Genomic DNA, 138522 nt, shown 5'->3' with positions numbered 1-138522 from the left:
TCGCCCAAGGAGCATGTCCTGCCGCTTCCATGCGGCGGATCCACCGGGCAGCCACCACACGCACCTACCCCACCGACGTCCTCGTTCAGCTCCTGACCTTCGTCTGCTGCCCGGACGACCATGATGACCGGCAGCGGTGGCGCGCCGCTGCTCGTCGGCGACGGGGCGGCGGCGCCGGCGTGGCGCGAGCGCTGCCCCGGGTGCCGGCAGCAGAGGAGGGTGCAGGCCACTGACCGGATACCGTACGCGGCTTTCCTCTACATCTGGATCTCCTGCCTCTGCGCCGGTACGAATAGTATAGTGTCCATGCGTCACCGTCACAAACTGAAGAACAATGTAGATAGGCCATGGGAATCTGATTCGCAGAGACAAATAAATTCGGAGCGTTTTCTATTTTCCAAGAATACGCAGGAGGGCTTTGCATCTTCAAGACAGACAATTCAGAGTGTGACATTTAGAAAAGTAGACAGAGACAATTCATTTTGATACCAAAGCATCTGCACATAGGACTCATGTGTCGAGTCCTGCTGATAGTGTGACCTGTTCTTTGGCATTGCCTAAATAAGTGCTGGTGCTTATTCGTGGCATAGGTTATTGTTGTTTTGTTTAGGGGTTTTCTTGAGCAAGTTTAAGTGAAGAAAGTACTCCAGTTTGTCGGTGGTTGGTTGTCTTTCCTTCATTGGTGCTTACCAGTTGACATCCATGGATTGAGATTTCAGAATACCGGATGATACCAAATATCAGCGGGCAACATCACCAGAAGGATTCAGACATGCTTACTTCATTTACTTGCTACTAAGCATTCACTGTTTTTTTTGGCACCATGCAGGCATGTACCTCTGTAGTCAAAGCATGCTAGTAGAACTCTGAGCGTAATATTGATTGGCAAATTTATTGACATGAAACTATGAAAGTACCAACATGTTCATTTTGAACACTCTGCACGCGTGATGGACCTCATGTTTTTTTTATGTTAAAATGCATTTTTACAGGACGTCTTACACTGTCTGAAATATGTCTGTTTTTGTTACCATTTTTCTTTTCAATACCTAAACTCTTATATTTTTCCTTTTCCAGCTCTGCCAATCCAGTCATTGTTCCCGTATCTGTACTTCATGGTATGTGCAAATGTTTAAAATACAAGCTTTACATTCAGTAACATGCCGAACATTTGGAATATTCAATTAATTAAAATACAACCTCTATTAAATATTCATCCTAATTTGTTGCCATCCAACAGATCAGGGACTTGAAAATCGCAAAAGAAGAGCAAGACATTGGGTTCTATGCTGGTTTTGTTGGTGAGCAGTGTCTTCTGCCATTTTCACCAGTTAATTGAGTAAATTTTCGGTTATCTTAATTTGACTATGGTTTATTCAGTGCTCTTTATTGTGCTACTGATATATTTCATTTATCTTTTAGGGGCAACTTATTTCCTTGGAAGAACCATCAGTGCTGTGCCATGGGGCATGTTTGCTGATAAGTATGGAAGGAAGCCATGCATTGTGATTAGCATCCTCGCAGTGTAGGGAACATTATATTTAGGCCCATTGTGGGAGCATACTTCGCACTCAATTAAACAGGACTGAAGTAAAAGTTATTTTGATTCTCCTTTCAGGGTTGTGTTTAACACGCTTTTTGGCCTTAGCACAACTTACTGGATGGCAATTGTAACTAGGGGGTTACTTGGATTGCTCTGTGGCATACTGGGGCCAATCAAGGTATGGCTGGCCCAATGAGCTTACTGATATTTAGGTCCTACTATCTCATGGTTGCTCATGTCTGCATTTTATAGGCCTATGCTTCAGAAGTCTGCAGGAAAGAGCACCAAGCTCTAGGAATATCTCTTGTAAGAGTAGCCCCTTTTGTATTTTGTGTTCAACTTCTTCCTTGAGCAAAGTCTTCAGTTTGTAATGCTTATTTATACTTGGTGCTAACTTACGTCTAACATAATGTCCTAGGTTACATCGTCACGAGCGATCGCTCTTGTTATTGGACCTGCTATCGGAGGCTTTCTTGCACAGGTGAGGGTTGCCAGTTTGTGCCTGCATCATGTATCTCTTTATCAGAACTCATCCCTAATGCATTCGCAGAGGAACTTAAGAAAGCACAATAAAGTTAAGAAAGAGGGTATCTGGTATAAATATATCCTTAGGTTAATTTTACTGTATATATACAGAAGATTTGCATCTAATAGTGTAATAAAGAAAATTTTCAAAAATATATAACTAACATTATCTATCCTCTATGCTTTATTAGCCAGCAAAAAAGTACCCCAATCTTTTCTCTGAAGAGTCCATATTTGGGAGGTAAATGTTTTATCATCATACTATTACTATTATATGTTTTCTGTGGTTTTCAGTCTAGATAGACCTTTAAATTTGGACATATTTTCAGGTTTCCATACTTCCTTCCTTGCTTTGTCATATCAGTACTAGCAGCTGGATCTTGTATTGCATGCATTTGGCTTCCGGTATACCACCTCATCTCCCTTTTAATTTTTCTCTTGGAAATCCAATTAGCTATATCCTGTCAAGAAAATAAATGAAATATGTTTGGACCTATATGTCTCCATTCAGTGCAACCTTTTTTACTTGCTCCAAAAAAGCATTTATTTAGAAACTTTCTAAAGATCTCGAGAAGGTTCCTTAGAATTTTATCCTGTTTTCTCAGGAAACACTGCACTTTCATAATGATGACAAGGTAGAAGCTATTGATGAACTAGAGGCACAAGCTGGTGACTCCGACTTAGATGCTCAAAAGGCTAAAGAATCTAGAGGTGAATCAACAAAGAATCTGCTAAAGAATTGGCAATTGATGTCAGCAGTAATCCTGTACTGTATCTTTTCTCTGCATGACACAGCTTATCTTGAGGTAATGTTCACTTTTGGCCCTTGAAATGGGTTCTAATAACCTGCACATGGGGATGCTAATATGTTGTGTAAAAACTACATTCAGATATTTTCACTTTGGGCAGTTAGCAGCAGAAAATTTCAGGGCCTGAGTTTGACATCCCAGGATGTTGGAACTGTTCTGGCCGTCTCAGGTGTGTTTTGTTTTTCCAAGTTTTATGCCAATGATAACTGAATATGAGAAACACAATCAAATTACTATATAAATAGCACTCATATTTACCACTTCCTGTTAGCATTTTCATTGAATTATTTAGCTGACAACAATTTCATTTGTTTTTTTAGGTTTTGGTGTTCTTGTATATCAACTTGCAATTTATCCTTTCCTTGCCAAGTATTTTGGACCAATCAAGCCATTTCGTCCTGCGGCGGTATGCGACAAATGCATCTTCGTGTGGTTTGCTTCTGTACACTCTTGTAAAAAGAATTTTGAATCTTTAAAAATACTTTATAATATGTGGGGAAACAAACAGGTTTCAATTGGACAAAATGAATCAAATTAAAAAATATTAGATATAGATTTGAATAATAGGTAGTGGAGAATATCACTTGATTCTTTTTATGGAGACTGAAGAGGTGCTCCTTGCATAAATTTTTCTAAAAGAGGTGTACTGAAGCAAATTCCCAGCTTTATCAAGATACTTCTTCAGTTTACTTTATCATTGCCCATACTTAATTCATATGAGTTTCTGGTTTAATATGATTGTCATTTTTAGTGCAAATCTTCGTTTTTGAAATGGAAAGAATTATTCTTTTGAAACATATTTCTAGTACCAAATTCAAATGTACACTTGTTTCGTAGGTCTTATCCATACTTCTCCTTGCAACATATCCCTTCATGACTAACCTACATGGGCCGGAGCTCAAGATACTTATCAACATAGCATCGCTTTTGAAGAACATGTTTGCTGTAAGTCCAGTTTCTGCGAACATGTTTGCCGGACCTGTCCTTTTCTTTTTCCTTGTTTCTTTGGTTTCGAAACTCGTATGAACCATCTTTCCATCCTAATACAATGACGGCAGTGCATTTGATGGCTCGAGGAGAAGTTTCTATGGTTTCTTTTATCGCCATTGGCAACTAGAATAGGGAAACTTTGGTATCATCTGTGCTGATGTAAATGATCATTAATTTAGTGAATTCTCGGATAATGCACAATTATCTTCTTTTGGAAATATAAGTTGAGTCATTTCAGAAGGGATTATTTTTTGTTACAAATAAATTCTGATGTATCATCTGAACAAAACAGGCTACCATTACTATCGCGTGCAACATTCTGCAAAACACTGCAGTGGTACGTATCAGTTCAGTCTAATAACCTCATATATGACAATGCATTTGCTCATCATTTTTGCTAGACTCTCACTTCTCCGATGAAACATGCGCAGACACAAGAACAGAGAGGTGTTGCAAATGGCATCTCTGTTACTCTGATGTCAATGTTCAAAGCTGTCGCTCCAGCAGCAGCAGGGATTCTGTAAGTATTTTGTTTTGGTTCTATTTGTCTTTTGTGGGAAGAAATCAAATATTTTTCCACATAAAAATAATATCATGAATTAACATCGGTTAACTTGTTTTCTTGCCTTTTCATAGGTTTTCATGGGCTCAGAAACACATAAGCGGGCTGTTCTTACCAGGTAAAGGACATATACATGGCTCCTCCAATTTTGCCGTTTGCCTAATCTTATAATGATGACAGGAATCTAAATATAATAACTAAGTGCATATATTTGTTTCATTTACAAAAAGTGCAGGTGATCAGATCCTGTTCCTGATGCTAAACATGGTGTCCGTAATTGGTCTAGTTCTGACATTCAAGCCATTTTTGTCCCTGCCAAATGCGATGAGCATGTGAGTCGTTCGTAACCCTGTGTATATGAAGTTTGTTAGTTGTGAGTTACATTGGGTGCACTGTTAGATTACAGTCGTCGGTTTTGAACTGCAAGAGTTCATGTATTGTAATGGTTCATATTTTTCGCCTTATGTTTAGTTAAGTAATCAGATGCGAAGGGCTGTGAATTTTTGCATAGAAATTGAAGGACCGAATGCTTCATTGATATCATAAAATGGAAATGAGATACTGCTTGCCATCTTTTGTGCCATGATCCTAACTTGTCTTAGTTATACAGATGTTATATTTCAGATTAAATTGACTGCACTCTTATTGAAGGGAGTGAAGCACATATACCTTTATGATTGGTGTTCTTGCACCTAGCAATTGTAGTTTTTCCCTCGTTTCTTTTCCAACTTTAAGATAAGATTTTGCCCTTACTATTCACAAGTCAACCGATTTTAACGAGGGGCAAGTGCACAAAATATAGAGATCTGAACGATGTTTGGGAATTGTCCAACTCCTGAAATACCACCTTTCTATCAATAAGGTTTATGTATTGTGAATAGATGAGCACAAGGAATAACAGCACAGCGATAAAACTGAACCTTAATTGCAATCGGTAGGAACAAAAGCTACAAGTATTTTAGTAGACCAGATACCGTAAAAAATTTGAGAACAATAATCATGAGTATCACCTATTAATAGAACAACACAATTTTGCATTTGACTAAACAAATTTGCAACAATTTACAAAAAACTGAAAACACGCGCAACAGACCACAGACGTCAGATTGTAGGCCTCTAGATTCATGATATTTCTATTGGAAAAAAAGAGCTTCATGATGCTAACAATTTCTCCAGTTCTTTGTAGCATGTCACAAAGAACACTCGCAAAAGCTAACAATTTCTCCAGTTCTTTGTAGCATGTCACTCTTGCAAACCTTTCTTCATCTTATGGCCGGAAGCATTCTCAAGCGGGGACCCTGGCCTCTTTATCTGAAAGCGCCGCTGGAATAGTTGGGTTTGCCTGAAACTGACCATGAATAGCGGAAGCACTCGAGTTCCCGCCGAGCTCTCCCAGAAGATATGCCACGCAGGATCCGGTAAGGAATCTGTGCCCGTCTGGAACAGCGTGCTGCTGGGCTGGGATTGGGATAACCCTGCTGGGATGATCTCTCGCCAGCCCAGTGCGAGTGCGCAGAATAGGAGGTGCGTAGTAGATCTCCGATCATATCTCCCTCGGTAACAGAGCCAAAGCACTGCGAATAAAAAACAAATCAAACAATTGAAAAGAAGCACGCAATAATGATGATATAATTTGCAAATCAGGAACAGTGATCTGGAACATGCATTCGATCTAGAAAATTGAACAAGGGCAGAGTTAGAATAACTCACCTATGCCTTGGCTGTGCTGAGACATGCAAGCCTCGGCCGTGCGCCTGGTGAGCAGGGAGAAGAGACCAGTTTGTCCGCAGGCCGCCGCCGTCGGCCGCTGCCTCGACGTCCGCGGGCGCTGCGCCATACCATCCGAAAAGCCATTCCGCCCGAGATTTCATCCTCTCGAGGAATCCGAGGGTGCGCTCGACGGCAGCGCCGCACCGCGGTGATGGCGAAGAAGCCGCAGCAAGAGCCGTCGAACACCCGCCTCACGGCATCCTCGTCCATGCCCCCATACAGCGTGGGGAGAAGAGGAATCCATCGGTATCTACCCAATAGAGCGCGCACGTGTGCGTCGGCGCCCCCTTGTCGTCGAGGAGGACAACGGCCTTACGGAGGAAGTCCAGCAGCATCCTCCTGCCGCCTCCGGAACCCTTCAACTCGATGTCGACGATAGGCTTACCGGCGGCAAAGGCCTCTCTTACGAGAGGACAGGGGTTCTTGGCGTCGCCGAAGCCCTTCCCGAACCACTGCCGTGCCTTCCGGACGATCGAGGAGGCGGAGCCTCGTTCACGTGAGGGACAGAAAAGAACACACCCAAACCCTCCTACAGTCCTAGGGAAAGTGTGGAGCAGTTATGGAAGAGCTACACCAGCACACAACGGGGGATCGTGGAAGGAAGGTGGTAGGCCTTCCGGACGATCGAGGAGGCGGAGCCTCGTTCACGTGAGGGACCGAAAAGAACACACCCAAACCCTCCTACAGTCCTAGGGAAAGTGTGGAGCAGTTATGGAAGAGCTACACCAGCACACAACGGCCCTAGGAACAAACGTGAACAAACGCGCAAGCAAACACGAAGAAACAGTGCGAAACAGGCACGGTATATGAACACCGGTTAAACCGACGTGTGAAGAAAACCTTCACCGGTTCAACCGACGTCACAGAATGGCAGCAAAGAAGAAGCACTCACCAGTTAAACCGACGAAGTCAAAATACAAAGCACCGGTGCAGTTGTCCAGAGAGACGGCAAAACGGATCAAACTGAACACCGGTTGAACCGATGCTAAGAAACTTCTATACGCTGGTGCAACAAACCAAACACCAAAACCCTAACAGCCGAAAAACCAACTCACCGGTTGATCCGACGCAACATATCACAAGCGCCGGTTTAACCGGTGATAAGAAAAAGTCTGCCCGTGCCCAGAAACGAATTTTTCAGCCCACGACTTTTGACAAACTTGATGATCGAATGGCCAAATCAAGTCCAAATCTCACCAAATTTTGTAGGCATGATCACAAAGGACTTGTGAACATGTCCACGGAAGAAATCGATGAATCACTCCATGGTTTGGGAGGAATCGAGGAATTCTCGAGCAAAAACGGGGTTTTCTCAAGAATGCAAAAACGTCGTTTCGAAGGGACTCGTGATTCCGCGGGTTTTAGCACTAGGCTAGATGGATTAGAATCACTTCAAAGAGTCACGTGATCATCAAGAAACAACCCCTCATCTCGTGCACAAGAATCGACACGGGAAAATCGAATTTCAACCAAACAAGGCACAAGATGTATGAAATTAACACGAATTCAAAAGCCTCGAGGGCACAAGGAGGAGAGGGCCTCATTTCCCGATCAATTTCATACAAGAGTCTCAAAGATTCATATCCCTAAAATCCTAATCCTAGAGAAGAAGAAAGGAAGAGGGAGGAGAAGGAGGAGACGCCTGGGAGAGAGGGGGGCTGCTGCTTCTGGACGTCAGGCTGAGAGGGAGAGCCAGAGAGAGGGAGGGCTGCCCGCTCCCTAAATATCTCCCACTAACTCTAAACGCGAAAGGACTAAACTACCCCTAGAGCTGAAATTAAATTAGAAGGCTCGTATGAGCAAAACCAGAAAAGATACAAGGACTCATCCGACGGCCGATGGTCTTTCTTCGAATCGAAGTCTTCTCCACGATACCGCCGCGTAGATGAAGATCCGGTCCGCGGTTTTGGAGGATCCGCGAAACCCGGGTAGGTGGCCGGTTTTGAGAAAAACCGTCAAAACTCCACGGCAGCTCTCTGTCGATACTTGACGCCCGTCTACCTGCAATCAAAAACTAAGCACACAATCACACCGCACGGTTGACAATTCACTCGTCACAGCCAGAAGTGACTACTGCTCATTCCTCACCATGTCGCCGAAGCACGAGCAGGAGAGGCTTCTTGGACCAGCCGAGCCGGGGATTCTGTTTCTTGCGCTGAGGAAGGGAGGGGAGGCAGACGGGAACGGGAGGGAGGGGAGAAGAGGCGCGAGGAGGAATTTGACTGATGGGAGAGGGAGGAGGCTCGGGGAGGGAGCAGGAGGACTAGGCCGCCAGCGAACAGAGGCGGTTTGCATAATTGCATCAAATGCTCCATCGAATTTTGTCAAATCGGGATGTCTCGAAGGCGTGGTAGGCTCGGGGGAGGGTGACGCACTACGCCCCTAAGTATCACCGATACGCGATACGCCGATACGGGTACGGGTACGGCGATACGGCGATTTTCAAAAAATAAGGATACGCCGATACGGCAAGTATATATATTTTTAAAAATATAAATTGCCAAATAATTCGTAAGAACGAAATAGATAATAAATATTACATTTCCAAAGAGCCAACATACGTAGTAAATGTTCAAGTTCAACCAAATATAGCTAAATGATTAGTTCAACCTGGATGGGCCTACGTTGATGGGCTCCTGATGCTCTTTCAAATGAGGTGTTATTGGCCCAAAAGTATCGGACGGAGTATCGGGAAGTATCGGACGGAGTATCGGGAATTAAATCTTTTATTTTTAAATCATAATTTTTCGATACTTCCCGATACGCGTATCGGGCCGTATCGGGCCGTATCGCCGTATCGGGCCGTATCGGATACGGGTACGGCATCCATTTTGAAGTATCGGTGATTCATAGCTACGCCCTCTCCGTGCTCGATTGCTTCCTCCCTGTTGCGCCGGCCCTCGTTGATCGCGCCGTCGCGCTGCGGGAGCGGGACAGCACGCGCTTCGCAACGATGACGGCTGAGGAGGCCCTGCCAAAGAGGGCCGCCGCCATCTGCCACCGCTGCGCTCGTCGTCTCGGCTGCCCGCGCCACCGTGCGCTCCCTGCCCTGCACTCTCCGTGTCCGTGACAGCGGCCCCTGGTAATTCTTGCTTTCTTACTACAAAAAACGATTTGTGTGTTTGACCGTGTAGACCTCAAGGTATGCTTCAACGAATATTCGTGATTTTGAACAGGAAGGTGAACATTGGAAGCTCCTGTTTTTAATGAAGCCAATAAAGATTTATTTTAAAGAGCATCTGCATGTTTAGAGGTGAATAATCAGCCCTATATAGCTTCTTTAAATTCTCAAAATTTACTTTAAAGAAGATCAACTGCTCGTGGGACAAATTAGACAGTCCTGGTGGTATGAGGTACGAGTTTCAGATGATTTTGATGTTGTTTAAGAGTGTACTGCATTTGTTTCTTATGTGAACTTCCTGAAGAAACCATTATTAACATTTTGGATTCAGAAAATAGATGAATTAGTCCTAAAAGTTCAAATCAAATTATGGAACTAAAAGTGTACATAACACCTGTTATTTTCCCAAACATATGCAGAATGGAGACCTTGCAAGTTCAATAATAGAACTCGAGTTCAATAATGAACTTGTGTATGACATTGCAAATTTTAAAACTGCCCCCGTTTTTGTTCTTGGTGTTCTTGGTGAGACAGAGGGAGAGGGAGAGGGAGGGAGGGAGGACTGACTGAGTGACTGTCTACTTTAGGAGTTGTGAAGTGTGGGTAGTTGCTGGTTTAAGGCGAACCCACAGGGTTTCTTCCAATGCGACTAAATCAGGAACTTTGCATCGGTGCAGGAACTCTGCTAATTTGGCATGGTCGTGGAACACTCTGTACGCTGTCCTCTGTCCTCAGCAAATTGCTCATGACCAATGCTTGGATGGAGCTTTTTGAGAAGATAGCGTGAGAGTCCTGATTTGTGGATGCAGAATTAAGGTTTTCTAGGAAGAGGAAGTGCTTCTCGATCGAATCATAGAACATATCGAATCACAGGTTCTCCGGGGTTTCACCCAGCGGCCTGGTGTGGACTACGATGAGACTTTCAGTCCAGTGGTGAAGCCCGCTATGGTGTGCACGGTCCTCTCGCTCGCACTCTCTCGCTCCTGGCCTGTGCACCAGCTGGATGCGAAGAATGCGTTTCTTCACGGCACTCTGTCAGAGACTGTCTACTGTTCTCAGCCAGCGGGATTTGTGGACTCGAGTCACCCGGATATGGTCTGCCAGCTCAACAAGTCCCTCTATAGTTTGAAGCAGGCTCCTCGGGCCTGGTACTCTCGGTTCGCCACGTTCTTACTGACTTTGGGGTTCACCGAGGCCAAGGCTGACACTTCTCTGTTCATCTACCGCCGTGGGGATGAGACTGCCTACCTGCTGCTCTATGTTGATGATATTGTGCTCACCGCCTCCAGTCAGCAGTTGCTTGAGCGCGTCATCTCCTCTCTGCAGCGGGGAGTTTGCTATGAAGGATCTTGGTCAGCTCCACCACTTCTTGGGCGTTACTGTTGAGACTCGCCCGTCTGGCCTGTTCCTTCACCAGCGGCAGTATGCACTTGACATTTTGGAGCGGGCTGGAATGACTGATTGCAAGCTATGCTCCACTCCTGTCGATACTCAGGCGAAGCTGTCTGCTGATCTGGGTGATCTCGTGGCTGATACTACTGTCTACCGGAGCCTCGCCAGTGCCTTGCAGTACCTGACCTTCACCCAGCCGGATCTCACCTATGCCGTTCAATAGGTCTGTCTTCACATGCATGATCTCTGTGAGTCTCACCTTGCTGCACTGAAGCGTCTCCTCCGCTACGTCCGTGGCACTGTTGGCTTCGGCTTGGTTCTTCACCGCTCTCCCACCTCTGAGCTGGTGGTTTACACCGACGCTGACTGGGCTGACTGCCCGGACACTCGCCGCTCCACTTCTGGCTACGCCGTCTTCCTGGGCGGCAACCTTGTCTCCTGGTCGTCCAAGCGGCAGCCGGTTGTCTCCCGCTCCAGTGCCGAGGCGGAGTGCCGGGTTGTCGCTAACGGCGTGGCGGAGGCGTCCTGGCTACGACAGCTCTTGGTGGAGCTCCACAGCCCACTCGCCAAGAGCACGCTTGTCTACTGCGACAACGTCAGCGCCGTGTATCTCTCCACCAACCCCGTTCAGCATCAGCGGATGAAGCACGTGGAGATCGACCTACACTTCGTGCGCGACAGGGTCGCCATCGGCGATGTTCGGATTCTCCATGTCCCGACCACCTCCCAGTTTGCCGACATCTTCACCAAGGGACTACCCTCCTCGACCTTCTTGGAGTTTCGCTCCAACCTCAACGTAGCAGGTGGCTAGTTGTGGATGCGCGGGGGGTGGGGGTATTTGACCTTTGTACTTTCTTCTTGTGTAGTCTTGAACACCGCTGCGATGGTAGTTCAGACTGCAGGGGATGTTGGCTTTCTTGTTGTCCAGTCTTGAACACCGCTGCGCCGGTAGTTCAGACTGGGGGGGTGCTGGTGTATATTGAGCCCATGTATAGAGGCCCATCTAGATGCTCATGTATAGAAACTATATATCCCACCCTTCTATGGTTTGGATGTATAGATCCGATTATTCTCTCCTACAGATATATGTATATACCTACATTAGGTTCAGGCTACTAATTCATACCTACAATTCTACTACTGTTTTGTTTACTACAGATATATGTATATACCTACATTAGGTTCAGGCTACTAATTCATACCTACATTAACGAGCCACGATGCCATTCAGATCCATCAGGCGACACATTGCAGGTCCTTTAGTTTTAATTTACTACTGTTTTGTCTCCTTTTAATTTTGTAGCCTGCACATGTTCTAACACTTTTTTCAGATGGGCTGCGAATGTGGTATGCTGGAACAGCAGCACCAGCAGATCCTTATGAAATCCAGAGTCGGGTGCGATTAAATTTTACTAGCATAGGCAGATCTAGGAGCATGGTTAGATCTTGATTAACTCTAGAGTTAGGAGTTGCATAATTGGTTAGATATGATTCATCAAATGTAATCTGTACTTCAATTGCATTTGGGATATTTTGAACTTACCCAAATCAGTTACCACAAAGCACTGAATGCAGCTAATATGCTCTTGGTATTTTAAGTTTGCAACTTGATAGTAGTTGTCTTGTTATTTTCTTTCAAGCCTGCAACTAGATTACTTCTGTTATTTTCTTTGTAGCTTTGTTTCTGCGATTAAACCACCTGTTGAACTCGTTACAAATTTATGTTGGTGCAGTCCAGTTTGAGATTCAGAATACTAATCCTCATTTTGCTGCATACCGTTTAATGTATCTTTGATTAAAGTGTTTCTTTCTTGAATTTGCAGGGTAATCGAGGAATTGGTGTAGCAGCTTTAGTATTAAAGTGCTCCTTTTCAATAGACATATCCATATTGTAACACCAATTGAATTATTGTTGCTGAGCAGCTTGGCGTCGAATTTGTACATACTATATATGATGAGCTCTGGTTGACATCTGGGCTTCAGTTGTTGATGTGTTTGATTGAAATTTATGTGATTGTGAACCATTTAAATTAAATTTGAGCACATTATTCTGAAAATGTATTTCCCAGTCAATGAATAAGAACATTAGAAGAAAAAACAATAATTTGTCAGCTACAGCTGATATGAAATATAAATTTTCTATCGGTTTCAAATCTATTTTCATTGTTGGTGCGAATAATTTCCCTGTGGGTTTTTGTCGACAGGAAAAGAATGGTCAGGTCTGGTTACTTGGAATTTTCCTGTGGGTTTCTGTCGACAGGAAAAGAATGGACATACTGTATCTGGTTGCTTGGAATTTTCCTGAAGGAAGCCCACCGACGGGGAAATTTCACAAACCATTAGGGATAAAAAAACTGATGGGCAAATTGATATTTCCCTGTCGCTTTATCCCTGGTAGTTATTCCCTGTTGCTTTATCCCTGCAGTTATTCTCTGTCGGTGTACGCATAGGGAAATTATTTTTTCATTTTCCTGTTGGTGTTTTGTAATTCCCTGTGGGTAGTGCACTCCTCTCAAGGAAATTCAGGGTTCCAATAGTGCACGGGCGTTGTCTTGCACGACCGCAGGCGCGAAGGCGAGTGCCGGGGCTGGGCATCGCAGGCTGCGGCGGCGCGATGGGGAGCGAGGGGGAGGCAAGTGCCGGGGCTAGGCATCACGGGCTGCGGGGGAGCGAGGGGGCGGCACGGGCTGTGGCGGCGTGAGGGGGAGCGAGGAGGCGGTGGGTCAGGGGAGGGGCTTACGAAACGAAGGGCAGGTGATTGGGAGGACGAAATGAAAGTCTTACTTAGCCTCTTTTAATAGTATTGGGCAATTATTATGCCCGTATGTTGCTACGGATAAAGTTAATATAAGTATCGATATGTATTAGTGCCAGTATGTTAATTTGTAGAAATCTACGTGATCGAGTTGTGGATGGAGGGGGTTGACCTGACTCGCATATGAGATGGACTAAGACCCACCTGTCAATAACACAAACAAGAACAAACCAACATACCAAATCAAAAATTTTGGTGAGAGATAGAGATAGAGATATAGGTAGAAGAGATAGAGATATATGGATTGGTTTGCAACGTGGAGTCGGACTCGGACCTCCGTACGTCGGTCAGGTTCCTCGGTAGGACTCGGACTCAGTAGGTCGATCATGTTGTGGTTTCGTGCGACCTGGCTATAAAATATAAATGTGGGGGAAGGGAAGGGAGCATCCAGGAGGGTTGCAATCGAGCTGATCAATCGACAACTCGATCCGATCCATCTCGTCGACAGAGACCAAATTAGCCGTGCCCTACCTCTTCCCAGATCGGATCCACCGTCTATGGAAGCACTAGTAGCAGATCAGATCAAGGCATGGAGATGGCGATAGACGAGGAACTGGACCACTTCGCCGAGGCCTGCATGGTGATGCTGCCGGAGCTACCCACCGTCTCCGTCTCTATGGAGGTGGACGCTGCGGCGGCCGACTTGTCCATTGGCGATCAACAGCAACAACAAGACGGCGAAGAATTCGTAGCGTTCTGTGACTGTGAGAAGCTCATCGGCGGCGGCGGGCTGGATCCTATCGACGGTTCACCACCCCGCCTCCTGCACCACGACGACCATGGCCCCATGACCCACAACAGGCGCTGCCGCGGGGCATCGTCGAGCCCCGGCCAGAGGAGGACTTGCACGAGCACGAGCACGATCTCGACGACTACGACTTGTTATTCCTGGCCGCAATGGAAGAGGCCGGTGTAGAGGTCTGTGACGACGACGTGCGTTCTGACGATCAGCAACAGCAAGACGGAGAAGAGGAATTCTTTGCGATCTGGGAGGAGATGTTTTCCAACTACGATGCCGCCGAGGTGCCTGACGACGAGCCATCACTCGAGCTCACTCTATGCACCCCCGCTCCAAAGCGCTGAGGACATGAATTCAGTGATGGAGACGCCCAAGACAACTTTGTGTTTGTTGATGGATTTCGGCTCTCGTGCGGAAGATATATTGCCTGTGTTCTTCCTGATGAAGTTCACCGTTGCTTTAAAACTGTTCAAATTTCATTTGTTGGATGTTTCCTATTAAAATGCCTCATTTTTTATTCAATGGGAACTAGCTAGTTGTAAGCATAAGTACCATCAATATGTACCTTTTTTTATCATTTACTATAAGCCTTTTTCTCTTCTGAATCTCAGGCTTTTCACTTCTGAATCTCAATTAACAAGTCCGGATTCTATTCTAGTTTAGTAATTGGATTGGATAGTTATCTTCGTAGTTCAGTCGTTTTCGAAGTATAAATTTTATTATGAGCGAATTATGCTGTATTGTTTGAACGGACCATGCTACACCACACTGGTACACATCAATACATCTGGTCTAATCATATATTGCTAGATTCTGATTTCTCTTCTGCAACATGAGTGGACAGATGACATTGGTACTATATGCTAGCCCATTTAGGTACGTGATATTTTTTTCGCATCGTGCTAACAATTATTGCACATGAGAAGCACCATCCCTTGCCAAGAAGAAGAGAAGATAATCTGCAAAATAAATTAAATTGGCACATATATTTCTTTATGGCTTCCCAGTAACATCGCCATATATTGGATCATTTTCCCCATGTCAATTTCATTTTATTTTTGAAGGTTCTGGTGTTTTGGTAAATGAACTAGCAATTTTATCTTTTCCTTCGCAAGTATTTTGGACAAATTAAGTCATTCTGATCTGTGATGGTGTGTAACAATTGTGGGGTTTGCTTCAGATACTTGTACTATGTAGGAAAACATATGCAGGCTCAAGAACAGAGCGGTGTTGCTAATGACATTTCTGTTACTCTGATGTCAATAAACGAAATTGCAGCGGCAGGAGAATTCTGTGAGTACCTTTGTTTTTGTATGGACAGAACTCTACTGATTTCATGAAATGCACTTACGAGGGAAAGAAAGCTATTTCAGATTTTCATGGGCTCACAAGCACATATTTTGGTTCTCCAAGTTTGTCATCTGCATTACTGCTGATGGCTTTGCCTTTGCCTTAGGATGCTCAGTAAGCTAAATACAATAGCTTGGTGCATGTAATTGTTTCATTTATATAAAAAATGCAGGTGATCAGATTCTGTTCCTAAAGCTAAATATGGTGTCAGTAATTGGTTTAGTCCTGACGTTCAAACAATTCCCCCCGGCACCTGCGACAGACTCTGCAAGCGTGTAGAACTGATGCTCAGCTCGGGGGATGCAGACTGCCGAGATGCGACATAGAGCTATGTGAAACATGGGACTTCGTTTTTGCGTCAGCGATGTAAACTGTATGCTAAACTGTAAAAACTCTTTGATAATCAACAGGGCGGCATGGGCCATAGGCTACTGAATGAAATCTCAGATGGGGGATTCTATCCGCTTCAGTTGACCTGTCAAAAAACTTACACCTTGCTGAATGCAGTGAGGGGTTCCTAACTTTAAATTTCTTACTTGTGAATGAAGTCAGGGGCACTGTCAGATTACATTCGTGGGTTCTGAATTGCAAGAGTTTGTGTGTATTGTATTGGTTCATCCTTCATACTTTATGCTTAGTGTTCAGTTAAGCAATCAGATGCAAAAGGATTCTCTGAACATTTTGTGTAGACCACTATTCTTTTGATATCATAAAATGGAAATGAAATCATGCTTGTCAATTTTTTTTGTTTACCATGACCCTTACTAGAAGAGTTATATCTATGCGTCCAATTAAAATTGGCTCCGTTCTTTACAGAATGGCAACAATTAGTAAGCTTGTTAACCTTTTATAATGAGCGTTTTTTTTTTTGGCAAAATGTCGAGATCCGAACTATGTTCTTAAAAGCGCTGTGGGCGATCTAGCACCACTCGGATGGAAACAGCAAACACCCATGGCATCCAAGTTCAGGATTTGTTCAACTCGTGTACTTCAGGATTTGTTCTTTAAGGCTTCGTGTAGCCAGCCATGGTTGTGGTGGTCCGCGGCAACATCGTTGGGGGAGAAGCAGGGGCGGTAAGGGCACGCTGGGCAGCGGCGGGCGGTAAATTCGACGATGGTGCGGAAGCGGAGGAGGGTGGTGCACGGCGACGAGACGAGCATGCATGACGACAAGAAGCGATGGCTCAGCGGCGGAAGCTGAGGGACGCCGGACGCCGAGGCGGAGAAGATCTCCTTCCGAGTCGTGCTAAGCTAAATCTGAGTCAATCCATTTCTTTTTCTTGAGAAAAAAAAAAGAGGAATCTGCCTGCAACCGTCGGACGTCGGATCCCTGGCCCTGTTTGCATACTCTAATTTGGTTAGAAGTGATCAAGTTAGAATTAGTTTTTAGTTCCAGACTAACTCTGAACTAATTTTAACTAAAGTGGTATTTGGATACAAGAGTTAGAGTTAGATTGAATACACTTTTTAAATTATTTGCACATTTAAATATTCTTTCTAGCTTGATCTCGTGTGGTCAGCTCTTGTGTGGCCTCCTTCTGCTCACAAATTTGTCATCTCTCCCCGCCGGACCTCGCAAACTCCTCCACATCATCCTCCAATTTGTCATCAGCATTGTCCAAGTGATGAGAAGTAGGCCCGATCTTCCGAGAGATAAGGGTACGTTCGATTGGTGGAGATCTCGACGTTGACGATCCAGCTTCCAATCAGTAAGATTTGAACACTGCAACCGCTACACCACTGCTCCATTGGTTATCAACCAACCACAACTTGATTGACCTCGCCAAGAAGGCTTTTCCTGCAAGCTAATCGAAGAACACAAGCAAAAAAGGGTAAACACACAATCTAATAATTGCAAGTATGAATGAAACGAATCACAAGAGGGGTTCAAGAAGTCGATTCCAAAAGACTAATCGACACAGTAAAAGAGATCAAGAACGGGGTCCTGGATCAATGTATAAGGACTTGTCGCCACAGATACAACGATGCAATGTCTGTTTCTCGAAGAAAATCACAAGACTAAACAAAACCCTCTCATTCTAGACGGCGGCTACTGAGTTTATACCCAAAGGGACGTCCTAGGGTTGCTGATGGTGGCCAAGGGTGCGTCCACCACTTGGGCCACTTGGCCTGACACGATAAATGAGGCAACAGCCCCAAAGACGGCGGCGCAGCACCCTGGCAGATTCTGGACGTCATATTGTTTCGACGATTCCCGCTGACTACTAACGAATTTGGACCTGAAACTGGTGCCATTGGAAGATCCTTGAAATTATCTTTCCAACCATATATAGAACGTCCAAAATGGAATTTGGGCCTAAAACTGGTGCCATTGGAAGCTCCTTGAAATTATCTTTCCAGCCATATATAGAATGTCCAAAACGGACTCCGTATGCGACCTAGGCGTCATTTTTGGTACGGGCTGCTTCTAGACTCCGAGGTGGACTCGAACTTGAGTTGTTTTAGGCCTCCACTTTGGGGATTCGAACCGGATAAGCTTTGGGCCTTCTACTCGACTTGAAAAACCTTGTAGATCTCCTTTGTCTTCATGCCATTTATCATGTTTGGCCATATGCATACTTGTCATGTCCTCATCATTCTCTCCTTCTTGAAAGAAAAGCCGTCCTCGGCGCCAATTGTACTCGAAGCTGATCCTGCAGACTCCATGATCGGAATGCACATGGTGTTGAACAAGAAAATCCTTATCAACTCTATCCTGCAAAAGATTAGTACTAACAAAAGCAAGCATAGAAATAGATGGCATATAAATATCAGTAGTATTGGATCCATTTAGTTGATTACAAATTTGTACAGCAAAAGAATAATTCATATTGCTATTAATGTAAACGCGTTGTGACAAAGGAAAATGAAGCGAAGGTTCCACGTATATTTGCTCTATCATAGCATGGGTGGTGGAAAAATTTAGCACGTCAAGAGAACTCTCATCTTCTATGAGTTTAGCATTACCGTTGCTCTCTTGTGCAGCGGCTATATTAGATGATGGTTCTGAAATTTCACATGAGGTTGGGAGCACCTCATATTCTATCAAGTCATCCTCGCTCTTTTGTAAATGGTCCTGCAAAAGATTAGGCATAGTAGGAGGAATAACAAGAGAATTATCTAATTGATGCACCTCTTCATAAGAGTTAATTATATGAGATGGACTAGGAAAAGTTTTTCTCATAAGAATTTTCATATCATCCCAAGTTTAAGTTTTATCTAATGAACTTAAGCTTTCCCACCAAGTTAAAGCAGAAAGTTGCAAAACACTGACCACATTTTTTATCTTTCTCCTTGGACACATAAAGCGATTAGCAAATATGTTGTCAATTGCAATTTCCCACTCAATGTACTCATCAGCACCGATGTCATCATAAGTTGGTGGATATGAAGAATCTGTCATTGTTAGAAGATAGCGAAAGACAACACAAAAGTATTATCCCTATCAACTAGCAACTACTGGGTGGTGGTGAAAGTAGAATGCAATATCTCAAGCGGCTTACCACCATCTTACATGTGTTCTTACCAAAGCCAACAGGCGGCACAATCAATTGTCAAAATTGAGTATAACAGTTGCAAAGGTGAACCTGTGCTGACAGAAGTAATATGTGGAGTTTTGAGAAGGCACAATATAATAATAAGAAATATCAAAATTTTAATTTAGAATTGCAAGACTGAAAAGTAGTCCCAAGCTAGTCTATGTCGCTGTCCTAATCTCGTTTGAAACCTAGTTCAAGCAAGCAAATATGATAGGACTAAACCAAGGACTCAAAGGATGCAATGCAATTCTTCTTTCTTTGTTTTTTTATGCGACTTTTATCACCTCTTTGTCTTTTCTCTTTTGTCTTTTTTTTTAATACAGAACTGCAGCAAGATAATATGAATGATAAGTGCTACGAACAAAAGATTTGCACATGTGAGCAATTTAAATCTCACAGTTCAGCAGCACGCTCAACTAATTCTTTGCCGTAGTGAAAACAACAAGCAACATGGAGTTCTAAATATTTTTATGCGCACATACCAAAAACTAATCTGGTCCCCTTTTTTTGTTTTTCTCCTTGCACAAAACAAGAACCAAACTGCTATGACACAACACAGGGATCAAGATTTCACTCAAACTAGAATCAAATGACCTAGACACAGCAACACAAAGACACACGCGAGGGACTAAAATTCAGAAAAGCAATCCAAAAGAAAAAAATTGCAGCAGTACAAAGGGGTTATAAGACAGCGGAAACAAATTTTTTCAGGGCTATTTTTTGTGGACTATAGGTGCTGAACACGAATTAATCTAAAAGAAAAAATACGATAATACCTCACGGGCAACCTGACTCTGATACCACTTGATGAGGAGTAGGCCCGATCTTCCGAGAGGTAAGGGTACGTTCGATTGGTGGAGATCTCGATGTTGACGATCCGGCTTCAAATCAGCAAGATTCGAACCCTGCAACCGCTACACCACTGCTCCGTTGGTTCTCAACCAAGCACAACTTGATTGACCTCGCCAAGAAGACTTTTCCTGCAAGCGAATCGAAGAACACAAGCAAGATAGGGTAAACACACAATCTGATAATTGCAAGTATGAATGAAGCAAATCACAAGAGGAGTTCAAGAACTCGATTCCAAAGGACTAATCGACACAGTGCAGGAGATCAAGAATGGAGGCCCTAGATCAATGTACAAGGACTTGTTGCCACAGATACAACGATGGAATGTCTGTTTCTCGAAGGAAATCACAAGACTAAATAAAACTCTCTCATTCTAGACAGCGGCTACTGAGTTTATACCCTAAGGGATGTCCTAAGTTTGCTGGTGGTGGCCAAGGGGGCGTCCACCACTTGGGCCACTTGGCCTGACACGATAAATGGGACAACAGCCCAAAAGACGACGGCGCAACACCTTGGCAGATTCTGGACGTCATATTGTTTCGACGATTCCTGCTGACTCCTAATGAATTTGGGCCTGAAAATGGTTCCATTGGAAGCTCCTTGAAATTATCTTTCCAGCCATATATAGAACGTCTAAAACGGACTCCGTATGCGGCCTGGGTGTCATTTTTTGTGCGAGCTGCTTCTGGACTCCAAAGTGGACTCGAACTTGAGTTGTTTTGGGCCTCCACTTTGGGGATTCGAACCGGATAAGCTTTGGGCCTTCTACTCGACTTGAAAAACCTTATAGGTCTACTTCATCTTCATGCCATTTACTTTGTTTGGCCATATGCATACTTGTCATGTCCTCATCACCAAGAGAGCGCCGGAGCCGGATGCTTGCCCACAGCCGGCACTCCTCGCTGCAGAGAGACGCCGTCCGCATAGGACGCTACCGCTTGCCCCCGATGTCGGCGCTCGGGTGCCGCGGCCACGGCTACGGCGGCCAGGTGCCGCGGTAGCCGAGTTCGCGCGCTGCCGAAGGCCGTCGCCGTTTCCTCCTCCACGATCGGCTGCTGCCGAGGATGAACCGCTAAAGAGGTTTTGCCGAGCGGAGGGTGCCGTCGGAGTCCTCGATCCATCTCCTACTCCGGCACGCAGTGCGCGATAGTGAGGGAGTCCGGAGCTCCTGCCGTGGCCAGGGACGAGCTCGACGTCGTCGCCCTGCAGGTAGGCTCCGTACTGTTCTAGTCTTGGAAATTCCTCCGCTACGACCGTTTGCGAGTTGAGGTCGAAGACGCTGCGGGCAGCGGGAGCGTGGGCGGGGCCGCTCCATGGGTTGGCGCCGGCGAAGTCGTTGCCGTCGTAGCCATCTCCGTCCACGGTGGGGCGCAGCTCGGAGAGGGGCATGTGGAGGGATGGAGGGTCGTGCGGCGCGGGTGGCGAGGGCCAGAAGGCACGCTGCGGATCTCGACCGTCGAGATCTGGGGCCGAGTGGAGGGGCGGCGATGGCCGAGCGCCACAGGCGGCGAGGGTAGGGAGGCGCGACCGGCGGGATCTAGGGAAGCGTGGAGCAGTTCTGGCATGGGGCCGCTGGCGTCGTGGGTGTGGGAGCGCCGGCGGCGCACGGGATGGGGAGGGGGTTGGGGGGAGGCGCTGGCCATCACTCTAACCCATTTAAGCATCATCACTCTAACCCATTTAAGTATCTTTTGGAGAGAATAGTTTTTTTTGTGGTGGGTTAGATGCATCTAACCCAATCTAACACACTCTGTTTGGATACTTTTGGATTAGATGGGCCCAATCTAACTCTAACACATGGATCAAAACAGACATACTGAATCTGGCTCGGGGGGATGGGTATTTGACTTGGTCAGGCCATGCCGGGTCGGGTTGGACCAGATCACAACGGGTTGCTGGGTTGGTGTTTGGAACCCGGTTGGACCCTATACTCTGACTGACTGTGACTACGAGCCGCATCAATTATGCTATGCGGCGGCGGCCGGCGGCGCGGCTCTGCGACCGGAATCGGCGAGGGTTTCCATCAATTAGCCCACCAGCTAGGCCGAGTGGGAGGGATTTGACCTTCGATTAGCATTTAGCAGTAAATCAGCAAGAGCGGCGAGGTACGTTCCCGTTATAGGGCGGCTTCAGATTTCTTTTCTTTCTTTCTTTCTTTTTTGAAAGGTGGGCGGCTTCAGATTTACAAGTACTCTAGCAGATTCACGTGCAAGGCCCGTATGACTGTAGACTTCGCCTCAATTTCGCTTACAATCTCTTCGCATCAGAGTTTTACCTTGCTGTCCTGCGGAATGGCATTTCCAGATGTGGAATCGCTCCAGTGTAGTTTCATGAATCATTTGAGTTTGGGACCGCACCGGTTATAGTTCATTTTTAACTGGTTCCGCTCCGCAGATCGAAGGAAGCGGCATGTTGTATTAATGCTACTTTTCCTATTTTACATAATTAGGTTACTAAAAGCTCAGCCTTTCTTGACACCTTCTCTTGCTTTTGTGCTGGCCGTCGCAGGTGTGTTCTGTTTTTCCAAGTTTTAAGCCAATGATGATTGAGTATGAAGCACAATCAAATTACCATATAAACAGAATTCATTTTTACTACTTCCTGCTAGCATTGTCCTTGAATTATTTAGCTGACAACAATTTCATTAGATTTTTTTAGGTTTTGTTGTTCTGTGTATCAACTTGCAATTTATCTTCCTTCGCCAAGTATTTTGAACCAATCAAGCCATTTCATCCTGCCGCCGTATGTGACAAATGCATCTTTATGTCGTTTGCTTCTGTACACTCCTGTAAAAGAATTTAGGTCTTTAAAAGTAGTTTATAATATGTGGGGAAACAAATAGGCATCAAAGGGGTAAAATATGAATCAAATCAAAATTATCTGAGATAGATTTCAATATTTGGTAGGGGAGATTTTTTTTTTTTTTGAAGAAGTGGTAGGGGAGAATATCTTTTTATTCTTTTTATGTAGACTGAAGAGAGGTAAATTTTTTTCTAAAAGAGGTGTATTGAAGCAAATCCCCAGCTTTTTTGAAATGAGTGTATTCAAGATACTGCTTCGATCTAAATTATCGTTGCCCATACTAATTCGAATGAGTGTTTGGGTTAGTAGGATTTTTAGTAGCAAATTCTTTTTTTTTGAAATGGGAGAAATATTCTTTTTGAAAATGATTTCTAGTACCAATCAAATGTATGCTTGATTGGTAGATCTTATCCATACTTCTCCTTGCAACATATTCCTTCATGGCCAACCTACATGGGCCGGAGCTCAATATACTTATCAACATAGCATTGCTTGTGAAGAACATGTTTGCTGCAAGTCCCGTTTCTAGGAACATGTTTGCCGGACCATGTTACTCCTTTTCTTTTCCCTTGTTTCTTTGTTTTTTCAAATTTGTGTGGACCATCTTTTGTTCCATGTTAATACAATTACAGGCTGTTGCTTTTGCTGGCTCAAGGAAAAGTTTCTATGGTCTTTTTTCATCATCATCGGCTACTAGAATAGGAAAAGGTTGATATCATCTGTTCTGATGTAAATTATCATTAATTTAGCGAATTCTAGGATACTGTGCAATTATCTTCTTCTGGGAATGTAAGTTGAGTAATTTTGAAAGGGATTCTTGTTACAAACAAATTCTGATGCATCATTTAAACAAAACAGGCTACCATTACTATTTTTGTAACTTTCTGCAAAACACTGCAGTGGTAGGCATCAATTCTATCTAATAACCTCATATCTGTCAATGCATTTGCTCATCATATTTGCTAGACTCTGACTTCTCTGATGAAACATGCGCAGACACAAGAACTGAGAGTTGTTGCAAATGACATCTCTGTGACTTTGATGTCCGTGTTCAAAGCTGTCGCCCCAGCAGTAGCAGGGATTCTGTATTTTTTTCGTCTTTTATGGCAAGAAATCGACTATTTTACCCCATAACAATATATTATGAATTAACTCTGGCTAACTTGTTTCCTTGCCTTTTTACTGGTTTTCATGGGCTCGGAAGCACATAAGTGGGCTGTACTTACCAGGTAAACATCATATACATGGTTCCTCCAACTTTGCCATTTTGCCTTACCTTAGAATGACAAGAAGCTAACTATGAAAACTAAGTGCGTATAAATGTTTAACTTGCACAAAATGCAGGTGATCAGATTCTGTTCCTGATGCTCAACATGGTGTCTGTAATTGGTCTACTTCTGACGCCCGAGCCATTTTTCTCCCTGCCAAAAGTGATGAGGCTTTCATAACTCTGTGTATATTTAGTTCGTTAGTTGAGTTACATCAGGCACACTGTCAGGTTACAGCCGTGGGTTTTGAACTGCAAGAATTCATGTATTGTAATGGCCCATACTCTCTTGTGTCTTATGTTCTCAGATGTAAAGAGTTCTCTGAATTTTCGTGTGGGCTCCAAAGGACCAGATGCTTCGTTGATATATAATAAAACGGAAATGAGATATGGCTTGCCATCTTTTTTTTGTTACCATGTTAAGTTCCTAACCAGAAGAATTACAAGCTGAGGCTACACGATACATTGAAAAAGAAATGAGCATGGAACTAGCTAGCCATGGTCAGTAAGCTACATGTAAGCAGCAGAAACAAATGAATACTATCTAAGAAAGAAGCAAAAGGGTGCACAACTTTTGTTATGTGTTTTCGCATACGCCAAGTCGTTCTTCAGATCTCGGTTCACTTGTGGTTGCGAAACACCCACCAGAGTCAATAGTACTTTTCTTCAATTCTAGAAATATTCACCCTGTACTCATCTATCTACATACTGAATTCTAGAAATAATCCCTCTGTATTTATCTACACACTGAACCTTACTTTCTTGTGACCTGGTCCCTTCTCATGTGGGGGCGGGGACCCTGCTCTCTTGTAACGTTGGGTAGGTCTGAAACTGATCATGTATAGTGGAAGCACTCGTGTTCCGGCCGAGCTCTCCCAAAACACATGCCAAGTAGGATTCTTTGCATCGTTAACGCCTGAACAGAAGAGAGGGCTGCTGGGCTCGGATTGGGGAGACCCGGCTGCGATGATCTCCAGAAAGCTAGGCGCCAGCGCGCAGAACAGGAGGTGGGCGGTCTGCTGATTGTTCGTCGTGGCCACTGAAAGCTCAACACTGTAAAAAGAACGAGTAAGAGATTAAAAATTGACTGATACTGATGGAAGGATCATCAGGACATAGAATGAACGTCTGAACCAGATGGATCGTGTGGACATGGATTACTTGAGCCAAGCACTACTATCACTGGGCACTAGGCAAACAATTAACAAGTCATTTTTGGCGTTTGATCGATCTGCTTATCAAGAACAGAGGACAGGACTAGCTAGGCCAGCCAACAAGAGTCAGTTGGGCTCAAGAATTAAAGAACAGAACCTAGGCAGAGAATAAGGTCACCAATTCAATCAAGAACAGAGTTGCTCATTCCACCTGGTGAATAGTGATGATATGATAAACAACGAGAAGTCACCTTGGCATCGGCTCGCCCTGGACCGACAAGTGTACGCCACGCCCGTGCGCGCGGACAGCACCGAGCAGCGGCCAGTTCACCCTCAGGTCGCCGCCGTCAGCCGTGGCCTGGACATCGTGCGCCGCCGCGCCGCACCATCCGAAGACCCATGCGCCGCGCCCCTTCATCTTGTCCAGAAACGCGACGGCACGCGCCTCGCGGTGGCGGCAGCGACTCACCGCGGTGATGGCGAGGCGCCCATCGCTGCTGGGCCCGTCGAGAGCATTCCTCACCGAGGCCTCGTCGACGTCGCCCCACAGGGTGGGCAAGAAGATCCAGCCGTCGTCGTCGACCCAGTAGAACCCCATCGTCTTCTTTATGGTGCCCTCGCCGTCGAGCACGAGCACCACCTTGCGCAACAAATCGTAGAACACACAGGCGCCCTCGGGCTTGGAGACCGCCATTCTGACAACCGGCTTTCCAGCGGAGAAAGCCTCTCTGACCCCAGATTCAATTAGTCGCTCGCCCTTCTCCTCGTGTCCGATCAGGACGAACTTCTTTGGCGGTCGGCTCCGGTTGAAGTCCCGCCACTGGCGTGGCAGGGAGGAGAGGGAGGCCTCCTCCACAGAGACGCCGTAGGGGAGGCCGACAGCCTCCTGTAACATCGAGGAGGCCGAGGTCACGCCCATTTTCTTGGGGTCTTGGGAAGCGAGAATCCGAGGACGGGCAGGGAGCCACCGGGGATTCTTCTTACTTCTTGGTTCTTGGGCGTGTGGACTGTGAGCCGCGAGCGGCCGGGGATTCTTGGTTTGTTTCCGCGAGCGGTCAAAGGAAGGAGACAAGAAGAGAGGCGGTAGGCAGGTTGGGAGCGCCGGAGATTCTTGGGGGTGGTGCCGCTGGCGCTGGGGATTCTTGATTCTTGGGCGAGGCCGCGAGGGCGAGGGAGGAAGAAAGGAGAGGCGGGGGGATGGGTATTTGACTTGTTCAACTGATCAGAGTGGGCCGGTCCGGGCCGGGTTGGGTCTCGACTTGAGCCCGGCTGGACCCTATGAGGCTATGAGGCGGCGAGCGGGGCGGCGGAGAGGCGGCGGCTAGCGGCGCATGTGACCGCAATCGGCAAGGGTCCCTCCCATCAATTAATACCTTGGGCCGATTAATTAGCAGCAGATTTGGGAGCGGCGAGGTACGTTTCCATTCTAGGGCGCTTTCAGATTTACCAATGCTCTAGCAGATTAGCACGGCTGTATGACTTCGACTGCAGAGCTCATCTTAGTTTTTTTTGTTTTGCGGGTAAAACTCATCTCAGTTTGCCCGCATGGTATCAGAGTTTGCCATGGTCACCCTCACCCGGGAAAGGGAAATGCCGAAATGGCAATTCCAGTTCTAGATGTGGAATCGGTCCTATGTGGTTTCATGAACCATTGTTGAGGCAGTTTATTTATAGTTCGTTTTTAATCGATTCTGCAGGTCGCAGGAAGCAAAATATTGTGTTAATACCAGTTTATCTATGTTTGCGTTCTGTGTAGGCTACATAAAACTCAGCCTTTCATGACACCTTCTCGTGCTTCAAATTTAGAACAAGCTTGAAGATGTTGCTGAATTCAGGGAAGTTCTCTCCAGGCTGAGAACTTTATCGATTATCATGAGCCCGTGGGTGAGATATAAAATCAACTTGATTGCTTTGCACTGTGTCTGTTTGTTTCAAAAATGTATGACCGATGCGCGGGTTCAATTGTTTACCTACTTGAGCCCAATTTATTAAGACTTTGCACCAAGACATTGAGTTTGTGATCTGAAGCAACAGTCCTATACATTCCTTTCAGTTCACTTGATACATAATAGTATTTATAGTTCACAATTTGGTTATAACTGCAAACTATCATAGAGGTTATTTTCTTGAGTTGTTTCCTGTTCATCTAAAGGAAAAGCTGTTTCCAGCTATTCACATCGCAGACTGCCCCCTTGTAAACTCTCGAGATAAGTCTAGTGTAAAAGCAGGCTTAGTGGTGGTCTCTCTAGTTACAAGTTCTCTTTTTCCTAATGTGAGTTGCCTACGTGTATTATTTGCCAGATTGCTAGATTACTGCAGTCACTCATTTGTGTGCCAAACTGCTTGGGAGAATGCCGGCTCCTAAGAAGAATGTTGGAGTTTTATTGTTCATTGTTTGTATTGCACAATTTACATGCAACAAAAACCACACCTACAAAAAGGGCACCGTGCTAACCATTGTCATGTTTGGTATCTCTGCCTGTGTATCATTCTGAGTATAGTATGCTCTTCTTCTGCTTTCATTGTCCTCTTTGTCCCTGTAAGGGACGCCTGTTTCTCTCCTTTCATGTGGTCCACCATATGCAGCCACAATCGATCCAGGCACATCTCTTCTGATGTTTTGTTAATTTCATTTCAATGTCATTAAAATTCTTTTGATCTCCCAGAGGGATGATGGTTTTATTCAAACACATCAGGATGGGCAAGTTCTTAGACAATTTCACGCATTAAGTGGATTCAAAGATCTTGATGCTAATTTCAGGATAGGATCCTGGGAGAACTCTTTTGAATTGGTTCTCTTTTTTTGGGTGCTGTATACAAGGTCCAGCCTTGTGTCATGTACTAGACCTCTCGTTGTGCTCCCATACCACCGATGTGTGGATTTCTGCAGTCTTGTTCTAATCTTAAGCTGTTACGTTCATGCCGGCTTTCCTTTTTTCCCCAGCGAAAGACTGTTTTGATGGTGTCTACTCATGCTTCCTAGGACTTGTCTCTTCTATAGCTTGCTTTCATTGTCAGACTACCATGCTGAATTTTGTTTCACTGGTCGAGCCCGTTTGGCACAAGACCGGAGCATATTATGCATGTTCAGAGGGCCTGAGGGGGATGTGGCTAGGGGCTTATCAATGCAAGGATGATCCTTTTTATGCTAGTGCCAGTAGTTTGGATGGTTTGTAGTGACGTGGGATTTGAGCTATCCATAGAGAAGCCTCTTTTTTTTTTTTTTTGAAATCAGCTAGGAGCACTAGCACATCATCTACCTCCTAATATTTCACTTGGCAAATCTTGATGTTTGGCAACTTGGCAAAAGTTATGGCAAATAAAATAATAGGCCATCTCCAATAGCTTCCCATATTTCACTTGGCAAATCACAAAACTGTGGGTCCAGCCGTCACGCGTGGTTTGCTTTGTTTTTTTTTCTCCTCCGTCTTTTCTAGATTAGTTGCTGTGTTTTTTTTTGAACCAAGGATCTCATTGACACGACACATCTTGATTAGGGCAAGTGTAACTGCAAGGGAGACAGAAGCTGCGTCCTCGAAATACTCTATATCCACGCGGGGGAGAAGCTGCGCGCACGGCAAAGGTTTCGCGGGCGCGGGAGAAGCTGCGCGGGCTGGGGAGCGGGCGGGGGAGAAGCTGCGCGCGCGGGGAAGGTTTCACGGCGTCGACGGGAGTCGCGATGGCAACGCGGATACGCGCGCGGATAAATGCGCGCTGGGACGGAGGAATTTGGCAACTTGCTAAAAATGCCAAGTTAGATGCCAAACTATTGGAGCTTGAATTTTCTTGATTTGCCAAAAAAAAACAAGGATAGCAAGTAGGGATGGGGAACTGTTGGAGATGCTCTAAAGGATGAAGCAAATTTTGCTACATCCACACACACAGCCACCCCCCACTGAGAGAGCCATGAGGCAATGCACCAAACAAATTGTACCCAGTTTGTCCACTCCATTAAAATTGATGGCTCAAACTACCTCTAGCAAAGCTTCAATGCGATTCAAGGGTTCATGTTATATGGATCAGCCGCTTCAACGCTCACTCGGCCATCGCTCCTCCGCCCCGCACGCGCACCCCCCTCTCCCGCTTACGGCAGCCCATGTTCGAACACCAGGTGCTACTCAATTTTCATTTTTCCTCCACCAAATCGGTGCTCCTGCTCCCTCCTAGGCTTGCCCTCCCGCGCACCTCACTCGAACCCGTCCTGCCGTCATGACCCGCCACGTCTTTGGACTCCCGCCGCTGTCGTCAACAGTGCTGAGTGCGGCATCCGGCCGCCGCCGCCTGGACGCGCGCCGCCTACGGGCTCCGGCTGTCGCCGGGACGCGTACCCCCAGGCTACGGCTCCAACACCCGCGGGCGCGAGGTGGGGAGCCGGCACCGGCGCGTTCCGACGCGGGGGCTGAGCGACGTGGCGCAATGCAGGTGGCCGGGTTCCAACGCTTTCTTCTTCCCTCGCTTCCTTCCCCCGACCCCCAAACCTTGACTTGCTTGAGGACGTTCGCCGCCCGGGTTGGCTCCGGGCTCGCCCTCGCCGGGTCCGGGGTGGCTCGGGCCAGATCTGGCTGCTAGTTTGGGGGCGCCGCCGCTTGCCCCTGGGCCGTCTGAGTTCTCGCTCGGGCCCCCTGGCGGGGTGTTCCTTGGGCCGACGCCCCCCTCTCCCTCGGGTTGCCGGGGGGGTTAGTGCTGACTCGGCTCGGGTGTCAGCCGCTAGCCACTGGCTTTCGGCCTCCGGCCCCAGGTTGCCGGCGGAGATGGGGAAAGCAGCACCGACGCGGCTGCACGGCCAGGCTTGACATCATGACGCGTGCTGGCTGCGGCCTTCGGCCACCACCGTGCCCCGTGCCCTTACCCTGCGAAGAGCCAACGCCGGGCCTCGCCTCCACGCACAGCGAATCTACGCCCCGTGCACCGCTGTTCCCTTCCTCTGCTCCCTCGCCTCCGCATCCAGGAACACCGGGCCCTCCTAGGGTATTCCACTGCGACCGGCGGCCCATGGTATGGCATCTAGCAGGGACGCGCGGCTTCTGGGATCGGGGGTCTGTTGTCCCCAGATCCGCCGATGTCGTTGCCCACCGGTGAGCAAAGCTTCCTCCGTGCTCTCAGATTTCTGTCTACTTCAGCCATTGCTGATTGCTGGTTTCGGGTTAGGGTTTCAGGCTTTTTGGGCATGCTAGGGGAATGATTTGTGTGTAATTTTCTGCTTAAAATGATCCCGGGCAGATAAAGGGAGTGATGTGATTTAATTTAGGAAGAAGTCCACTTTACCCCCTGAACTTCTCAAGAAGTCTGAAAAACACCCCCGAACTCAAAAACCGGGTAAATTACCCTCCTCAACTCTTCAAAACCGGGCAAATTACCCCCTTAGCTGGTTTTGACGGTGGTTTTGGTGGTGGGCCCTACATGTCAGTCTCTTCTCTCTCTTTCTCTCTTTCTCTCTCCATCTCTCTGCCAGTCGCCGCCCACACCTTCCTTCGCCGGTCGCCGCCCACGCCTCCCTCCACCAATCGCCGGTCGCCGCCCACGCCTCCCTCCGCCGGTCGCTGGTCGCCGCCCACGCCTCTCGCAGATCCACGCGATGCGAGCTCGCGCCGCCAGGAGAAGCTCTGCCGCCGCCTGGGGAGGAGCCACCACCGGCCCTCTGCAGCGGCGCCGTCTAGCCGCCATGAACTGCCGCGCGTCGACGATGGGAGCGCAGGCTGCCGTGGGGCTCCGCGGACGCGGGCGCGCCACGCTCCCCAGTGATGGCCATGGTGTGGGTGGCTATGGCGGACTGGCGGACGGCGCTCATCGGCGAACTGCAACTCCGGAGCTTGGCCGGCGGGGGTGAGGCAACGGAGAGGTTGACAGGGCCATGAGGAAGCTTCATGCCAAGGGAATCGACGTGGGGCCTCCCCGACAGTGGCTGATTTTTTGTGGCGGTAGAGCTCGGCCGAGAGCAGAGCAAGGCAGGCGTGGTGGCATTTGGGCGAGCTGGCGCGCGGCGAGCGGGTGTGGTGGAGTAGGGCAAAACCGGGTCGGGCACGGCGCGAGGTGGGGCGGCGAGCGTACCTGGCCACTGGCCTCGCGGCGGTGCTGCTCGTCGTTGCCGCCGCCGCCGTTGTGGCGGCACTGGTGCTGGCGAGCAGGGGCCAGCAGCTGCGATGGTGGCAACAGGGGTGGGCGGCGGCTCCTCGCAAGGCGGCGAGCGGGCTGGCGACGGGAGTAGGCAGCCGCGGGTGGCAGGACTGCTCTGGTGTTGCCGGTGAAGAGGGAGACCAGAGAGATGGAGAGAGAAAGAGAGTGAAGAGACTGACATGTAGGGCCCACAGGCTGACATGTGGGGCCCATCACCAAAACCACCGTCAAAACCAGCTAAGGGGGTAATCTGCCCGGTTTTGAAGAGTTGAGGGGGGTAATTTATCCGGTTTTTTAGTTCGGGGGTGTTTTTCAGACTTCTTGAGAAGTTCAAGGGGGGTAAAGTGGACTTCTTCATTTAAGGTATTTCCAATGCTCTATGTTCTTATTGATTTGGTGGCAGGTTGCTTTGCTTGTTAGCTTGGCACAAATACTCCTCCAACTCAGAGTTCAGTTCACTATTGCCCAATTAGACCCACAAATATTGGTCCTTGTAATACATGATAATATATATACTTGTCATTTGTCAATATCTTTTCGAACTGTAGTTCATTTGTCAATCTCTATAACATCTTTTCTCCTTTTTGTGCAGACTGCTCAAATAACATTTGACAACAATGTTGTTCATGCAGCTGTTTTTGAATTTTATTTGCAGCTGATTCTAACTGAAAATGTTTGAATGCTTTGGCGAATAGGCTATGTGCATTCTCTGATGGCATCCGTGAGTTACATTTCGGTATGGCACTTAAATAAACTTATTTACATCTGATCTTGTAGTATATTTGTATGTTTTTGTTCAGACTCTCAATCTTGGATCTCATAGCTTGACACAGCCCAAGTCCTTCTGTGTGTGACTTGTTTCAGGAAAGATAATTGTCATTCTTTCTATATGCCAATTATCAATTTGTGCAAGAAGCAAAGATGGCTGACTCTTTCTTTCTGTTTTGGTTACCTACCAGAAGAGTGAGAAAAAGAAAACACCTGGACACACCTATTTGAAACTTCATAATCAAGTTAGATGAAACTGTTTTCTTTGGCCTCGGAATTAAGATACCTTCTTATCTCTTTAAAATAAATCGATGCAGAAACTAATTTGAACCAGCCCACAAGTAGATTATCCGGCTGGATTTGGGTTGCAAAAAAACCGCATCTTTTGTTTCTCTTGATATGTAATAAGAGCAAAATAGTTCTGTAGTTATGAGTTCAGCCATGTATCAACAAATAATTCATTTGGCGGGGGTTGGATGTGTTCCTGGTTGGTCCATGTTATCTCCCATTGATATGTCTCCTGCAAAGGGTATGAGGATAGGTGAGCGAACAGCCTTTTTGACAAAATCCCATGGTGTACATAAGCATATTTTGCTTTGATCATTGTTATATTTAGTTGCTTATGAATTTTAATCTGAGGGCGGGGTGAAACTTTTGTGCACAGAATTAGCCTAAGCATAAGCCCTGTTTTAGAACAATGTTTCTCATGTAGGTACATAAAAGGTGATTAAGGCATTTGTGCGCTGCTTCAACTTTTGTAGTAGCCCTGTTTTTGAAAATGATGATGACGTTACTAATGAACCTGCTGGAGCAGATGTCTCAAAACAGCTACGGCTAACTCTGGCAGATGCAAGCAATGCGGTTTTGGCTCAGGTCTGTATCATTGTTTTTTAGAACTCCAACAGAGTAGGTAAATCAGATTGGATAGGTAAAAGTAGATAAATTTTCTTAAAATCACCATCCAACAGCCTCTCCATCTCCATCTCCATCCGCTCGGTATCCCGCTCGCGATAGCAGCCTTTGCCCTCGTCATCTATTCCGAGCCCATCGTGCTCGCAATCCGTCCTCTCCGGTGGTCCCGCCCTCTCTCCGGTGCCCTCTCCCGCACCGCTTGCCTGTCTGCCGGTGTCCGCGCTGCCGCCGCCGCGTTCCCCCGGCTCGCCGCCTGCCGCGCTCCCCTGCTCGTGAACTGCAAACTCCGCCGGCTGCCGCGCTCCTCTGCTCGCGGACCGCACACTCCGCCGGCCGCCGCGGCCCCTGCTCGCCGGTTCCAAGTTCCGGCCGCTAGCTTCGCCGGCAGCGAGCTCCACCGACCCGGAACCAGAGCTTCGACCGCGAGATCCGGCTACGAGCTAGCATCCAGGGCCTCGTGTGTCGGCCGCAAGCTACTTTGCTCGCTGGTGTATAGCTCGTGCGTGCCTGCCGCGAGCTCCGGCGGCCATGAGCCGGCGTCCAGGGCCTCGTGCGCGCCGTCCAGGAGCTTGCTGGAGCACGGGCTCGCCGGCCACCATTGATGCCAACCAAGCTTTTCCCCCGCATGTTGATCCGCCTCTCCAGCCCTTCTCCGCCCGAATTGACCTCCAAAATGGGTTCGTGGTGGGTCACCAAAACTCCCCGACCCCTTTCCCTGTTTGTTCCCGCGTCGCCGATGCCGAAACGCCGCCGCGCCGCCACGCCGCCGTGGCTGACCTGCCGCCACCGCGGTGCATGTCGCTAGCCGCATGCGCATAGCCCTGTGTCGCGCCGCCACGCCGCCGTGGCTGACCTGCCGCCACCGCGGTGCATGTCGCTAGCCGCATGCGCATAGCCCTGTGTCGCGCCGTCGTGCGCGCCGGCTTCGCCCTGCCATGCCATGCCGGGCCGCGCCACCGCCAGCGAGAGCCGCGCCGCCGCCGCACGCCATGGCCAGTCTGCTGGGCGGCGGAGCGGGCAGGTGACGGTGACGGGAAACAAGAGGACGAGGATGACTAGTATGTTGGATAGGATAGAGATATGGAGAGCCAAGGTTAGTTAAATGGATAGCAAAATAGTAATATGGAGAGTTGAATTTGGCTAGTCTCTTGGAGATACTCTCACCCTGATGTGGTAGCTGCTAGAGTAATTTTAGGCAGTATTCCATTTGCTTAGGCCATATGAGCATTGAGCAAAGACAGCAATGATATTTGCCAATACCTATGAGTCGCTTCATGTGTTTAAGAATGTAACCTGGAAATTGCACTTGTTTCAGTGTCCTTATTATTAGATGTACAAACCACTTCCTCAGGTAGCCTTTGGTTCCTCTACATATGTGTTTACTTTGAATATGGAACTGAGGGAGAAAACTGATTAACTGAAGCAGGTATCAGCTCTGCTCTCCGAAACCATGTCTTTGCCTTTTCTTTTGCAATTTCTGCCTTTTCTCCGAAACCATATTGATGATTTGCTATGGTTGCCGTGAAGCAGGTACTAATGGATTTTATTATCTGTAATGGAGTTGGAAAAATAATTAACTTAGTCTATATTTAGTTTACAAGAAACAATGTGGTAGCTAATTAGACCTGAGGCTTATGCATGCATGAGTTGAAGACAAACAAATACTACTTAAATTGTGCCCTACAATCTGAAGGGCAATTTGTTACACATGGGCTTTATTTATATATTGGTACTCCCATGAGCATGATGCTTGAATGCTTAAATGGAAAAAAAATAGATGTATCCATATGAACAAATTTTCTTTCAATTTACAGTCTGCATTTCTTTTTGTTGGAGGAACAAGAGATGTAATATTTAAGATGAAAACTAGATGGCATGAAGGCTATGAAGAAAGGAAAAAATGCATATGTTGCATGGTCAGGAATGCAGTAGTGTTCTTTTTTTTTGGTTTAGGCCATTTAATTTGCTCTTCAGTTCCTTGATTAAAATTTTGAATAGTTTCAACATGTTCACTGTATTATTAATATTTTCACAACTTACTATTTTGCAAATTTAGAAGATTTTTTGAATAGTTCCTAGACTAATTGACTTACATTGCAGTTTTGTTTGTCGTATAGCTTTCAACTATAACAATGCTAACATTTCTGCCAGTCATGGACTTGTGGGTGGTGACATTTGGATATTTGGAACCCGTGTTCTTTTTTTAATCTGTAATTTATCCGTGGCGTTAGCACGGGCACCTTACAAAGAAGGTGAGGCACCCGGCGCCGGCCGGTGTGGGCGGGCTGCCTCAGCCCCAGCTCGGCAAGCCAACCGAGCCCCAGCTCGGTCCTTTATGGAGAAGCCTTTGAATATTAAGTGAATAAACAAAGCAGTGAGTGAGATGAGCGCCGGATGTTGAGCAGTGCCATTTTGTTTCTTTCTGCATTGACTTCTGAAGTTATAATGGACACTAGGGGTAGTAATGGGCCACGGCCCTAATAGCCTCCTCACATTTCAACATGACCCTTAAATTTTTTAACTCAAAATTGTATAAGATTAGAATCCAGTCTTTTTAGAGTCCAGCTCTTAAATTTTTTATATTAAAATCTAGGGCCCTTTACCATCCCTGTGGACAGCTCTTCTTACTCTGGATTCTTTTCATTTCGCGTTTAGGAGCGAGGAACATTTATTTTGTGCACTTGCCGCTTCGGAAATAAAATTTAAAATAATTTTAATTTTACTTTTTTTGTGGAATGGTAGATTTTTATTTTTATTTTTATACAGACTGAGGTATCTTAGCTGCAGCTTTGATGTTTTAGTTGCCTAGCTAACAATTTGTGTAGATGGAGATGGTACCCAATTTGAACTCTCCTCTGAACTCTGACTCGGTTGCCGACTCCGACGCATGCGCGCCTGCCTATAAACTTGGCGAGGTAACCTTCAAAAAAAAAACTTGGCGAGGTGGATGTGGATTCGAGTCCATGTCCATCTGTTCCACTATGACTCATCCTGAGGACGATGAGGCCACGGAGGTGCCGGCGGCCGGCGGCGGCTGCACCCGGGACTCGACGGAGCCTGCCATCGCCACGCCCAAGGGTTCGTTGAGGGAGGTGGGCGTCAACGACGGATTCTGGGAGCAGTTCCTCCGCGACGGCGACGACGGCGTGCGCGAGCCCGCGGATCGCACCATGCGGCGCGTCGAGGTGCGGCGGCATGAGGACTCGCGCGTGCCCGACGACGGCCTCATCCAGAGCGGGACGACGGAGCCCGCCGTGCCCAAGGGCTCGTCGATGGAGGACGACGTAGGCGTGGCGACGGTCGGGGTGCGCGTTGACGATGGATTCTGGGAGCAGTTCTTCCGCGACGACGACGACATGCCGGCCGATCCCACGGCCGACTACACGGCATTGCTAGAGGACTTGCGCCGGTTCGCCCAAGACGGCGCCGCTGGGGAAGAGGCGCCGGCGGCGTCCGACGACGACAACGATCAACTTCTCAACCTCACGCTGCTCACGACCAGTTCACCGTGCTCGAGACAAATTTCTTGATGGATCTTTGCTTGCGCCACTCACGCATTGCGCCACACTCAGCCTGAAACGTCGACGTACAGCATGCAGCTGATGCAGAGCTAATATGAAATATCTCCAAATCATGCACGACCCCTCCTTCGTAACAATCTTGTTCGTCAACAATGTCTGCACTCTACAAATATATAGTTTTATTATCCCATATTCCCATGCACTTTTATTCTCTGTAGAATCGCTATAGTTATGCACTTATCTATACTTATTTCGTTATAGTTATGTATGGTTTGCACGGAGAGGTTTTGCATCTGATATGTTCCCTTATCTAATGCCCCTTGGATGTTGATTCGGTGGCACAAATGAAGTTTGCACGGTTTGCATGAAAAGATTGGTTTGCACCTGATATGTTCCCAAACATACAAGGGTTCCTTGTCAGAGTTTGGGTTTAAGAAGTGATCCAACTATTTGATGTGATTCATTCTAATGTATGGGGCCATGTGAAGTTCATTCTATCTCTCGACACAGATGGTTTGTTACTTTTATTGATGGTTTTAGTCGGTATACTTCTATGGTTAGAAACTAGATATTTGTATGGTTAGATAAGCATGAAAAAATTTCTAGAGTTACATATTTTGTAAAGAAGTGTGTAGAAGATGGACACACGGCAAAACTATATGAGCTATGGAGTCCTATAAGTAGGGGTGCTCCCCTCTCCTCTTGTCATACTATAGCATAAGAGGTCCCAAGTAGCAAATGACAAGGTTGTCATATAGCGCAGTAGTGTCATAGTAATGGTGAATAAAGAGTCGAGTTTCCATCAATGTATAAAATTGCGCGTTATAGCGACGCAATAGCTATAACACCATTGTACTAAATAGCAGGCTATTGCGGCGCTATAGCGGCTGAGAAGGGCATTCCGCTAATTATTATAACCCGCTATTTTATACACTGATTTCCATATAGAGTTGGTCTCTCAAATCAGTGTCTAGGTGAAGGTCTTCTTGATGCAGTGTGGGTAAAGAGTCTACAGAAGAAGTGATATCATATTACTTTGGTATTACTTCTTGTAAGTCGTTGTCAAGGTTAGGGACACCGATTTCTCAACAAAAAAGAATTGAAAATAACTTGTAAACCAACAATGCCACGATGTCAAATGTATATCATGGGTAGAAAGTCCACCAAATTCAAAGAAAATGATGCTTCAACTCTCTGAAACAAAAGTCATCGATAGCAGCGTACATTTGCAGATTAGATAATCATGTCCCTAAGCAACCATAATGCAAAAGAAAATAGCATTAGAAGAGCATCCACTCACATCAGATCTTGCATGCCTGAAGTGGTTTCTAGCAAATTAAACTGTCTTTTCTTCATCTGAGTCAGTGTCAGCATGTGGGGTAGCTACTGGTATACATTGCAAGAACTCCTTGAGCTCTTTTCCCCCAAGGATAATAGTTTTCAACTGTTTCGTCAAATTCAAACTTCTAAAATTCACTAAGTCCATCTATCATGCTATCCAATGTAGTGCATTGCCCAATTCGATCCATAAAAGTAAACGCAGAATGGTTAACTAGAAATGCAATAGCATCAACACTATTTGATTTGTCACCCAGTGGACAATTTGATAAATAACCAAGCAAGTCAACAGTGAAGAGAGGATATGGATCTTCTTCCTCTTTATCAGGGATACAAAACTGTTTTTTAAAGATTTTTGTGATCACACCATAGTCATTCATCTTCAGTAAAATCCACCTCTATGCAACTCTCATCAAACACAACTTGTACATCATGAAAGAGGGTGTGACTTGCATTATATTTTCACATCCTGCACAAAGAGATAAACAATTAGCGACAACACCATTTAGATTGCCCTGATAAGAATGTTGCACTCTTTTCTTGGGTCTTAGTGTTTGTTAAAGTCTTCGGAAGAGGGGATACCACACTGAACACATCAATATGTTTCATTTCATATTCAGTGAAGGAATTACTATTTCACACTTTTGAATGTGCAAAAATATTTTCACGCCTCCATGGAGCAAAAACGTGCATGTGCATATGCAGTGTATGTGTAGGTGTGGGCCAAGTTCGCATAACTAGGCTCGGCCGCTCACTCATCGTTCTGTTCCATGCACACCTAGCTCACATGTCTCGTAGTCGTTAGAAATGGTTTTATCTGAATATTTCGATTCTGATAACCCAAGCAAGTTCCCAGTTTTTGGCTTTGCTATGGGCCAGACAGAGAGCTTGGGTTAGCATCCCCCCTCCCCCCTCTAACTTGGATAGAGACAAAGAGTTACAATCCCACGTACTTGAGCCCAAACCAATCGACTGAAACGCCGCCGCCGCCGCCACGTGGGAGTCAGATTGATGTTTCTTCTATCTTCTCAACATGCGGTGGGTGGGAGCCGCCGGTGAGCACCAAGAGACATCAGATGTATATACAATACATATATATAATACACTAAAATTCAGCGATGATGAATAATCATGCACATTTCATATATATGAAAAGATTGCAGTTGTAGGACATGGCGACACCCAGATGGAGCAATAGCAGGACCGAAACTCGGCGTCCACTTCACCATGATGCATGACGCCATCTGTTGCATGCTGGCAGCATGCTCTTGTGTGGATTCTTGGGAGGACGACACTTGGTGAAGAAGTCGCTAGCCAAGATGATAGGCCATGGACCACGGCACTCTATGATTTTTCGATGATAGTCCACTTGACATGGCGGTTGTGGCCCGTGGACAGGGGGCCTCTCTTGCTGCACATGTCGAAGCAACGACGGATGCGATCGACATCGTCGACCATCATGGGAGTCTCCACCGTCGACCATCATGGGAGTCTCCACCGTCCTCCTCCTCCATGGGCACACGTCCTGCAGCACGAGGTAGAGGGTGTCGTCTAGTATCAGCACAGAGTATAGGGGCTCCACGTCGTCCTTGTACTTGAGGACACTGCCGGCAACCTGCTCCCAGAGCAGACCCCTCTCAATCGGTCTTCCACTCCTTGTGGCCCAGGTCTAGAGTCCACCCGCACCATCATGTTACAGGGGCGGTCGATGCATGTATGAACTTGATGCGGCTCCCGACGCACACTACTACGAAAAGGGTTTGTAGGGACCGGTGAAACAACATTTAGGGACAGGTGTGAAACCCGCTCCTAGTTCTTGCAGCTACAAATGCTATTTGCAGGGGAGGGTAACGCGACTACCCCCGAAAATCCATTTCCAAGGTGAGTCAACTCCCCCCCCCCCCCCCCGCACACACATACACACACACACACACCAGCCTCTGAAAATGTATTTGTAGGGGCGGGTCACCTCCACCCCACCCCACCCCCCTACAAATCGATTATGCAATAGGGCTCAAACAAGGTGAGGTTTTATGGCAAAGTAATTATTGCATATGCATGAGCTCTCTAAACTAACATCTAGCTCTCTAGCAAATTAATTAATCTTGCCCAACCCACAACTCAAGTATTTGTTAATTATGAGTAGAATAAGCAATTAACCATAAAAGTACCATGAATCACTTCCAATATAACCGATACTTTCTATGAAGAATTTGTTGGACAAAGAACTTGCTCATAACCAAGAGCACAATAATTCAAATTGATTATTAATCTTGCAAGGATGTACTTCTTTGCCCACGAGATGCAAGGACCATGCGCCTCACCCAACTAGCCAAGTTGGATAAGGGTACTCGCACCAACTATATCCGACAAATCTCAGCATTGATATGCCTAACTTATGCAGAGAGTCACCTACATCCATCGAGGACACCCCTAAACCTCTCTACATAGCCTCTTGGCCATGCATCTAGGACCATGCATCAAATGCCAAGGCAAAGAAAGTAACGGACTCATCCTTACCATGATTGGATATGTGGTAGCATGATAAAATGCTCAAAACCAAGGTCATCCACGGACTGTAACTAAATGATCCGAGTGGACTATGCATCCGAGACTCGTTTCTCTAGGCCCTACCATTCCGCCCGAATCACGAACTACTATACCAACATATCCATCACCGATCTTTCCACATAACCTAAACCGAACATGTGTGATCAAGGATAATCAGCAAGTGTGTGTAGTGACTCTAATCCATTCAATCCATTCCTATCAAGTGATAAAATATCTCTAAGTTAGGCTAAGCCACTAGTCAAGTTGATTAATTAATTAACTAACATGTGACAAGGACATGGATAAACAAATCAAGGAAGGGTAATGCATAAGAATAGGTACAACAACGCGATAAATAAACATATTAGATAAACATAAATATCAAATAAGATAATTAAAGCTAAAATATTTTAATTGGGTAAAAAGGATCATGAATAGTTACTTGCCTTGGTTTTTCTTTGGGTTCAACCATGAACTCTATGAGCTCGCACTCAACGCACTCGATGGGCTCAACAGGCTCTCTATCTGGCGTTTCGGTCACTATAATGGATGAATAGGTGTATGCAGTAGCATGATGCTATGGTTGGTGCATGAATTATATAACATGAAGAATGAATGGCACAAAATGTGAAGATATACAAAATAAGCATAAACAACCCAAAATTAAGCTTTTCTACTAAACTAGTTACGAGAAGCTAAAGTAAGAGTTAGAAGAAACTTATACCGCAAACATAAATTATGGAATAAACCGAGCATGCAGAGAACATCACAACAAACTCATGAGATTTGAATTTGCAGCAAAAAAATTTTAATAGAATTATTATGAGCATGAAAATTTTTAGCTACTCTAAATAAGATAATAAATCAGAATAGACATGAAATTAAGTTCAAATAAGTTCCATAAAACTACCACAGGAACTAGACATACGACAAAGCTAATAGAAGTGGTTTTCCAATTTATAATTTTCATTAAAGATTTATAAAAAAATAAACTTTCAGGTAGCAGCATGAAATCAAACTAAAACCATGCTAAACTGTCAAGTTCCCTCCAAACAAATTTTACAACTAGATAGATCTATCAACCAAAAATCTAACAAAGTTAAGTTTGAAAATTTTAGAGTAGCAGATAATTAATCAAGTATTTAAATCACTTACATAACAACAAAGCATAACTAAATTACTATAGAAGTAACATGCAAAACAATATTTTATAGAGTATATTTGATCCATATAAGTCTAACAAAACAAGTCTCAAAATTTTTTTCGAGATCTATATAAATTTCTACACATTTTACAACTTCTCATATTTACACAGATACGAAAACCACTCTAAGATTCTAGATACATGGATCCAACTACCCCAGGCTCCGACAGGTGGGCCCAAAGGTCAACCGGCCCTGGCCGGGACAAGGCCAAGCTGGGGGCACGTCCAGCGCACGAGAGCGTGCGCAAGCGATGCGCTACCGTGGCACGGTGGAACATCAGCTAGGGAGGGGTAGGGGCAGGCGCACGGGATGGCCGTGAAGCTCGTTAGAGGCATGCACTGGTGGGGAGAAGCAGTGAAGGGTTGGCGTGACAAGGAAAAGTGGTATCAGTGGGAAAGCTCCGGCGGAAGCCCTGCAGGAGGGGGAAAAGAGGGGGTAAGGCCTCAAACGGAATGAGGGAGGCGAGGGGAGGCCGAGGTTGCGAGGAATCGAAGAATTACTCATCGAAGTAGGGGGATTTGGCGGCGGCTGGAGTTGGGGAAGAAGCTCATGGTGGCGGAATGGAGGAAGGGGGTGGCTAGGACTTCTAGGAGGCCGGCCGGGGTTAAAAGGAGGGCTAGGGCGAGGGGCAAGGGTGGTTTTTTGCGTGGCCCCAAGCCTAGCCGCCAAAGTGGAGGCGCCGCCCATGGCGACCAACCAGAGCGCCAGGAGCAACGGGAAACAAGGGGGCGTCGCTGACGAGTGGGTCAAGCGAGGAAAAAAAAGGGTAAATCTGTCCGTTCAACTTCAAAAATTAAAACCAAGATGTTCTTGAGCTAAAAAAATCACCAAATTTTTAGAGGACAAAGATAAAATCACCAATATCATTTTACAACAACAATCACTCAAAAATATTTTCTATATTGCTCCCAGAACAATAAACAACACTGTAGTTTTTACAGTTTCTAAGAATTTTATGCCTCGGGTTAGTTGTCACAAAATTAAGAAAAATATCATAAATTCATCAATTTAATTATAATATTTAAATAAACTTTTTGGGGGAACTTTTGAATAAAAAAATTAAATGTACTTCACAACCATGTAATCACACAAGGCACAAAAATTGAACAAATTCATGAAAACATATGTGCGTGATGCTTCATTATGCTTTAATGATGATCATGACAATATTTCTTAAAGTTTTAATCATATTTAAAATTTTGGGTCGTGACAATTTTTGAGCAATCACCCTCACAACAAGAGTGGATGCCATTGGCTTTGCAAAGTTGGTCAGAGGCATTTCCGTTTGCTTGCTCAGTTGGCTACAGTACTTGTTAGTACTTGACAGTGCCCCCACACTTCCCTTTATGGCCCTTGATACTCAAGAAAAGAACAATAATCAATGCTCCAAGATTCTTTAATAGTTTGCATGTTTCGTTTCGTTCCTTTTCTTTTTGGCAAGGAAGCTTTTCATGTTCATAACCTTAAATGCAAAAGGGATTTTTAAATAGTCTATGTGTAAACTATCTACTTTTCACTGAAGATGAATAACGTCTTGACCGGCTCAAATTTAAACGACAAGTGACTGTTGGTCTTTTTTTTTGATGGAAGAGAATCAGATACTTCATCTCCTAAGGCCCTGTTTAGTTCTTTACATGTAAACACAAAAATGCTGTAAACGCATTATTTTGCAACGGAATCTTACTAATTTGAAGTACTAAATGAAGTCTATTTACAAAACTTTTTGCATGGATGGGCTGTAAATCACGAGACGAATCTAATGAGCCTACTTAATCCATGATTTGCAAGAGTGATGCTACAGTAACTATCCGCTAATTATTGATTAAATATGGATTAATTAACATCATTAGATTCGTCTCGCGATTTACAACCCATCTATGCAAAAAGTTTTGCAAATAAACTTCATTTAGTACTTCAAATGACCAAGATTTCTTTGCAAATTTTTTTTGCAAAATGAACACTCATGGCAGCAAAGCGAAATGGACGAACAGTAACCGATCGCGCAACCAATGGATTCAGGCTTTCTCCCCCTAGGCTGTGCCCGGGTCAGGGCCTGATCGAGGCAACTGAAAACACAGTGGGCTGCCGTGATGGGTTGGAGCAAAAGTCATCAGGGATGCATTGTGGAAGCACTTTTGCTCATGTGCCGGTTACTGATTAGGGTCAGGGCCTGTATGGAGTTGCTTTGCCCCTTTACTCCCCACGAACCAAATCATCACCATCCGTATCCATGTGATCGATCGGATCGCCGTCTCTGATCCAGCCCGGTGAGAAAAGATACAATCATCGCCATTGATCCAAATAAAATGGAAGATAATCTAAAACGATTGCTATTGCTACCAGTGCGAAAGATGGGGGAGTTGTTCAGAGTGGCAGTGCCATTGTTGCGAGGAAACGAGTTCGATCTCTTCGCTGTGGAGATGGAACATGAAAGGTTAATTAGCTACCAGAAAGGGAGAGGCTCACTCCCTAAAGGCAAGGCTATCCGATACGTTACCTGAAACTGACTTGCCCGGCCTCTGGCCACCAGACGCCGACTGACCGACACCATCAGGTGCAGATGCGTTTTGTTTAGTGTTACCGACGTGTTCTCGACGGAACACAGATGTGGTTAAAGCCAGGAATGCTTGACACGGCATAGGTTTCTTTCTGGCTTTATGGTCGATCCATCACTTTCCTTGCAATGCTTCTTCCCATCACGGAGCTATCCTCCCCATCATCAGCAGCCACTTCAAGATAATTTGTACACTCACCGATATGCAACTTTTGGTTCCAAATGTTAACTTCTGACATAAACTATACACACATCATCTTTAAGAAAAATAGGAGAAAAAACCATGAAATTTTTGCTAGGAAAGCAAAATCACTGAAGCCGAAGTGCAGGAGGAAAGTGAAAGGCAAGGCTCCATTTCCTCCACTGAAAGCGTCACTCAGTCAGACCGCACTGCACATATTCCATTCCCCGGCGCCAAGCAATCTCTCCAGCGAAACAATTCCCCTCACGTTGATCCGGGCATGGTTTCAGGCAGACACGCGGCCGACCCGACGACGGCGACGACGACGACCGAAACGAATCCCGACGAGAGAAGCTTCCATCCACCACGATCCCGTCGAAAGCGACGCCGCAGCCGCTGCTCCAAAAGAGGGCCGCGGCCGGTCATCGGAGGCCCAGGTGAATCCGATTCTGTCAAAAGCGAGGCCCGGCTCCGGCTACAAATGTGGTGGTGCCCATCCTGCCGGCATCAGCCAGCGCCCACACAGCTTCTACTGCTGCTCCGAAACCTGCCCCGGGCTCGACAGCCGAGCTGATCGTGCGGGGCGCCAATGGTGAACACCGGGCGCTTCGTCATCCTCGTCCTCGCCTACCGCTTCCTGGTACCCATCCTCTCAGCCGAACCGGACCACGCCGCCAGAGAGGTAGTGTGATGCTGTTGATCGATTGGCAGCTGAGCTGCAAGATGGAGCTGAATTCAGTAGCAGCCACTGTCTTGGATAGGATAGGATTATATTATGCTTAATGCTTGCTTGTTCCATCAGACTCGCTGAATTTTGCTTGCTGATCTGATGGTGCTGGCGGTTCATCAGTCGTATGTCGTCTACATGGGGAGCCCGTCGGGCGGCGGCGGCGACCTGGAGGCGGTGCAGGCGGACCACCTGCAGATGCTGTCGTCCGTCGTCCCGAGCGGCGAGCAGGGGAGGGCGGCGCTGACGCAGAGCTACCACCACGCGTTCCAGGGCTTCGCCGCCGTGCTCACCGACAAGGAGGCCGCCGCGCTCTCCGGTGAGGCTCTTGCTCCATATCCATGGCTGCTCGAATTGTTTCTCTTCAGTTTTTTTTTTAAAAAAGAAAGCATTCAGTTTTTTTTTAAAAAAAAACTTTGCTCGTCGAATTGTTTCTTCCCTCGCAATGATCGTGAGAGCGAACAGCGAGGCATTGATGGTGACTTAGTTTGGATCTGCTCGATCTCCCTGGCGTTGTTGGCAGGGCACGAGCGTGTGGTGTCGGTGTTCAAGGACCGCGCGCTGCAGCTGCACACGACGCGCTCCTGGGGCTTCCTCGAAGCGCAGTCCGGGCTCCAGTCCGGCCGCCTCGTCCGCCGCGCGTCCGGCGACGTCATCATCGGCGTCATCGACACAGGTGTCTGGCCGGAGTCGCCGAGCTTCGACGACGCCGGGATGCGCGAGGTGCCGGCGCGGTGGCGCGGCGTGTGCATGGAAGGCCCCGACTTCAACAAGACCAGCTGCAACAAGTACCAATGCTTGCTCGCTCGCTCGCTCGCGTTATCCTCTGCATCGACCTGTAAAGAATGTTCCGTGCCACGAACAAAAAAATAACGAAATGCGTGTCTGCCATGTGCCCGCCGCCGCCGCAGGAAGCTCATCGGCGCCCGGTACTACGGCGTGCAGCCCGAGGCGTCGACGGCAGCCTCCCACGCTGCGGCCGCGGCCGGCTCGCCGCGGGACACCGTGGGGCACGGCACGCACACGGCGTCGACGGCGGCCGGCGCGGTGGTGGCGGGCGCGGGCTACTACGGGCTGGCCCGGGGCGCGGCGAGGGGCGGCGCGCCGGCGAGCCGGGTGGCCGTGTACCGCGCGTGCTCGCTTGGCGGATGCACCTCGTCGGCCGTGCTCAAGGCCATCGACGACGCGGTGGCCGACGGCGTGGACGTGGTGTCCGTCTCCATCGGCATGACCTCGGCGTTCCAGTCCGACTTCCTCGCCGACCCCATCGCGCTGGGCGCGTTCCACGCGCACCAGCGCGGCGTGCTTGTGGTCTGCTCCGGCGGCAACGACGGGCCCAACCCCTACACCGTCGTCAACTCCGCGCCGTGGATCCTCACCGTCGCTGCCTCCTCCATCGACCGCTCCTTCCAGTCCCGCATCGTGCTCGGCAACGGCGCCGTCGTGAAGGTAACCACTGGCTGAGCACTGTTACGACGCCGTCGCCATTGCCATGGTTACATTTCTTGGTCGCTTGGTTCGTGTCAGGGAGTGGCGATCAACTTCTCCAACCATAGCCTCGGCGGCGGCCAGTACCCCCTGGTGTTCGGGGCCCAGGCGGCCGCCCGCTACGCGCCGTTGTCGGAGGCGAGGTACACGCCGCAGCTGAACTTCGACGCGACGCGCCGCGATTCCAACTGATTGGTGTGTTGCGTTGCAGCAACTGCTACCCTGGATCGCTGGACGCGCAGAAGGTGGCCGGGAAGATCGTGGTCTGCGTGAGCACGGACCCGATGGTGTCGCGGCGGGTGAAGAAGCTGGTGGCCGAGGGGAGCGGCGCGAGGGGCCTGGTGCTCGTCGGCGACGCCGAGAGGGACGTGCCGTTCGTCGCCGGCGGCTTCGCGCTGTCCCAGGTCGGCACCGACGCCGGCGCGCAGATCCTCGAATACATCAACTCCACAAAGTGAGCGTGAGCCCCGCCGCCGCCGGCCGGCCGCCGTGACGAGACCATTTTCGCAGCGGGAGGGTTACTTCTGAGTTCCTGACACGCCGCCGTTGATCTCTTGTCGATTCAGGAACCCGACGGCGGTGATCCTCCCGACCGAGGACGACGAGGACTTCAAGCCGGCGCCAGTGGTGGCGTCCTTCTCGGCGCGGGGGCCCGGCATGACAGAGTCGATCCTCAAGGTAAATTCCTGACCCCCAGAAGAATCGCGACGAGATGCTTTTGGAGTTGGAGCATTTTGGTGGTGTCCGATCCTGACATTTTGGGCGCGTGGCAGCCTGACCTGATGGCGCCCGGCGTCAGCATCCTGGCCGCCACGATCCCGTCCGCGGAAAGAGATGACGTCCCGCCCGGGAAGAAGCCGTCGGCCTACGCCATCAAGTCCGGCACCTCGATGGCCTGCCCGCACGTCGCCGGCGCCGCCGCCTTCGTCAAGTCGGCGCACCCGGGCTGGACGCCGTCCATGATCAGATCGGCTCTCATGACCACAGGTACAGGCTACACAGTAGTAGAACAACCTGCAAAAAAAAAAGAAGAAAGAAAAGGAAAGGAAACTTAACCTTGGCCGGCACGTACTACGCAGCGACGACGACGAACAACCTCGGGAAGCCGGTGGCGAGCAGCACGGGCGCGGCGGCGACGGGGCACGACATGGGCGCCGGGGAGATGAACCCGCTGCGCGCGCTGAGCCCGGGGCTGGTGTTCGACACCGGCGCGCGGGACTACCTCAACTTCCTCTGCTACTACGGGTACAAGGAGCAGCAGGTGCGGAGGGTCTCCGGCGACGCGCGCTTCTCCTGCCCGGCCGGCGCGCCGTCGCCGGACCTCATCGCGGCGGGGGTCAACTACCCGTCCATCTCCGTGCCGCGCCTCCGGAGGGGGGCGCCCGCCACCGTGGCGCGCACGGCCATCAACGTGGGACCCTCGAACGCGACGTCCGCGGCGGCCGTCGAGGCGCCGCCGGGCGTCGCGGTGCGGGTGTCGCCCGACCGGCTGATGTTCTCCGGGAGGTGGACGGCGGCGAGGTACGAGGTGACCTTCCGCGTGGCCGCCGGCGCCGGCGTGGGCAAGGGGTACGCGCATGGCGCCGTCACCTGGTCGGACGGCGCGCATTCGGTGCGGACGCCGTTCGCGGTCAGTGTCCTCTGATCTGATCGAGTGGCCGGTGTGTTTTTTTGCTTCTGTTTATTGTCCTGTTTGTTCGTGTGCGCATGGTTTTGAGGGTTTTGTGTTACACGAGTAACCCATTTGTGTTCTTCGAGAACCAAAGTGGCCGATTTGTATCGGGGGAGCAGTGTTCCCCCCTTGTTTTGAAAGTAGGGGAATAATTTGAAATTCAGTTTTGTTAACCATTGCCATTGGGCCACAATCATGAGAAAGTCAGCATGTTTAGGCAGTTACGCTCACTTAAGCCCGTGCTCGTTTGGAATTGCGGCCCAACTGTTAAGCTAGCAAGCAGAAGATTAGTTTCTGGATTCGGTCCAATTAACCATCACTTGTCTGCTGTTCTGCTCCAGCACCAGCTAATAATATTTTTTTCTTACCAAATCAGCATCAGCCACCAGTCAATCAGCAGTAATTTTCTCTCAGAACAAATCAGCACTAGCCTCCAGCAGCAGCTAGCAAAACAGTGTGCATATATATTGTGGAATTTTTGGGATGTACATCAATTTGAGCAAGTTTTATTGTGGTATATAACTTGTCCACCGGCTTGGAGCCTTTAGCTCAGATAAGGTGCCCACGTTTATGGCTAATAAAGTATTCATTCCGCGGGAGATGATGACGTGCCACTGAGACGCATATCGGCATATGTGATCGAAAAGTCCTCATCAATTCTAGTACTGTTCCATTTGTGTTGCGATCTCCAGAGGAAGGAAAATTGCAGCTTCTTTAGGCCTAGTTGGGTTAAATTGGATTCATTCCGGGGATAATAGGTATAAATAGAGACTCATGATAGGTACAACAAGAGATCCAGATTTATTCAAACCGGAAACTAATTGCAGCAATATAGACTCGTGATAGGTACACAGGAGATCGAGATTTATTCCACACCTCTCGACTCATGAATTGATTTCCAATAACTAATTGCACACAGAGAGAGTTTTTTGGAAGGCATACTCGATCAGCGATTGCAAGCTCGCTAGCTGGTAGCTTTTTCATGCCCTCTCTCTTCCACATCAGAGAAAATCTGACGCTAGCCAACGATTTCGACTGCCACCGGAGGAGGCCTTACATCTAGGGTTCCCCGGGAGTCAGACACATGCAGCCCTGTATAACAACGAACTAGTATGCCATGACACCTTACGCAAGTGTGATAGCTCCGTATCACATAGTTTCATGCGCTACTAGCGTAACTGCGACGATCGAAACGAAGTGCGTGCCTGCTGAGGAAATGGCCGCTAATTCGTGTCATTTTTTTAGAGTCGCCGTTTGTTTCTTCATTCAAGCGAGTGATGACGCCATCTCTTGCGGCCTAGCGCGCTGCTACCTCCATCTCTCGACCAGTGGCCGGTGCTGCTTCAGTTGCCGCACCTTGTGCGTGTAAAACCGTCGTGCCAAATGGCTTCTTCTTCTTCTTGGGAAGGGAATTGGGATGCCCATACACAGAATCTGAGAATCGGTCCAGCTCAAGGCGACGGTAGATGACATGTTGGCACGTAGGTTTGCTGTTTGTTTTTCTGCTCCTACTTTTGTGTCTTTTGCTGGCTACAAACGTACACGACCAACAAAAATAAAGTACTCCTATACTGATACACGTAAAAAAAAAGGTCCCCTCCTTTGTTCTTTCTAAGAAAACAACTGATAAGAATCCGAAAACAAGAAATTCAGAATAAAGTACACTCATACACGTAAAAAAATCCCCTCATCATTTGTTTTTTTTCTAACAAAACAACTGCTAAGAATCCGAATATATATATATATATATATATATATATATATATATATATATATATATATATATATATATATATATATATATATATATATATTGAAACCAAAATGCAGCGAATGAAGAAGCTGCGTGTTCCACGAAACAACGCATGTACCGGTAGTCGGGTATGCAGGCAGCTTTTGGTTTTGGCGATTGCTTAATAAATATATAATGCTTACATATTATGCGGAGAGAATATCAGAACATGATCAGTAGGTACGCCCCGCGCTGGCTGCCATGCGGGCCCCGCGGCCCTCCTCGGGTCGGGCCAGCCCGCCCGGCCACCCTGTCACGTCATTAGTGCAGGCGGGCACGACGCGGCCGGCCCAGGCGGCGGTCGTTAGGCCTCCCCCGATGATTGTTTTCCCGCGTCGCTGCCTCATCAGGCAGCCAATCGAAGCCAGGGCGCGGCGGAGGTGGAGCGGAGCTGGTTGCATTCGCGGTAGGTCGGGGCTCCGACTCCCCACCCCCCCCCCCCCCCCCCCCCCCCCCCCAAACGAATTCGGGAGGGATAGCAGCGCCGCCGTGCCGAGCGTCTTCTTCGTCCCCGGCGCCCGCTCCCGGTCCTCGTGATCGAGCACCGACGACGCCGGAGGACTTGGCGGGAAGGGGCGCGCCGCCGTGCGCTCGGCGCCGCATGTCTGCTTGTTGATCTTGGGAGGTCGGATCGGATCGGAGCGCGGCGGCCGCGAGGTGCTGATGCGGACGGCCATGGGGGAGCCGGGGCCGGGCCGGAGGAGGCTGTACCAGGTGTGGAAAGGAAGCAATGTAAGTCCTGCGTGGCTGCCTCTCTGCTTCACCAAGAATTTTCCACGAAATATCTGCGAATTTGCGAGCATTTTTTTTCCAACTCGATTCGTCAAGCAATGACCTTGCTTGAAATCTTTCAGAAATTCCTCTGCGGCGGGCGGCTCATCTTCGGCCCCGACGCGGGCTCCCTGCTCCTATCCACCGTCCTCATCGCGAACCCTCTCGCCGGGCTGTGCTTCCAGTGCATCACTAAGCTCAACTCCGGCACCTCCGACAAGCAGGCTCTCGGCGTGCCTGCCCTCGTCGCCACCATCCTTCTCGGCCTAGCGGTGAGCCTCCCTCGACCTCGATCCATCACCTGAAGGCAGTCGTCGTTCGTTTCCCAGCTCGTCTGAACCACCTGTCCGGCCGATTGCTGATCCGTCTCGCTGTGCATCGCGTCTCGTCGCCGGCGGCGCAGGACCTGGCGTTCCTGCTCCTGACGTCGAGCCGGGACCCCGGGATCGTGCCGAGGAACGCGCGCCCGCCGGAGCGCGGCCGCGGCGACGACGATCCCGCCGCCGCCACCGTCGAGGACGACGACGTCGCCATGCCGTCCGCCGAGTGGATGCTGATCGCGGCGGCGAGCCTGCACCTCCGGCTGCCGCGCACCCGGGACGTGCCCGTCGCCGGCGGGCACGTCGTCCGGGTCAAGTACTGCGACACGTGCCTGCTGTACCGGCCGCCGCGCGCGTCGCACTGCTCCGTCTGCAACAATTGCGTCCACAAGTTCGACCACCACTGCCCCTGGGTCGGCCAGTGCATCGGCCTGGTGAGTGCGTGCCCGGCTCCGGCCGGCGCCCATCGGCCATGGCCGCCGCCGCCGCCGCTAGCCGAGATCCTGAGATGAGGTGATGGTCGCTGGCTGATCGTGCTCCTCGATTCATTCTGGCAGCGCAACTACCGGTTCTTCTTCCTCTTCATCGCGACGTCCTCGTTCCTGTGCCTCTACGTCTTCGCGCTGTCCTGGCTGAACATCGCCGCGCAGAGGGGGAGCCACGGCGGGTCGCTGCTCCGGTCCATGGCCGGCGAGCCGCTGTCCCTCGTGCTCATCGTCTACACCTTCGTCTCCGCGTGGTTCGTCGGCGGCCTCACCGTGTTCCACATCTACCTCATGAGCACCAACCAGGTTGGTTGGTTTCCTCATCTGCCTGCAGTCAGAGATTATTCAGAAATGCTCGTCAATCTCTGAATCATCCGCACTAGAACAGTAGTGATTCAGAAACCTTGACCTGCGCAATCGGTGTTGCTGTTTTTTTTCCCTTTTTTTGCAGACCACGTACGAGAACTTCAGGTACCGGTACGACAAGAAGGAGAACCCGTACGACCGGGGCGTGCTGGCCAACATCTCCGAGGTGTTCTGCACCGGGATGCCGCCGTCGATGAACAGGTTCCGGGCATGGGTGGAGCCGCCGGAGCCGCTCATCGACGGCGGGCCGCTCGCCTCGAGGAACAAGATCGACCTCGTCGGCCCGGACGAGAAGCTGCTGGTCGACCTGGAAACGGGGCACCGCCACCCCGGCGGCGGCGTTCCGGCGATCCTGCAGGGGCTGCACTACGCGGAGATGGAGAAGAACGGAGCCAGCGTGCACATCAAGGACCGGCAGTCCGCGGAGGCGCCGGACCCGTTCATGATCCCGGAGGCGCCGCAGCACGACGACGGCGAAGTTGAGTGAGGCAGTGATCGGCGATGACCAGCAGGTGGCAAGATTCATTGCAATTTTTGGAATGGTGATCTTAGGTGTATCTGCAACGGCGACCTTCTTGGGATGCTGAGTTTACTTGTCAGGTTTGCAACGACCTGCCGTTGCTTCCATGGAATTGCACAAAGAGAGGCGCGTCCTGTTGTGGAGGTTGGCTGCCAGGCCTTTTTTTTTTGTACTGCTTCGGAATGTCATTGATTTCATGTAACTCTAGAAAATCACCTCTGTGCGTTGTGGAGTGATGAATCGGTAGGAGCAGTTCTGATGATCGGTAGGAGCTCGAGCTACTGACACTCTAAAAAAATGTTTTTTTTTTCTTTCCTCATGCGTGCATCCGTTGAAATTAGCTATTCTATCAGTTTGTTGTTTGTTTCACTAGTGAAGATAATAATTATATTTAAAAATATCTTGTATTCAAAAAATAATTATATTATATTTAAAAATAATATGGGATTCAAAATTGATATAACACAGCAAAGTCAGATTACATCGAACCGCTACTAAAACAATTAAATTCTGCTAAAACAAATAAATTACTTTTTTATTAAAAACGTAGCAATCCACTCCATTCTAATTCTAATCTAATTCAAGTTCTCGTATGCTTTGCTAAATATGTCATTTCAAGATATCTTCTCCTAGCATACTCTCTTTTCGGCTCTTCCGGAGTAATCTCACCCTCGACTCCTCCTGATTTTCTAGTACAAAATGGCGTGACAGTTCCATCTACACACATAGACATTTATACAAATATACAAATTTAATAAATACAACATTATATGTTGGACCTCTCCCAAACTAGCATGATAATCCTAGTCAACAGTTGACATCAACCATATTATTTCCTTGCTTCTTTCCTTCCATTGCCAATCTAATGCGGGCTCCTAGCTCCTACCCTCCATTACCCACCTCTGCTGTCAAAGACATAGTTTGACCTATTACCTTAGGAATGCTCCATTTTTACACTCCTCTGCTACCACTAGCGAAGCTTAGTGCATTTGAAAGGGGGTCATGACCCCTCTGACTTTTGAAAATCTGCACTAAATAAACAGTAACTAGCTACTGTTCATTGGTTTTCAAGACAAAGTACCATAACTGCCAACCCCCCCCCCCCCCCCGATTACTCGCTCAAGCTCCGGCACTATCTGCTACCAATTCAGTTGTCCTTTATATGCTACCAATTCAGGGGGGGGCTCCTATCTATCTAGTGGTAGATACTTAGCTCATCCATCTTAGATCCAATAATTGCTCATATATCCCTCTAACAGGCCCACCAACCGCAAGTAGCCGAAGTCAACAGACTCTGCGCGCTATTTTCCTCAACAGAAGGCTGGCGATGTCTTACGAGCCATGGGAATTAACGATGTCGCTCGGCCCACCCTGGCCTGTCAAAGAGGCTAGCACCTCCAGTGTGCTATCATCGAATCATGCAACTTGCAGATAAGCTAACCAACTGCCAATGTTGCAACTTGCAAGCAAGTGAATCACTGGTGTGATGGTGTCATATAAAGAGTGCGCACATTGAGTCAATAAAATGTTCATTCTCGCTAAACTACTTACTCAATATTTTAAAATACTAGTTTCAACATTTATTTGAACTTAGTACAACATTTCTTATAAAATATTTCAACATAATATATGAAAATGTTGAAAACATATATACAAAATATTGATCATGTGTATTCAGATGTTGCAAGAGTATATTCTCAATGTTGATCTTTTTTTTGAAAAAATAAAAAACTAAAATATATGCATATGAGATCTTGTTTTGATGCATAAATTCTAAGCAACAATGTGGTTCAAACAGAATTCGAAATGCACGTACGGTTTGAAAGTAAAATGAGATTGAAGTTTTGGATCTAAATGGAATCTCTACGTCCATCCATGCTTATCAGCCACCCACGTGGTGACAACTGTCCCAAGCCCACTCTATTGCTGTGCGTGCGCTCGGCGCTGTGTCCCGATGAAATGCCATCCATTGGATATAGTCTGCACGAATCTCAGACAATAAAAAGACAAGTTAAATAATTTCTTCCGGAAGACAAGTTGAATCTCTAAAAGACGAAATCTGCCCCATCGGCTCGAGCAGGAGAACGGGCCACGTCATCCTTCTTTTCTCACTGTTGGATCTACACTCAACGGTTAAAAATCAAGGACACGGAAGGCAGGTTCTGGAGTCCCTCGACCTTTCGCGAATCCCGTCGACATCAGCATAACCTTCCTCAATTGCTCATCAGTTGATCTCTGCAGCGGCCTCCCACCAAAAAGAACAATTTCCCAGCCATCCAACGCTCGTACGCTCCCTTCGAGAACATCGTTGAGGATCAGGCAAGCGGAATCCGGCGATATCAGAACGCCTCCATCCACTAACTCCATCGATAGGCAGGTAAATATTATGCATCCGAAATCCTTGGGAACTTTGAAACATTCCTCCATCTCTATGCTCCCATTGCCCAGATGCGGCACCCGTTCAAGCTGCCACAACACCCCACCAAATCCTTTACCACCCAGCCGAGAGATTGCGGCCAGACCGCTTCCCCGGTACCCAGCCGAGAGATTGCGGCCAGACCGCTTCCCCGGTGCTCGGGGATGTAGGGACCGCCGGTGGCGCCGGCGACACCACCACCGGCAAGCCGGTGCCGTGCAGCAGGTCCTACGGGGATGTGAAGTCTGGTCCAGATGTCACCGCGTCCGGTGGCGGCGCTCAGCCCGGCGCGAGCAACCTCTCCCCTCCCTCGCTCAATTACCTGACTTCCAGTGCCATCTACCCGGCAACGATGACGACCTCAAGTACCACCGGCCGCCGCCACTACAACAGCAAACCAGGCAAACCCCCTTATCACCGAACTCCGCCCCCATGGACATTCCTTCCTCAACTCTTCTTCTTTGGGCCATAGCTGTACCTACCTCTTCAAGAAGAACGTTGCTCATCTACTCATAGTGCCTGTCATGGTGGGGAAAAAATGCACACCATATGCTCGACAAATTGCCTGTTAAGTACATATAGCTAAAACATGTGAAACGTAGCATGTCCTTAAGGATATCTGACAGTCTGACAGTAGTTTAACACTGCTCAGTTCTACAACTGCCGTAGCGTCCTTGTGTGTCACCTCCTAGAAGGCTGCTCAGTTATTAAGACTTGGCCTATAGCTACTGATTTCTTCTGCAACTGAGGCTTGTTTCACACAAACTATATGAACCATTCCCTTGCTTCCTTGTCTGTGTCGCCTCCTTGAAGAAATTAATTAAGTATTTATGTCGTGTGTCATAATGCAACTATATGTGTGCTATATGTGTGTGTTTCATCTTAGAATATTTTAGTACCCATGATACAATATTCTTCCTGTAGTTAAAAGACTAGCTGAGAATTCTTGCAAATATATTTCTTACCACTATAACTCATGCAGGACAAGAAGTTACGAAAAATACTGAAAGTGAAAAAGACGTACAAAGAACCAACAACCAAATTCCAAAAAGGTATGGATCTACCATTTTAATTAATTCTTTCTCTAATTATTATATTACTGATTATATTTAAAAATAAAATCTGAATTGTTTATGTAAAAAATTACCAATTTGTCAACATGATTATAATTGCATTACTACTGCCAATACATTTACCTTATCCTTCAGGAAACATTGGAGGGATACTAGATAAATTAATTAATAAATCTATTGAATTGATAAATTACCATACTTGTTTCCAGTTTCCATTATTTGAAAATAATAAATGAGAAAAGTAAATATCCTTTAACTAAATTCAATTAGTACAACATTCAGAATAACTAATTATTTTCGCACTTCATTTTCTTTTGCATTAATATTGTCCCATCATCACATTTTACCCATTTTGTCATTTAGATTTACTAATTTTTTGTTTATTTCCTACTATGTACTAATTGTGTCATGTATTATTTATAAATAGAAATGGGTAAAAGATCGTATCAATCTGATCAAGAACTTAGTAGCAGCCATAATAAAAGACATAAACAAATATGTTCTATCAGCAATACAAATGTGAATAAAGAAATATCAAAAGATATCACACGGGCAAAAATAGAACAAAGAAAACGAAAAATAGAAGAAAGGAAGCAAAATCATATTATACAAGAAGTTACAAAACGAAGATGCCTACAACATGACCGAAAACATGCGTACTTGTCTCTACCCCATGGTATGGTATACTTTTCACCTGAACAAATCCAGTACCTGAAACAGACATATGAGCAAAGATCATATTTAGGAATACCTAAATACAGCTGCAAATATTGCAATGCAATATTTTGGTTTGAGGAGCGCAACAAATATGACAGCGAACGAGGCCACAGGGAAATATTGTACTCCAATTGTTGTAAATATGGAAAAATCAAAATACCACCATTCAAAGAACCCCCTGAATTTCTAAAAAGATTATTGGACCACAAAGGAGATGGATACTCAAGACATTTCCTACAAAAGATACGGCAATATAATAGCATGTTCGCTTTTACATCAATGGGAGGTAATATTGACAAAACTATAAACCAAGGAGAAGGCCCATATGTATTTCGAATAAATGGCCAAGTACATCATCGTATAGGCTCACTTTTACCCGAACCAAATAAAATTCCCAAATTTGCTGAGCTATATATCTTTGATACAAAAAATGAAATTCAAAATAGAATACGGGCTATATCTAAAGAAGATCCTGATACAACCGACCTTAACCCAGATATAATAAGAGGATTGCAAAAAATGCTTGATGAGCATAATCCATTGGTAAAAATATTTCGACATGCACGTGACCTACTTGAGGAACATGGAAATATCGATATTAGTATTCGAATCATAGGTGCTAATAAAGGAGATCCAATACAATATGAAATGCCACATCCAGAAGAATTAGCAATGTTAATAGTAGGTGATATGACACTTGAGAACTATGAACGAGATATTATTGTTACTAATCGAAGTAGGGGACTACAACGAATATCCATATTTCATCCTGCATATTTGTCATTGCAATATCCATTGCTATTTCCATATGGAGAGAGAGGCTATCAGCTTGGTATATGTTATCATGATGCTACACCAATTCAAAGAGATAAAAAGAAAAGGAACAAGGTAACCGTCCATGAATTTTTTAAATACCATATGCATTATCGAAACAATCAACCAAACCCTTATTTATGCTATGGCCGATTATCAAAACAAGTGATAGTAGATGCACGAGCAATGGAGGGTGAAGATAGACTTCAATTTATTGCTAGAAATCAACAAAAACTAAGAGCTGAATATATTCAAGGAATATTTGATGCAATAGGAAAAGGGATGACAGAAGCGAATCAAATAGGAAAAAGAGTACTTTTACCTTCTAACCATGTTGGCTGCAAACGTTATGTGATACAAAATTACCATGATGGCATAGCAATATGTCGTGTATATGGACCACCAGATCTTTTCATAACATTCACATGTAATCCTAAATGGCCAGAAATAACTTCAACAATCTTGGAAGGCGAACATCCTAATGATAGACCTGATATTATAGTCCGTGTATTTCATATGAAACTACAACAATTACTAGAAGACATACGGTCTGGCTCGATCTTTGGTCCTATATCAGCAATACTATGTTCTATAGAATTTCAAAAAAGAGGATTACCTTATGTTCATATCTTAGTTTGGTTAGATAAAAAAGGAAATGAAATAACAAGCGATACAATAAACACTTGGATATCTGCTAAAATACCTGATCCTATAAAAGATCCTTTAGGATACATACTTGTATCTGAACACATGATGCACGGACCATGTGGAGAAAAAATTGGAATTGCCCATGTATGAAAAAAGGAAGATGCTCGAAATTCTATCCTAAGGAATTTCAAGAAGAGACCAATTTTACAGATACAGGTTTCACATTGTATCGAAGACGAGACACGGGTATATACATACGTAGAGATAATCACAACTTAGATAATAAATGGGTTGTTCCTCACAATATACAACTTCTTAAAAAATACCAAGCACATATAAATGTGGAATATGTAAATAAAAGCAAAGTCCTAAAATATTTATGCAAATATGTAAACAAGGGTCCGGAGCAAGCACATATATTTTTTGAACAAATAAAGAAGGGACAAGATACCCCAGTAAATGAACAAACCAAAGACATCGATGAAATTAAAGAGTATTTGGATTGTAGATATATATGTGAACAGGACGCACTATGGAGATTACTTGGATATGAGATACACTACCATTGGCCACCGGTTGAAAGACTACCTGTTCATCTACCACTAATGAACTTAACTAAAATAAAGAAAGATGCTAAATTAAGTGATATTATCAACGATCCAAAGAAGCAAAAAACTATGCTTACAGAATGGTTTGTTACAAACAAAGAATACGAGGAAGCTAAAGAACTTACATATTGTGAGTTCCCACTCAAATGGAGATGGGATGAAACAAATAAGAAATGGATCAAACGTCAACACGGATTTAAAATAGGAAGATTATACTATGTAAACCCAGCAGAAGGTGAACGATTTTACCTGCGCATGCTCTTAATGATAGTGAAAGGAGCAACTAGCTATGCTGATCTACGGACATATAATGGTACAGTGTATGAGACCTTCAAAGAAGCATGTGCCGCACGGGGATTACTAAATGATGACAACGAGTGGTATAATACATTTGAAGAAGCTACTAAGTGGGCAACACCATCACAGCTTCGAGATTTATTTGTAACAATGCTTACATTTTGCGACTTAAAGGATGAAAGAGAGTTCTTTGATAGAAATTGGTATAAAATGGTAGACGATATTCAACATCAACTAACACAAAAATATTATCCGATTAAATATGTTCCTAATGAAATTGAGCTCCAAAATCTGTTACTTCAACAATTAGAACATATATTTTGTAGAAATGGGCAAAACATAAATAACTACAACCTTCCATATAGATCACTATGCTCTGGATTAGACATCCACAATCAATTAATTCAAGAAGAATTGTGTTACAACGTGCAACATCTAGAAGAAGAGGCAAATAAATTATACTCTCAATTAAATAAAGATCAGAAGGATGCTTTCCATCAAATAGTTCAGAGTGTTCTAGATAACAGACCAAAAATTTACTTTGTATCTGGTCATGGAGGAACTGGAAAAACTTTTTTGTGGACCACAATTGTATCATATTTAAGAGCACAAAAGAAAATAGTCCTCACAGTTGCATCATCAGGAGTAGCTTCTTTGTTACTCCCTAATGGTCGCACAGCTCATTCAAGATTCCGAATACCTATTGATATAGACGAGATGTCCATATGTGACATAAAACGAGGCACAAAACTCGCTAAACTACTCATTGACACTTCCCTTGTAATATGGGATGAAGCTCTAATGACAAATAAACAATGTTTCGAAGCATTTGATAGATCTTTAAGAGATATAATGTCTGAGTCCACAAAAGAAGCTTCTGATATACCATTTGGAGGAAAAGTTGTTGTTCTTGGTGGAGATCCAAAACAAATACTCCCTGTTATAGAAAATGGCTCTAAATCACAGATTATAAGTGCATCAATTGTTAAATCATATCTATGGAAACATGTAACTACTATATATCTTACGGAGAACATGCGACTCAAAAGAATCAACCAAAACACTTCAGAATACAAGGAAATTGAGTCTTTCAATAATTGGATATTAAGTGTTGGCAATGGAGATACCAAAGATTCAACTAATAATGATGATGCCTCAGACTCGGTGTTAGTACAAATACCAGAAGAACTACTGATCAGAACTACAGGGCACAAAATCGGAGCACTGGTTCATTACACTTACCCTGATTTTCAGACTAATTTTCAGCATCCAAATTACCTCAAAGAGAGGGCTATACTGGCAACTACAAATGAAATTGTCGACGAAATAAATGATTACATGATAAATATACTGCCTAACCCAGAAAGAGAATATTTAAGTGCAGATAGTATATCAAAATGTTCAGATGCAGTAAATGATGCAAATATCTTATACCCTGTTGAATACCTTAATACACTCAATGCTAATAATTATCCACCACATAAACTGCGGCTGAAAGTTGGTGTTCCAATAATGCTACTGAGGAATCTTAATCAAAGCTTAGGACTATGCAATGGAACAAGACTAATAGTAACTAGCTTAGGAGACAATGTTATCGAGGCTGAAATAATCACAGGTACACATACTGGAGAAAAAACATATATTCCAAGAATAAATCTAACAACAAAAGCACCTCATTGGCCATTTACTTTAAATCGCCGTCAATTTCCTATCAAAGTCTGCTACTCAATGACTATCAACAAAAGTCAGGGACAAACATTGTCAAATGTAGGAGTATATTTAAAGAAACAAGTATTTACACATGGACAATTATATGTTGCATTGTCACGTGTTACAAGCAAAAAGGGCCTAAAAATACTGATTGAAAATGAGGATGGATCTTGTGGATCAAAGACACAGAATATAGTATATAAAGAAATACTTCAATCAATTTAAAATGAGTATATATGCATCCACTGATTAGCTTCACTTTCACTTCTTCCAAATACAGATGAATATCAATTTTTCTTCTCAAATTGAATCAAAGCAGACAGTTATTCCATAGGTGTACAAAGGAACGACAAAGATCACATAATAACACCTTCATTTGTTTGAGACTTACCAAAAGGTACATTTGCCTCTTATCACCTAATGGCTCTTTGTAAATCTATTGCTTTTAGCTTAAAAATTATTTTTGCTATCCCCCTTTCTAAGTCACAGTTGTTCATCTGTACTTTCCTTCTTGCCTTCCTGCAGCTATGGACGACAGCAGAGAGAGAGACAGAGAGAGGGAACTACGACTTCTATTGCACTACCCTGTACTAATTGTTTGTTCAATGCTGTACAATGAGCTATGCCATCGGGAGCCATGTATGAAATATATGAATGTATGATGACACTATACACTTATACATCATCTGTGAATTATGTATCAAGTATAAGCACCCAATCATCAACTTTCATTACATTATTGTAAATGGTTACATCCTTCTGTTACACTTCTGATATTATTCTGCTTAATTCTACATTTCATAAACCTGCTGCCAATATTCATCAGTGACCATTAACAATTATATCTTCAAAATAACACTAGCCCAACATATAAAACATATATGGCGCGGCAACGCCGCGCCCAGGTTTCTAGTTTCTTCCGGAATTCCTACCAATTCAGTTGTCCTTTACATACTGTGGTCAGGCCTGGCTCTGGCCCAGGGCGACGAGTGCGCGGGTCCAAGGTCCGAGCTAGGAGGGAGCCCATCAAGTAGGAATAGATCACTTGTATATATGGACCCGGCCCAACTCAGCAGCAGCCTGGCGGCTCCGCAACAGGCCCAGGCGTCGCACACGATTGCATGAATGAATGGATCGACGAAGCGCCAACGCCGTCTGGCCTCCCGCTCTCCGCTGTCCTGCACGGCCGCACCGCACTTGCAGGCAAGGCAAACCCGGCGTCCGCAGTCCGCTGCCTCGCTGGCTGCTGCCGCCTGCCGGTTGCCGTCTCCGCCAGGCGCCAGACTGCCAAAGCCGCGGCCGCACGGCTCTGAAAGATCGACTGATCAAGTGACGAACAGGTAATCTTCTCTAATCTAGATTCTAGATGTCTAAATTTTAGTATATTTTCTTAGTACTTAACGATTAGCATGATATATCATTAGGGTTCTAAACTAATTTTCCAGTCCTCTTACACATATTATTAAAAATTTTATCTCTTCATAATTACTGCTAGAAATGAAAAATAGTTGGCATAAAGAGCCCATAGTCTCTGGTTCGGCCTAGGGTCTCTGAAAATATAGAGCCGACCCTGACTGTGGTGTTTCCACTGCCCTACTTTCGTCACTAAGCCATCTTGTCTCCCATATAGTGCCTTGGAAAGTTAGGCACCCATCAACTCCTCCCGAAAAACCTTGAAACTCCCTAAAATCTTGTGGAGTATGACATTGCGATGTTTTCACACATCGTGCCTCTTTTAAGTTTGGTTTTTCTCTCACATAACGAATGAACATGGAGCATCGCATTGCTAATGTATCAGTTCATCTTAACCATAAAACAATGACGGTTCCCGATCTATTAAAACCCAATTATGTTATCAATGCAGATTAGACAGACGGTTTTGTGCTAAATGTTTCTGAACATCTTAACCATCCTGATTGTTTTTTCAAACAACTAAGCAAGGGTGGTAATATCTGCAGGAAAACATTTTTGTACTCACCTAGGAAGGTGGTCCATCTGAAATCTGCACACAAGTATCTCTTTCACCTAAGTTGATGATTAGTCCACTATGGACAGTCTGTTCCCATGCACCAATATTTAGGGATATTCATAGCCACACACTTGGCTAAACCCTGGCCAGTAGCTCAGAAATCCCGCAATGGGGTTTCAACTCTAAAAACAAGACTCACGATGTCACATTTCCCTATTCTTTTTTCTTGTTTTGAGAACTATAAGCATTCCTCTTTTTGGTCATTTTTCAAAATAAATGTTCCACTTTTCCTGAGCAACGGATCACGTTCTGTTGGTCAGCGGCAATGGATCAATATCGAAACTCCAGTGCTAGTCATTTAAAATTTGCTTGTAATGGATTAATTGCATTTAATTTCTTCTTCATGAAACTTTCCAAGAAAAAGCTCGAGCTACATCCAAAATTACAAAAAGGAAAAAAATCTCGTTGGCAGACAAAAATCATACATTTGGCATGAAAAAAAAGCCCACCTCACTGCAAATATGAAAAACAGGAGGCTGAAAAGATTTTCAGAAATAAGAATAGCAACAATGAGAAGTTGCAAGTGGGGCAAAAAAAGAAGAAGAAGAAGAAGAAAAACAGAGAGAAAGAGACGGGGAAAGCGTGCGGCTAGATTGGGCTCCGCTACACATGGCGCGCCCCGATTAGAAGCCCAGGATTACACCTCATCGCCACCTTATCGCCCCATCCCCTTGTAGCTAGCGACAGCGGCAGCGGCAGCATATACCCCCGCGCCACCCCAACTCAGCTCGCTCCCGCTGCCCAGCCGCTCGCCCAGCCACCGCCCCCCTCGCCGCCAGCCAATGGCCTCCTCCGCCATGGAGCTCTCCCTCCTGAACCCCGCCGCAATGCGCCACCGCGCCGCCAGGCCCTCTTCCGCCGGCCTGCCGCTGGCCCGCCGCTCCGCGGTCCGCTTCCGCGCGTCGGCCTCCGCCGCGGCCGCCGCCGCGCCGCCCAAGCCCTCGGGCCCCAAGAAGCGAGGCAAGACGGAGATCCAGGAGACGCTGCTCACGCCGCGGTTCTACACCACCGACTTCGACGAGATGGAGCGCCTCTTCAACGCCGAGATCAACAAGCAGCTCAACCAGGCGGAGTTCGACGCGCTGCTGCAGGAGTTCAAGACGGACTACAACCAGACCCACTTCGTGCGCAACCCCGAGTTCAAGGCCGCCGCCGACAAGATGGACGGCCCGCTCCGCCAGATATTCGTCGAGTTCCTCGAGCGCTCCTGCACCGCGGAGTTCTCCGGGTTCCTCCTCTACAAGGAGCTCGGGCGCAGGCTCAAGGTCAGTGCCTGGTTTGCTCCTGCAGTCTTGGGGTAGGCCTTTCCGGGAGCACCTGGTGGGCGTGCGCTGACGCTCCGTTTTTTCTCTGCAGAAAACCAACCCGGTGGTGGCTGAGATCTTCTCGCTCATGTCCAGGGACGAGGCGCGCCATGCTGGGTACGTATCTTATCCGCTTTCATCATACAATGCGCGCGATTAGGAGCCTTTCTCATCAAAAGTTATGCACTCATGATTTTGAGCGAGCAGTCGATGCCTCTACCTCAATTTGATCAGGAATGTACAGATTTTCTAAGTTTGCAGACATAATTGGCATGAGCCTGGCTACATGCCTCTACTCATTTCCAGGGAAGTAGTCGGCAACATGCCCCTGTTTCGTTAGTAGAGTACTAGTAGTTAGGCCAATGCATTGGCCATTGGGGGTCGCTTCCAGCAGCTGTTCATAGATGTTCTGTTAGAATTCAGCCATGCAATGCATGTAGTCCTTGTGGTATCCAATTTGAGGTTTTAAGCATAACAATGAATGCGCAAAGAAATTCAGCTGGAAAATTTCTTGTGATTTGCGCTGTCTAGGTTCTTGAACAAGGGTCTGTCTGACTTCAACTTGGCGCTGGACCTGGGGTTCCTGACCAAGGCTAGGAAGTACACCTTCTTCAAGCCCAAGTTCATCTTCTACGCCACCTACCTGTCTGAGAAGATTGGGTACTGGAGGTACATCACCATCTTCAGGCACCTCAAGGCGAACCCAGAGTACCAGGTTTACCCCATCTTCAAGTACTTCGAGAACTGGTGCCAGGATGAGAACAGGCACGGTGACTTCTTCTCTGCCCTGCTAAAGGCTCAGCCACAGTTCCTCAACGACTGGAAGGCCAAGCTCTGGTCACGGTTCTTCTGCCTCTCGGTAAATTCAAGCTATTCCTTCGTTAAAGATGGGTTAACTGTGAAGGTTATTGTGCCTCAATTCTGATGATAGTGTTATATGACCTTCTGCAGGTGTATGTAACCATGTACCTAAATGACTGCCAACGCACTACATTCTATGAGGGGATTGGTCTGGACACCAAGGAATTTGACATGCATGTCATCATTGAGGTAAAAATGAGGTGTCTCTTCTTAACAGTGTCATCATTTCTGTATCTTAGTTGCCACTTTACTGTGTTTCACACCATTCTGAACAACTGCTGAATATGGACATAAGGTCCTTGCAGAATATTAAAGAAATCACACGAACCTTGTTACTCTTTCAGCGTTAGTGAGAATTTATAAATTACTTATTTAAGAAACTTCAATGCATCAAGGCCACTGCTGACAATGTAGAATGTGCATATATCTGCAGACCAACCGCACAACAGCGAGGATCTTCCCTGCTGTTTTGGATGTCGAGAACCCTGAATTCAAGAGGAAGCTTGACAGGATGGTTGAGATCAACCAGAAGATCATTGCCATTGGAGAATCTGACGATATCCCCTTAGTGAAGAACCTGAAGAGGATTCCTCTTGTTGCCGCGCTGGTGTCTGAGATCATCGCCGCGTACCTCATGCCCCCCATCGAGTCAGGATCAGTTGATTTTGCTGAATTCGAGCCTCAGCTTGTTTACTGATTCTGTAGAAAGATTTATCCCTGAATTATTTTCCACGAAAGACAAGTTGGTGCTTTCTCCCTGAGGGGCTTTGAATGGTGAAACGCTGGATGGTTAAGAGGACCTGCATCTTCTTGTGTTCGTCTGTAAAATATTGACAACGTAAGGCTTGGCAAGCTTTTGTTGTGTGGCATCTCCATGCAAGTGAGACAGTGAACTGCGTCAGAAGTGAGCGTTCCGGTTTTCCAGCAGAAGGGAGCGTCTGAACTCTGAAGTTGTACTGATACTGAAGCCAATAGCATACAGATCATTGCCTATGTCCACTGTATCACATATGATCTTTGTGAAATTACTTGCAACTTCTATTCACACGCATGTGAATTTGGAACTAAGAATGATGAATGTACCAAGCATTATTGGCTGATCGTGAAACAATAGAAAGCTATGTAACACATTTGGCTATGAGGCTATACCATGTGAATTTTTACATATTTCTTTTTAGCAACCTTCTACAATGTAGAGGATGCGGCAATTGTCTAGATGAATTTATAAGAACCTCGTGTAACACACTAACACTGTTTTTAGTAGAGCGGATTTGGCCATCTCAAAGGCAAAATTCTAAGAAACACATGCATATATTGGCGAAAATGTGCTTTTTTTCTTGAAAATATGGTACAAATTGTGTAATCCCTGCATCCCAAAATACAAGTCATTCTAAAAATTTTAGGACGAATTAAAAAGAAGGTAAAATGACTATGTTTGCCCATATTTATTATCCATATTTAGCAGAAATGATTCTTACATGCACATGTATTTTTTAAATAAGGTAAAGTGACTTTTTTGAAAAAAATTTGAATGCTAGAATTACTTATTCTTTGGGACGGAGGGAGTACACTATTTGCCCCCCAAAAGATAAACCTCACAGGTCAATAATGAGTATACTACACTATGATAAAATGGTGGAAGTACTCAAAGTTTCCCATCCCAGGTCAATTATTCATCATTTGAAGCTAATGTCTCTGTGCTTACAATTTGTTTGTTATATTATAAGAAATTCAGAATAAATGAAAACTTTTCACTCTTTTTATTTGCTCTGAACACAATCAGCTTACACTTGGAACTTAAAGATAGGAGGAGAGCATATTCAACATGAAAAAAATCCAGTAAATAAAAGTAGAATATATAGAAACTAAAACGCGAGTCGAATCCTAAACCCTAATAACAAACAGGAAAAAGGGTGTAGAAGTAAATAAAAATTCCCAACCCGAACAAAATGGGGTGGAGGCGAGGCGTGGAGCACACGATGACACGGGGCCAAGAGCCCAAGAGGCAAGAGCTGAGAGTCTATTATTTGTACAGGGGCCTAAACGCAAAAATTCCCTTCCCTTCCTTCGCGTCCCATCTGCTCTCCGCCTGCCTCTCCGCAAGGGCGCAAAGCCGCAAACCCCTCGTCCCCCCAGAAACCCTAGCCCTCGCGCGCCCGCTTCGTGGACTCCCCCGCCGCGCTCACCGCCCCCTCGACGCCGCCATGGGCTCCGGTAAGCACGTATCCTCCGATTAGCGCACCTAGGTTTTTCCTGCTCTCGATTAGGAAGGGGTTTCTCTGATCGTTGGTGCGCGTGGTGGTGATTGATTAGATGCGGACATGGAGGACTACGGGTTCGAGTACTCGGACGAGGAGCCGGAGGAGCAGGATGTCGACATCGAGAACCAGTACTACAACTCCAAAGGTTCGCTCTTCCTCTCCTCCCCCGTCTTGCGAATCGGGTGGTTCTAAGAAACGAGCGCGGCCGGATTATCTGCTAGTCGTGTTGTTGTTGTTGCGCATACGCATACGCATTTTCCGATGGTACTCATAGGGTTCTCATTTGAGTTCTGACGGATGGATGTCACTTTGCTGTGCTTGCCAATTTAGCTGCGACTCTTTTCCTTGGTTAGTGAGGATTAAGGTGAGGAGGTTGGAGACATATTTACAATGTCATTGGTCGTGGAGAATAGACAAGTTAAATTGATCGAGAAGGACATCAGTGTGTTGTTCAGTTTTCGCATTTGTTCTTGTTTTCTTTGTATGGTGGATGGAAGTTTCACAACTGTGACAAGGAGGCGTTGCCTATGTGCCAGATAGCTGAGCAACTCTTGCTTGCTGTTAGACCTGCTGTCTCCTCTGTAATTGACAATCAAAGTTCGGTTCACGCAGAATTTTTCTTTACATCTGCAGAAAGGTAATGCACAGGAATAGCAGTTACCAAATAGGCAAATATGTAACATCTGTTCTACGTGTTACCAAAAATCAGTGTCTCCCATTATCTGGGCAGCTGGCCTAGCACCTAGTCAGCAATAGGTGGGCATAGGTGGCCGCTTAGAAGGGATGGAGGGATTGGCTAGGCAGCTAGGAGGGGTGGTGTCGCCTAGTACCCGAGCAGGCTTGGCGGCTGCGTAAGTGAACACTGCTAAAAGTCAAATAATTTTTTTATACATATGTATGATAATGTGGCTTCATGGAAATTTTTCAGTGTTAAAACACCAAAATATTTTTTCAGTGCTTTAGAGGTTAGTCTCAGTCAGCATTTTTCGCATGCTTCATGTCTTATCTCTTTTTTTAAACACCTTTCCTACATTGTGTGACAGGAAGTTCACTGTTTTTAATTGATCAGTTAATTCGTCTACTATATAGAACATTCTAGAATAGAAAATGTGAGAGATAAATAATTCAGTTCCTCTTTAATGTTGAAAGTCGTTCTTCTCTCTTCAATTTAGGCAAGGATTCGGACTTGCCCCTTTTCTGATTCAACAAGGATTAATATGTGACTGTAGCCTTCAATGCAAACGACGTGCAACTAATCTCACCAGTTATTTCTATATAAAAGATTTCTCTGTCAGCATATAGCTCTGCCATTCCTTAGATATGTGTTTTCCACTGTGTCACATCGCTGTAAACATCATTTTTTCTAGGTGATACCCAGGACACATCTCAATTTCAGCTGAACCCAATGAGGGCAGCTTGGCTTATAGCCGCTTGATTGAAATGGTAAAGGTAAAGTCTCACGGTTACAAAGGATGGCAGCTGCTTATATAGAGCAGGGTCTCTACTAGCATAAAGCAAAGAGCTTCTTGGGAGCCAAGACATCTCATGATCAACTTGAGAGCCAAGGCACCCCTACTGATAAAGTAAAAAGTGCATAAAGTAAGATACAAGTGTTAGCTTAACACTAACACTAGGTTTATTAATCATAAATGTACACTATGCGGAGATTGAAGAAGTCAGATCCCTATGTTTTCTACAGTTTCTTGTAACCAATAGATCCAGCTGAATTCCACCGACATGTACCGCGTGGCGTCGTTGACCAGGAACAGGAAGAAGCGCCTGCCGCCGGGAGTTGCCGGCGCGATCGGCCCGCAGAGGTCGCCGTGGATGAGCTCCAGCGGATCCTGCGCGCGGTACTGGGCTTCACTCGGGAACGGGGCTCGGCGGTGCTTGGTGATGACGCACGTGTCGCAGAACTGGCCGACGTGGCTGATCACCGGCAGCCCACGCGCCATGTCGTCCTTGGACAGCTGTCGGAGTGCGTCGAAGTCCTCGGCCGTACCGCTCGTGCCAGCGCCAAGCTTCATCGTCCTTGCGCGCGGCGAGACAGAGCGGCGAGGCCGTCTTGATGTGGAGGATGTAGAGCCTGTTGGCGCAGCGGCGGACCTTGACGAGCAGCCGCTTGTGCTGATCCCAGATCCTGAGGACTCCGTGATCAATCACCACCTTGGATCCTCCATCTAGCTGGCCGAGGCTCATGATCGGGTTGCGAAGGGCGGGGATGTAGTACACACCGTGGAGCACTCGGTGCTCGCCGTTCTTCGCCTCGAAGATGATGGAGCCAACGTCGTGGATCTCCACCTTTGACTCGTCGCCGAATCTCACCGTGCCTCTGGCCGTCGTGTCCAGGTCGGTGAAGAGCTCGCGGCGACCAGTCATATGGTGGGTTGTGCTGCTATCGAGGTACCAGCCGTCGAGCTTGTCGCCGACGCCGGAGCCGATGTCGAGGAAGGCGCTGGCTTTCAGCTCGTGGAGGTCGAGGTCGGCGTTCTTGGCGTAGAAGGATGAAGCAGGAACCTTGCCGCTGTACGCCTCCGCGTCCATCTCCACGAACCCATGCGCGAGGAACAGAGCATGGTCGTCCTCTGCTTCCGCCACGTTCGCCGCGCTGCCACGATCTCGACCACGATCACGCCGGGGATGGGGGCAATCGCGTGCCCAGTGGCCGGCACCGTTGCAATTGAGGCAGGTGTCGTTGCGGTTCGCCCTGCGTTCACCGCCGGTGGCGCCTACCTTGTCCCCTCCACCGCGATCCGCGCCGCCACGGTCTCCGTCACGGTCACCGCCTTTGGGCTTGTTCTTCTTGCCTCCGCGGGGACGTCGACGGCGATCCTTGGATGGTCCGGCTCCCTCCCCCTCCTTCTCGAAGGCCCGCTACTGCTCGGCGGTGTAGAGAAGCTTGCCGTCGGCGGCCTCCGACTCCGGCGCGCGCTCGCGGTCCTGGGCCGCCTTGAGCCGGCCGGTCACGTCCTCGATGGTGAGCTGCCCGAAGTCGAGTAGCGTCTCAATGGAGAGAACAAGCTGCTCGTACTTCTTGGGCACACACTGGAGAAATTTCTCCACGGCGCGCTCTTCGTCGAGGTTGGTGTCGCTGTTGATGGCCATCTGCTCCATCAGGTTTGTCAGGCTAGGGTTATTAAAACGATAAAACGACGAAACGAATAGAGGGTAGATTTTAACGAAACGATGGACGTTTTATCGTTTAAACGGACGTTTAAACGTTTAAACGTCGATTTCACAAGAACGTTTTCTCGTGAAAACGTCGTTTTCACGACGTTTAAACGTCGTTTTAATAACCAGGTGTCAGGTGAAGAGCAAAGTCCTCAATTTGCTCACCGGGCTGAAAGGCGAGGCTTTCCCACTCGCCGCGGAGCCGCTGCAGCGTGGCGCGACGGACGCGCTCACCATCGAGACGCCTGGTGGCGATCGCCTCCCAGACCGCAGCGCACAAGGCCTCCAAGGCCCGACGATCATCATCGTAGACGCCGCCGCCGTAGGCGACGGCCTCCCAGAGTCAGCGCGCCTGAAGCTTCACCTTCATGAGAAGGCTCCACTCGTGGTAGTTGGCGCGGGTGAGCATGGGCCACCCGTCGCCGATGTCGCGGTAGACCTGCACCACCGGCGACCGACCACGTCGCCTGTGGCGCCGCTCTGGGGACGGAGAGAATTGTCGACGACGCTCCGGCGTGTGGAAGCGCTCCGACCCATCGACCGCCGGCTTGCCATCCTCGATCTCCTGGCGCAAGGCCGCGGCTGCGGTGGCTTTAGCCGCCTCTGCTGCCTGCGCGGCCTTCGCGGCCGCTGCTTCTGCGGCGGCAAGACGGGCCTCCCGAGCCTGGTCTTCACCGTGGCCGGATCCGGAAACGTCCTTGCCCTTCGCTGCTGCTGCGGCGGCGGCGGCGCGCTTGCTGGAGGTGGACATGGCTGTGGCGGCGGCTGAGGGGAAGGGTGTCTAACCTAGGCTCTAGATGCCAATTGATACCCAGGACACATCTCAATTTCAGCTGATCCCAACGAGGGCAGCTTGGCTTATAGCTGCTTGATTGAAATGGTAAAGGTAAAGTCTCACGGTTACAAAGGATGGCAGCTGCTTATATAGAGCAGGGCCTCTACTAGCATAAAGCAAAGAGCTTCTTGGGAGCCAAGACATCTCATGATCAACTTGAGAGCCAAGGCACCCCTACTGATAAAGTAAAAAGTGCATAAAGTAAGATACAAGTGCTAGCTTAACACTAACACTAGGTTTATTAATCATAAATGTACACTATGCGGAGATTGAAGAAGTCAGATCCCTATGTTTTCTACAGTTTCTTGTAACCAATAGATCCAGCTGAATTCCTTCAATTTTTATAACATAAACATTCTTTAGATTTCTGTCAATCATTTCTTTTTATTGAGACACTTATTTGATTGGTTTTATCTGTATGTTTTCTATGAGCCCAATAAGTCTCTTACATCTATAGTAGCACTCAAAAGTCAAAAGTTAGGTACTTGTGTGTCCTGCCTGTTTTTGGTTTATGGAACAGTAGCTAGATGGAATCAGACCAAGGCGTATATAGATTGAGTACTTAAAGGACAACAAAATTGTAAATTCTATTTTTTTAAACGAGATTTTTTTTGTAAAGGACAATAAAATTGTAAATTCTATTACTACCTTTCTGCAGGTATGGTTGAGACAGACCCAGAGGGTGCACTTGCTGGTTTTGATCAAGTAGTCAAAATGGAGCCAGAAAAGGCTGAATGGTAAATTTTAACTCAACCTTTTCAACATTCATTATTCTGATTCATTTGCTTTTGCTGTTTCTGTTGCAATATGAACGCTAAAGCATATTGACCATCTTGGTGAATACTGATTAAGCCCAACCTAAATAGGTTCTAACCTAACTGTTATCATTAAGATTTAGGAATCTCAAATGTTCACATACAGATATGTTTTGGATACTTACATATGCAAACTTCTGCTCACTAAAATTCTCTTTACTTAGGGCCTGTGCCTAACTGAAGTTTAGGATCTAAGGGGAGCCATAGAATATTTATGTCATATGCTCTTTACCAGGATGTTTCCAATATATCTTATGGGCCAAATTAATATTTAGCAATACAGAGTGCTACCTGTTCCTACCTCATGATTTTAGTGTCTGTTGCCGATTTTTCATGATGAAGAATGTAAATCTCATAGACATGTATGGTAACCTGAATGGCGCAAGCTGATATTTGGCTGTGCACATGTTACTACGAGAATAAAAATTTTACTAGGCTGGATGGACTGATGAACCAGATACATGGTCAGGACTTATAAAACAGGGTGTAAACCTTCCTTTAACTCACGTTTATATTCGTTGTAGAGGATTTGGGTTAGTTGTGGGTCATTTTTTTTATATCAGTTTGAGCTGCCTCAATCTCAAGCTGTTTAACTTTGGTTGCATGAAAAATATCTCCATAGTGAGAAAGAAAAAAAGGGGAGAAAAAGAAACGCTGAAACGTAGAAACTGACTTGACATCGCTTAGGTGCCAGTGGAACTCTGGTAATGAATGGTTTTTATAGTTATCTGGTTGGCGAAATATCTTCTTAGTTGCTTATTGATCTACTGCCTGAAAGTTTCCCTGTTTCAGCATGTTCCACGCCGATAGCGGGTAAATCTTGGTCAAAACATGATTCATGAAGTGTTGCACCTTGTTCTAAATTTCTAGTGAAGTTAGAAAGTCGATTCTTTGTGAAATTAATTGTATTTATTGTTATTCTACCGTCATTTTTATCCTTGCCTTATTCTTTACTCTGTAACTTTGTCTTTGTAGGGGATTTAAAGCTCTTAAGCAAACTGTCAAGCTTTACTATAAGCTGGGGAAATACAAAGAAATGATGGATGCCTACAGGGAGATGTTAACATACATAAAGTCTGCTGTGACCCGAAACTACAGTGAGAAATGTATAAACAACATAATGGATTTTGTTTCTGGATCTGCTAGTCAGAACTTTTCTCTTTTACAAGAGTTCTACCAGACAACACTGAAAGCTCTTGAAGAAGCAAAAAATGAGGTTGGATTTATTGCATTAAGTGGATTAAGATTTTATGTGCTGAATGGTTCTTTATAGTTTTTATTGTTTGTGGTGCAGAGATTATGGTTCAAGACAAACCTGAAGCTTTGCAAAATTTGGTTTGATATGGGGGAGTATGGCCGCATGAGCAAGGTCCTTGGATCAGTTCTTTAGTCATACACTTCATTGTAATAATTGCAATCCTTATTATTAAATTATCCATGCTATCTTACTGGCAGATACTGAAGGAGCTGCATAAATCTTGTCAAAGGGAAGATGGTTCTGATGACCAAAAGAAAGGCACACAGCTTTTGGAAGTCTATGCTATTGAAATCCAAATGTACACCGAAACAAAGAATAATAAAAAGCTTAAGGTAAATGTTTGCATATTTGCAAGTGTTTCTTTGGGTTATGGCTTACTATTGTCTAATATTTTATCTTAAATTATTGTTGTGTGATGCTGTGTTTCTGAAAATTGTTATTCTATTATTCTCCATTTTGTCGTGGCTTCTAATTTCTTTATCTTGTGTTTGTCTCCTGTAAAGCAAATAATTTTAGAGTTGTTGGATGTTATGCACTTGCATACTGACTTATATTTTATCACCACAAAAGGATTCTTCACTCTGAGCTTAAGGGATATATCCTAGTGCATTAGTGCTGTAATAACTTGTAAGAATAGCCGTTATCATGCTGATTTAATGCTTATGCTTTTTGAAATTGGATGGAACACTAATTTTTATCTCTAATTCTTGGAGGCTTAGCTGAAATTGGATTGAATACCTAACTTTTATCTCAATCTATGGGACAATGTTTAGCTATTGTAATAGTAATATGTTATGCACACCAGCACATTCATTAGATAAAACAGTTTCTCTTCTTTTCCGCTTTTGTAGCCTTAAACCCTCAAGACTGATACGTCAGTTTTGCACCCTTTTGCTTTTTCTTGTCCAATGCCATTTATTTGCTTAGTACGTGAATCGGGTGCAAGGATCCTGCTTTAGATTGCTGTTTCCTTGAAATGGATTATCTGAATTCTAAAGTGAATCTTTGCTGCAGGAATTGTATCAGAGGGCTCTTTCAATCAAATCAGCAATACCTCATCCAAGAATCATGGGTATAATTCGTGAATGTGGTGGTAAGATGCACATGGCTGAGAGGCAGTGGGCAGAAGCTGCGACTGATTTCTTTGAAGCTTTCAAGAACTACGATGAAGCAGGCAATCCGCGGAGAATTCAATGCCTCAAGTACTTATTCAAACCTATGCACTTCTCTCCTAGGCTTGTACCTTAAGTTCATCAGTAGATACATTTGAGACATACTGTGATGCATATGATTTTTTTAGATATCTCGTCCTTGCCAATATGTTGATGGAATCTGAAGTGAATCCCTTTGATGGACAAGAGGCCAAGCCGTAAGACATCCGATGATCCCTGCATAAATCTTGTTCCCTGATTTTCCTACCACCCTGAAAACTCAAAATGTTTGCAGGTACAAAAATGATCCTGAAATCCTTGCAATGACAAACTTGATTGCAGCGTACCAGAAGAATGACATCATGGAATTTGAAAAGATCCTAAAGGTGTGCCTTTATGCCTAGGTGCTCAGTTTTTTATTCTCTAAATGTTTTCAGCTCTTCATTTTCAGTACACTTGTCAATGAATTTTGGCAGAGTAATAGAAGGACAATAATGGATGATCCTTTCATCCGTAACTATATTGAGGACCTGTTGAAGAACATCAGAACTCAAGTCCTGCTCAAGCTTATTAAGCCATATACACGGATCAGGATACCATTCATTTCACAGGTAAATTTTTACTCTGTTGCATGCCCGTGATATTCTTTGTGAAAAGAAAGGGAAGTGAGTTACACATTTTACTGGTTGGTTTTTACTTTACTCTTATCATATAAATTGGAAGAAAAAATTTTTTTGCTCCAGCAAAAGTTGTGGGCTTGATTAGTATTTGCTATTTTGGATATCAAAATCTGCTCAAGATCAAGCTTTGATGTCTTTTTACAGTGTTGAACAGCAGCAATTATTTTATTACCATAAACATATAGGAAACATTGTTTTCGAGTCGTCGCCTAGGCGACAAGGCGTGGTGGAGGGCCTGGGCGTCGGGGTCGCCACGACCTCAGCATGTATGGCGTCCGCCTAACCGAATTAGGCGTCGTGTAGGCGTAGATAGGCATTGGGCGGACGCCTGCAGCTGCGCCGCAGACGCCGAGTGAATCGCGGGGCAAGGGCGCGAAAAGGACCGCTGCCTCGCGCGAAATCGAACGCACGCCTGCGCGAAAAGCAATAGGCGCGGGAAATCGACCGCGCGTCTGCCCAAATACGCTCCTCGCGCAGGAAATCGACCGCGCGAGGCATTTACCGTGAGTGCGGGCGAGGGGAGAGGAAGATAGCAGGCGGCGGGCGAACCACGAGCTCTGCTTGCGGCTTGGCTGCTCCTCTGCTCGAGTCCACCAGCCGGCCGCCCATGCCGCGGAGCGGGCCCTGTGTTAGAAGCTCAATTCTAACTCTCATTGAGCTGAGAGGATGACAATGAACTTGGGGCAATTTTCTGGTTTTCTCATATTCACAAACTCAAAGCCATGCTCTCCACGGGAGAGGTGGGTACATATTTATAGGCAGCCAGGTGCAGGCAGCCAAGGCACATGCCAAACTAGTCTAAGATGCTAGTCTAAAAGCTAAAACTAACCAGTCAAATATGCTGTCCTCTAAGATGCTGTCCTAGGGGCAGCAAGACCACTACGTGCTGCAGTAAGGAAAGATGCTGCAGCAGCCCCACAAAGACCACCAGACCACCAGTACAGACTGTCCCTCAAGGACCATGTGCTGCAGCAAAGAGATGCTGCAGTGGTACAATGCTGACTAACCAGCAAAGACTTATCCATCACCCTGCAGCACCTGCTCTGCCTCGAGTCTGCGCCCCCATCGGCCGTCGGCAGCTGCGCCCGGCTGTTGTCTGCGCCTCCGTCGGCTACTTCCCCTTCCGCCTGGTATGCCTCCCGCCTCCTCTGCAGCGCTGCTTCCCTCCTCTTCCTCTGCTTCCCTTCTCTTCCCTGTTTCTTTCCCTCTTCCTTCCCTCATTAAGTTATATTATGTTATTAGAGACTAATTGTTGCTATTGAGTGATGAGAGATTTCAGATTTGCTATTTTGCTACTTTATGTTGTGCACTAGCACTCTGGTGGCATTATTTAGTATGGTATTACATGCTAAGACTTGGCAATATTAAGGTGTGATATGCTTCTGAATTTTAGTAGCATTATATATTAAGATGATCATATGGCGCCTAGAATGTGTGTATGGCGTCGCCTAGGCGTCCGCCATAAACGCCTAGGCATTGTGAAGGGAGTCGGGCGCCGCGCGTCGCCGCAACGCCTCAAAAACAATGTTAGGAACTAAATTTACAGTGTGTTGATCTTTCATGACACCAATAATCTTTTCATGATCTGCATTTAGGAACTCAATGTCCCCGAAAAGGATGTCGAGCAGCTGTTGGTATCCCTGATTCTGGACAACCGGATCCAGGGCCACATAGATCAGGTGAACAAGCTGCTAGAACGTGGAGACAGGTGTGTAATCCCAACTTATCACCCTCCTGTTGCTGTATTACTATGTTTTGTGCGGTCAGGTTGAGATGGTGAGTTTTTGGCTGCTTTGCAGGTCCAAGGGGATGAGGAAGTACAATGCCATAGACAAGTGGAATAGCCAGCTTAAGTCAATATACCAAACGGTGTCCAACAGAGTTGGGTGAGACGGCTTCTGGCAGTCGCACGCTTTGCACTTATGAGATATGTTGATAGCCTGTTTTGGGATCTGAGGGCAAATGCATATTGTTTTGTGACGCTTGAGGTAGAATGTTGGATCTGGCTGATGCGAAACACCGATGTAATGTAGAGCTTGAACTGAACCCAGTGTTGACATTACTGTGGTCCAAGCCAATTGCCAGGGGAAAAACATGTAACTACATCCATCTGGTTGCCTTACAACTTTTTTGTGCTTACTGCCTAAGAATCCTTTACATGGCTGAACCAGCTGGGAGGCAGCTGCCCTTGAACAATGCTGTTTGAGCACGTTTGATCTCAGGGTTGAGGGCGTCACTGACGTAGCGAGGTTTGGCATAGGGGGTCCGATGCTGGGCTCGTTATGTACAAAAAGAGTTGGCCGTTTCAGGTAAAATCCATGGAATGGCTCAAATTGTGATTGATGTCCGAGTATCTAAAAACAGCGGAAAAGTCTACTACACGCCAATGAAGCAAAGATAGTTCAGCCCAATGACCCTCGTCCATGTACCAATGGCCGCCCAATCCAGTAGTTTTCCCCCTTTATTATTATTGTTATTATTACTCCGTCCATGTACCAATGTAAGACTTACCCCTCAAAGAAAAAACCAATGTTAGACTATAAAAGGGAAAAAAGATCAAACTATTCTTCTTTTTTTGACGAAGAGTAGGTCAAATATATACATCTTTTGTGTATGTAAAAGTTACATTAATATATTTGTATTTAGAATACCTTTATGATAATATTGATTTATAGCAATTATAATAACTATTTGCTCAGAGAGTTTAATGTTCAAGATCTATTTTATAAGACTTACCCCTATCCAAATACACATTAAACTAATAGACTATGATTTTTGTCCCTCTGTCCAGTGTTTTTATACTCAATTTAACCTCTGTCCAGTGTTTTTATACTCAATTTAACATTCTGTAAAAAAAACTAACTCGACATTTGAAAGGTTTGGTTCAACATTTTGCAAGATTAGTGCAATTGCTGAACTTAGCACATTAAATTTTTAATTTTTAAAAAATAAGGAAACATGTTCGTATTTCGGAGAGCCCCCTTTACACTGATTAAAGAATTGGACATAAGGCGTAAAGTATGGGCCGTAATAGTACATGAATCCTCAAAGTTCTAAACCGAGGCCTGATATCCGACCAGTGCCCCTGGTTTAACCCACAAGTGACGAACATGTACTGTACATGGCTATGAACGCCTCAACGCACTCGCCATGTTTAAAAAACGGCTTGAGTGTCAGAAGCAGCCCAATTACCGACACCATGTTTATCATCAGGAACAGGATCTGATCACCTGCGTTTTGCATTAGCCAAGCAAGAATACGCAGTCAGTCTTTCTCTTAGTGAAATACATGCTTAGGCATAGCTGTGAAAAAAAGAATACGCTGGCAGTAATTTGTTAGGTTTTGATTAAGTGCCTGCTACCATCCTACAAGCAATACATGGCATATCCATCACAAGTAACTTTTTCATACTTGGTAAGGCCTCCTCCAACGGGCTAGTTTAGAGCTGGCTTTGACTGACGTGGCAGAGAGAAATAGCAAGATTCCATTCGCTAGCGGCAGTTCCATCGCTAGGCGAGAACGTTTCACCCTCACACGCACGGAATTCGAGATACTGCTGCTCCTGCGCTGGCATGCGAAATCGCTGGTGCTGGCGGTAACTGATGGAGGAGGCCTAAGAACAGTCCAGTCATGTGCTTCTGAGCCCACGAAAACCTATGCAAAACAAAAGGCAAGAAAAGAAGCTAAGCAATTCGGGAAAAAAAAAAGGAAACCCTGCTCATTTTTGTCCTTGGATTACACAATTGCCTGGCTTCGGACAATCACGCGAGGGGATATTCCGCGGCCTGTTGTTGCATGGGCGCCTAGCCGTTTAGGCCCTGATCTTTACTCGTAAACTCGTAAACGCAAACAAAAAAACATCACATCGAATGTTGGGACACATGCATGGAGTATTCCCTCCATACTCAAAAAACCTGACATTTAGGATAAGATTTGAGTCAAACCTTGAGAATATAAATCATGAATAACTCTCAAGTTGTTGAGTTTGAAAATATAAAAATTATATGAATAGATTTGTTTTGAAAAATACTTTTATAAAAATATACATATATCACTTTTTGATAAATATTTTTAGAGGAATAAGAAGTCAAAGTTGTGTTTTGGAGACCGTGTCGCTGTCCTAAACGTCAAATTTTTTGGATATGGAGAGAGTACTAAATGAAGTCTATTTATAAAACTTTTTGTATGGATGGGCTGTAAATCACGAGACGAATCTAATGAGCCTACTTAATCTATAATTTGCAACATTGATGCTACAGTAACCATCCTCTAATTATGAACTAATTATAGATTAATTAGCATCATTAGATTTGTCTCGTGATTTACAATCCATCTATGCAAAAAGTTTTATAAATAGACTTCATTTAGTACTTTAAATTAGCAAGATTCCAAAGCAAAATTTTTACATGTAATGAACTAAACATAGTTCCCACCCCATAAACCCGTAAACACAAAAAAAACGTCACATCGAATGTTTCAACACATGCATAGAGTACTAAATGAAGTCTATTTACAAAACTTTTTGCATGAATGGGCTGTAAATCGCGAGGCGAATCTAATGAGCCTACTTAATCCATGATTTGCAACAGTGATGCTACAGCAATCATTCGCTAATTATTGATTAATCATGGATTAATTAGCATCATTAGATTCGTCTCGCGATTTACAACCTATTTGTGCAAAAAGTTTTATAAATAGACTTCATTTAGTACTTCAAATTAGTAAGATTCTATCGAAATTTTTTTTTGCGTTCGAACTAAACAAGCCTTTGTGGGATGCATGGTGTGTCAACTTTGACTAGTGGCCGTTTACACGAGTAATAAAGCTCCAGTTCCTTGTTTTTTTAAGCCTCGAGTAACGTGTGCTGCTAACTTTGACTCGAGCATGAGTCAACCAGTCAAACCAACCGCAAGTCGCCCCCGCCGTCCGTATACGTCGCCGGCAATGTGAGAACCGCCCAATTTGCACTCGGTTTAGGTTAAAATTATTAATTAATTTATTAAGATGAGAATTAATACATGTCCGTCTCTCGACACGCCATGTGGTAATCCACATCTTAGAGGCACTTAATCAACACAATTCATCTGAAACGATCGCAAATCCGGTAGTCCCGGTATGTGTTCCAATATACACTTAGGATTCAGCATATGCACATACCATTTACAATCGGATACATCACCACAGAACCACAAAGAGCAGTTTTATATTACCAAAATTCAACATAGATTTAATATAGGAGGATTCAACTAACTTCCATTACAAGTCTTGGGCTCACGAAAGCCATATTAAACAGGACTTAGAATTTATTATATTTACATGCTCTCACGAAGTTCGGTTACGATAAAAACCTACTAAAGTAATGATGCCTTGCTCAAGGACATCATCACAGCCACCATGACCTACTCCTCCTCCGCGTTTGGATCAGCGGGATAAAAGTGACCGAACACCACTTCCGGTTCACCTGCAACTAGGTTTAGAAAGCAACCTGAGTTCAAAAGATACTCGCAAGACTTACGCGATTAAATAAGCAAGGATTATGCAAGGCTCAATTGAAAGCTTTAGAGTTAAGTAATTATTGCATAGCAAGAGCTTTTTAAACTATCACATAGCAAGATTAATTATTCTTGCCCAAACCCCAAAGGTTTTAGTTGATTAAGAACATAATATATGAATGATCATAAAAGTGGCAAAAACCACTCCAACATATCCGAAACTCTCTACGAGAAATTCGACGAACCAAGAGCTTGCTCATATCCGAGAGCGCGGCAATTCGAATTGATTAAAACCTTGCAAGGGTGTACTACTTTACCCACATGACGCGAGGACCATGCGACTCACCCAACCGATCACGCCGGACAAGGGGGTACTCACGTCAACCATTCCCAACAAGGCTCGATCATTGAACTTCACACCTAGCTTATGCGTGGAGTAACTTAGGTCCACCGGGGACACCCCTAAGCCTCCATGCATAGCCCTTGGCCACGTATCTAGGACTGCACATCAATGATCAAGTCAAAGAAGGTAATTGGCTCATCCGTACCATTATATTTGATATGTGGTAGCACGAAAAGTTGCTCAAAGTCGATGGCATCCACAGACGGTCCTTAAACGATCCAAGCGGACTATGTCCATGTGACAACATTCTCTAGGCCCTACCATTCCGCTCGAATCTCGGTACTACCAAACCCTTACAACCAAGCCGAACCAGTGCAACAAGGATAACCGGCAAGTGTGATACTCCAAAACATTCTTTCCTAGCAACCGATATAAGTATTCTAAGCAGAGCTAAGCATCTAGTCAAGTTAAGTAATTAACTGACTAACAAGTGACAAGTGACATGGATAACAATTCAAGGAAGCGTAATGCAAGAGAGTAAGTACCAAAATGCAATACATACATACTATATAACCCCATATTACCCGGTGATGCAACTAACTAACTCAGATTAAATAGGAGTAAGGAATCATACTTAGCTGCTTGCCTTGGTTAACTTCGGGCTCGACCACGAACGGGACTCCGGGCTCAGGCTCAACAAACTCGACGGGCTCCACGGGTTCGACCTCCGACGGTTCGGTCACTATAATGCATGAATGCGATGCAAGAATTAAGAAATGAACTTACACCACAAGCATAAATCACCTTTTAAATTGAGCATGCGGAGGACATCACAAGGAACTCATGAAAATTGGTTTTGCAGCAAAAGCATTTTCCTATAACTAATCATAATTATATTAATTTACAACTACTCAAAACAAGGTAAATCAAAAAAAGGCATGCAAACATAACCAAACAAATCCATAAAAATTATCATAGCTACTAGGAAAGAGTACAAAGGTAACAAAACTAGTTTCACCCTTTTATCACTTTCCAGCAAAAAGTTCAAAATTAAACCATTTTCGGACAGAACAAACGAAAACACACTAAAACCCTAACAAACCGCAAGGGAACATACAAAACAATATTTTTCCTGAGTAGATCTCAGCGATACAAACCCAACAAAATAAGTTTCGTATTTTTCCGAGGTCGGTACGATTTTCTACGCATTTTTCAAGTTTGAAGACATATAAAACATAATAAAACCCTAGCAAAATGCTAGGTGCACCCACAGCCGGTCGGCCCTGAGGCCGACAAGTGGGGCCCAGGGCACGCGCGGCCCCGGCGACGGCAAGCGGCGGCGGCGCGAGGCGGAACGGCGAGGCGAAGCCGGAGCGAGGCAGGGGAGGCGCGCACGGGGTGGAGGGGATGGCGGCGAGCCTCACCAGCGGCGGCGCCGGCGAGGAGCGACGACGGACGGGCGGCGCGGCGGTGTTGGGCGGCAGCGGGCGGAGCGATGCGGCGGCGGCCCTGCACGGCTAGGGAAAGGGCCGAGTGAGAAAGGAAATCAGAGGAGGACGACGCAAGGAAGCTCCCCATGCGAGGAATTGGCGTGGCACTCACCGGAGAAGGCGAATCGCGGCCGGCAGTGGAGCTCCAGGTGGCGGCAATGGAGGGCTAGGGTTTGGGGGAGAAGAAGGAGGTCGCGGTGGATAAGGCCGGGGCTGGGCCGTGGAGGATAAGGGCGAGCGGCAGGACGCGCATGGCACGGGGATCGCGGGCACGTGGCATGAGGTTGGCCGGCGGCGTGGCGACGCGTGCGTGCCGCGGCAGAGCAGGGAGAAGGAAAGGAGGGGGCTGACGAGTGGGCCCGGGCGAGGAAAAAAAAGAGTTCAAGATTGAAATTCGAAATGAAGGTGTTCCCGGAATAAAAAATTCACCAAATTTTTACTAGAGATAGATAAAATCACCCAGAACACAATGCAATAAGAATCACTCAAAAAGCTTTTCTAATTTGGTTGCAGCAAAAAGAACAAAGAGGCTATTTTTGAAAATTCCTAGAATTTTATGGCTCTGTTCAAAAGTCATAAAATCCTGCAAAAATATTTTTAAATCAACATTTGAAATCTAGTATTTAAATAAAATTTTTGGGGTCCAAGTTGCATAACAAAATTTGAACTTTCTTAACAAGCACATATTCATCCATACTCAAAATTGAATTCAAAACAAGGCACACATGCACATGATGCTCCTTGATGCCTTAATGATGCTCACGATGACGTTGTTAACATGTTAAACATGTTTAAATTTTTCGAGTCATGACAGGCAACATGGACTCTCCGGCAGAGCTAGAGCGCGAAATTGTACAAAAATTGGATAGGACCGTACACAAACCGCTGGTTGTGAGTTCCCTCTCGAGATGGTCGACGCATGGCTACTCCAGTGATCTGACGCCCGCTGCTCACTCGGCTCCCACGCGGACGATCTATCCTCGTAGCGTTCGGCTCCCAGCTGAGAGGTTGCGGGGATGAATCGTCGGGTGTGGGAGCCGAGTGAGCAGCGTGCATCGGATCGCTGGAGTAGTCACGCGTCGGCCTTCCGGAGAGAGTCCTCACAACTATGGATGGAAATGGGTCGGGTCGACCCATTGGGTAGTTGACCCGACCCACAAAAATAGGGCCGATGGGTTATAGGGGCCGGCCCAAAATTTCAAAATGAGTCAATAGGGCCTGTACCTATTGACCCGATGAGTATTATGGGTCGACCCACTTGTCATATTAATAATTTTTTATTTAATTTATTGGTTTTCTTCATTCTTTTGAATAAATACAACTCGTCATAAGTTGTTAGATTCTATATACTTCAAAATATAGTGAAGAATATCATACGTTGGAAGTGAAAATGGATAAAATTAAAATCATGAACCGCTAGTAAATATGTTTAATTTGATGTATTTCTAACAATCTTAACATATTATTGTGATATATGTTAATCTTGAATATTATTTTTTTCTAAAAGTGTTCATAGTATTCATGGTTTAGGATTATAGAAAAATATTTGGGCCGGCCCATAATACCCAATGGGCCATCAAGACCATAACATCTAAGAGAAATGGGTCGACCCATAACCCTTAGAATTGGCCTCGAGGCCATGGCGCCGGGTCCAAGGCCAGGGCCGAGTCTGCCTATTCCCATCTTGACTCACAACTAGCTGTTTGCGGACGGTCCGCATCCAAATTTTTTTCCCTTCGATGATCAGCGAAGGAGCATGAGAGGTCCACGTCATTGACTGTCGTCGTCTCTGCAGCAGATACGAGAACGAGAGTGACGGGAGTATCGTTGATGTATTGACGATGGAAAAAGTCTATATAACCCCCTCAAGTTGATGTCTGGAACACTTAACCCCCTGAACTCAAAAACCGGGTATTTTACCCCCCAAACTTTGCAAAACCGGACAAATCACCCCCTGGGGTGGTTTTGTGGGCGGTTTTGCCACCGTGGCGCACATGTCGATGCCACATCATAGAACACGTGGCATGGTCCCACCTGTCATGTCTCTCCCACTCTCTGCTCTCTCCCAGGCGGCAGATCCCCCGCGCGCACCCGGCGGCGGCTCTCCCGCTCCCCCGAGCGCATCCGGCAGCGGCGCTCCCGCGGAGCCGTGCGGCTCTACGCTAGCTCCACTTGGAGGCGTAGCGGAGGAGGAAGCGGGCCTGGGCGAGGCAGTGGTGAGCGAGGGTGAGAGGCGCACGGCGCGATCGAGTGCGGCGGCGTAGTCGAAGCACGGGAGGGGAGGGAGGACCAGGCGGGTGGCGATGCGGGAGACGAGGTCGGCGAGGGTGGGCACGGAGCAGAAGGCGGCCTCAACGAGGGAGAGCGGGACGCGGTGGGAGTGCTCGACGAGCAGGGAGCAGGCGGCGGCGAGGGTGGGGAGGAAGGCGGAGCCAGGGGTGGCGAGCTCGCCGTCGGTGGCGTACTTGGCCATGCGGAGCGCCTCCTCGGCGTGGGTGGTCGTGAGGCCGGCTGAGTCGTTGAAGGTGGCCTGGTGGATGAACTCCGCGGCGCCGCCATCGTGGACTAGCTCCACGGCGACCTCCTCCGCGCCGCCGGCCACGTGAGAGCTCCACGGCAGCGGGGAGCCGAGGACCCCGTGCGCGAGCCATCGTGGCCTCCTCCTCCGCGCCGCCGGCAATGGCAGCAACGACCTCCACCACGCCGCCATGCCCTCCTCCTCTGCGCTGCTAGCCCGTGCGGCCCCCTCCACTGCCATGCCAGTCACACGGGAGCAGGGCGAACCGCTCCGCCCCGGCCGGGCGTGCAGGAGCCACTCCGCCGCCACCGCGGCCGGGCAAGTGCACGCGGGCAGTGGGCGCGCAGGTGGCGCCGGGGAGCGGGCGCCCAGGCAAGCGGCGCCGACGGCGAGCGAATGGGCGGGCGGCGGTGGGCAGGACCGCAGGAGTTGGGGCAGGGTGTGAGAGAGGAGAGAGAGTGGAGAGAGTAAACGCACACGTGGCACTGACAAGTGGGCCCTAGAAGCGCCACGTCAGCAAAACCGCCCACAAAACCACCCCAGGGGGTGATTTGTCCAGTTTTGCAAAGTTCGAGGGGTAAAATACACGGTTTTTGAGTTCAGGGGGTTAAGTATTCCGGACATCAAACCTGAGGGGGTTATGTAGACTTTTTCCATTGACGATTGTATATTTATACATGCATGTGCGCATCGCCATATTCCGGCGATCCCTCGAGCGAGCGGTCCACGGCCACGTCCGGATGAATATGCGCACTTAATTTGACTGCAAGGTGGCCCCGGAGCGAATAACCCGCCCATGTCAATAGGTTGTTTTAGTACACACTCATCCCTATGAACACACGTACGCAAACCCTACCCCTATGAGCACCCACCTCCGAAGGACTGGACCGGCAGATATTCCCGAAGTCACCATTGGCACCTCGTTGTCGACGGGACCGTTGCTTATCACTTAAAACATAACGCCGAAAAATCCTGGAATAAATTCATGAAAGTGTGAGCACCCATGCCAAGTCGAGAACTTGAATCCGAATGGATAAATTCCACATCAAAGGACCTGACCAACTGATGTATGATCAGTTCGCCCGTGTCCGTGGGTGATAATCATGCATGGACGACGGTCTCGAGCCCGTCACGCGTTCGGACGGGTTGGGCCCCCGGCGGCCCAGCCCATGCATCCATCACGTGATGCCACTAGGGTTTACCTAACTGGTGGGAACCGGTCCGGTTTGGGCCGGTACCAAACCGGCCCGAATTCAAAATTTAAATTTAAATTCAAAAAATGAAAAATTGCTAAAAAAATTCCTAAAAATACTTCAAGGTGCGACAAATCTAATGGTGTCAATTTTTTTCAAAAATTCGTTTATTTAGTATAGTTTGTGGGGATTTGAAGTTAAACAAAAAAAAATCGTGCATACAAAAGTATACAAATACAATGTAAAAGTAGTACAAAAGAGGGTTGGAGGGTTCATTTAGACTAAAATATGTTATACAAATATTTATTTAGTATATAATTTTGAACTAAAAAAATCTAAAAGTCAGACTCTAATCTTATATAATTTTAAATTAAATAATTTAAAAAAAAATAAACTGTGAAGAAGCCACTAGAACTATATCCATTACCGATGTGTCGCACCGCGCCGGCGCCGGGCTCTGCCTCTCCCTGCTACGCCGCCGGGCCGGCCGCGGCTCCCGTCCTCCTGCTTGCTTGGAACCGAAGCCATCTCCCGCGTCCCCAGCCATCCCATCCATCGCCCGTCCGACGGGTAACGGGAGCGTGTGCCGGAGTGCCAGCCAGCTCGCCCATCCGCCCGGGCCGGGGACGGGGAGGCGATCCCATCAATCGAGCGGCGGCGTCCGTGGGGCCCGCCCTCTGACAACGCGGCTTGATTGGGCCCCACCCCACGACGACCGTTTCAAAAGAGCGAAAGGGGATCACAAAACGACGGCCCTGCTCCATCCGACGCTCGTCACCCATCTACATCTACTGATCGCGTTCACACCAGACACCTCACTCGTTTTTTTTTTGAGGACGCACCTCGCTCGCCCCTTCTAGCAGCCACAGCAAAAGCACTTTTCTTTTCTTTTTCTCCGTTTCTTTTCTTGGGCAGTTTTAAAAGGCGCTTAGAATTTCTTTTCCCTACTAGCGCCGCTTTGCCTCCGAATACGCCGGCCTCTGGATTGCTAAGCGTGTTCACACACACACCTTCTCTTTTCACCGCGTAAATAATACATTTTCACCACCGCTCTCTGTATAAACAAAACTAATTAAATTACTAGTAGCAATCCAGCCGTGCTTCGTTAAGCACCAGTTCTAGTGAAATATTCTCCGCCTAATTAACTCACCCGCCCGTACGTCCACGGAGGAGTGGACTCGTGGAGACCCGTGCCGTGCGTGGCTTGGGCAGCAAGGAGACTCTGACCCGACCGACCCAACTGTGCACGTCCAGCGAAGCGGCCGGTGGACCGAGACCGAGTCCACGCCTCGACGACGGGACGAGGCTGGGCTTTCTTGGCAAGCCTCGCATGCGGCGGGGAGCCTTTTCCGGCGGGCAGAGAGGGATGACGATGAGCACGGGCCCACAGTCAGCCACAAGGACACCGCCACGCCACACCGGGGGATCCGCATCGCAACGGCCGCCGGCAGCAAGCCGACCGCCGGCACGGCCGCATGGGATGATGGGATGGGGATTGGGATGACCGGCGGCGGCCGCGCGGGCCTCCACCGCGGCGACGCGGTTTCCGTAGGCCCCACTCCACCGTCTCTCCCAATCTTTCCGCAGGAATCGCCAGGCGCACCCAGCACGCCGCCCTTCTTATGTCCCCGCCCCTGCAAAGCTTGTTGTTTTTATTTTATTTTATTTCTATTAGAGCATCTCCAAGAGTTTACCAAATTTTATTTGGCAAATCTTATATTTTGCCAACTTCTAAAAAGATATACCAAGTAAAAAAAGAGCTCATCTCCAATAGTTTGGCATAATTCACTTGTCAAACCCAAATATAACTTACATCAGAAACCTGAGAGAGAAATAAAATTATATTTATGCCCTTCCACCTCATGAAAACTTACATCAGGAATTCTGAGACAGAAACAAAATTATTTTTATGCGCTTCCACCTCTTCTGATACGGACGGATGCGTCGCGGATACGAGCGCGCATATATACACGCGCGGAGGCTCTTTTTCCGGACTTGGCATAAATGGCAACCTGGGATGGGAAACTGTTGGAGAAGGTTCTTTCTATTTTTGCCAAAAAAAAATAAGAATGACAACTTAGGATGGGGAACTCTTGGAGATGCTCTTATTCGTAGTAACAGCAGCATACTTGGTATATGTATATGTACTAATAAAAGTGCTACTTCCATAATACCCCCAACAACTTATTCCAGTTTCCACAATATTCATGGACCATGGGCACCTGCATTGACAGGCGGCCTACTAAATTTAGTTCATGTAGAATATAGGCATAGCACGCCGCTTTAATGTACCATTTTATACCATGAAAGTGGTACTATATTTCAAAACCTTAGCAATATATTAGTATCAGCACTCCTTCTATTCAGCAGCAGTGGAAAAATGAGAAAAAAATGTGAACTTTTGAGTCCTACTACCAACAAAAGTGCCAAGTATCATATATATACAAATGCAAAATTCATTTTTTAACAAAAACTACAAATGTATTCAACACGTCATAAACTCCATAACACCTTTTAAAAAACATCTCAGAATACCTCTCCCATACATAGCATGGCCAGTGTTTTTTTTTTGAAAGGATAGCACAGCCAGTGTTAAGTGGCAATGAGTTCTCTTTCTTCAAAACCTAAAAAGAGGGGATCAGGGGAAGGCGCTGGCGGGGGGCGCTAATTCGTGAGCGCACGCTGAGATTGTTTGCAGCGAGCCACGATTCCCGACAGTCCCGAACTTTCTAATTTTGGAAAGATTTAATTCCCTCAACTTTCTATTTCTGGAATATCATAACTTATATATATATATATATAATTTAGACATGTAACTTCTTGTTGATAACTTCTCACGGAATAATTTTGTTGCATAATTTTTTATGACACACACACCATATAGTTATAACTTTTAGGAACAAATTTTAAATGACAACTTGGCAGAAAGTTATAATATATATGTATAGCTTGCAGCATAATTTTTTCACAACATATTCTCGTGTGATAATTTTGTATCACAACTTTATATCATATGTAACTTATACAGTAACTTTTGTCACAACTTCCAAAAGAACTGTTGTTAGCTAACTTATAGATGTAATTTACACACATAATTTACAAACATAAACAACATACACGTAAGCACTAACATTATAAAAGGTAATTGAATAAAGAAAAAATAGAAAAGGAAAAGAGATCCCACGATCCCGCATCTTAGAGGCGAGCACACATGCATGTGCAGTCCGCCGGTGGGCATCGCTTGCTAGAAGCGATCCTAGCGAGCGAGCGCAGAATCAGCTTCGCGGGCGCTGGCTTTTGTACCGTGTACATAGCCCGTGGTGCGCCTACCATTTCCGGCTGCCGTCCCCCGCTCGTCCTATAAAATCCCACCGCCGTCTCGCCCGTAACCCCTCCCACACACCTTCCCCACCCACTCACTCACACCTCACCCAAATCCAGCCTGCGATCGATCGAGAGCTCGCGCGCACCCCTCGTCCCAGCCATGGCAAACCGCTTCGCCGGCCTCGACCCCACCTGGGCCCACCTCCCGACGCCGGCGCCTACCCACGCCGCCGCCGCCAGCCACTACTGCTCCTTCCCCGCCGCCGCCTTCGAGAACAAGGCGCTCACCTCCGCGCTCCGCGCCTCCATGGCGCCCGCCCACGCTTACACCTCCACCGCCGCAGCCGAGGCCTCGCCCTTCTCCTCCCCGGCCACCCCGTCCTCCTCGACGACGTCCTCCGCCTCCGAGCTCCTCTCCAGCGGCCACGACGCGCCGGCGCCGTCGTCCGGGCCCGCCGCCCGCCCGCCGCCGGCTCGGGCCCTGAAGGGACCGAAGGCCGGCCGCGTCAGCAAGCGCAAGCCGCGGCCGTCGCGGCGCCCGCCGACCACCTACATCACCGCCGACCCGGCCAACTTCCGCCGCATGGTGCAGGAGATCACCGGCCTCCCCGCCCCCGTCCCCGGTCCCTCCTCCGCCGCCGCTCCCGCTGCCCCGGAGCGCGCCGTCGCCGCCTTCAGCTGGACGCCGGCGCCCTCGTTCGTGCTCCCGACGCTTGACACGTCCGCGTTCCTCCTCCTCGACCGCGCCGCGCCGGCGCCGGAGGTCAAGAGCTCGAGCCGCGGGTACGCGCCGGCCGCCACGTGCACGGCCCCCGCCGCAGCCGCCGCTGCAGCAGGGAAGGACGACTCATCGGCGCTGCTGGAGATGGAGGCGATGATCGACTTCCCGACCCTGGAGAGCTGGGGAATCATCTGACGGCGCGGCGAGCTGGCGCGCGGGGGGAGTGAGGAGATGGAAGGAAAGCTGGCTTCTTTTTGCGGCAGTTGGTTTTGGTTGTCGATCATTTCGCTCTGCTCTGTCCAGCTTGGTAGCAACCTGTTAGGGTAGTTTTTGGTCCGTCCGATGCGAGGATCGGACGGCTGTCAGCCCGTGTGCCTCGATGATGCTTTGCTCCCAGCAGTAGCAACCATGGAGTTTTTGCATGCCCCTGTAAATTAAAGCAAGTAGTGTTAGGCTAGTATGCGGCTGTGGTTTAGCGTCTGCATGACATGGTTGCCATGTTTTCTTCTCGTTGCGTGTTCAATAGATTGTGCTAATCGTTCTCGTATCGAATATTGTGGCGCCTTGCTTTTCTGCGGGAGAAGAAGAATTTAGTATGTTTCGGCAAAACGGGAAGATTATTCCCCGATGTGAACGGTGTTTAGATTGAGCTCTCAGGCTCTCGGTTTCAACTTTCAGGGACCGGGAGACCCAGGAGAGTTGCATGCCGTAGCCAGAAGAAGGTGGTGCCATGTACTCCGTAGAAGTAGCAGACGAGTAGTAGAGTCGAGGCACAGAGAGTCGAGGGGCATTGACTGGTGGTCTGTGGACCACAGCACAGCAGTGTGGACGCAACCGCGGGGCCATGGCCCATGGGGCCCGCACCAGGTGGTGTGTCAAGTGTGAACGCAGCGTCAGCAACAAGCCAACAACCCTAGGAGAAACCGTTGCCGCGACGCGTATATCTAAACCAGCCAGGAATCCAGGATGATGGGCACTGGTCTGACTCTTTAACCACAATCGCGTCCGCGTGAGCGAAGGAACCTTACGAAAACAAGTTTGGAAAGAAATGGTCATACAGTATTGATCCTTCCGGATAGGGTTTAGACAACAACAATGTCAGGGTGCTGAACCAAAATATACTCAAACGATTAGCTTAATTAACTAGATTGGTATTTCACTCTCTGCTATGAACAATAGTAAAAATGCGAAGCCCATATAGCCTTTCCTCAAAGCGTACGCCAATTACATTCAAATTCAACATGATTACTTGTTTTCATCCACAAAAGAATTACATGTACAGTTTCTGTATATGAAGGGTGAATGCAGACCCCACATGGTCTTACAAGGACCGAGCTCAACTTCGTGAAAGACACCAGAAATCAGAACTACACGTATTACAAAGACAATCGGTCTTACTGGACAGCAATATGCACATCAGTTCGCACGTCAGTAGATATGTACCGAGAATTCGTGGAACACAAGAACTTCTACTACCTATCTCCTTTTCACTTTCTCAATAGACTCCATCGCATCCTCAAATGATTTCTGCACAGCAAAAATACAAGCACAGTGTTGATTGCGGGTCGGTCACCATACATGCTTTATCTGCAGCTGGATGCAGTATTTTTCAATATTTGCATTTACCAATAAAGGATTAGGGTCACATTCCAGCCATTACAATATTTCTCTATGGCAGCATGTAGTAATTTTCAATATTTGTGTTTACCAAATAGGGGATTAGGGGCACATTCCAGCCATTCCGATTTTTCTCTATGGCAGGATATAACAATTTTCAATATTTGCATTTACCAATAGGGGCACATTTCATCATTACAATCATAAGTGCAACACAATTTACAATATTTTAATGATTTTGATGATGACTGAGTTTCGTCTTAAGTAGCTAGTTACGCCTTGTGCAGGCTTTTGCCTTAAGTCCACCACTCAGTGTATGCAAAACCAAACAATAAGGGCTACCATGAGGAAATTGACATTTGAAACCATTTTTCTGCATACCCATGCAACATATTATGATCTATTTGCTCATTACTGCCAAAGTGCCAACATGTAAATGACGTAAAAGTAAGAAACGAGATGGGACGGGGCAGAACCCATTGGCATAACCCCACGATGACAACAATTTCAAAGTTAATGCAAAACAGTTTATAATAATTGGCGGTTGATATAATTCATTCTGAATAATAGGGGTTCGATTGATCATACAAAGAGGATCAATGTGATCTGTGAACATTGCGAAAAATAATGAAAAACACATACCCCAGAGTTATTCATCTTCCAAATTTCTAGAATACTCCCATCCAGAAAAGCTGCTCCAGATAGCAATACACTGCAGCAGTACAAAGTTATAAATGAGATGCTAACTCTCAACAGCTATCATATTTCAAATACTGAAAAATCATCAGAACCATAATACTTGGCACTCGTAGTCGTAGACAGCAAATAAGCTACACTGAATAGCACTAGTTAAACGTGTGTTTTCTAAAACTTTTACCAACCATATGTGTGGCATTCATTCTCCTTTTTTCTTACGAACTAATCGAACTGCGAATTTCACTGAACTAACACCAACTAAGACAATCATGCTACCTTCTTTTCCGTAAACCTACAGCAATACAGAAGATGTGCTAAGCATGCAACCGTAGCGAGCCACATTTGCACGTTTAGCCCCATTCTGATTGTCCTTGGTTCAAACACTGATCTCACCTTATTTGGTTAGTAATCACCAATAGATGGCGCTCACCTAAAGGAGCAAATCAGCTAAGCAAGCAAAGGCGAAGCTACAGAGTAGCTTGCTCATTTCCGGAATCCTCTTTTGCACCGCGCTATTGACAGCGAATTGAACAGACGAAACATCTCGACGCTAAATTGACTCACCTGGCGAATCCCAGATTGATAAGGAACCCTCGCCGAGTGACCGCCTTCAGCAGGAATTCCCAATCAATTGATCCCGCCGACGCGCCGGCGCCTGCTCCCGGAGGCGTCCGGCGCCACGAACCACCGCCGTGGCCGTGGCCGTAGCCGTAGGAAGCCGACGAGGAAGACGCCCAGCCGTAGGAGGAGGTGCGCGCGTAGGATGATGTGGAGCCGCGAAGGCGGAGGTCGTACTCGGCGCGTCGCTGGTCGTCGGAGAGGACGTGGTACGCGTCGGACGCCTGGCGGAACCGGCGCGCGGCGTCCGCGCGGGCGGCCGCGTCGGTGGAGCTGGCGTGGCGGTCGGGGTGGTCGCGGAGCGCGCTGCGGCGGAAGGCGGTCTTGACCTCGGCCTTGGTGGCGTCGCGCCGGAGCCCCAGCGTCTGGTAGTGGTCGCCCATCGCCCGCCTGGAGCCCAAGGCGATCGGGTTGGGTCGGTGGATCGAGGGAGGAAAGCTGGAGGACGGCCGCGGGGAGACGAAAGGGATCGGCGGCGGCGGCGTGGCCGCTCTGCCTGCCGCGCGTTCTTCCGGGCCAGACCCGGCCCTTTGTAGGATTACTGGGCTAGATTTGGGCGAAGAGAACTAGGCCTACGCTGTGGGCCAACTATTTCGACTCCAGTTTATAAACGGAGAAACGATTTCTTTTGCGAAAAAAAAAGAACATGACTAGTAAATAATTCAGCAAATAATAACTTGCGTATACTCAAAAGTAACAGTGAAATTTCAGAATGCCTAGCCAGACCTGTGTTGAATCGCTTCTCAACAAGTTGAATAAGTGAACCACTTTGTAGTTTGTAAAGTGTACAGCGCAAGGGTACAAACTTCACGCAGTTTCCAAAACTGCAAACCGTATTCAATACATCGGTCGATATGAATTCCCAGCAAAGCCTGAAAGGCAGATGAACTCACATGGGTCGATAATCAGATCATATACAGCATCCATTGTTCAGAACGGTTAGGGAACAACATCAAATTTTTGACAAACATATGGAACTTCATTCACTATCTACTAGTCACCTATGGGGACACGAGTTTCCGGTGCACATGCTCATGGAGAGAGTGCTCATCACCGTCATGATGATGGAACACATATGTTAAAATTCCGACAAGGCACAGGACCGTGCCGACGAGGATCTTGTCATACCGCTCGACCCAGTGGAACTTGATTTGGCTAGCACCGTAGAATGAGAGGGCCACCAGGGATGTCATCACGGTAATGGTGCTGCAGGCAGAAGCTAAATGTAAGTAGACTGCACATCAGCAATGAATTGGAAGGAAGATATGACAGGATCACAGGAAAAAAAACTAAATGTAAGTCCACTGAGCAGGAGGCAATGAATTGGAAGGAAGATATGCAGTATGAAGCATCTTGTTGATTCTTCATGGGCCTATCTATCATATTTAAAAAGAAATCACTTAGAAGAAAATTGAAGGAAACAAGGCATTTGATGATGCCTACACTATTTACCCTCTAAAGTTATGTGCCATCAGTTTCTATTGAAAAATGAGTGACCGGCTAACAAAGCTGCCACTCATTTGAACATGATAATAACTAATGATACAGTCATAGTCTAGACCCTTGAATGTAGATGGTAAACCTCATGTCATTTTGATTCCTAATGCATGGATCTGCTATAATGAAATGATGACTAATGAAGCAAGAAGTACCTCAATAGGAAAATCGTACAAACTGAAAGAAACAAGATCACGACTTTATACTTAGCAAATGCAATCACTCGCTCCACTGTCTGTGGATTTTTAACTCAGTACATTGATCTACTTGACTTTGTTTTCTATCTCAGCATGCTCTATGCGTCGCAAAGGTGACAGACAGACAAACAGTGGCCAGAGGTCCCAACATAGTAGCATTTAATTTGTTTCTACTTCAGACCATTTAGAAACAAAAAAAAAGGAGGGCAAGATACTAGCATTTTAACTTGTAAGTGCCAACAAGTAAAATATCTAAAAAGAGTGGAGTCGATGAGGGTGAAGACCTGAAGAGGAGCACAATGATGGCAAGAATCATCATTGAGGAAGAGTTTCCAACAGCAAGGAAAACTGGAAGGGTTGTTGCACAGGGTGATAATGCAGGAACCAGGACAAGACCAGCGACTGCCATCTTTTCCATTGGATGGTTATGAGCATGGCTATGGCCACCTTTTCCTAAGGCAAACAACAGTATATAACTTCCTCCAAGAAAAATCAGCAACAATGAGGCAAGTTTATGCACAGTTTCTTCGCCGGCTATAGTGTTTGCCATAGTAACTGCAGTTATCCCAAGTAGCGCCGTAGAAACAACATGAAGAACACCTCCAAATGCAGCTGCAGAAATGGTGAATGTTTCTTAGTATGGAAATATGAAAAGAATGTGGCTGCTTGGAAAGTAACAATGTACTCGGTGCAAACTTACAAACAAAATATAAGGAGGAATATTATGAAATTGTAAAATATCTTACAGGGATACATTGTTGCAGTACAAAACAGCGCAGCCAAACAGAAAAACCAAGATGTCAGGTGTAAATCATAACTTCATCTAGTAATGCATCATTAACTCCTTAAAATTGACACCTATTGTCTCAGATAAGCTGCTATGAGAGGCAACTAGTTTAGAACGCATGAGTATGAAAAAAAAAACTAGTTTAGTAATGTATTGGCTACTGCTCTAACTAAACAAAGCTTTGTAACTTACAAACTTGTTTGCCCAAACTCAGTGTTGGATATAACACATGACATTACTTGCATTACTAAGAATGCCCACAATCTCCTTGGTACTAATCTACTATCCATATCAAACAATCAATCTAGAGTCAAGCTGAGAAACAACAAAACAACTGCATTGGTCACAATCACCTCCAACGGTTGTAAACATGAAAACAAGTAAACAACTTGCCACCCAGTGAGATGACATAACAACACTTTCACTAGCAAATTCCGATAATCCATCGAAAAACAAGATGACACAAGCATAAGAGCAGCTGGCGTTCTCCAATACACTACAGTCTGGTCGCCTGACACCAAAAATTCACCCGGACAATCCCACAGCTTGGAGCACCAGACACCTGAATATGCTGCCATTGCGCAGACAATATCATTCGGATGCTCAGGCGGCACTCAGCATGTCGTACGAACTAGGCAGCACCCCTGCACCACCACGCTATGTTAGTGTTAGCACTACAACGGCAACCCATTTGTTGAAGCCACTGCACATGAACAACCGTACCCAACCGAAACCAACCAGAGTAAAACCCTAACAAGTAACAACACTCTCTTGCACGATCACCTTGGAAGCGCGCCTTCACCCACCCTCCAATAAATTAGGCCCCAGATCTGGAGGGAGAGTGAACAGTAACGAGCGGCGACCGCAGCTAGTAGGAGAAAACGAGGCGCGGGGGGGCGGTGAGATGGAGGGGTACTGACTGACGAGGAGGGTGCGGGAGAGCGGCCACCGCTGCGCGCGCGCGACGATGGAGAAGGGGAGCCAGTGCGTGGGGATGAAGGAGTGCAGCAGCGACACCGTGGCGATGCCCCCGATGGTGGACGCCTCCTCCGCGGTCCACCGCAGCCCGCCGCCGTCCATCACTCGACCAACCCACGGAACCAGTCAGCTCGGCACCGCCGCCGCCGGGACGCGGTCCGCGACGAGCCTTACTCACCCACCCCCCCGGGCGCCGCGCAGCCGGGTGGAGATCTGCGAAGCGAGCGAGAGCGAGGGAGGCGGATGGGGAAAGGAGGGGAAGGAAACCGAAAGCGAGCGGAGTTGGAGTGCGAAGCGGATGAAAGCAAGCCCGGCCCCAACCGCGATGGGGTTGGTCGGATTCAGCCCAGCCCAGTCTCTCTCTCTCTCTCCATGTATTCGCGTCCAATTCGAGGAAGATGTATATCTCAAAAACACAAAATACAAGGTGCATATAAGACAATAAATAAACGCTACAGGCTACAGCTATGCAAGGGCTACTACTTACCCCTATATAACTTTCTTTTATAAAAGAAAATCCATTGAAGCTTCCATGCAAACATATATTTGTGCCTTCGAAGAGAAAGTTTGCAACTTTGCAAGCATCGCTTCATGGCGATAAAAGGTCTACACAAAGAATAGCTGGCGATTCTTTTTAGATTATGTGAATGGTATCAGTTACCATGTAATCTAGAGAAATTTACCTTCATAATTTTTTTCAATATATATCATTGATATGATAATCTAATAATCGACAAATGACCATATGCATTGGATGATGCAAAAGGTTGGATATTTACCCATTTTCTGAAAAAATATGCTGAGTTCATTGTTCACCACGGGCCCCAAGAGCTTTAGGAAAGCAGCGAGGCCAACAAATTTGAGAGGACGTGGCATCTGCTTTCATCCACCAAAACGATTTCAACATCTTCTCCACACCGAAAGGAAAGATATCACTCAAAGGATCGCTGAAAATACGTCAGTCAGAATCTAGGCAGATAAATGTCCATGAAGAAAAAGTGCATACTCCTACTCGCGGTGGATACATCATTTCTTTTAAAAAAATTATTAAACAGTATGTCCCTTCACAAGAAGTCCTCTGGGCAATGGCAACCGTTTGATCCCCAGTCAGAATGATTAAAACCTACTGCCCTTTGCTCTCCCCTCCGCACTTGACGCGAAAATTGGAACGCGTGTCGCTTGTTGTAAAACAAATCAACTTTGGAAACAAGAATCCTAGAAGGAAAGGAAAAGACTGGAAGTCCTATTCCTAGTCCGGTTTGTTTGTGGGCTCTTACCGAAACTCTAGACTTTGATTGGAATATATATATGAGAGATATGTTCATTGTAAAAGAGAGAATTTGAGGAATAAAGATTTGTCTCTCGTACTTGTGTTCTTGTGTCTCCGTGTGTCCGTGTGATTGTTGAGAGAGAGAGTCGATCCGACGTTGACGACGTGTTTCACAACACGTTATCAGCACGCTGCTCTACATCGACATCGACGGAGTTGACGCATCAAGAAGCTGTACATCGACACCGACGTCCAGTTCATCTACGTCGACTTCGACAGCGCCGAGAACCTCGACGTCGTCTACGTTTGATCGGCATCAACTCAGACATCGCGCCAGCATCACGCCGGCAGGTCCCCTCGGCTCAGCCGAATTGTCCTACGCGACAGCTTCGTTTTTCCTCTAAGTGAGAAACCGAGGTACATACATGATTGATAGTAGATTAGATTGGTTCTAATCTGCTGCGTAGATATGTGTTTGTATCTGTTCTACGCACTTTAATCTATGCAAAGAACTCGCTCATAAGAATTTAGCCGTGATTGGAAAAGAAAAGGGGCAGAATAGATAGGATTCTCGCTGGTACTGCATGCCGAGGATTCTCGCTGGTACTGCATGCCGACGATTCTTGATGTACGTAGTATACCACCGGCTTGAAGACCGTGGTCAGAACCAGCTTGAACTGTTATACATCTAATCCTAAGTCTTGAAGATTGAGATTCAGATTACATGGAAGTAATTGTTAAGATTTAGATTACACGGAAGTAATCGTAGCACTAGCCTGCTAGTAGTAAGCACGAACACTAACAGTCCTGCAACGCATGCTATGTATTTGGCCTGTCACCTGAAGTAAAGCCGCTTCATCGCACGCTGCCGGCGAACAGGGTAAGCCGCCTGAACGCGACGTTCTGCCACTGATATGTGCGCGCTAGCCGTGCGGCACCCCTCGGCTAAATTCGAAAACTTGAAGTTAACCATAGAACTAGCAGTTCAGATCATGAACATCTTTGCGGTAGATTATTTTTTTTTACATGCCTGTTTACCAACTGGACATTAGATATTGTTTTTTTGTTTATGTTGCAGGCATATGAGTTCTCTAAACCCCCCATGAGGCTCATATTTTAATTTTTCTAGCATGGTTTATTGTTTTTGTTATTCTGCTAGAAAAATATAACTAAGATTATTTAAGCTTCCAAACCAATTTACTTTCTGTATACTACATGTTTACTAGCAGTAAACTTACTTGCATTTTTTTTTCATCATGTAGAAAATGTCTGATCTTGTGAAAAGAGAGATCACAGAGCTCGCCCCAAATGGCAGCAACTATCTGTCTTGGTCCTTAGATGCTGAGATTATCTTGGATGGGAAAAATCTCCTGCATGCGATTAAACCCACCAATGACAAAATTGCAACAAGTGCTGAAAGAGCGCAAGCTCTACACTTTCTCAGGCATCACATAAGCTCATCACTGAAGAATGAGTATATGACTGAACGTGACCCTATAGTCTTGTGGAATGCATTGCATGAACGCTTTGAAAAGATGGAGACTGTACTACTTCCTCGAGTAAAACGCGAATGGCAGAATCTTCGCTATCAAGACTACAAGACTGTGGAGGAATACAATGCCAAACTCTATGCAATTGTTACACGCATGAAGTTGTGTGGACTTAAGCTGACTGAATCAGATCTCATAGAGAAAACCTTGTCCACTTTCCATCCTAAACAGACATATTTAAGCCGCCAGTATAAGAAAGAAAAATACAAGAAGTATATTGACCTTAGTAATACTTTACAGCAAGACCAAGGTGAAGATGAAGAGTTGATGCAGAATCATCTAACTCGCCCTACTGGCAGCTTAAGTAAGCCTGAAGCAAATGCTGTTTCTTCATCACAGAAGAATGAAGGAAAAGGAAAGGAGTCACAGAAGGCACCTTGGAAAGGAAAAAACCAGAAGTTTAATAACTTCAAAAAGAAGGGACAGTGGAAATCAAAGAAAATTCCACCAGGGGGAGAATATGGCAAACAGGACCAAGAATGCTATAGGTGTGGAATGAAAGGCCATTGGTCTAGAATATGTCGCACTCCTAAGCATATAGTGAAACTCTATCAAGAACTCAATGGTCAGCTCAAGAAAAGGAAGACTGAACATGAAGCTCACTTTGTCTCTAGCCGGAAGTTTGAACAAGGTGAATCTTCCAAGTCAAAGGAAATGGAGATTGACTCTTCAAAGCATGAAGAGAAGAATGAAGCTCCAGCTGCTGAAGAAAATCCTGAAGATATGTTAGTAGATATCAAACCTACTGACACTATGGATGAAATCATGAAGAATCTAGAGAATAAAATTCAGCAAGATGATGATGATGATCTTCTAGGAGAAGAGCTTGAAGATATGCATGGGGACTCTGTCTAAGTCTTCCAAATTGTTCCCAACTATCTAATAGTATAGTGGTCTTAATATTACATTAAGTATTTTAAAATTCCTGCATGAATTTTGTGGTTTGGAGTCAGCTCATGTAGAGCTTATTTATGTAATAAGAGTCTTGCAGACAATTTTTTTGCTTAAATAAATTTTAGTATATGAGTAATATTTTCGTGTATTCTATTTTTTAAGCATATATCTATTATCTGCATAATCTGAACGAATTATATTGCTTTATTATAGAATTTGTGGAGTACAAATGGCTATGGAAGAGGAATTATGTCTCGTAGACAGTTGCACAACTGACACAATTCTTAGAGATACAAGATATTTTCAGACTCTTAGAAAGAATGATGAAAATATTACTACTATCACTGGCAGTGGTATGCATATAGTTGGCACTGGTAGAGCCACTATAATCCTCCCTAATGGAACTGAATTAGTAATCCAAGAAGCATTACTTTATCCTGAATCAACCAGAACGTTGCTTTCATTCAAGGATATACGTGCAAATGATTTACATGTGGAAACAAATGATGATAATGGTAAAGAATGCCTAATCATGACTAAGAAAATAGGAGACAACAAGAAGATTGTCGAAACCTTTCCTTCCATGCGCCAAGCATTGTACTACACTTACATTAAGCCTATTCACAAACATGTTACTATGCAAACAATAATTAGAAAAAATGAGTCATACAGAATATGGCATGATCGATTAGGACATCCTGGTCTAAGTATGATGAAAAGAATTACTAACAATTCCAATGGTCATAGTTTAAAGAAAAATGATTTTCCTAATCATGAAGATTTTGTGTGCATCGCATGCGCCAAAGGGAAACTAATAACTCGACCCTCGAAATTAAAAGTGAGAGATGAATCACCAGCATTCCTGAACCGAATTCAGGGTGACATTTGCGGTCCGATCAGTCCCTGTCAGGGCCATTTCGGTACTTTATGGTGCTAATTGATGCTTCTACGAAGTGGAGCCATGTATGTCTTCTCTCTACTAGAAATCATGCATTTGCACGATTAATTTCCCAAATAATTCAATTACGAGCCAACTTCCCAGATTCAAGAATTCAATCCATTAGAATGGATAATGCTGGGGAATTTACCTCGAAGGTATTTAATGATTATTGCATGGCTTTGGGAATTAAAGTTGAGCACTCTGTGCCACACGTGCATACGCAAAATGGTCTAGCAGAATCATTAATTAAGAGGATCAAGTTTATAGCAAGGCCATTGATACAGAATTGTCAGCTACCTTCCACTTGTTGGGGGCATGCTGTACTGCACGCAGCAGCACTAATACAACTTAGACCATCTGCATATCATGAAGTATCACCGATCCAATTAGTGTGAAAAATTGAACCGAATATTTCCCATCTGCGTAAATTTGGATGTGCTGTATACATTCCAATACCACCACCTCAGCGAACCACGATGGGGCCTCAGCGTAAGCTGGGAATCTATGTCGGATTTGAAAGCCCATCAATAATTAAATATTTAGAGCCATTAACTGGAGATCTGCATACAGCTCGGTTCGCTGACAGTATTTTTAACGAAGATCATTTCCCGGCATTAGGGGGAGGAAAGTATCTCGCTAGGGACGAATGCCGAGAAATAACATGGGAAAGCATAGGGATCCTAGGAATGGATCCTCGCACTAAAGAAACTGAACATGAAGTTCAGAGTATCATCGATTTGCAAAGAATTGCAAACGAGCTGCCTGAAGCCTTCACTAATAATAAAGGGATTATGAAATCTCACATACCTGCAGTAAACGCACCAGAAAGAATAGAAATACCACATGAAGTGGATGAAATGGAATTCCAAGTAAAATCTACATTGACTCCTCATACCCTGAAGAGGGGGAGACAGAGTAGAAATACTAATAATGGTGCATCTACTCAGACTATAGCTTCAGGGAGACGTCCTAAGAAGCTTAAGACTGGGCAGAATGAAAATAATAATAAAAGTGAAGGTACACATGTAGTGACACCCAGTGAGAATGTGCGCACTGAAAATACTCACGTTGGGAGACCGGAAATTCCTGATTTAAATATAATAATTGATCAGGATGAATGTGAAAGAATATTGGAAAATTCAACAAATTATGTTGAAACAGAAGAAATATATGATAGAAAGACTACTAATGTCGATATATATTTTGCCGAGAAGATTGCAAAAATTGATCTAGATCCGGAGCCGAAGTCATTAATAGAATGCAAGAAGCGTTCTGACTGGCCCAAATGGAAAGAAGCAATCGCAGCTGAATTGTTCTCGCTTAATAAAAGAAAAGTATTCGGCCCAGTAGATCGAATCCCTGAAGGGATATTCCCTGTAGGACATAAATGGGTTTTCGTTCGAAAAAGAAACGAAAATAACCAGGTGGTAAGATATAAAGCGAGACTAGTAGCACAAGGGTTTACGCAGAGACCCGGTATCGATTTCGATGAAACTTATTCTCCTGTGATGGATGGAATCACATTCCGGTACTTAATATCTATGGCAGCAAGTATGAACTTGCAGATGAAATTAATGGATGTCGTGACAGCATATTTATATGGGTCACTTGATGCAAATATTTATATGAAAGTCCCTGAAGGAATTACTGTCCCTAACCCAACAAAACGTAACATGTATTGTGTGAAATTACAAAGATCACTTTATGGTTTAAAACAATCTGGAAGAATGTGGTATAATCGTCTTAGCGATTTTCTCGAAGAAAAGGGATTCCTGAAGAATGATGATTGTCCTTGTGTGTTCATACAAAAATCTAACAAAGGTTTTTGTATAATATCAGTTTATGTTGATGACCTGAATGTCATAGGAACCACAGAGGACATTGAAGAAGCTAGTTCATACCTAAAATCTGAATTTGAAATGAAGGATTTAGGTAAAACTACATTTTGTTTAGGCCTGCAGCTAGAACATAACCAAGAAGGGATTTTAGTGCAACAGTCTGCTTATACCAAGAAGGTATTAGAGAAATTTCATCATGAAAATGCACACCCAGAACATACACCCATGATGGGGCGATCTCTCGACATAGAGAAAGACCCTTTTAGATCAAGGGAAGATGGAGAGGAATTGTTGGGATCAGGATATCCCTACTTAAGTGCCATTGGAGCTTTAATGTACTTAGCGAATGGTACTAGACCTGATATTGCATTTGCTGTCAACCTACTTGCAAGGTTCAGCTCAGCTCCAACCAAAAGGCATTGGAATGGCATTAAAAGAATCCTCAGATACCTAAGAGGTACGATTGATCTTGGATTATATTTCCAGAAGAAACAAGATCTCAACATAATTGGATATACGGACGCAGGGTATCTTTCTGATCCCCATAATGCACTATCACAGACTAGATATGTATTTCTTAGTGGTGGAACAGCTATTTCTTGGAAATCAGCAAAGCAAACTATGGTAGCGACATCTACTAACCATTCTGAAATTATAGCACTTTATGAAGCAGCCAAGGAATGCACCTGGCTTCGGCGTATTCATCAGCATGTACAGAATGCATGCGGAATAATGATAGCGCCTACCCCCACTATTATCTATGAAGATAACTCAGCTTGTATTGCACAAGTACAATCAGGGTATATAAAGTCAAATATCACGAAGCATATTTCACCTAAATTCTTCTACACGCATAACTTGCAAAAGAATGGAGAAATAAAAGTGACTCGTGTCAAATCGTGTGATAATCTTGCAGATGTATTCACAAAAGTAGTAGCTCCACCAATTTTTGAAAAATGTGTTCGTGGACTTGGCATGAGGAGACTGAGAGAAATACAAGAATCAGGGGGAGAACTCCTTGAGTAATCCTGATAAACTTATCTAGAAGACATAATGATTATTCCAGAAGAATATTCAATAAATATCTTGAAGATTATATAATTATTGTACTCTTTTCCTACTATGAGTTTTCCTGAAGTTTCTCATAAAGGTTTTTAATGAGGCAATAAAGTGTAATTAACAAGTACGATATATATGTACTCTTTTCTCCAATGAACCGTTTTTCCCACTGGGTTTTCGGATGGAGTTTTTGATGAGGCATAAAATATCGTTGGTAATCGCCCAAGGGGGAGTGTTGTAAAACAAATCAACTTTGGAAACAAGAATCCTAGAAGGAAAGGAAAAGACTGGAAGTCCTATTCCTAGTCTGGTTTGTTTGTGGGCTCTTACCGAAACTCTAGACTTTGATTGGAATATATATATGAGAGATATGTTCATTGTAAAAGAGAGAATTTGAGGAATAAAGATTTGTCTCTCGTACTTGTGTTCTTGTGTCTCCGTGTGTCCGTGTGATTGTTGAGAGAGAGAGTCGATCCGACGTTGACGACGTGTTTCACAACATCGCTCAGCCTAGAATTTGGAATTTTTGCAAAAAAAACCCTCTGGTTTTCTAAAAAAAGCAGAAAAACCCAGCTTGTCCGCACTGTAGACACATTTGTACATTTTCTACAAAGGATCTCATCCTAATGTTTATTTCGACACGAAGAAGAAAAAAATCGATAATACTATCAAGCTTCCAAAAGCACCCCTGCAAGGCAATTTTCATTTACCCCCTCCTGCGACTCCGAACCCACGAACCCTAACCCAATCTCCCTCCTGCCCATCTCACGGCGCCCTCTCCCTCCCTCTCCTGCTCCCCGCCGCCTCTCTCCTGTATAGATTAGTACCTTCATTTAATATGCTATGTTTTGTACTCCTATTATATGGTATTGCACGTTTTATTATCTTCAATTCACTCATATTTGATTTTAACCTAATGTTCTAGTAGCAGCTAGCAACATATTATGCCTCCTCCAACAGTTCCAGCGATATCGTTGGCTGAGGTGGAGCTGAGAGACAATAAACAAACTAAAAAGCCTTCTCTTCTCTCCTTTAGGCCTCCTCCAAAGGTAAACGCACATGTAAGCAGTGAGTGAAAATCCATCCAGCCATTTATCTTTTATTAGCTCATGTGGGACCCAGTTGTATTAATTATTTACTCATCTTCCTTTCTCACGGTTTGGAGGAGCTCCGTCTCGGTATATGTATGAGTTCACTTTTTACTTGGACGCCGTGCTACCAGCAAGCGAGAGTTGTCACTAGCGAAGTTGTTTTCAATGTTTCTCACTCTATGAGCTCGGCAAAACTCTGACCCAGCAGGCGATGCCTCCTCCCTTTGGAGGAGGCCTTAGTCGTAGCTCTGGCGGATGCGCTCATGACTTCAGTTGATGTGCCGGCAGCTAGTGAGGGAATAGTTGCTAGCGTAGTTAAAATTACATATTCCCTCTCCACCACTTCATCCAAGGCCGGTGATATCAGGCCTTATAAGAATACCATCCTCTCGGACTCTCTCCAGCGGTGAACTGGACACGGTCCAGTATCGAAATTTAGGGTGTGAAGTCACCCTGTAAACACTCCAGCGGGGAGCTCCATCCGGCCCGGCAAAATAGGGGGGAGGAGAGAGAACCTCCAAACCTGGAGGTGTACGAGTTCGCCTCCATCGGAAGTGCAGGGCCCGCTGCAACGGTCGGAGGTGGGCGTCGGTGCCGCTCGCAAGCAGGAGGGGAAGGGGAAAATATAGTATAATATTGGATAGTGGGGTATAAGAGGTATTGTTTAGAGGGTATTGTTGGAGAGGATTTTGATATAGAGTGCGGAATCTATATGGAGGTGGTAGAATATTCTTTTTAGATGGTGGAATTTAGAGGGTATGGTTGAAGACAGTCTCATCGGGGCAGGAAGTCCATGCAGCTTCTGTTTCAACTCTTCTTGCTGGTCGCTGCGAGAAAGAGGAAAAGATTCTTCCAGCACTGTTGGATATTCTGCCGCCACGCCCACTTTGGTGGTGCTGTCATGTGTTTCGGGCTTTCGCCCCCCCCCCAGGGTTGAAAACGGTCGGGAACGGTCGGGAAAACACCCTAACCATTCTTGTTCCTGTTTTTTTTTGCCGGGAACGGGAACGGGAACGGGATAGACGGACGGGAAAACGAAAGCGGTATTACGGGATATCGGGAACGGAATATATCGGTCGGGAACATATCGGTTACGATCGGGAAGCGGTAACTCAAATTGGTAACAATACATGTAACCACTCAAAACGTTTAACTCGACACAATAGTTACAACCATACATCATTCACATGCAAAATATACTGAATAGATGATTTGATAAGCAAATATCATTGCGGCTGCACCATTCAAGTCTCCAAGACTCCAACAGGCAACAGGCTATCTCCATCACCCATTGGCCATTGACCCACACGTCACATGCATGCAACATAGTCATATTGTCTCTGTCCACTACACGCCATCATCCAGACACCCACACGGCCACAGCCCCACAGGCCACACGATAGAAGAGAGGAACTCAGTTCAAATTTCAAAGGTGCAAATAAAAAAAGGTACATGCCACATTGGGCAACAGTAGGCTAGTAGCCAAAGCCAACAGATCACAACTTCAAGAAATGATTAGGTAGTAGTCAACTTCTTCTCCATCAGACCATCACAGTAGGCTAGTAGTCATAGAAACCCCCGTCATTAGCTAGTGGCCCATCAACTTCTTCTCCATCACTATCTGCGACATCATCATCCTAGAATAAATAGATTCAATCAAAGGATATTCTTGGCATATATAGCAACTTCAAGAAATGATTACAGTAAGGGAAAAAATGATGAAAGCATATTACAGTGAGCAAAAAATGATGACAGCAAGCAATGGTCACAAAAAAATGATGACAAAAAAATGTACCTCACGCTTCAGCTTTTCTGCAAGGACCTCTATAACTTCAAGGTCACCAACAATTGAACCAACCCTCTTACCTGAAAATCAGCAAGATACATGAATTAGCCAAGATATGGTAAAATATAGTACAAAAATTAAATCTGAACAGCACTAAAAATTGTACAAAATCACAGCTCACCTCTTCTTCCTGCAGCAACCCAATCCTTCATGCATATCAAAGCTTGAACCATTTCAGGATCTAAGCGGCTGCGGAATGGATCAACAACACGTCCACCAGCGCTGAAGGTAGATTCAGAGGCAACGGTAGAGACTTGCACACCTAGAAGATCACGAGCTATTTTTGCTAGAACAGGATACTCATCAATTTGATTCTTCCACCATGCCAAAATATCAAAATGACCACTAAGTCTCAAAGGTGGATCTGCCATATATTTGTCCAACTCATTCATATCGTCCCCTTCAAGTCCACTACTCTCATACAAGTAGTTCTCTAGTTCGTCATCGCCATTGTCAACTAACAGATCTGCTGTATCAAGATCCCTAGGTTCATTTGCTCTACTCTTATGCCTTGAAGATGATGGTTCAGCACTAACATAAGATTGGTAAAGTTTCTTGATTAAATCAACAATTGTATCAACATGGACTTGACATGTATTGCCATGGAATTTCCTCATGTAGAACTCTATAAGCCTTTTCTTGTACCTAAGGTCTAGAAAGCAAGCAACAGCAAGTGTGGTTGATGACTTCTTCCAATACTTTTCAAACTTCCTACTCATATTAGTAGCCATTCCACTAATGATTTCATCTTCACTATGACTCCAATCATCTAGCAAAATCTTAATCTCACAAAAACCTCTATAGAACAGATTTGCAGTTGGATATAATGTTCCAGAAAAAATCTCAGTGAGATCATAGAATTTCTTTAAGCATTGGAAGAGTTTGAAAGCCATGGCCCATTCACTAGGAGAAGGTGTAATTTTCTCATACCTACGGCGATCTGATGATTTGAGCCTCATGAATGCAGCCTTATAGTACAGAGCATCTCGGAGCATCAAATAGGTTGAGTTCCACCTTGTTGCAACATCAAGAGAAAGACCCTTTGAAGTATCCAATCCACACTCATTTGCACGCCTCATGAGCTCATCCCATTGCAGAGGAGATCCCTTTATAGCAAGTACCAATTGTCTGATATTCTCAATTGTGGGTGCAATTACACTCAAACCATCCCTTGCAACTAAGTTTAGAATATGACAAGCACACCTCACATGAAAGAATGCCCCTTTACATACCAATGCAGAACTAGTATTGGAAAGCAAATCAGCAATGATATCTTTGACTGCCACTTCATTGGCAGCAGCATTATCCAATGTGAGAGAGAACAATTTCTTGTCAACATACCATTTAACCATTAGTTCAGTGAATGTCTCCGATAATTTTATACCAGTATGGCGGCCCTCTACATGAACAAAGTTGACAATCCTTTTCTGAATACACCAATTCTCATCTACCCAATGTAAAGTGACACACATGTATGACTTATTCTGATTTGAAGTCCACATGTCCATTGTAGCACTAAAACGACAGTTGACAGTAGTGAAATATGCATACAACTTTTCCTTTTCATGCACATACATGTTCAATATCTCTTTCCTAATGGTAACACGTGACTTGATTGGGAAACTAGGACGCAACGATTTAATGAACTCCACAAAATACTCATGCTCAGATATATTGAATGGATACTCATGCATGACTATTGCCAAGTAAAACTTCCTCAAACTAGCTTCTTCATCATACCTGTAAGGCGTTACAGTAGTGATGTTCTTTCCATCATCCTTTTCCACCTTGAGCTGCTGCTGACCCTTCACAATGCTATGTGCAACTCTCAAATGTGTCCAAAAACCAGTTGTCCCATAATTGCTCTCACATCTGCCCTTGTGTTTGCATTTAGGAAAGTCACAATGTGCCCATATTTGCTGATATACCTTGCCATTATCCTCAATTACCACAGTTTTCTTGGTGAAGTACTGCCATACATCAGAAGTACACTTTTTCTGCCTCTTCGCAGGCGGCCCATCTCCATCAATGTGACCCGCATCATCCTCAACATTGATGGCATTGTCAGTATTAGTTCCTTGTTGTGCTTGCACTTGTGCTCCACCAGCAGTACCACCACTTCCATCACCAGCAGCAGCACCACTTTCATTTCCACCAGCAGCACCACTACTAGCAGCCCCACCGCCACTTCCACTTGGCAAAGAAATCCCATCAGTACCACCTCCACTTGGAAAAGAAGGCATAGAAGCTGCATCAGTCGCTGCTGGGCTTGGGCTAGATGCCGGAGTTGCACTTGCAGATGCTACAGACAAACAGAAACCAAGATCTTTACTAGAGTTTCCAGTTCCTGCCCTTGACCTCTTAGATCCTGCCAATATAGCAAAAAATCAAAATGTATACCTAATCAATAGGTGAGTACCTGGTGTTGGAAATGACTACACCTCAACTGAACTACATACACAACTATCTACTAATCTGCATAAATCAAAATGCATCAACCACTAAATAGTAGGTGAGTACCTGGTGCTGGAAATGCAGTAGCATCTAGTGTGCTGCTATTCACGTTCACTAGCACTTGTGTTGAAGGCTCCAGTAAAAGCCGGCGCTTTGAGGCCGAAGAAGCAGAAGCATCTGCTGAACCTTGGGACGGCGGTTGCATGTTGTCGACTTGTCACTTGCCAAGTCGCCGTGCACCGTGCGATGGCGGCTCGGCGGAGCGGCTTGGGCGCGGCCGCGGCCAACGTAGAGATTGGGGACGGCGGGACGACTGACGAGGCGGGCGGGGGCGGGAGGAGAGGGGTGCGGCAGCGTGTTCGGCGGTCGGCGGCGGCAGGTTTGAGGGTCGACGGAGTCGGAGGAGCCTGGTCGCGGACGCACTCGCCGCTGGCGGAGTGCGGACGCGCCGACGGTTGCGGACGCCATGCGGGAGGTCAGGCGACCGTTGTGGCAGCCAATGGCAGCCCGGCTCCGGCGCAGGCGCGCAGCACCATCGCGACAGCAAGGGGCGGGGAGTCGGGGACCGCTGGACCGGGGTGTGGCGGCGGCGGAGGTCGGGTCCGGCCGTCCGGATCTGGGGTCTCAGTCTCAGGTGCGGCGACGGCTATCAGGAGTGGAATGGCCGAATGGGAGGCTGGGCGCTGGGCGGCTATCGCTCGGTTAGGGTTGGGTACATTACGTGCGACACCTTGGGTGGTTGGGCCGATGGGTTATGGGCCTTTGCCCTTTGTCGCCTGCTGTCTGCGGAAGATGGGCTGAATTGGTGGTGGTGATACTCAAATCCGGGAATTTCCCGCGGGAATTATCCCGGATGAAAACGGGAACCGCGAATACGGTCGGGAAAACACCCCAACCGAATTTGTTCCCGTTCCCGCCCGTTTTCCCGTTTTTTTTCCCGTTTTCCTGTTTTTCCTGCGGGAACGGTTCACGGTCGGTTTAGACGGCAAACCGTGCCGGTCGGGACGGGATTTTCCCGTCCCGTTTTCAACCCTACCCCCCCCCCCCCGCGTCACGTGGACAAGGCAAAGAGTTCCGAATTTTACAAGTTGATGAAAATTCATTGCGTTTATACTTGTCCCGAAACCTATTTGTATCACAAATATATCTATTGGATGATTGGAATGGGAAGTGAATCAGCCCAACATATACATTTTATTCATATATGCATTTAGCTTGGCTAATAACACTAGGTTTACATCGTGTATTGTTGTGGGTGTTATTGTGTATGTCTTGGATGGGCGGGGGTGATTCCGTAGAAACCAACAAGTTGTTACACCAAAGCTCTAGTAATCCATTGTGTATATGCAAAAGAGCCTGTAGTCTAATGACTACAAGAGTCTCGGTAGCATCAGAGGTCTTGGGTTCGGCTCCCCATGAGAGTGAATATTCTGAGATTTAACGGCGTTATGCATTCAGTGGTAGGCGACGTTCCCGTCGACAACGAAACACCTATGGTGACTTCGTCAATCTCAAGAATTTACCGGCTTAGTCTTATTCGAAGATGCTCATAGGGGTAGGATTTGCGTACGTGTGTTCATAGGGTGTGAGTGTGCGTGCGCGTGTGTTGTGAGTGTCGGAGTTGTACTGTATGATTTTCCATTGTGTATATGAACAAAATCATAAAAGGTAATATGTAAAAAATACTATCATTACCTTTTTACTGTATGCTATATGGAGAACCGGTGGCATTTGCTATTGAAGCACTCGAAAATAAATAAATAAGGGTGACATTGTGAATTGTCCAGCAGACAACATTCACAACTCGAATAATAATTTTGAAACAAAACTCAACAGAGTCTAAGAAACGAGTAACACCTTTTCTGAATCTATTTCTTCCATTTGCAAACCTATTTCAATTTTTAAGAAACAACTTCTGCATTTAGATGATCTCAAAAAAACTTCTGCATTTAGATGTTTTTTAAATATATCAATATGAAACCATATTCGACAATTTTTAATTTTAAGAACAAAAAAAAGCAACTTAACCCTCAAAAACCCTGTGAAAACTCTCCATCAGCTCCCTTCTGTTTCTGAAAATCCCACTACTACCACCACGGCACCACCTGCTGCAAGCCTGCAAGCCTTGCCCCCAACAGAAGAAAACTCTCGACTCCTAAAAAAGTCTTCCGCTCCCCACCTCCGCCATTGACCTCGCCGGCGCCCGCCTAAATCCCGCCGCCGACGATGCCGCCGGCGCACTAGCCCGGGACCTCCGCTCCAGCATGGCGTCCGAGCGCCCTCTCCTCGTCTCCACCACCCCCGACGATGCCCCCTCACCGCATCCCCCAGCGGCGTCGCAGCTCCCGCCGGCGCAGCCGGAGCCTCCCCTCCGCGCGGACCGGCTCGCCTTCTCCGTCGAGGTCCCCGACCCATTCCTCCCCTCCCGCCGCGGCGACGCCCCCGCCGAAGACCCGTCCGCGTCGTCGCAGCGGGAGCGGGAGGTCGGGGACGACGATTCCCGCGGGGTCGTAGTAGGGCAGCCCTCGCCGGAGCTCGCGGGGAACGCCATCCGTACGGCCAAGTATTCCGTGCTCACCTTCCTGCCGCGAAACCTCTTCGAGCAGTTCCGGCGGCTGTCGTACGTCTACTTCCTCGCCATCACCGTGCTCAACCAGCTGCCCCAGGTCGCCGTCTTCGGCCGCGGCGCGTCCGTGCTCCCGCTCGCCTTCGTTCTCTTCGTCACTGCCGTCAAGGACGCCTACGAGGACTTCCGCCGCCACCGTTCCGACCGCCAGGAGAACAACCGCCTTGCCTCCGTGCTCGCGCCGGGCACCGCGGGCGATTTCCAGCCCAAGAGATGGAAGCACATACGCGTAGGGGACGTGGTGCGCGTGGCGTCCAACGAGACGCTCCCGGCCGACATGGTGCTGCTCGCCACCAGCGACCCCACTGGCGTCGCCCATGTCCAGACGGTGAATCTCGACGGGGAGACCAACCTCAAGACGAGGTATGCCAAGCAGGAGACGCAGGTGAGGTTCTCCCAGAATGGTGGTGTAGGTGGCATCCTGCATTGCGAGCGACCAAACAGGAACATCTACGGATTTCAGGCGAATTTGGATATTGATGGGAAGCGTGTATCACTTGGACCATCCAACATTGTGCTTCGTGGTTGTGAACTCAAGAACACCACGTGGGCAATAGGGGTTGTGGTATATGCTGGGAAGGAGACCAAGGTCATGCTAAATAGCTCGGGTGCGCCGTCAAAGCGGAGTCGCTTGGAAACACAGTTAAATCGAGAGACCGTCATATTGTCCATTATGCTTATTGGGATGTGCACAACTGCATCTGTTCTCGCTGGGATTTGGCTGCTGAATCACAAGGGGGACCTGGAGTTCACCCAATTCTTCAGGGAGAAGGATTACACTACTGGGAAAAACTACAATTACTATGGTGTGGGGATGCAGATATTCATTACATTCCTCATGGCAGTAATAGTGTATCAGGTCATTATTCCAATCTCATTGTATATATCAATGGAGTTGGTACGGCTTGGACAGGCATATTTCATGGGTGCCGATAAAGACCTGTATGACGAACCATCAAGGTCAAAGTTCCAGTGCAGGGCTTTGAATATAAATGAGGATTTAGGGCAGATAAGGTATGTATTCTCTGACAAGACAGGAACACTGACAGAGAACAAGATGGTGTTCCAGTGTGCATCGATTCGCGGGGTTGATTACAGCTCTGGTAAAGATACAGATGGATACTCAGTTGTAGGTATGATGGCTTCAATGACTCAATGTATCACACTTGTTTTGATGTTGTCATTCCCTAATAAGCCGTTTGTTTTGCTGGTTTTGGACAGTGGGTGATCAGCTGTGGACACCAAAAATGGCAGTTAAAACTGACCCTCAGCTTGTGAAGCTACTGAGGGATAGTGGTAAATATGAGGAAGCAAAGCTTGTTCTTGAATTCTTCCTTGCTCTTGCTGCCTGTAATACCATCGTGCCACTTGTGCTTGACACTAGAGATTATACACAAAAGTTGATTGACTATCAAGGTGAGTCCCCTGATGAGCAGGCACTAGCATATGCGGCAGCATCTTATGGCATTGTCCTTGTTGAGCGAACATCTGGTTACATAGTGATTGACGTCCTTGGTGACAGGCAGAGGTAACATATCTCTAGCTATTGACATGCTAAATTGGAATACTACATTAAGATGTTTTAAATAACGTTTAGCAACAGATAATTATTTTGAATTGCAAATTGCCTATTGTAATTATGTGATTTGTAGTTAAGGAGGCTACCTGATCCATGATCTTCTAGAAAGCAAAAAATGGATAGAATCTTCTATAACTGCTAGGTTTTGTTATCATCAAGGAACGGCAGGGCTACAGACTGCAGAATCAACTATTTGATACAGACTAGCTCAAGTTTTTATACCTTTTGTTTTCTAATTTTAAGTTCAACATCTTTTTTATTTTCAATATTGCTGTTTAGTGAACCAAATGCTAGTTTTTAGTTTTGTCTTCCTAATTTGTCTGCATATGTGTCTTCTCTGGTTGGTGAAGTCATGTTGCTAATTAGATTTGATAAACTGATATTTCAATAATGGTACGCTTTTCCCTTCTATCTTTTATCGTTTGGTCCTAGGTCTACTGCAACACTTGAATCATTTACTTCTGAGTTCTGAGTGTAGTGATATGAACTCCAGGATAGATGCCAGAGGTATGGTCAATTGAATTAGCTGTCAGGAGAAACTTTTAAATTTGAGCTGTTGTAGGAGGTTGTGTTTTCTTCGTTGAATTATAGTATGTCTTGTTGTCTTGTTGAATTGTAGTATGAAAATTCCATTTGGAAAGTATAGGGTTAATGAACTAATAGAGAGCTTTGAGTTGAATCTAAATCTAATTTTACTGGTTAAAACTAGAGTTATCTAGTTTTTTTATCATTCATCCTTCCATGAACATTTCAAGAGGATCTACGCTTGGCAATTTGACAGGTACATGCAAATTTAATGACATGCACTTAAGGAATTTTCTAATCATGCAGCCCATAAAGGCTTAAACTTTTCTTTATCTTTTGCGGTGTGTAAATTGTGTGTAAGTACTCATCTATGCTGCCTGGTATGTCTAGCTATTGTTTTGTATTACAAGTTTTCCTTTCTTCTTTGGAAGGCCTGTTTTGACTCCTTTATTCCTCACTCCAGACTTCCAGTGCATTTTTTTTGGTGTGTGCTTGTCAACTAACATTTCTATAATTTAATAACATTATTGGCTTACTATATGATGTATTCTGCTGGTATGGAATTTGCAGATTTGATATATTAGGACTTCATGAGTTTGATAGTGATCGTAAGAGAATGTCTGTCATAGTTAGCTGCCCAGATAGGACTATCAAGCTGTATGTGAAAGGCGCGGACAGTTCAATATTTGGAATTACAAACAAATCATCAGATTTGGACATTGTTCGTGCTACAGAGGCACATCTCCACAAGTATTCATCACTTGGCCTAAGAACTCTTGTTGTTGGTATGCGTGAATTGAGTCAATCTGAGTTTGAGGACTGGCAATTAGCTTATGAGAATGCTAGCACAGCAGTACTTGGAAGAGGAAGCTTACTCCGATCTGTTGCCACGAACATAGAGTGCAATATCCACATATTGGGGGCCACTGGGATTGAAGATAAGCTTCAAGTTGGAGTTCCGGAAGCAATAGAATCTCTTCGGCAAGCAGACATGAAGGTTTGGATCTTAACAGGAGATAAGCAGGAGACAGCAATTTCTATTGGCTACTCCTGTAAGCTGCTGACTAATGACATGACACAAATTGTTATAAATAACAATTCAAAGGAGTCGTGTCAGAGAAGTCTTGTGGAAGCGCTTGCCACAACTAAGAAGCTCAGAGCTGCTTCATCAATCGGTACACTGAATCCAATGCTAGCATCAGAAGCTTCCAACACAACTATTGCTTTGATTGTAGATGGTAACAGCCTTGTTTACATTCTAGAGACGGAGTTGCAAGAAGAGGTAATCATCTTGCTGTAGTTCTACCAATGAATGTTCTGGTTGTGGCTCATGCATGATTTGCCTTCTATTGGTTGTGGCAGCTTTTCAAACTAGCGACTGAATGTAGTGTTGTCTTATGTTGTCGAGTGGCCCCATTACAAAAGGCAGGAATAGTCGCTCTTATCAAGAACAGGACAGATGATATGACCTTAGCAATTGGTGATGGTATTATTCCCTCTTTGCTTCTCTTATTATTACATATTTTATTGTCTAGGAACTAAAATGTGCAAATCTGACATGAGCTTCCTTACTTATGGCATTTAGGTGCAAATGATGTTTCAATGATTCAAATGGCTGATGTTGGGGTTGGCATTAGTGGCCAAGAAGGACGACAAGCTGTTATGGCATCAGATTTCGCTATGGGACAATTTAGATTCTTGGTTCCTCTTCTATTAGTTCACGGTCACTGGAATTATCAGAGGATGTCCTACATGATCCTTTACAACTTTTACAAGAATGCTACGTTTGTCTTGGTTCTTTTCTGGTAAGAGCTTTTGGTTTATTAATATAGATAAGTACTTTATGAAACTGTAGGAAAAAAGATGATACTTTATTTATTTTATTACTATATCCGTTAGACAAATTTCTATCTTGAATTACAAATATAGTCTGCATTACAAATATATGTTAAGTTGCATGGTTGAAATTGGCTGCATTAACTATTTTTCTTACTCGGGCATTTGAGGAAGACTAATACTTCATGTGTGATCCCAGGTATGTACTTTATACGGCATTCACTCTGACAACTGCTATCACTGAATGGAGTAGTCTTCTGTATACTGTGCTATATACATCCCTTCCAACAATTGTTGTCGGAATTCTTGACAAGGATCTTAGTAAGTCAACCCTGCTGGCTTATCCGAAGCTATACGGATCTGGCCAGAGGGATGAGAAGTATAATGTGAATTTGTTTGTTCTCAATATGCTTGAAGCGCTCTGGCAGAGTTTGGTTGTTTTCTACTTGCCGTATTTTGCTTATAGACGAAGCACAATAGATATGTCTAGTCTGGGAGATCTGTGGGCACTTGCACCTGTGATTGTTGTAAATATGCAATTGGCCATGGACATTGTTAGGTGGAATTGGATAATACATGCATTTGTGTGGGGAACAATTGCAGCAACCACCATTTGCCTCTTTGTCATAGACTCCATATGGATTCTTCCAGGTTATGGGTGAGTACTTCCTCTTTAGCCTCTTATTACTGACGACTATTGCATTATCAGTGGTATTCCCTGTAATAGTATGCAATTGTTTTTAAATATTCAATGAGTAGGAGTTCGGAACAAAAAGATATTCATGTTCTTTTCATTATGTGAGATTGTTCACTTCTTGAAATGTGTTAGTAGAAAATCATCTGACGTGTTAGTAGAAAATTATCTGAATAAACATTTTGATTTGTTGCTTTTGCACTGTAGTTCTTCTAGTAAAATGAGTGCCCTGAAGTTCTTTTATTTAAGCTGGAATGAATAAGTTTATTTGCAGTTACTTGTGAGATACTGGTATGAACTGCATATTTACCGTTGCCAATCAATTATTTCAGGGCAATCTTTCATATAATGGGGACTGGTCTGTTTTGGTTACTGCTGCTTATCATTGTTGTCACAGCAATGGTCCCACATTTTGTTATTAAGGCTTTCTCAGAACACTTTAGGCCCAACGATATTCAGATCGCCCGAGAGATGGAAAAATTCACGAATGTAAATCAGGTGAACCGCTCAGAAATTCCAATGGAAGGTTTTTCATGACAATAGCTTAGGAAACTATAGTGTTTCTTCCTTCTTTTTCATTTCTGTTTTTCTTCATCCTTTTTGTGTGCATACGAGCTGTTTCATTTAGCTGTAAGGTGATAGGTTTAGTCTCCAACGTGTACGAATGTAGGTATGTATGTATTTCTGACATTTACAGAATAGGAAATAGAAATCGCTGCCACACAAGATTTTTTTTCCAACTGTTTGTGGCAGGAAAATTGCAAGGTAGTAATGTAAATGTGAAGCATACGGATGCTTTAGTAATTTAGTTTTCAAGATTTGGAATGTAATGTAATTGTGGAACACACCATTGCTTGAAAATTTTAATTTCCAAAATTTTTTCTATGATGCTCTGCCCCTATATGTCGTTATTTTGGCTGTTTATTTTGGTTTCTGAAGTTCGTTTATTTTGGCTGTGTTACCTGAGCGTAGCAGAGGTATTATTTGAAAAGCCCACGGACAACAAATTGCAGGTAACCCCAGTCTTCTAAGATTGATACGGAAGTAAATCAATATAGCTATTTTTTTGGGTGATAAAAGGACAATCAACGTAGCTGATTTGAAGGGGGGGAAATCAACATATCAAGGTTTGCATGATAGCCATCTCATGAACTTCAGAACAAAGAAGTAAAAGCATCAGTTAATCATTCCTCCTAAAGCGAAAGAAAACACCAAAATATTTGAGGTAACTCTTTATTTATCACCGCTGGCTAACAAATGCAGCACAGTTTTGAACTCCAGCAGAACCATATAAAGCTAATAGCGATTGTCCCTCTGCATGCGCTCATGAACCTAAGTTACCTCACTCATGACCTGAACAAAGCTACACGAAAACTTTAACCGGTGCCAGCTAAAAGTCTATCTAGACATGAACTCACAGGCCTAAAGTATTTGCATAAGCACTCCTCTGAGCAGTCAGAAATTTCAGACCAACCTAAATATTCAACAGAGAAAAGAAAAAGAAAACTGGCGAAGTCTTTGCCAGGTTTGAATTGAGATTGTCGAAGTGCTGCAGTTACCAGCACATCAGTTGAAGAAAAACACTTGAAGGAACATTGACCATCCTCCGGTATCCTCTTTCGCTTCTGCTTGATTTGCAGTATGTTATCACAGATGCAGAAATCCTCTGGTATCCTCCCCTGAAATGTCCGAGGGGTCAGAAAACACCGCTGGATTGGCCTGCAGAGCCTGTGGAGATTCTGGTGCCTTGCCATTTTTAAGATTCTTTGACTGGAAACACTTGCAAAAGAGCCTTTCATCAGGCTTGATACCTAGAGAGGCCCAGATTGAGCTCTTTGCAGCCTCGTCCGGGTCAGTGATTCTGAGCGCTTTAGGGACCCAGAATGTCTCTTCTGGCTTGTCTTCTTCCTGCGAATTAGCTTCCCTTGGATGCTTTCCTAAAGTCAGAGTCAAAGAACTGCTTCCTGAACTAGCAACACTGTTTTGAGGAGGATATGGCATTGCAAAACTGTTTTGAGGAGGATATGACATTGTAGGGAGACTGTTTTGAGGAAGATTTGGCATTGTAGTGTCACTGTTTTGAGGAGGATATGGCGTCGTAGAGACACTACTTCCAGGCCGTGGCACACTCCACGCTCCATTAGGCCAGCCAGGAATGCCGCTGCAGAAAGGTGCCACTGGAGGTTGGGGGAAGGTCAAAGGTGCCGTTTGAGGTTGAGGGGAGGTCAAAGGTGCCATTTGAGGTTGAGGGGAGGTCAAAGGTGCCATTTGAGGTTGAGGGAAGGTTAAAGGTGCCATTTGAGGTTGAGGGAAGGTCAAAGGTGCCATTGGAGGTTGAGGGACGGGAACAGCAGGTGCAAGAATCCCTAGGTCTGACATCGTTGATAGCAGCAACGAAATAGGACTGACCTCGCTACGTGCCAACCCTCGAGCACCATCTGTTGAGAAGTCAGTATATGCCCTGACAGCAACAGGGTAAGACTGAGTGTGGGGAGGAGGCACTCTCACGCCATTACTGTACTCTGAAATGTAATTGCCCACCTTCTCCAGCACTGGATTTTCTGAGGAACCAGGTGCCACTGCAGCTGATGGGCCTGGTTTTTGTCCCTTGTCGTCACCAGAGCCCAAGGAAACATGGGTGTTGTTCTTCTGCTCTTCAGCATCAGGTACTGGAGATATAGACTGACGAAGCACCACTTCTGATCCAGAAGCTGCAATGGCTTCATTTTCTTTTGCTGGACCTGGAAGGACAGGTGGCATGATTGCACGAGATTGGCTGCTAGATGTGGCAGGAACACTTCCATTAGCAGCTATGGCATAATCATATGACTGCATGGCAAAATGGCGTTTATATGGTCCCTTGTTTCTGCGCTTGCAGCCGACAGGGACATTCCTCAAAGTTCCCCCGTCAGTCCAGTACCTCCTGCAGGCCCGGCAGTAGTGCCTGGGTTGGTTCGCGTTGTAATTGTTGAAGTAGCAGAACTTTGTGTTCATACTGTCGCAGCGAGGACAGGGAAGAATGGTATCTGGCTTCTTGAATACCTTCTCCTGCCCAGATCCATCAGAATCAGTCTTAACTTCCTCAGACTTGGAATCAGCTTCCATCTCCCCATGCTGACTGTTGATAGCTTGCAAGCCATTCTTAGCTTCCTCAGACTTGGAATCAGCTTCCATTTTCTCATGCTGACTGCTGATAGCTTGTAAACCATCCTCACCTTTGGCAGACTCTGAATCTGCAACCATTTTCCCATGCTGACTGCTGATAGCTTGTAACCCGTCCTCCTTATTGTTCTTGGAGCCGGACGAGCTTGCTCCGACGTTCAATGACTTGTTTGGAAGGCATGGTATGCCATCATTGCTTCTTACATCATCTGCTAACTTGGTGCTAACCTGAAAAAGGTAGTTTTGAGATGCATGATTAGACACGATAGCAGATGAAAAACACAATCTCAAGTGGAATTTCAGATTCATTTAGCTTTAAAGGCAAGCAGTCAAATACAAAAACATTACCAGTTATCAACTAACCATAATGTTCTATATTTATAACTGGAGACACAATTAATTATTGTTAAGCATATAAGTATGAAAATTTGGAGATTGTTTGGGTGGTGCCAGCACAAGAAGGTGATGCCAAATTTATTACAGCTGTTGCTCATCATGGGCCACGTAACAGGTGGGGGATTCTCTCTCTCTCCCTCCGTTGACCCTCAAAAAAAAAAAAGTATTCAAGACCCTGAGAACCACCCGTCGAACCTTTGGCCCAACAACTTTCATGTGACACGTGATTTTTCAGGGTTCAAATGCCAGCACCGTCGTTGCGCATGTACTTGACTAAAATGCACGCTTGCCGGAGTTGTCAGGTGCCTGTGTGAGTGTGTGAGGTGTAGGTTTGGTTAGCTGTGTTTTTTCCCCCAATCATGGTTAGCTAGCTGTGTTAGGTGTTATACTCGACGTAACTTTTGAATACGCCAAATAAAAAAAATGGCGTTTCTAGCATCTAGACGTTGGATGGAAATATTCCTATCGGATGCTCCGTCGAAACATCTAGATAAAACGTCTGCAACATCGAAAATTCATATTTGCAACACTGGAAAACATCCGAAACATAATATCATCTACTTCTCATAAAAAAATTACCGCCGCAACATTATATAATATTTCACGTATCATTTTCATGCAAATAAAAGTAGGCGAAACACTACAAACAAACAATGCAGCATAATATGACAATAAATAGATGAAACATGGAAAACAAGCGCTATTGCAACATTTAAACATCTTTAAAAACTGATCAATCATCACGAGATGCGTACATACACATACACAGCAATCGCAAAGACGTCTACAACACTTGCAACATCCAAAATTCCATAACCCTTCTCTCGCTGCCACCTAGGCCCGATAAAAGGATGAAGAGACCGGTGCCGGCGCCCGTCCCTAACCCCTTGGTCCCGTTTGCCATCTGACCTCGCCCCATGGCACCTCTAAAGGTAGATGGAGCTGGGTTTTTGGGATGGGAATAGAGCTGAATTGGACAGCCATGGCGAGTGCGCATGCATGATGGCCGAGCACACGACAGTCTAGTGTCCGATCCAGGGCTCTCTGCCACAGCCCCAGCGACGCAGTCCACCGCCGCCGAGGTGCATGTGGCGCCATGCACTCGCGCGGCTCGTGCCGTGCGCGCATGCGCTGCCCCCCCCCCCCCCCCCCCTAGCTCCGCTGCGCGCAGCTGTGGGGCCCATCAATTTATCGCTGTGTGCGATTGGAACTAATTAATCCAATCGTACCAGCTGAACGCCCCGCCTCCCCCGGCTCCGGCGCCGTCTCTGCGCCTCCGCCGCTAATCATCACCTCCGACCCGACCTCCCCCGCCCGATCCCTAGCCCACCGGATGTGTCAAGCCCCGCCCCGCCGCCGGTGGTCCCTTCCACTCCGAAGTTTGGCCGCTGGAGCTCGTCGGAGAAGATGCATAGTGCGTGTGCGACGTGACGAGCTCTATCGCATATGCGATGAATAGATTTCGAGACGTATGTGCCCCCTCTCGTGTACCACCGTCGTCGCTCGTGCTCACACCATGCAGACAGCATCTTCGGCTGTGGGAAGGAACAAAACGCTGGATGCGGAGAGAAGAAAGAGAAGGCAGTTGGGAGTAGAAAATGTTGCAGGAAATTAAGATGCGGAGGAGTTTATGCCATGCCCCTAAATCCAATACAAGTGCCCGAATCCAGCACGGGTGCGGATCTCAGACGCGAGAAAAAAAAAAGTTAGGACCCGGTGTCCGGATAAACCTTGCCAGAAAAGAGTTAGTCTCTATCGCTGAAGAAGAGTTGAAGGATACTACGCTTTTAGCCATGCGTCACATAGGTCACTGTCACGGCCGGCACCGTACCAGTGTTCAGAAATATGCGAACGCATCACAGGAAACCCGGACAAGCAATCAACAACCAGCCTAAACAAATCGCTTCATGGTTTCCAGATGTGGACCACACTTGACTTGCCAGATCTGTGTATTTGGCACGTGCACCAGAGATGCCGCGAACCTATCATACGCAGCCGTACGTGCAGAACAGGACTTTCAGCAAACCACAGGGGCCCCTGGCCTCTGACTGCCTCATCAGAATCTTAAAAAAAACATTTTTTTTACTGGCTAGTTTAGTAATCTATGATCTGTGGCCCCTCATAACTAGAGGAGAAACGATGATCAGTCCCTAGTCCCACGAGATCTACTGAAAATCGCCCAGATCGACGAACTTAATGCAATCTACTGAACTGCAAATCGACACCGGCCTTTGTACCGATGGGACCTGAATATTCCTTTCCTTTCCCATGCCCGATGCCTATAAAAAATTAATAGATCTACTGCAACTTAGTACACCAACTATTGGTCAAACAAAACACATCTGAAAAAAACTACTGGCCAAAAACAATCAGCGATGTCCCCTGAGGAAAGGCACCGAGTCTTTCTTTTTAGAAAAAAACGAAAGACCCAAGACGAAACAAAACTGAACCACACGGAGATACAGTGCTGACAGTACAGTGCGCACCATGGAACAGGGCAAAGCAAATCTCCCAGCACACATACGGAGGATTCCGATCCGGTGCACAAACCATCAGCAAGAGCAGGCAGCCAACAAGAAACACTCACGGCAGCAGAATTCCCGTACGAGAAACAAACAGGATTCATCAGAAACAAAGAATCGTTTCGCAACAGCAGCTGCTGCAGCAGCAGCGATCGGGATCCAAGCAGGAACACACTAGACCAACACCCAGAGGCATTCGACAGCAAAAAAGCGGGCGAGGAAAGGCGCGCCCGATTCGGCTTCCTCGCCCTCCGTTCCCCCAGGAACGACCGTCCTGCCACGCCCGACGCCCCGACCCGGTCAAGGAACGATCGATTCCAGGAGCTGAGACAGCGAGAGAGAGAGAGAGAGAGAGAGAGAGAGAGAGAGAGAGAGAGAGAGTTTGGCTTGCTCGCTCACCTCGGTTGCGGCCGCGGCGGTGGCGGCGAGGCTGAGGCCGAAGAGCCGAATGGCGGTTTGCCGTTCACGGTCCGGGCCGCCACTCGCGGCCATCTCGGCCCCGGTCGGCGCGGTCACCTCGCCGGGAACGAGCGCCCCCGCACGCGTCGTCTCGAGGCCGAGGAATGGGAGAGACGGCGGTGATGATTGCGAGCGGAAAGGCAGGCTGCTGGTCTGGAGCGAGGAGAATTCCGTGGCCCCTCCCGACGCCCTTTTGATGGCAGCAGGAGCCGGAGGGGGGGGGGGCGGCGACCGGGGCAGGCGGTGAGAACGCACGCACGTCACGCGCCCCGGGCGCGGTCGGCCGCTGCGGCGGCCTCGGCTAAGCGAGGAGCATGGAGTGAAGCGCCTCTTGATTCTACTGTTTTTTTATTTTTTAGCAGCATTTTGATTTTGGTTAGGCTGTGGATGGAGGAGATTAGGAGATGTAAAAGGTTGGCGGCGGCGGCGGCGGTGGAGGAGGAGAAAGTGGACGGAATAGTGGAGAGGTGTAGCGATAAGGTGTGGCAGCATGGCGTACGAGCACCGGCGAGGAAGGAGACGGAGGGATCTCGTAGGAGGAGGAAGACGATCGGTTGTTGGGTGGCGGGCTCGCTACGTCGCTACGTCTTTTAAATTTATACGTTACGACTGCCTATAAACGGAAAACGACAAGAGTTCCTAAATGGTAAGTGAGTAAGAATATGCGGTTTGTCGGTTTCGTTCAGATTAACATTCCTCCGCTAGATTCACATGTTGTCTTCTCTAGCTTTTTATCTTGCCGGCTATCTTCTAAAGAATTCACCGAGTTCGAAATTCAATCCGATCTAGTGATATAAAAAGGGCTAAATGAAAATAATGGAACAATTATAGCAGGTTGCACGGCAATACCTATCACCCGTAAGGAAACATATAGTCTAATCATAAGTAAATTGAAAAATTCTAAAGACCTTTGAGTAGAAGTTCAAATTATAGTGCACTTGTAATTTTCGCGAATATTATTTCCAAAATCTCATTATAACGTTACATTCTAAATTAAAGTAGAGTCATATAATAATATATAGGCATACTACATTTTAGAAATTCTACATGGACTAACTGAGATGATATATATGCTATCGCTATACCTTAAAAATACTAGAATGTATTGCCACGCACTCAATACAACATGGCCTGTGTTTTTTTTTGGTCATACATGCAAATCCACCTTGTGGAAAACCGCGAATGCCCCCCGGAAATTCTAGGAGCGGTGGTGAGAGGATTTCCTGCTAACCACCCGTTTAAAACCATGTGGTGACGCGATCTCTTCGTCATAAACAAAAAAAAACAAGTGACGCGAGGGCGGGTCTGCTCCTGAATGCTACGGATGGCGAGCTGCAGCCGTTTCGTGTCCGGGAGCGCGGACCTGGAAGTGACCGGCGACAGCCGGTCGTCGCCCGGCCCGGCCCCCGTTTCCTAGGCGCGGAGGATGAACTTTTTGGCGACGGGAGGAGGCGGGCCCCACCGTTGGATGTGATCGACCCGGCCCCGTGGCTCGGCCGCGCGGGTGCTCGTGCTGCTACGGGATAGGAAACCCGAACCTGTTCTGCCCGCCACTGCGCCTGCAGAAATTCAGAGGTCAGAATGGGTTCTCCGTGGACGAAATTCTCTCGTATTTTGAACAAAAAATAGTCAAATAGTAGACGATCTAAAAAATATAGAAAAAAAAAGAAATTATTTTCTGGTTTGGTCCGCGTGCGCGTCGCGGGGGGTTCGACGACGACGGTGGCGACGGCATCTGGGTGTGGGTCCGTTGGCCTTTCCAGGGACCGGGCCCACAGCGTCCCTAAAGAAAGCAAAGTCAAAGCCAGCGAGAGGGGAGTAGGAGACAAGCGAGGGGGGTGAAACGGAACGGGAAAGGATGCGGATCGGCGGGAAAGGCTGTGAACGGAACGGGGAAAGTCGCTTTTCCCCCGCGCCCGCGGCGGGCTAGCGCGCCAACGTGGCGCTCGTGGGCCCCGGCGCGCCACCAACCGCGGGGCCCCACCGGGCAGCGCCGAGTGGCGACTGGTCTGCCGCGGCCAACGGGACGGACGAGTACTGAAAAATTGTTGGTTTTTTGTATTTAGTACATTTTGTTATTATTTAATAAATAATATTTAATTATAGATTAATTATATTTAAAAGATTCATCTTGTGCTAATCAATTAGACTGTGTAATTAGTTATTTTTTTAACTGTATTTAATGCTCCATGTATGTGTCACAACATTCGATGTGACAGATACTGTTGAATTTTTTATGACTAAACAGGACCTAAACGGCGCCCTCCCTGCTGCTACAGGTCACCCTACTTTGCTTTACTTAATTATACTTTTCACAGAGCGTTTGGGTAATAATTAATAAAGCCATAAATGCAGAGGCTACTGAATAACTGACGCGGAGGAGCGCCGCGAGAGATGAGGATTTGAAACTATCTTTGTTTGTTTGGTGGTAGTGAAAGTTTTGATCGGACGGAGAGCGAAGCTTCGAGCATCATTTTCTCGGCAAGGGATAGCATTATAGTGATTAGACAAAACTTACGCTACGATATGTGATAACGGATTATGATCTCAGTAGTCTCTTTACAATCCAACACGATTTTTATATATTTTTAGCTTAAAATTGTATAATATAAGAGTTTTTTTTAATTCAGCTCTTAGATTATCTACACTAAATTTAAATTTTGAAACTCTTTACCATAACTAGCCTAGGTAAGAGATGAGTGCACCCCCACCAATTTTTGGAATCTGTGATACGACATGCACATCAAACAGTTGAGAATGGAAGCCCTCGTTCCTTCGCGAACCAGGATTGTGACTAAAAACTAAATTCCCATCCTATTCCCCCTCTCAACTCCCATTGACGATTCTCATGCTCTTCGAATGATTGCCTGATGGTGTCAACTCCCATTGACGATTCGCATGCTCTTCGAATGATTGCCTGATGCACCATCAGGGACATTCGTGGAATGTTCTGTCCATTATCTCCAGTTTTGGAGCTTTGTAAAAAATCCTTAAGTACTATTTGGATGTAGATATTGACATCTGGAACTGGGAATTGGTATTCATCTTAAACCTGTTTGGATGTTCTAGGAATAGATATTAGAAATTTCTCCTAATACCAATCGGTATTGAGCGTGATGTTAAACCTCCACCCACGATTCCGAGCTCTACCCTTCTGTATTGTGTTGCATTCACCGCACCCCTCTTCTTCCCTGCGCGTCCCTCGCCCGGCCGCCATGCTACTCCCCCAGAGCTCTCCACTCCCCACGCCGCTACTGCTGCGCCGGTCTCCGCGCTGCTCCCACAAGCCTCCACTCCCTACGCCCCTCCTGCTCTGTCGTCCGCCATGCTGCTCCCCCGAGCCCACTGTCGCCACTCTGCTCCATCAGGCCCTCCGCCCCGCTCTACCCCCCGGTGCCACAGTGCCGCTTCTCCCCTCCCACCCCTCATGCGCCTCCATGTCCCTCACCAGCCGCGCCGCTCCCTCCATCGTCGCTCTGCTCCTCTGTGTGCTCAGCCACCGTGCCACTCCCTGCTCCTCTGCACTGCTCAGCCACCGCACCGCTCCCCTGCTCCAACTGCGCCGCTCCCTTGTTCCAATCGCGTCGCTGCCGCTCCAACCCGTGCCGCTCCCGCTCCACTGCACCCTCCCACTCCGCCACACCGCTAACCATGCCTACCGCCTAGAGTGATAGTGTGAGGATGAGTAGTGCAGAGGATCGAGATGTGGATGAGACGATGGGTCAAGTCCCAAATTTATGGTATGCACATCCAAACTGGCATTTGTTTCTGGTTCAATTCCAGACATCCAATCAATAATCATTTTGGCATCGAGTCATTTCAACGCCTAGGCTGATTTGGCATCGGATCCAATTCAATGTCAAGCTCTTCAATACCAACATCCAACAGAGCCTTAATCGCTTTTATATGAAACTTGGTTCATACTTTTGTGTATATGAATATAACTAGAATTTTATTTCTCTCGTACAATACTACCTCCTGTCAATAAGGTATAACGCCTTAGAAAAAAAGAAAATTAGCTAAAAATATGGTCACGTATTGTCGACCACAAGTTTAGAATCATGTTTTATGCTATTGATGATCTTCAGCTTAATTGCTGCCCAAAATGATTTGGCAGTTCTTAGGGCACCATCAATATTGGAATAAGAGTGTTTTTAGGACATTATGGGTAGCTGTAACCAGTGTGGAGGCAGTCCTTATACACCTCAGATGCTCGAGAGACATCCATAACGCTATGGGCTGCTCATAAGAGTTAAAAATAGCATCTTCTCTCTCCCGCTACTGGGATCCCTCTCTCTTCCCAAATCTTGTTGCTCTCGTCATAGTTTTTACTAGAAACACAGCGTGGCGTTGCCACGCCTTTACACTGGATCGGGCCAGTAGAATTCGGTGTTTGCCTCGCGGAGGAAGTGCAATACATGGAAGCTTGACAGTGAGAAAATATTAGTGCACAAACATTGGAATTGCTAATATGCATAAACAGGAATTCACAATTAACAATATCTATAATTTATTTAAAACTTTTGTATCAAATATTATTGAGCCTATTGATCTTGTTCATAAACATGTGCATTTATACCGTATTGCATTTGGCAAGACAATGATAAAAATTTCGGGTGGACTGATTTGGATTATGTTATGCATATAAGATTGTGGCCTATGTAGTATTATAGTTGATGCAAACTTTAGTTTATACATATAGTAATTATTGTATGTAGGCAAATGGAAAACTTATTTGTGCATAGGTGTCATGGGCTGGAGTTCGCTATTGCAATTGGTACATATTTTTGAGCATTCTATTGTTGTGATGATATTATTTAAGTAATACTCTGTATATTATATTGGGTAGCGAAATAGGTATATGATATTTTTTATGGTGAAAGAAGGGATGAAATTATTTATTTTAAAAAATAGTAGATATATTAAAATATGTTGTGTTGTTGTAGAGTTACTATTTAAAAAAATAGGTATATGATATTTTTTAGCAAAATAGGATCCTATGTGTTTAACGAATTATGAAAATACTTTAAATTTACAATTTTGTTGTGTAGTAAAGCTTTAGGTTTTGAAATTTTGAGTTGTTGGAACACCAGAAGTGAAAACTACCTTAATGAGGCTGTTTTTGTTCGTACCGTGAATAAAGTATCCCCGTTTCCCGGCAGATAGACATCATGCAATGCAAGAAAGTACAACTTTTACCGCATCAATTTTTTATATGATAGTAGAATGACCGTGTATTGCTATGGTTGAAATTAGACCATGTTAATACAATAAATCATGATGACATATAATAAATTACATAAGCTACTGAAAAGGAGCATATTATGGAATCCAAAAGACGTTGCTTAAAGGCCAAACATGGAAGAGGCACCTAGGTACATATCTGCTCTGTCCGACACATTATATATGATGCGTGTTTCTATATTTAGAAAAACCACAAGTCCTTAACTTTGTCCACTCAAGGAAAACCCTAAAAGAGAATCCTAGTTAAATTTATTTCTCAACATATTTAAGCTCCACAAAATTTGATCCTCTGTTATTTGCTTGCTGAATAAAGACCCATGTTCCTGAAGAGTGAAAATTCTCAACTTCTTAGCCTAGATTTCAGGGTAATAGCATGATCAGAAACAATAATACAGCTTCTCCAGTCCTTGTGGCCTAATGTGCTAAACTTGAAAGACATGGGTAAGCATCGGCTATAATTCATCAGATGTATATAAACATTATACAATTTTCATCCATTAGAATTTAATTATGTGTCATATTAGAATCAAGTCATCATGCATCAATTACCAGGATCACAACATAATCAAGCCATCATCGATCAAACTGTAGAGGGCAAAAGATATTTAATCAGGCAGCGAAATTACCTGGAAGCTTCCATCACCAATGGAGGCAATCACACGAAATCACCAGGCAATGCACCCAATGACCATCCAATCTGAGTACTTTATTTGGAATTCATACCTGAAGCATCAAGTAATTCTTGTCAGAACAATTCACAAAAAGTTTCTGGCATGCTCCTTTAGCCTACCATCGTCGATATTGGCCTAAACAGTCATGAGCTGACAAGTTCAACAAGTTTTCTTAGAGCTTTCCTTTCATCCTATTTGAGCTCACTTTCATCTATGATTATTTTTTCACACTTCTTTGCTTCTTTTGTTTTTGTAATAGTATAGCTATGCCATCTAAGAGTTGTTCATGATGCATCATCAGCTCTGAAAATTATCTTTAGTAAGGACGATCCATGAACTTTTGATGCTATGTTAGCTTTGATCAGAGGCCTCCAAAACCTTATTATCCCAAAAACACAATTCAGAAGAAACAAGCAGAAGTGAAGATGCATAGATGATAGAAATTGTAGATTCAAAAATTTTGATCAAAGAAAGAAGAAAGACTTACATTTTGGGATATCTTTTTCTCGATGTTGTTCTTGCTTTAAGTTCTCACAAATATTCTCCACACTTAAAATAACATATAGCAAACATTAGATGTGTAGATGGATATGCAAAAATAAGAAGGGCAACATTGAGGCTCTATAGAATGACCATACCTGATCGATTCTTGCAACACACGACAGGGTTCGTGCTAACATTCTGATTGATTCTTTCAATGTAATTTCGTTATCCTTGTGAAACCTTATGGCTTTTTCTATGTGGCATTGCCATCTTGAAATCATTGTTTGGAGGATTATGCAGAGAAATAAGGTCACATGATGATAGTTTTCAACTATTATGGAAACTATGACACTGAACTACGTAAGTGCTAAATCTAACTGTATGTTCTTTTACTATGATATTCCAACTGACTAAATGCAACAAAGATACTATGAGCAGGATTGCAATTCGAATAGTCTGACAAAACAAATGACAATGCTCAACTGAATTCCAATATGATGAAACTCAGCTCGAGGTTAGTTTCCAATGCTCAAATGAACTCGAATAGCCTGACATACCAAAGCTTTGCAGAAGATAAGGCATGATGCAATTATGTTCCTGCTATTCTTTACTGAACACTTGAATTATCATATTAGTACATACAAACATGAAATGCTGCATAAGAATTAATATATGAAGGATTAAACAAACCTGAGTATCAATTGCTTTATACTGTTCAGGTTTTTTACTACCATTTTCACTACGCCAAGGTTTCTGCTTGCAGCCAGCAAAATGCAAGAAATGAAATAAAAGATAAGACACTCTATGTCTGATGATCAATTATTGTAATCGTCCTACTTCCCATGGTTAAAATCCTACTATTAATACTAATATTTCGAGCTGAACCAAGCCTCAATAATACTCGGTTCCATTAATTCACTCCCTAATAGGCAAGTAAATGAGAAACTGAATTTGCTAGTTTAGTACTGCTATACAAAACTTCGCCACACAATGAAAAGAAGTGGTGTAGCACACAGTACTCATTACTCTGCTGAGTCAAGCACAGAAGTTGTGGTCTCCTTGCAGTGTTGATGAGCTTGTCAGCTATTGGATTATGATTATCTGGAACATCAATACTTGACTGAACCTTGTCAACATATATAAACTGTCGAAGTTGTAGTTTATTTGTCACATATGTCGAGTGCGAGGAATCTAAAACTTTAATGAAGATGTGGATTTAAAGAAACGCGGTCCAGCGATTTTCACATACTTTCACATGTGGATTTAATATTTTTTTGAGAACCTTTAGTAGTATCCGTAGAGTAAGAGACACCATAATTTGAGAGCTAGGTTATTCTTTTTCTGCATTATTCTTCACACAGCCAACCGTTCTCTATCATCCATATGAGTTTAATAGATAAATCAGGTAAATGACTTCCTGATGGTGTCCGAATATAAATAAAGAATTGGTAGAGACTTGAAGTTTTTAGGCTCCATCAAAGTAAAATATTACTTAATAACAGGAGCCTGGCAGTTTTAAAGAATAAAAGGATAGAAACTGATTAGCTAAAGCTTCAGAAACACATAAAGGGAGAAATATGGACATATCTATAAGAGTACATTATGGAAATCAACATAGATGTATCTGCTTATCCAAGAAACATCTCAGTTACAAATAAATTGAAGAACTAAATTTGATTCATGGTTATAATTCCTGATACATGAATATCAAAACTTGAAATATTTGAAGATACGGATTAACAGTTTAATTGCTGGATGTCAGCTTTATCTATCCCAGTTGCTAAATGGCATCAGATTCATTTGGATGTCAGTGTATATAGCTGCTAAATTAGCTTCTCAATTGCTATTTAGCTACAACTCAATATGAGACATCCGTTTGGTTTTATTCCAGAAGCTTCCAGAAGCTCAGGTTTTTTTTTTGATGAAAAGAAGAAGCTCAGATTAAATGGTGTGACCTTATTGGAGGTAATAGGTATTTATGATTTTTGTTACAAGATTAACTCGTGCATCTAGCAATAAGGTAAACATGCGAATTGAATCTCGTGAATATCTTTGACGTTGGAGTTGTTCTCCGTGAAGTATTCCAAGCAGGCCAACAGATGACTTGTTCAGAGATGGGATGAGCATTGCAAAGTTCACAGAGATTACCATCCCTGACAAAGGTGTTGCAAACTGTTTAGCCATAGCTGTTGCAAGAACTTAATATCAGCAGGGAGACTCCAATGTCCATCAAAGATAGTGCACTAATGTTTCTGCAGTCTGTGCTAACGGTGGTGGTTACCAAACTGCATGGGATCAGGGATGCTTATTTAACAGGAAGCTGAAGTGAGCAGTTTTGCTACTTCAGTAGGCATTTCCTCGAGTGGTTGGTGGGCGGCTGGGCATCATCCATTAGATGAGGCAGGGAAGGGGCTTCAGGGGTTCGCTGCTGAGATGTTTAGCGGGAGGACGAGGATCATTGGCGAGCAGGAGGAGGCAGGTCGAGCGTACCTAGGCGGATGGCGGCCACCAGGCGCCGCCGACGTGCTCCCAGAAGCTGGCGAAGATGGGCGCTCAGGGGTTGAGGTGGGAGGCCCAGAGCGGGTAGGCCCCCGCACCGGGTCTCCGGCGGGGCGGTGGAGGCCGTGGCGTGCTCCGCCGTGGCCGCGAAGACGGCCTCCGGTACCACCGCGGAGAGCTGGTGGAGGAGGGGCGCGCGGCTCGGCGGCGGGCAGGGCAGCAGAGTGCGGGCCAGCGCGAGCGCGGGAGAGCGGTGGTGGCGCGCGGGGTGAGAGTCGCGGTGCCGAGCTGGAGGAGGATGAGGGGCGTGCGGGCCGGCAGAGCATCTCGGTGTTGCAGACTCGTCAAAGGGCAAGAGGGGCGCGACCTGAGCAGATTGTCGGTGAGGAACCGTCAGGCAGGCGTTGTGAGAAAGGAGGGAGACGGGACTCCGGTGCGTGCGGGGTCAGCCGCGGGAAGGCACGGCGCGCGGGGGAGACGGGACTCCGGCGAGCGAGGCGTGGCGGAGAGGCACGGCGCGCAGGGGAGGCCGGAGGCGGGGCGGAGAGACACGGCGCGCGAGGGGGAGGCCGGATCTGGAGAGGCGCGGTGGAGAGGCACGGTGCGCGGGGGAGGCCGCAGGCGGGGCGGAGCAGGGGCGAAGGCAGCGGTGGGTCGGGGGGGGGGGCTCGAGCCTCCCCTACTCCCACCGGAGCCATAGAGCCCCCCTAGAGCCCCTCCATGGATTTTTGGTGCTAGATACAAGTGAAAAGGAGGGGCTAGACGGAGGTTGAAGACGACCAGGCGTTGGGTTGCTCATTGCTCACGAGTTGGGCCGAAATGTAACATGGCGGCCCATGAAAATTTGTAGCCCAAGGCCCAACCGCACAAATAGTAAACCGGTCAACCCTAATCCAATCCCAATTCCATCCATCGTGCATCGGGGCAGGGGCGAAGGCAGCGGTGGGTCAGGGGGGGCTCGAGCCTCCCCTACTCCCACCGGAGCCATAGAGCCCCCCTAGAGCCCCTCCATGGATTTTTGGTGCTAGATACAAGTGAAGGAGGGGCTAGACGGAGGTTGAAGACGACCAGGCGTTGGGTTGCTCATTGCTCACGAGTTGGGCCGAAATGTAACATGGCGGCCCATGGAAATTTGTAGCCCAAGGCCCAACCGCACAAATAGTAAACCGGTCAACCCTAATCCAATCCCAATCCCATCCATCGTGCATCGGGGGCTCCCAGGGGCGGCGGCGGCGCACTTCGCGCGAGCGCGACCACTGGCCGAGGGCGTCGCGCATCGGCGTCGGCAGGCACACACGGGCGCGGCGAGCCGGCGAGGCCGCGAGGGGGTGAGCAGAGCTGCAGAGAAGCTAGGCGCCAGCCGCCAGGCGGGCTAGGGCCAGGTGCCGCAAGCGGCAAGCGGCAGACCAGCTGGGAGCTGGCCAGGCGCGGCGAGCGGCAGGTGGCCCGCGCCCCGCGGCCAGGTGCAGCGAGCGCTGCGCTAGCGCGGCTGTGCGGCCGTCGCACGCCTGCACGGACGAGCGCTGCGCGGCTGCAGACCTGCAGTGTTGCAGCTTGCAGGGCACCACGCACCTGACCAGAGGCCAATCAATTAGGTGAAGTGGTGAACAATTTAATTTATTTTTTTACTTAGCTTTTTGTCTCATTATCCGTGAGTTTATGATTCAATTTTCATTTTCAATAATTCAACATATTTGATTGGTATGACAGATTTTAGAATGTCGAAAAGAACCATACACACATACTTTTCAAGTTCAAGTGCTTCAACTCCACATACTAATGAGGGCACATCTCAGTCAAAGAAACCTAGAGCAGAGTTTAGTCAATCGGACTTAATTGGGGACCCTGGAAAGCGCAAACCTATTGATGATTATCAACCTGAAATTAGAGATCAAGTAAAGAGGGCATATGCTTTGAATGGACCAACTCAACCTCGTGATATCATATTTCCTCGTAAATGGATGAGTGGTGAATTTAGATCTTTTCAGAAGACTTGGTATGATGAGTTTGATTGGCTAGAGTATAGTGAGTACAAGGATGCAGCTTATTGCTTGTATTGCTATCTTTTCTTTAATTCGGCAAAGCCTGAAAAGTTTGGTAGTTCGGTCTTTGCACATCAAGGTTATGTGAATTGGAAAAAAGCTAAGGATACTTTTAATAACCACAATGTTTGCAAGACTCATGCAGAAGCTAGGCTAAAGTGTGATGACTTTATGAACCAAAAGACAAATGTGGGTAGAAAATTAGTTCAAATTAGCAAGGAGGAAGAAAAGCGTTATGAGATTCGATTGACAGCTTCCTTAGGTGTTGCAAGATTTCTCATAATGCAAGGGGATGCTTTCCGTGGACATGATGAGTCTTCTACTTCCCTTAACAAGGGTACATACAGAGAAATGATTGATTGGTACAAAGATAAGGTTGAGATAGTGAAGGAGGCATATGAAAAAGGTTCTAAAAATTGCCAAATGTTATCTCCTGATATACAGAAGGATCTTACAAAAGCTTGTGCAGAAGAAGTCACGAGTGTCATCATGGATGAGATTCGGGGTAAAAAATTCTCAGTGCTTATTGATGAGTCTCGAGATGTATCAATAAAGGAGCAAATGGCAGTGATTCTAAGGTCAGTAGTTGCATTTTTGTGTCTAAGTTTTTACCTCTATTTCTACAATTATACTAACACATACTAAAATTTGACATGCAGGTTTGTGAATGATGAAGGGAAAGTGATGGAGAGATTTCTTGGACTTCAGCATGTTCAGAGTTGCACAGCTATTGCATTGAAAGAAGCTTTGGTTCGTATGCTTTCAAGTCATAATTTGTCAATCTCTATGCTTCGTGGGCAAGGGTATGATGGAGCTTCTAATATGAGAGGTGAATTTAATGGGGTGCAGAAGTTGATTCGTGATGAGAATCCTTATGCTTTCTATGTGCATTGTTTTGCCCATCAATTGCAACTAGTGGTTGTTACTATTTCAACATCTAGTGCAGATATTGCAGATTTCTTTAACTATGTTCCTTTAATAGTCAACAATGTGGGTGCATCTTGTATGAGAAAGGATGCTTTACTTGCAAAGCATCATGATGTGTTGCTAGAAAAGATTGAGAATGGTGAGATTATGACCGGAAGAGGTTTAAACCAGGAAAGTAGCCTAGCTAGGCCTGGAGATACTAGATGGGGTTCACATCTTAAAACTTTGCTTCGCATTTTGGTGATGTGGGAGGCTATCATAGATGTCCTTGAGATAGTGAAGAAAGATTCTATTAAACCAGCATGTAATGGAGCTTTAGGTTTAATTGGAAAAATGGAGAGCTTTGATTTTGTTTTCATCTTGCATTTGATGATAGAATTATTGAGCATGATAGATATTTTGTCACGTGCTTTGCAAAGGAAAGATCAAGACATAGTTGAAGCAATGCATTTGATAATGGATGTGAAAGATGGCTTGCAGGATATGAGGGAAAATAGATGGGAACCATTACTAAAAAAAGTGAAAACTTTATGTGAGAGGAATGAGATTGAAGTGCCAGATATGAATGATGAAATAAATGTTAGAGGGACATCTAGACGTAGAAAGCAAAAGGTAACAAACATGCATTACTATCATGTCGAGATTTTTCTTGTCGCCATTGATGCCATCTTGACTGAGCTGAATCATCGGTTTAGTGAAACTAGTTCAGAGTTATTAGTATGTATGGCTTGTTTTAACCCACGGAAGTCCTTCTCTAATTTCGATGTGGATAAACTTGTGAGACTTGCTGAAATTTATGCTGAGGATTTTGATATTGGTGACCTTACTGTTTTGCCAAATGAACTTAAATCCTTCGTCAACCGTGCTAGAAGAACTCCAGAATTCCTTGGATGTACTGAACTTGGAAAAGTTGCTGAAATTATGGTCAAGACTAATATGAACACATCTTATCAGCGGGTTTATCGTCTCATTGAGCTAACCTTGATACTACCGGTGGCAACAGCTTCAGTTGAGAGGATATTTTCAGCCATGTCCATTATAAAGACAGATTTGCGTAGTAAAATGGGTGATGAATGGCTCAATGACTTGATGATATGCTATAACGAGAAGGAGATATTTAGAAAGATTTGTAATGAAAAGATCAAAAAGAGGTTTGAAGAGATGAAGAAACGTCGTATGTTATTGCCTAAAAAATTAATGGTAAACTTTGTTCTATTCTAAATTCACAATTTTGATGTCCATATATATTTGATTAATTAATTATGTCTATTTCTGTAGATTGCTTCTTCGGATGAATAATGGGTGTCACCGTCACGGGCGGCGTCTATTAGTTTCGTAATTTGGCTTTTCGGTATGGATAAACCGCATCCTTTAATTTTCATGCTGTATTTTGTGTTTTTTATTGTCCATCGATGTTTTAATATAAGACTACTTCAAACTATTATATTTGTCTTTCGTGAGGTGTCGTAGTGGTGCTATGTCGTTGTGGCATTTTTTTCTCAGCCCCTCCTAAATTTTTTCCTGGCTTCGCCACTGGGGCGGAGTTCGACCTCGGGCTCCGTCGCGGCGGAGAGGCACGGCGCGCGAGGGGGAGGCCGAAGCTAGAGAGGCGCGGAGGAGGTCGGAGCTGGAGCGAGGCGCGGAGGAGGCCGGAGCGCTCGGAGCTCGAGCTCGTGCGGCGACGCCGAGCTGGCGAGAGAGGAGGCGCGGCGTGGAACCGTCGGGGAGGAGTGGGGAGGGGGTTTTTCGAAACATTTCGGAGAGAGAGGATACATGACTGCGGGTTGATTTCGTTGAAGTTCGAGGGTTTTTTTGCAAAACATCCGGAAAACGCACGATCTGGGCCATCCGTTCGCCCGATCGGACGGCCGAGGAGAGGCCGTGACGTGGTGCTCTCTCAGGCCAGGGAATTGGCCAGGAATCGTAAGGAAGAGATTTCTTCGTGGGTCCCATCCTTACTGTTTACTTTCACTACAAACATTATGAGGTTAGAAATATAATTATTGTCAGCTGTTACGATATCCACATATAAGGACTACTATTACTCTACACATTACCCTTGCTCTTAGCTTCAACTCCTCACGGGCTCACCACCATAGCTTCTTTGCACTCATGCGCACTCGACATCGACCCAGAGGTAGGACAAGGATTAGAGAGAGAGAACTCCATGAAGATTAGGGATGTAAACGGCCAGGGCCGGTCAGGAAAACACTCCAACCACTTTTGTTTTTATATTTTTTATACGGTTACGCAAAAATTAATACCGGTCAGGAAAATGAAATCGGATATACAGGATTACGGAAACGAAATAATTTGATTGAGAATATAACGATAACGGTCAGGAACCGGTAATTCAAATCGGAAAGATCAATGAACCGAGTGTTGGAACCAACAAATATTTTTAGCATGGACTTAATACATATTTCTTACATGAATTCATGGCTTATAATAATGGTTCGCTTAGAACAATAGATCAACAGATATTACCTCTATATCATTTAGATTATTAAAAATTATTACCTTTGTAATTATTATAAATATATATATATATTTTTGAGAGGAAATTATTATAAATATATAGAAAATAGAAAAGAAAATAAAAGGAGCTAACCTGCACCTTCGGTGGATTTCTGGCTGGTGGCCACACAAAGGGGCATCAAGCACACTGCAACAGCAGCCAGCAGGCAGCAGGCAGCAGGCTAACAGCTAACGCCCTGCTAGGCCTTGGCCCACGGGCATATGCACGCGCGAGGCCATGGCTTGCATGCGCAGGGAGGCAGGCCACCACCGTGGGCACCACAATTTAGTATCGCCTCGCCTAGCAAGCAATCCGTGAATGCGCTGAGGAAGGTATAAAGCAGACCAAAGACTGTACTCACTTAGCATCTTGCATACGGGAAGAAATCGGGAAAAAATCAGAAATTTTCTGACTATAAAAACGGGAACTAAGAATTCGGTCAGAAAATTGACCCAACCTATTCTGGTCTTGATTTTACCATTTTTTCTATATTTTTTCTTGATTCTGTATTTTTCTAAAAATATGGTGGTTTAAACAGTATTTGTCGTCAATCAGTACGAGATTTTTCATTCCCACTTTCATCCCTAGTTGAAGATAGGAATCATGGTGAGGTAGCGGTTGATGGTTGCAAAACTTGCAATCAGTGTTCCTCTTATTCTAAGCATGTCTTGAATAGCCATCTTATTTTGTTTTTGGTTGGATTAGGCTAATATAAGAGTATATTTAATAATAGACTCATATACCATATAAACACCCTTTTCTAAATTA

At 45.8% G+C, this 138522-nt stretch overlaps 14 protein-coding genes and 6 long non-coding RNA genes across 28 annotated transcripts in view; 14 read left to right on the top strand and 6 right to left on the bottom strand.

The window, feature by feature from the left end:
* LOC120706564 (protein ZINC INDUCED FACILITATOR-LIKE 1-like) overlaps window positions 1–10246 on the top strand; it is an 11762-nt gene extending 1516 nt beyond the window's left edge. Inside the window, exons 1-18 of one of the 4 annotated variants that reach the window (XM_039991246.1) lie at window positions 1–286; window positions 1078–1118; window positions 1241–1301; window positions 1423–1525; window positions 1619–1721; window positions 1796–1849; window positions 1962–2024; window positions 2260–2309; window positions 2398–2473; window positions 2674–2874; window positions 2959–3046; window positions 3198–3283; window positions 3715–3822; window positions 4160–4204; window positions 4299–4387; window positions 4504–4547; window positions 4665–4761; window positions 9998–10246. The exon at window positions 1–286 is cut by the window's left edge and continues 201 nt beyond it. In XM_039991246.1, coding sequence (XP_039847180.1) covers window positions 121–286; window positions 1078–1118; window positions 1241–1301; window positions 1423–1525; window positions 1619–1721; window positions 1796–1849; window positions 1962–2024; window positions 2260–2309; window positions 2398–2473; window positions 2674–2874; window positions 2959–3046; window positions 3198–3283; window positions 3715–3822; window positions 4160–4204; window positions 4299–4387; window positions 4504–4547; window positions 4665–4761; window positions 9998–10094 — 1572 coding nt within the window. In that variant the 5' untranslated portion in view covers window positions 1–120 and the 3' untranslated portion in view covers window positions 10095–10246. Of the gene's footprint in view, window positions 287–1076; window positions 1119–1240; window positions 1340–1422; window positions 1526–1618; window positions 1722–1795; window positions 1850–1961; window positions 2025–2259; window positions 2310–2397; window positions 2474–2673; window positions 2875–2958; window positions 3047–3197; window positions 3284–3714; window positions 3823–4159; window positions 4205–4298; window positions 4388–4503; window positions 4548–4664; window positions 5013–9997 lie in introns of those variants that run through there. The other 3 variants (XM_039991245.1, XM_039991248.1, XM_039991247.1) reach the window with 3 other exon arrangements.
* Window positions 10247–11424: 1178 nt separating this feature from the next.
* On the top strand, window positions 11425–12747 carry LOC120706563. Its single transcript, XR_005688352.1, has 2 exons — window positions 11425–12150; window positions 12536–12747. It is a non-coding gene; the product is annotated as an uncharacterized LOC120706563 (long non-coding RNA).
* Window positions 12748–21927: 9180 nt separating this feature from the next.
* Window positions 21928–24475, top strand: LOC120706562. Its single transcript, XR_005688351.1, has 2 exons — window positions 21928–24035; window positions 24151–24475. It is a non-coding gene; the product is annotated as an uncharacterized LOC120706562 (long non-coding RNA).
* A 5339-nt stretch (window positions 24476–29814) lies between these two features.
* On the top strand, window positions 29815–32910 carry LOC120706561. 3 transcript variants are annotated; one of them, XM_039991243.1, is made up of 3 exons: window positions 29817–30302; window positions 32037–32077; window positions 32206–32910. In XM_039991243.1, exons 1-3 carry the CDS (start codon window positions 30025–30027, stop codon window positions 32268–32270), a joined length of 384 nt encoding a protein of 127 aa, XP_039847177.1. In that variant the 5' UTR covers window positions 29817–30024; the 3' UTR covers window positions 32271–32910. The 3 variants fall into 3 exon arrangements, 1 of the variants encoding a protein (XP_039847177.1); XR_005688350.1 differs by having other exon boundaries at window positions 29815–30302; window positions 31997–32910; XR_005688349.1 differs by having other exon boundaries at window positions 29816–30302; window positions 31934–32910.
* A 1079-nt stretch (window positions 32911–33989) lies between these two features.
* On the top strand, window positions 33990–34765 carry LOC120710552. The gene is made up of 2 exons (XR_005689927.1): window positions 33990–34447; window positions 34552–34765. It is a non-coding gene; the product is annotated as an uncharacterized LOC120710552 (long non-coding RNA).
* Window positions 34766–44615: 9850 nt separating this feature from the next.
* Window positions 44616–48433, top strand: LOC120706559 (CO(2)-response secreted protease-like). Of its 2 annotated transcripts, none has more exons than XM_039991240.1 (9): window positions 44616–45052; window positions 45221–45416; window positions 45621–45885; window positions 46009–46546; window positions 46625–46728; window positions 46797–47039; window positions 47152–47263; window positions 47359–47572; window positions 47665–48433. In XM_039991240.1, the coding sequence occupies exons 1-9, from the start codon at window positions 44960–44962 to the stop codon at window positions 48228–48230; spliced, it is 2331 nt and encodes a 776-aa protein (XP_039847174.1). In that variant the 5' UTR covers window positions 44616–44959; the 3' UTR covers window positions 48231–48433. The 2 variants fall into 2 exon arrangements, with proteins under 2 accessions (XP_039847174.1, XP_039847175.1); XM_039991241.1 differs by having other exon boundaries at window positions 44631–45010.
* Window positions 48434–50514: 2081 nt separating this feature from the next.
* On the top strand, window positions 50515–52645 carry LOC120706560 (probable protein S-acyltransferase 4). The gene is made up of 5 exons (XM_039991242.1): window positions 50515–50781; window positions 50904–51092; window positions 51224–51574; window positions 51698–51931; window positions 52077–52645. Exons 1-5 carry the CDS (start codon window positions 50713–50715, stop codon window positions 52476–52478), a joined length of 1245 nt encoding a protein of 414 aa, XP_039847176.1. The 5' UTR covers window positions 50515–50712; the 3' UTR covers window positions 52479–52645.
* Window positions 52646–54317: 1672 nt separating this feature from the next.
* Window positions 54318–61589, top strand: LOC120709724. The gene is made up of 4 exons (XM_039995386.1): window positions 54318–54328; window positions 54657–54888; window positions 55910–55979; window positions 61319–61589. Exons 1-4 carry the CDS (start codon window positions 54318–54320, stop codon window positions 61453–61455), a joined length of 450 nt encoding a protein of 149 aa, XP_039851320.1. The 3' UTR covers window positions 61456–61589.
* A 1945-nt stretch (window positions 61590–63534) lies between these two features.
* On the top strand, window positions 63535–66154 carry LOC120706558 (magnesium-protoporphyrin IX monomethyl ester [oxidative] cyclase, chloroplastic). The gene is made up of 5 exons (XM_039991239.1): window positions 63535–64087; window positions 64179–64243; window positions 64658–64985; window positions 65078–65176; window positions 65421–66154. The coding sequence occupies exons 1-5, from the start codon at window positions 63605–63607 to the stop codon at window positions 65682–65684; spliced, it is 1239 nt and encodes a 412-aa protein (XP_039847173.1). The 5' UTR covers window positions 63535–63604; the 3' UTR covers window positions 65685–66154.
* An 852-nt stretch (window positions 66155–67006) lies between these two features.
* LOC120706557 (COP9 signalosome complex subunit 2) lies at window positions 67007–77344 on the top strand. Of its 2 annotated transcripts, XM_039991236.1 has the most exons (12): window positions 67007–67201; window positions 67301–67393; window positions 71913–71991; window positions 73045–73285; window positions 73364–73438; window positions 73525–73659; window positions 74342–74529; window positions 74628–74696; window positions 74774–74864; window positions 74955–75089; window positions 76754–76866; window positions 76958–77344. In XM_039991236.1, exons 1-12 carry the CDS (start codon window positions 67192–67194, stop codon window positions 77046–77048), a joined length of 1320 nt encoding a protein of 439 aa, XP_039847170.1. In that variant the 5' UTR covers window positions 67007–67191; the 3' UTR covers window positions 77049–77344. The 2 variants fall into 2 exon arrangements, with proteins under 2 accessions (XP_039847170.1, XP_039847172.1); XM_039991238.1 differs by lacking the exons at window positions 76754–76866; window positions 76958–77344 and adding an exon at window positions 76194–76397 and having other exon boundaries at window positions 67029–67201.
* A 12252-nt stretch (window positions 77345–89596) lies between these two features.
* Window positions 89597–90791, top strand: LOC120706553 (calmodulin-binding protein 25-like). Its single transcript, XM_039991234.1, has one exon. It carries the CDS (start codon window positions 89679–89681, stop codon window positions 90432–90434), a length of 756 nt encoding a protein of 251 aa, XP_039847168.1. The 5' UTR covers window positions 89597–89678; the 3' UTR covers window positions 90435–90791.
* A 629-nt stretch (window positions 90792–91420) lies between these two features.
* On the bottom strand, window positions 91421–93667 carry LOC120706555 (chaperone protein dnaJ 72-like). Its single transcript, XM_039991235.1, has 3 exons — window positions 93117–93667; window positions 92499–92568; window positions 91421–91766 (listed from the first exon to the last, which is right to left on the bottom strand). The coding sequence occupies exons 1-3, from the start codon at window positions 93551–93553 to the stop codon at window positions 91716–91718; spliced, it is 558 nt and encodes a 185-aa protein (XP_039847169.1). The 5' UTR covers window positions 93554–93667; the 3' UTR covers window positions 91421–91715.
* A 234-nt stretch (window positions 93668–93901) lies between these two features.
* LOC120706552 lies at window positions 93902–97077 on the bottom strand. Of its 2 annotated transcripts, none has more exons than XM_039991232.1 (3): window positions 96576–97077; window positions 95149–95476; window positions 93902–94376 (listed from the first exon to the last, which is right to left on the bottom strand). In XM_039991232.1, the coding sequence occupies exons 1-3, from the start codon at window positions 97060–97062 to the stop codon at window positions 94172–94174; spliced, it is 1020 nt and encodes a 339-aa protein (XP_039847166.1). In that variant the 5' UTR covers window positions 97063–97077; the 3' UTR covers window positions 93902–94171. The 2 variants fall into 2 exon arrangements, with proteins under 2 accessions (XP_039847166.1, XP_039847167.1); XM_039991233.1 differs by having other exon boundaries at window positions 96572–96916.
* On the bottom strand, window positions 95971–96565 carry LOC120706556. The gene is made up of 2 exons (XR_005688348.1): window positions 96435–96565; window positions 95971–96295 (listed from the first exon to the last, which is right to left on the bottom strand). It is a non-coding gene; the product is annotated as an uncharacterized LOC120706556 (long non-coding RNA).
* Window positions 97078–97276: 199 nt separating the features above from the next.
* Window positions 97277–100432, top strand: LOC120709723. Its single transcript, XM_039995385.1, has 3 exons — window positions 97277–97293; window positions 98087–98203; window positions 99344–100432. Exons 1-3 carry the CDS (start codon window positions 97277–97279, stop codon window positions 100302–100304), a joined length of 1095 nt encoding a protein of 364 aa, XP_039851319.1. The 3' UTR covers window positions 100305–100432.
* Window positions 100433–106877: 6445 nt separating this feature from the next.
* Window positions 106878–107333, bottom strand: LOC120710551. Its single transcript, XR_005689926.1, has 3 exons — window positions 107239–107333; window positions 107067–107137; window positions 106878–106908 (listed from the first exon to the last, which is right to left on the bottom strand). It is a non-coding gene; the product is annotated as an uncharacterized LOC120710551 (long non-coding RNA).
* A 4350-nt stretch (window positions 107334–111683) lies between these two features.
* On the top strand, window positions 111684–117714 carry LOC120706551 (phospholipid-transporting ATPase 1-like). Its single transcript, XM_039991231.1, has 7 exons — window positions 111684–113330; window positions 113419–113725; window positions 114872–115583; window positions 115664–115787; window positions 115887–116106; window positions 116337–116795; window positions 117164–117714. Exons 1-7 carry the CDS (start codon window positions 111836–111838, stop codon window positions 117366–117368), a joined length of 3522 nt encoding a protein of 1173 aa, XP_039847165.1. The 5' UTR covers window positions 111684–111835; the 3' UTR covers window positions 117369–117714.
* A 750-nt stretch (window positions 117715–118464) lies between these two features.
* On the bottom strand, window positions 118465–123403 carry LOC120709722 (cyclic dof factor 2-like). Its single transcript, XM_039995384.1, has 2 exons — window positions 123311–123403; window positions 118465–120221 (listed from the first exon to the last, which is right to left on the bottom strand). The coding sequence occupies exons 1-2, from the start codon at window positions 123401–123403 to the stop codon at window positions 118479–118481; spliced, it is 1836 nt and encodes a 611-aa protein (XP_039851318.1). The 3' UTR covers window positions 118465–118478.
* Window positions 123404–128636: 5233 nt separating this feature from the next.
* On the bottom strand, window positions 128637–130488 carry LOC120706550. Its single transcript, XR_005688347.1, has 4 exons — window positions 129924–130488; window positions 129773–129834; window positions 129241–129337; window positions 128637–128937 (listed from the first exon to the last, which is right to left on the bottom strand). It is a non-coding gene; the product is annotated as an uncharacterized LOC120706550 (long non-coding RNA).
* A 3992-nt stretch (window positions 130489–134480) lies between these two features.
* LOC120709721 (zinc finger MYM-type protein 1-like) lies at window positions 134481–136619 on the top strand. Its single transcript, XM_039995383.1, has 3 exons — window positions 134481–134887; window positions 134969–136436; window positions 136515–136619. The coding sequence occupies exons 1-3, from the start codon at window positions 134481–134483 to the stop codon at window positions 136533–136535; spliced, it is 1896 nt and encodes a 631-aa protein (XP_039851317.1). The 3' UTR covers window positions 136536–136619.
* The last annotated feature ends 1903 nt before the right edge of the window (window positions 136620–138522 follow it).

The sequence above is a fragment of the Panicum virgatum genome, chromosome 5K (assembly GCF_016808335.1).
Source record: "Panicum virgatum strain AP13 chromosome 5K, P.virgatum_v5, whole genome shotgun sequence".
Taxonomy (NCBI): Eukaryota; Viridiplantae; Streptophyta; class Magnoliopsida; order Poales; family Poaceae; genus Panicum; species Panicum virgatum.
This window is presented reverse-complemented; position numbering and strand designations above follow the sequence as displayed.

Coding starts and splice junctions, on each gene's coding strand:
- LOC120706561 (XM_039991243.1), top strand. CDS start 30,025: ATGACGCGTGCTGGCTGCGGCCTTCGGCCACCACCGTGCCCCGTGCCC. Junction 30,303..32,036: donor GCCGATGTCGTTGCCCACCG/GTGAGCAAAGCT, acceptor TTTGGCGAATAG/GCTATGTGCATTCTCTGATG. Junction 32,078..32,205: donor CATCCGTGAGTTACATTTCG/GTATGGCACTTA, acceptor GACTTGTTTCAG/GAAAGATAATTGTCATTCTT.
- LOC120706559 (XM_039991240.1), top strand. CDS start 44,960: ATGGTGAACACCGGGCGCTTCGTCATCCTCGTCCTCGCCTACCGCTTC. Junction 46,547..46,624: donor GCAACGGCGCCGTCGTGAAG/GTAACCACTGGC, acceptor GGTTCGTGTCAG/GGAGTGGCGATCAACTTCTC. Junction 46,729..46,796: donor GCGCCGTTGTCGGAGGCGAG/GTACACGCCGCA, acceptor GTTGCGTTGCAG/CAACTGCTACCCTGGATCGC.
- LOC120706560 (XM_039991242.1), top strand. CDS start 50,713: ATGCGGACGGCCATGGGGGAGCCGGGGCCGGGCCGGAGGAGGCTGTAC. Junction 50,782..50,903: donor AGGTGTGGAAAGGAAGCAAT/GTAAGTCCTGCG, acceptor GAAATCTTTCAG/AAATTCCTCTGCGGCGGGCG. Junction 51,575..51,697: donor TCGGCCAGTGCATCGGCCTG/GTGAGTGCGTGC, acceptor TCATTCTGGCAG/CGCAACTACCGGTTCTTCTT.
- LOC120709724 (XM_039995386.1), top strand. Junction 54,889..55,909: donor CTAACTCCATCGATAGGCAG/GTAAATATTATG, acceptor TAACTCATGCAG/GACAAGAAGTTACGAAAAAT. Junction 55,980..61,318: donor AACAACCAAATTCCAAAAAG/GTATGGATCTAC, acceptor GCCTTCCTGCAG/CTATGGACGACAGCAGAGAG.
- LOC120706558 (XM_039991239.1), top strand. CDS start 63,605: ATGGCCTCCTCCGCCATGGAGCTCTCCCTCCTGAACCCCGCCGCAATG. Junction 64,088..64,178: donor AGCTCGGGCGCAGGCTCAAG/GTCAGTGCCTGG, acceptor TTTTCTCTGCAG/AAAACCAACCCGGTGGTGGC. Junction 65,177..65,420: donor ACATGCATGTCATCATTGAG/GTAAAAATGAGG, acceptor ATATATCTGCAG/ACCAACCGCACAACAGCGAG.
- LOC120706557 (XM_039991236.1), top strand. Junction 73,439..73,524: donor AGTATGGCCGCATGAGCAAG/GTCCTTGGATCA, acceptor TCTTACTGGCAG/ATACTGAAGGAGCTGCATAA. Junction 76,867..76,957: donor CTGCTAGAACGTGGAGACAG/GTGTGTAATCCC, acceptor GCTGCTTTGCAG/GTCCAAGGGGATGAGGAAGT.
- LOC120706553 (XM_039991234.1), top strand. CDS start 89,679: ATGGCAAACCGCTTCGCCGGCCTCGACCCCACCTGGGCCCACCTCCCG.
- LOC120706555 (XM_039991235.1), bottom strand. CDS start 93,553: ATGGGCGACCACTACCAGACGCTGGGGCTCCGGCGCGACGCCACCAAG. Junction 92,569..93,116: donor ATCAATCTGGGATTCGCCAG/GTGAGTCAATTT, acceptor GTACTGCTGCAG/TGTATTGCTATCTGGAGCAG. Junction 91,767..92,498: donor GGAAGATGAATAACTCTGGG/GTATGTGTTTTT, acceptor TTTGCTGTGCAG/AAATCATTTGAGGATGCGAT.
- LOC120706552 (XM_039991232.1), bottom strand. CDS start 97,062: ATGCACCTTGTATTTTGTGTTTTTGAGATATACATCTTCCTCGAATTG. Junction 95,477..96,575: donor CGCTCTCCCGCACCCTCCTC/GTCAGTCAGTAC, acceptor CCATTTCTGCAG/CTGCATTTGGAGGTGTTCTT. Junction 94,377..95,148: donor ATCATTGTGCTCCTCTTCAG/GTCTTCACCCTC, acceptor TTCTGCCTGCAG/CACCATTACCGTGATGACAT.
- LOC120709723 (XM_039995385.1), top strand. Junction 98,204..99,343: donor AGAACCTCGACGTCGTCTAC/GTTTGATCGGCA, acceptor ACACTTTCTCAG/GCATCACATAAGCTCATCAC.
- LOC120706551 (XM_039991231.1), top strand. CDS start 111,836: ATGGCGTCCGAGCGCCCTCTCCTCGTCTCCACCACCCCCGACGATGCC. Junction 113,726..114,871: donor GTCCTTGGTGACAGGCAGAG/GTAACATATCTC, acceptor TGGAATTTGCAG/ATTTGATATATTAGGACTTC. Junction 115,788..115,886: donor GACCTTAGCAATTGGTGATG/GTATTATTCCCT, acceptor TATGGCATTTAG/GTGCAAATGATGTTTCAATG.
- LOC120709722 (XM_039995384.1), bottom strand. CDS start 123,403: ATGGCCGCGAGTGGCGGCCCGGACCGTGAACGGCAAACCGCCATTCGG. Junction 120,222..123,310: donor CCGCCGCGGCCGCAACCGAG/GTGAGCGAGCAA, acceptor TACCTTTTTCAG/GTTAGCACCAAGTTAGCAGA.
- LOC120709721 (XM_039995383.1), top strand. CDS start 134,481: ATGAACCAAAAGACAAATGTGGGTAGAAAATTAGTTCAAATTAGCAAG. Junction 134,888..134,968: donor CAAATGGCAGTGATTCTAAG/GTCAGTAGTTGC, acceptor TTTGACATGCAG/GTTTGTGAATGATGAAGGGA. Junction 136,437..136,514: donor TATTGCCTAAAAAATTAATG/GTAAACTTTGTT, acceptor CTATTTCTGTAG/ATTGCTTCTTCGGATGAATA.